Raw genomic sequence first — 121896 nt, forward strand, 5'->3', positions numbered from 1 at the left:
CGAAAAAAAGGTTATAATACTCAAGTGAGCACCGCACGAAAGTCATGGCACTTGTTTCGTACTTATCCCCTTTTTATATATATTAAATCTAATCTCTTTTCCTAATTTACAAATTAATAATAAGCATAAGGCAAACATCCTTTTGACATTTTTCTATTAAAGGAAAAAAAATTTAAATTCAAATAGAGAATGAGAAAAATTAGGTGTCAATTGTTACGATTCGGCGCACGATCACAACCGAATAAAGCGTAAAGAGAAAGAGAAATCAAGACATGAAATTTTTATCTTGGTTCACCCTCAAACTAAGGCTACATCCAATAAAGGATTCCACTATAATTAATACCTCGCACCTCTCATTATATCAATCAATTATAAGCGAAAAAAGAATATATATAACAATAGCTATTCAAGGAACGATGCATTATGTTTGACAATGCTTTTTTAATGCATCGTCTTTAGATAGAGTGTTGGTAGGAATTTGATTTGCAATCATTGCTTTCTAGTAATCCTAACAATGATGATTGCTTTTTTATTTCAATGTCTGCTTACATTTTCTTCGATAATCAGTTGACAATATCCCAATGGTTGTTAACGCTAAATCATTAATAGAAATCATTTGCATTACCCACAAGTGAATAGAGTAAATGTAACACTCAATAACGATATCCATATAAATAAAAGTTTTCGGATGGAAAAATGACATGCCATATGAGGATAATTGATTGCATTAGATTAAATAAAAAGAATGAGATTAACGGTCAATAACTGTATGCCATCTAAATGAAACTTTTGCTGATACAACAATTACTAACAAGAAATTATCTTTCGTACCTGCAAGTGAATAGAGTAAGAATAATGCTCACAAACAATATTCCATTTAAAGAAATCTCAGGATAGAAAAACGATATACCATTTGCCGAAAATTCACTTGCATTAGATTACATAAGCATAACGGGACAAACGATCACTAACGATATGCTATCTAAATCAAACGTTTTGGATATAGTAATTAGCGACAAGAAGTCAAAGTCAGTCCGAAAGGATGTTTAACGTTCATAAACCTATAGAATCTATTAGTGTTTGCCACAAATAAATAAAGTTAAATTAATGCTCAATAACAATATTTCTTATATGATTGCGATATGCCATTTATAGAAAATTACTTGCATTAGATTAAATAAGAAGAGTAAGACTGGCGGTCACTAACGGTATGCTATCTAAATCAAACTATTTTGGTACAATATCTACTAACAACAAGTCAAAGTAAATTTGAAAGGGCATCTGATGTTGATCAAAACCGACAAGTCTCTTAAATCAAAGTTTTCTAATTGGAAGTCCAAGAACGCCGTCAATTTTTAACAAATCATTTCTATCCAAGTTTGGAACAAACTTGTCACTAACTACCTTGATTCGTTTATAGGTGATGTTGTATAATGCCAAACATTGGGTTAAGTACACTACAAGAGCCAAAACTTGTGTACGTCACTCACTTTAGTGCCAAAACTTTCAAAACGATCATTTAAGTGTCAAAGTTTTTGCAAAACCATTACTTCAGTACCAAAACTTTCAAAGTGATAACTTAAGTGCCGAATTAGTTGAAAAACGTTCACTTCAGTTCTAACTCCGCCCAACCATGTAAGCTCAAATATTAATAAAAAAAAAAAAAGGCTACGTCAGATTTTCAGCAAGCCACATCAGCTCAAATCGAAGTTGGCACCGAAGTGCAGATTTTTCAAAGAATTTGGCACTTAAGTAATCGTTTTGAAAGTTTTGACACTAAAGTGAGTGTCGTGCATAAGTTTTGACACTTGTAATGTACTTCAACCACCAAGCATTTGTTAATTATCAATAGACAAATATTTCAATCTCTCTCACATTTGGGAAAGTCGTGCTGTGAAGTTATCGCTCAATTATCATGATATGATAAATTGAGCCAAGCATTTGTTAGACATTTTGTTAATTCTTATTTCAAATCTCTCTCCGGTGCGTGCGAGAATAGTCATGGAGGCACGCTGGCTTGTTTAATACTTTGGAGTGTAGCAAATTTGCATCCAAACTAAAACTTGCCCATAAATATGAAAAAAAAAACAAAGACCCAAATTATTTTCCAAACACGCATCAAATTCATCAGTCGCTGGTCGCAAATACTTATTACATTACTAGATAATCACTTCTTTGAACTAAAAGCTGACAATCGAAGCTTTTTAAAACCATGACCCAGATAATCCGCCACTCCTAGACCTCACATCACTGGCTCTTGCTTTACCTCCCGGAGCCCTAGAGCACTTCCAATGCCTTGGACGTCCTCCATCTCATGTACTTCAACATTTTCGGTTTTCACAGGCATTGGTACATCCCTTGCTAGGGTATTCAATGTTTGCCAGCTCAATTGTATGGGTTGAACGGCCACGGCCATGGGCTCTGCCGCAGCCCTGGCCAGCCGCCCCCGACGGTTCCCTCGGCGCCTATGCTTCTCTTCAAGCCTCAGCCTCCTCTCTTCCTCGCTCTCCGACCTGTAATGGGACCTCATGTGGGCAGCGAAAGTCTGGGAGGTCCCAAGCAACCCTTCGCACCTGGGGCACGTGTAGGGCCCGTACTTTGGGTGAGGGAGGCTGCGGTTCTTCCTGTCATATTCGGCCCTAGCGCTTCTCACCATAGCGTCGTCAGAGGAGCCGCCAAGAGGGAGAGTGTTTGCAATGCTCAGGGCCATGATAAGAAGATTGAATTGGCAAAGATGAGAGAAATGGGAAGAACAAGGGCTTCTGTTTGTGATGAGAGACGTCTGCGTTGCCTATTCTTTTTATATTGGTAGTCTCATGATTTTTGTGCAACGTTATATGGGCCTTCATTATTACCAAAGTTTAAAATCTGATATTTTGCAAAATATAAGGTAAGTTATTAATTTTTCGATAAGAACGACACCATTTAAGGCAAGCAAAAAATAAGAAGACAATATACATGAATGAGTTGCATTAATAGAGACAAGAATAGACCTGATACGCAACAAGATTTTCCTTTCCGGATCTTCTGGCATGAGAAGATCCCAAACTTGGAATCTGTGAGGACCCAAAAAGGTAAAGTGGTTAGTTCTTATGGTTGTGTGCCTGTACATGTGATGCAAGATGAATTCCATCAGTGTACACGGCTGTAATTGAGTAGGTTCATACAGTGCATAAGTTGCCGATAATCAGTTTGTACTATAAGAATTAGCAACGTCTTCTTTTAGGTAAATATAAGTCGTCCATGATTTTGGACCAAAAAAAAAAAAAAGTCAGCCATGATTCCACAGTTCCATGTCCTAGAGTTCCTTTCCAACAAATATTTGAAGACAATCTGATAGTCACATAACGATCCACGTAAACTCTTTGTATTATGTATGAAAAATATGCCATTACCTACTAAACAAAAGAAGTAATATAACGCTCAGTAACAAAATATCTTGGTTAATTAAAAGTTTTGATGGAATAGTACTTGATACACAGTAAAAGAAACTATCATTTGAAAATTACATGATCACAGCTCGCTAGTAACACATCTTCGAAATTAGGCTACCGAGTTAAAAAGACTATAAAAATATGGTCGACTATAACGAAAGGTCGCTCGTAGATTTTGCGCTATTAACATATCCTCTATTTTGTGTTTGTGTCAAAAGTAAATTAGTTCTGACCAAAAAAAAAAAAAAGTAAATTAGTTTTCATGTATGGAACTAAATCCACATCTATCGTTGCATCATAGACTGACGATCAATTCCTATTTTTTTTCGATTTTTTTTTTCCTTTGGTCATCATTCTTATCTTGTGGAACATATCCAATACATGAAAGGAATATTAGCTGATTGTTTTCTGCTAATAAATTGCCAATGACATAAGCTAATACAAACTGTCACTTAAAATGACTACTAAAGTACGTCAAAAGTTCTCCAAATCCTTTACTCTAATACTAAGATTTGTCAATTTAAATATAACTCAAATGCACATGCATGGTTTCGATAATACTTCCATTCTTTCCACATTTTTCTGAACTTATTAAAAGCACGTACACATTATTTTTAGTAAGACAATGATCCTCAACATGGCTTATATGAGTTACAATGTATGTACCCAGCTAAAAGTATATACAACGTAACTGCTAGAACCAATTTTTCTCGTTATCGTCTTTTAATTACAACACTTGATGAGAATTTGTTGGTGTTTATTTATTTATTTGATTAAAAAAAAGGAGGCCGCAATCATATTAAAATTAACATGCAAAATAGTTTCATGTAAGATTGGTAGTGTATTCTATTGGAAATATACTCCATCCATTGTGTTTCAAGAAGCTTTGCTAATATATATCCTTTAATTAGTGCGTTATTAGAAATTTGATTTGCGCGTTGACGTAATCCAAACAGGATGGGTTGCTTTTGCAATTCAATGTATGATTACACATTTTTTGGTAATTTGGTGAAAAGGGAATATAACCACAATCATAAATTTATTACACTTGTACTAACTCAGTCTTAAATATTTTAATTTGGCCAATTTAGTTCTTAACTTTTTTATGATTTGTAAACTTAGTCATTTGAGCCAATTTTGGCTAGAAATCTCTGATGTAGACGGCGGAAGTTCTACGTTGTACGGACGGCAACGATCAGCGTGACGTAGGCAATTTTTATTTTTTTAATTATTTTTTTATGTAGTTTCCTTTTCCTTTTCTTTTTCCCTTTCTTCTTTTTTTATTTATTTATTTTCCTCTATGGCCAATAAGGGTTGTCAGGGGCTTGTTGGCCATTGGGCGAGGGCCAAAAAGGCCTCGCCTAACTTGGCAAAGGCCCATGAAGCCCTCACTAGGCCGCCGGCAAGGATCACATCCCCTAACCGCCCTCGATTTGGGTGACAGCAACCTTGCTTGCAATCGGCGAGGCCACGACCTCACCTAGTGGCCGATGAGCTCCGGCAACTCTCGCAAGCTGCAGTGCAAAAATAAATGGAAGAAAAGAAATGAAATGAAAAAAAAAATCAGAAAAATATCAATATCAGCGCCGGATTTGCCATGTAAGACAACTGGTGTCTATGTCGGTGATTTTCGACCAAAATTGATTGGAATGTCTGCATAATCAAATTGTCAAAATATTCATGACTAAAATTGGTAAAATTGAAATGTTTGGAACTGAATTGGCAATAGGTTTAGAATTTTTTTGGTAATTATCCCTTCCAACTTGGAATTAGTGATGACCTAAAAAACTAAAGTGATTAGTTCTTATTTAAGTGTGTCTGTACATGTGATGTATGATGCCATCGGTGTACACGGTTGTAACCAAGCAGGTTCATACAGTGCATCACATGCCGCTAATCAATTTGTGTTATAAGAATGAGCAACGTCTTTTTAAGGTATATGTCAGTCGTCCATAGTTTTAACATCATTTGCAAGCTTCCGATTGCGATTCGACGTTCTAGCATTTCTTTTCGGTAAACAATTGAAGACAATTCAATGGTCGATTTCTACATATGTAAGCTATTTGTATTGCGTACAGTGTGAAATGAGTGAGTGTAACAATCACAACATTATGTCAAAAGGTAAAAGTTAGTAATTCTTCCGGCCAAAACTATTTTTTCATTTTACATATATTAGTATTTAATTGTTAAATCACATCTTCCTTTAACAAATTTGCAAAGATCCCACAAAATTTTACAAATTGTTTTCTCAGAATAATTTGCTAAAAACATAAGACTATAAACTTCCGTTTATTCAAATTCTCGATATCCTTTTGACCAAAAAAAAAATCTCGATATCCTCTATAATCTATCGTATCTGCTAAAAAATGAATCTATCAGAATCCGTCTATTTGCAAATAAGACCAAAAAAAAAAAAAGCAAATGGAAACTTCTCCAAATCCTTTGCTCTGCTACTAAGATTTGTCTACTTACATATAACTCACACCTATTTACATGGTATCGATAATACTTCCATGTTTGATATAATGTTTTTAATAAAACAATGGTGCTCATGTCGGTGATATTTATAATAAAGTGCACGTCCGCAGTTAAAAGTATATTTGACGTAACTGCTAGAACCCATCTTTCTCACTATTGCCTTTTAATTCAAATGTTTAATGAGAAATCTGTCGGTGTTTATTTATTTTTATTTTTACTATTTTTTTTTGGTCGAAGGTGTTTATTTATTTATGTTTGATAAAAAGGAGGCATGTAAGATTGGTTATGTATTCAATTGGAAAAGCACTTTGTGCATTGTGTATGAAGATGTTTTGTTAGTATATAGTCTTTAAATAGCGGTTGCTTGGGAATTTCATCTGCAATCGTTGCTTTCTGTTTATACAAACAATGAGGATTGCTTTTGCAATTCAATGTCTTCTTACACCTACTTCAATAATCGGGAACGATAACCCAACTGTAGAAATCATTTGTGTTGCCCACAAGTAAATAAGGTAAGTGCAACGCTCAACAACCATGTGCTATATAAGTAAAACCTTTCGGATGGAATGATGATGTGCCATTTGCAGATAATTGCTTGCATTAGATTTAGTACAAAGAGCTGGACAAACAATCAATCACGATATGCTATCTAAATCGAACTTCTTGGATACAAGAATTACTTATAACAAGTCATTCTCCAAGGACATTTAACTACCATCAAAATTAGAAATTATTTGTGTGAACAAAGTAAGTATAATGCTCGATAACGATATCCTATATAAGTAATAGCGGTGGGATGGAGGGAAAAGTACACTAGAAGTGTCATAATTTTTGTACGGCGTTCACTTGAGTGCCATAACTTTCAAAACGTTCACTTAAGTGCCATAACTTTTAAAAACCGTTTACTTGAGTGCCATGTTAACGTGGCATCCGGAAAAGCCGACGTAGTAGTCGGAAAAGTTACTGTAGATGCCCGAAAAGTTACTGTAGATGCCGGAAAACCGACGTGGCACGCCGGAAAAGTTACTGTAGCACTCAAGTGAACGATTTTGCTCCGACGTGGCACTCAAGTGAACGATTTTTGAAAGTTATGGCACTTAAGCGAACGTTTTAAAAGTTATAGCACTCAAGTGAACGCTGTACACAAGTTATGACACTTCTAGTGTACTTTTCCCTGGGATGGAATATCGATATGCCATTTGCGAATAAAAAACTTGCATTAGATTAAATAAAGAGAGTAGGACTACGGTAATTAATGGTATGTCATCAAAATCAAACTTCTTGGATACAATAATAACCGACAAGAAATCAAAGTTAGTCTTAAATGACGTATAACGGTCATAAATAATAAGACTATTTGCATTATCCATAAGTGAATAAAGTAAGTATAACACTCTATAACGGTATTCCCTATAAATGAAATTTTATGAATGGAATAATGGTATGCCATTCGTGAAAAATTATTAGCATTAGAATAAATAAAAAAAGAGTAAGACTTACCGTCAATAACGATATGCTATCTAAATCAAACTTTTTGGATACAATAATCATTGACAAGAAGTCAAAGTCAATCTAAGGCTCCATTTGTTTCGTAAAAAATGAGTCGTTTATGAAAAATATTTTTCGGGAAATCAATTTCCAAGAAAATGACTATATTTCCCGATGTTTGCCTAAAATATGAAAACACTCGGAAAATATCTTCCATTGTTAGGTATGTAAAATTGGATTTGATTTTACTCAATGCACTCATTTCAATAATTTTTTTTTTCTATTTTCTTCTTTTTAAAAAAATTCAAAGCTTTAATTATTTATCTTTTTTTCTCCTTTTTTCTATTTTCTTTTTTTTTTTCATTTATATGTTTTTCTTTTTTTCCTATTCCCATTTTCACCGGCCGCGGGTGAGCTCAAGCCTTGCCACTAGCCAGCAACGACTAGCCTTGATCGAGGCAAGAGAGGCCTCGCCAGATCTAGCGAGGCTTGGCCTAGCCTCACTCGAGGCCGACGACGCCTGTGGCCCGTTGTCGGTGGCCATGGCCAGCAACTTGCTGAAGAAGAAAGGAAAATTTAAAAAAAGATAAAAAAAAGTTAAAAATGAAAATATAGATAAAAAAAAGAAAGTAAAAAAATAAAAAGAAAGAAAATGTGAAAGAGAGGAGGAAGGAAAGACGAGAAAAATATTTTCCTCTTCTCAAAAAGAGGAAAATATTTTTTCCATATTTTTTTTGAAGGAGTTTTTTCTAAGGAGAAAATATTTTCTTGGACTAGTTTATTTTTCACTAACCAAATGCCGGAAAATCTGAAAAATATTTTTAGGGAAGTTATTTTTTGCGAAACAAACGGAGCCTAAAAAGACGTCTAACGATCATCAAGGCTAATATGTCATTTAAATAATAGTTTTTGAATTGAAAGTCAACTAACGCAGTTCATTTTAAACAAATGAATTCTATATCAAGAAGAAATTTGCTCGTAAAGACATGTTAATAGAAACTCTGACATAAATATTCATGATACTATATGGTCAAGTATGAAATTTGCAGCTAAATTGTTAGATTTAATGTGCATTAGCGACATGTTAAAGGTATATAATGGGATTAAATACAATGCAAAACTTGAGAGTTGTCGATGTATGCTTGGCGTTGCAGTATTTAAAAAGTACACAGAATTATATCTACAAAGACTGCATAGCAAAAGTTCAATATCTTGGCCTAGGAGATCGCCAAGAGGGGAGCCCAAGTTCGAACCTATCAATACATTCAGTTAGACCTACATTCACTCAAAAACTTAAACCAGTGAGCCAACTAGGAAATATTAACTGCTCCGCACTACACCAATTTTTTGATGTGGGATTTCTCTAACACAATTCACAAGTACATCATAATAATATTTCCCTCCCGTGTGAACTCAAAGTTAGGTTTCTGACCAACCATGATGGTAGTTTTTACCTGAAATAAGAGTAAATCATGAGATTTATTTCTCGAGATATTCACCAAACACCGGATCTAATCAACTATCGACTATGATACCATTCATTAGGAGCATGCAGCAAAAGTCCAATACCTTCACCTAGGAGATCGCTAAGAAAGAGCCCAAGTCCAAGCATATCAACATATCCAGTTGGACCCATTTTCACTCAAATACTTAAACTAATGAACCAATTATGATGTATTAACTGCTCTACATCACACTAATTTTTTGAAGTGGGATTTCTTTAACACAACTCACACATGCATCCTAACAATCTCTCTCCCATGTGTGAGCTCAATGTTAAGTTCTTGACCAACCGTGATGATAATTTTCACCTGAAATAATTGTCCATCATGAGATTTCTTTCTTGAGGTATTCACCAAACAATAGAATAGATTGGAGTGGAGTGGAGCACCAATCAATCACCGGCTCTGATACCATTTGTTAGGAGCGCATAACAGAAGTACAATACCTTCACCTCATAAATCGCTAAAAGATAGCCCAAGTACGAACCCTTCAACATATATTGTTGGACTCACCTTCACTAAAAAGCTTAAATCAATGAGTTATGAGCCAATTATGATATATTAATTACTCTCCACCACATACCAATTGCCCGATATGGGATTTCTCTAACATAACTTACACGTACATCCTAACAGTATCTTTGTCGATCACCGATCGATTTGCTTATAGACTTATTCAATGGGTGATGCAGTGGATGGAGACAAGTACGGTGCCATTTGTCACGAGATCTTTTTATTTCTGGTGGGAGTTAATGTAGGTCTTGCGGACTCATAAAATGTGATTGACATGATCTAGTATTCCTCCATCTTTGAAATCCATTATCTGAGTATGTTGGCTTCTCTGATTTGGGAAAATTGCTGTGTAGTTATCTCTCACTTATCATGATAAATCGAGCCAAGCATTTATCAGGACATTCTACAATTCTTATCTCAAATCTCTCTCTCTCTCTCTCTCTCTCTCTCTCTCTCTCTCTCTCTCTCTCTCTCTCTCTCTCTCTCTCTCGTGCGCACGAGACTACTCATGCCGTGTATGCGTGATTATTTAATGCTTTGGAGAGTGGCAAATGTGCAGCCAAACGAAAACTTGCCCATAAATCAAGTCCATTTTCTTAGGATAAAAAAGGGGTATATTAATGCATAAATATGAAGGGCAAAAAAAAAAACCAAATTCTTCTCCAGACATGCATCAAATTGACCATCCCCGATCGGAAACACTTATTACATTTGCAAGATAATCCACTACTTCTACACCTCAAATCACAGGCTCTACCTTAGTCTCCCCAATCCCTAGAGCACTTGCAATGCCTTGGACGTCCTCCATCTCCATCTCTAGCTCCATCTCTTGTAGGTCAACCCTTTCTGTCTTCACAGGCTTGGGTCGATTCCTTGCTAGGGTTTTCAACCTTAGCCTCCTAATCCGTATGGGTCGAACCACCACGACCACGGGCCCTGCTGTAGCCCTCGCCGGCCGCCCCTGACGGTTCCCATGGCGCCTGTTCTTCTCTTCCTGCCTGATCCACTTCTCCTCTTCGCTCTCCGACCGGTAATGGGATCTCATGTGGGCAGCGAAAGCCTGGGAGGTCCCAAACAACCTTTCGCACCTGGGGCACGTGTAGGGCCCGTACTTTGGGTGAGGGAGGCTGCGGTTCCTCCTGTTGTATTCAGCTCTAGCGCTACTCGCCATAGCGTCGTCAGAGGAGCCGCCAAGAAGGAGAGCGTTTGCATTGCTCAGGGCCATGATAAGAAGATCGAATTGGCAAAAAAAAGAGAGAAATGGGAAGAGTAAGGTTTTCTGCCTGTGGTGAGAGACGTCGACATGGCATCCCTTTTTATATTGGCAGTTCCCAAGCTTTTTACGGAAGGTTGTCACACATGGAGTTGGCGTTCATTATTGCCAGAGTACAGAATGTGATGATTTGCATAAATATAAGCAAGTTATTTATTTCTCGGATAAGAACGATTCATGCAAGGCAAGCGATAATTAGCAACAAACATAAATAAGTTGCTTTAACGGAGACTAGGATTGACTAGATATGCAATCGGATTTTCCTTTCCATAATTTAGTGCATGACAAGATTCCCAACCTGAAATCCGCGAGGACCCGAAATAGTAAAATTGTTAGTTCTAGTAGGGGTGAATGCCTTGTAAAGTGCACACCATGCCGGTAATCAGTTTGTACTATATGAATTAGCAACAACATTTTCTTAGGTAAATGTAAGCCGTCCGTACTTCCACAACTCGATGTCCCGGCATTCCTTTTGGACAAACAGTTGAAGACAATCCAATGATCGCATAACAGTGTGCTATGTAGGTAAACTATTTGTATTACGTACGGAGCGAAAAGAGTGAGTCTAACGGTCATCAACGGTATGTAACGTAATTTTAGGTAAATTCATAATGCCATTTATGGAAAATATCTCATTACATACCGAATAATACTTTTGGGCAGAGTGATAATTCAGGCATGGTAAAAGAATTTATCACTTACAAATAACTATTACCGCTGCATACAATTAGCACCCTCTTCGGAATTGAGCTACCAAGTTAAGAAAACAATTACAAAGTTCTATTTGTAAACGGTTCTCAGCATCAAGAAAGCAGAAAGGAAAAGGAAATGGCAAATTAAAGAAGCAAATGTCCACACCTGGCAACCATGCACGATTAATGGGAGTAATCATCGGTAGAGCAAATTGAAAAATAAATGTGAGTTCGGTTAAGAGCAAAATAAGGGGAAGTTGCAAGCATCATGACAAACAAGTTAGAAAACGGGCGATTCGGATTTATTAAGTAAATAGCTAACATTTTAATCCCGAGTTAATTTAGGGTCCGAAACGAATCCAAAATAATTGGAAGTACCACTTCGCCATACAATGACACATAAAATGAGACATAAATATTTGTGATTCATAGTGGAATTGTAATAATATGTTAATTCGGTCATTTCTCTCCTTGTGCGTAGGAATCATCAATTTCGTAAGTCATAAATCTTACTCAACATTTCATGTTTTATAATACTGTTTACACAATTTGCAAATGTCCACGACACAAAGAAACTAATTTTAGGTGGGAAAGTTGCCCAAAAAAATCCTAAACCTATTGTAAGATTAATTCAATCATAAAATTTTTGAACTTGCCAATTTAGTCTTGAAAATTTAAACGATTTGCCAATATCGCCCTTTCGGCTAATGATAGTAGGACATCGCTGACATGGCGGTCCAATAAGCATTGGCTAGAAGCGTCAACCGTTTTATGTGGCCCGGCCAACGCTAGCTCTAGCGTGGACTATTTTTGCTTTATTTTTAAGAAAATTTGAATTTTCTCCCTTTTCTTTCAATTTTCTTTGTTCTTTCTTCTCTATATCCCTCTGCCGTCATTGGGGCCTTAGCAATGGCTAGAGGAGGTCACCGGCCCTTGTTGGCCAATTGGCAAGGGACTACGAGGTCTTGTTAGTGACCTTCCCAAGCCATCATCATGGCCCCGACAACCATGGAAGGAAATAGAAAAAAAAAAATAGAAGGAAGATTCATAAAATCTAAAAAAATGGAAAAAAAAAATCATCCACATCGGTGATGTGTGTCTCTGGCCATGTCACGTAGGACGGCAGATATCTACATTAATGATTTCTAGCCTAAATTGGCCGGATTGACTACATCAGGAAATTTTTTAAACTGTTTAATATTGAGAAAACTTCCTAATAGATTTTGAAGTTGACAATACAATCCTTAATATATATATATATATATATATATATATGTATGAATCTGATAAATGCATCTTGTCGAATTTCTAAATTCAATCCTATCAACGATGCAAGAAAGTAATGGAAATTCGCACAACACAAGAATTTATGTGATTCAGCAGGGGAGATGTTCCGCCTACCTACGTCCACGGGAAGATGAGATCCGTTTCACTAATAACGTAGAAAAGTATACAACAACTCTTTCTCACTTCCTCCCTCTTACTTGAGACCTATTTCGCCCTAAATATATATAGCGAAACCATACATGGCACAAATTATAAAATTGTCCACATAGCCTAAAATATTTAATTTTCCCATATAAATTATTCTATAACTGAACATAAAACGCCTTTGGCGGCTCGGGGGCGCCGCCCCCTCGACCCCCGCAGGGGCGGCCCCCCCGGACCCCTGCTCGCTTACCGGGGAGCGGGACCCCCGTGCTGTCTAGTAGTCGGGGGGCCTTTCAAAACCGCCTCATAATCTTTTGGATAACAGAATACAAGACATCAACCTCAACAATCTCCACCTTGGCTTGGATTACGTAAAGCCACTTGTAAAAGAATATGAAATATAGATGTCTTCATCCTCGTACCTCTATAAGAGGTATACTCCCACACTCATTGAGTGCGTCCCTCACCTTCAATAGCGAGTTATACTAATTGAGCCCAAATAGGACCCAAACTTCTCAATAGTGATTGGCTTGGTAAAATAATATGCAGGATTGTTATTTGTGTGAATCTTCCTCAAGTGAATGCTGCCATCTGACACAAGCTCCTTGATTTTGTGAAACCTCACATCTATATGCTTTGTTCTTGCATGAAATACTTGATTCTTGGCGAGATGTATGGCACTCCGACTGTCACAATGTAACATGGCACCTGCTTGCTCCAAACCCAACTCACGAACCAACCCAGTCAACCAAAGCACTTCCTTAGCAGCTTCTATAAGCGCCATGTACTCTGCCTCTACAGTAGACAATGCAATTGTGGATTGGAGCATCGCCCTCCATGAGATAGGTCCACCAGCTAATGTAAAGACATATCCCGTAGTAGACCTCCTCCCGTCTAAGTCACCAGCAAAGTCTGAATCAACATATCCCGCTAGCTCCTTCGAACCACCGTCGCTACTGAACATAATACCTAAGTCTGTAGTCCCGCTCAAATATCTAAAGATCTACTTGACTGCATTCCAATGCTCCTTCCCTGGATTACTCATGTATCTGCTAACAACACCGACCGGATGAGATAAATCTGGCTCGCTACACACCATAGCATACATGAGACTCCCAACTGCGCTAGCATAGGGAACTCGAGACATCTCCTCAATCTCCTCATGTTTTGTGGGGCATTGCTATTCGGATAACCTGAAGTGGCTAGCTAATGGTGTCCTCACTGGTTTAGCCTTATTCATGTTGAAACGCTCAAGCACCTTTTCAACATACCTCTTTTGAGATACCCAGAGTTTACCCGCACTTCTATCTCTATGAATTTCCATACCAAGGATCCTCTTAGCATCACCAAGATCCTTCATCTCAAACTCATTAGTCAACAAGGACTTTAAAGAGACAATATCATGCATATCCTTAGCAGCAATGAGCATGTCATCAACATAAAGCATCAAAAGAATAATCGAATTATCATCTAACACTTTAAAACAAATACAGCAATCATACTCACTTCTTGAATAGCCAATTTTCACCATAAAAGAGTCAAAACGCTTGTACCATCAGATCGGAGATTGCTTAAGGCCATAAAGTGACTTCTTAAGCAAACAAAAGTGATCTTCCTTTCCTGGCACTTTGAACCCGTCAGGTTGCTCCATGAAAATCTGTTCCTCTAAGTCTCCATGAAGAAACGTCGTCTTCACATCAAGTTGCTCCAATTCAAAATCAAACATGGCTACCAAGGCAAGTAGAACCGGAATGAAAGTGTGCTTTACTACTGGAGAGAATATTTCATTATAATCCACCCCTTCCTTTCGTGCATACCCTTTAGCTACAAGTCTAGCCTTGTACCTTACTTGCTCATTCTCGGATACTACCTCTTTCTTGCGAAAGATCCACTTACCCCCAATGATCTTTCGCGCTTTAAGTTTCTCCATAATCTTCCAAGTCCTGTTTTTACGTAAGGATTCCATTTCTTCCATCATAGCCGACATCCATTTATTACTATCAGCATCGGATATCGCATCTTGATAGGAAGATGGATCGCCTATACCTACTATGAGGGCATAAGCAACCATATCCTTAAATCCATATCTCACGGGTGCTTTGTGAGTACTTTTTCCTCTACCTTCTGTGATGGTGTAGGTATCTTCTACCGTCTCTTGTGATTCCGGTGAGTTCTTGGATGGTTTCCTTCCTTCCGCTATTTCTGGTTCACTTGACTCTACCTACACAATAGATCCTTCTTCACTTATGCCAACCGCATGTGAACCGTTACTTGCCTTCACCATGTCAGATTCATTAAAGATAACGTCCCCGCTTACCACGGTCTTCCGTGCATTTGGATCCCATATCTTGAACCCTTTCACACCTTTCTCATAGCCAAGAAAGATGCAATGCTTAGACTTTGAGTCTAACTTGGAACGATGTCCACTTTGTACATGAACATAGGCTGGACAACCAAATACTCTCAAACCAGAATAGTCAATTGGATTACCTGTCCATACCTCCTCAAGAACTTTGCATTCAATTGCTGTAGATGGAGACCTGTTAATGAGATAGCATGCCATATTAAGCGCTTCTGTCCAGAAACTTTTACTCGGCCCTACATTCAGCCTCATACTCCGAGCCCTTTCCAAAAGTGTCATGTTTATCCTCTCAACTACACCATTTTGCTGTGGTGTATATGGTGTTGTGAAGTGACATGTGATCCCTTCAACTCGACATAGTTCTAGGAATGATGTGTACCTGTATTCCCCTATGTTGTCCGTTCTCAAGCATTTTAGCTTCTTTCCTGTCTCGCCTTTCTACTTGACCTTCCACTCTTTGAATTTGGAGAAGACTTCGTTTTTACGCTTCATGAAGTAGACCCGGGCTTTCCTTGAGTAAGCATCAATGAAGGTCACAAAATATTCGGCTCTACCTCTTGATTTGATCGGTGCGGGACCCCATACATCATTGTGTACATAATCAAATACATCCTTGCTCGCATGCTTTGCGGTTCGAAACTAACCCCCGCTCTATTTCCCCGAAAACACGTATTTGCAGAAGTTCAATTTGCAACTTTTGACACCTTTTAACAGCTTCCTTTTATGAAGCTCCATCATACCCCTTTCACCCATATGCCCTAACCACATATGCCATAGATCGGTGTCATCTCGGACTCTGTAGCCGTAGTCACGAATGCTCCACTTGTTACCGTACTCCCTATGAGCCTATATAAACTTCCAGTCAACTCTCCTTTCATGACAACCATAGCTCCCTTGATGACTTTGAGAACTTCACCTGCTGCTGCATACTTGCAGCCATTCACATCAAGCGCACCCAAAGATATCAAATTTTTCTTTAGATTTGGAACGTGCCTTACATCCACCAAAGTTCTGACTATACCATCAAACATTCTAATTTTAATAGTCCCTATTCCAATGGTTTTGCAAACCGCATCATTCCCCATTAGAACAGATCCGCCACTATATGACCGGTATGAATCAAACCAATCCATATTCGGGCACATGTGATAAGAGCAACCAGAGTCTAAAATCCATGAATCGCCGAATTGATTCTTACCTGATGATATAGAGAGAACATCTCCATCATCACCGTCCGAGCTATCGACCACACTTGCTTGATCAGAAGTTTTCTCGTGCTTCTTCAAGTCTTCCTTTCTCTTATAACGGTTTCTTTTCGGATGGCCTTCCTTTTTGCAATAATAACAAGTGAATTTCGTTTGACCCCCTCTTGACTTCGATCAACCCTTATTCCCGAATCCCCGCTAGATTGTTCTCCCTCGTTCCTGCTCCTTGACTTTTCCGATAAGACCCTCACCCCGTGCCGTAGCACCGTTAACCCTCTTTCTCATACCATTAGATAATACGGCAGCAGTGACCTCATCTGTATCAAGCGTCTCTTTTCCATACAAGAGTGTCGTCACCAAATGATCATAAGATGCTAGTAGCGACGATAGCAATAATAGGGTTTTGTCTGCATCTTCCATTAAAACCTCCGGACTTGCAAGTTTACTCGGAATCTGATTGAACGTGTTGATGTGTTCTAACAGATCCGAGCCTTCGTTCATCGTCAGAGAGTAAAACTGTTTTTTCAAAAAAAGTTTGTTCGTCGGGACTTGGTCATATAGATGCTCTTAAGTTTCGCCCACACCTGTGGAGCTGAATTGAGATCCACCACATACCGCAGAACCTCATCAGATAGGTTCAATCGAATGGCGCTTATCGCCCTTTCCTCCATCTCCGCCCAATATTCATCAATCATTTCTGGTTTCTTCTCTTTCCCCAGCCTCACTTGCGACAGGCCCTACCGAATCGGAAGATCCATCATTTTTCGTCGCGAGAGAATGAAGTTGTTCTTTCCATTAAACCTCTCGATGTCATACTTGACACTTGAACCCTTTCCCGCCATCTTGATTGCTTTCCAAACCAGGCTCTGATACCAATTGTCGAATATCTAAATTCGATCATATCAACGATGCAAGAAAGTAATGGAAATTCGCACAACTCAAGAATTTACGTGGTTCAGTAGGGGAGATGTTCCGCCTACCTACGTCCACGGGGAGATGAGATCCATTTCACTAATAACGTAGAAAAGTGTACAACAACTCTTTTTCACTCCCTCCCTCTTACTTGAGACCTGTTTCACCCTAAATATATATAGTGAAACCCTACATGGCACAAATTATAAAATTGCCCACATAACCTAAAATATTTAATTTTCCCATATAAATCCTTCTATGATTGAACATAAAACGCCTCTGGCGGCTCGGGGACGGCCCCCCCGGACCCCCGCCCTCTCACCGGGGAGCGGGACCCCCATGCTGTCCGGTCGTTAGGAGGCCTTTCGGGACATCCTCATAATCTTTTGGATAACGGAATATAAGACATCAACCTCAACACATCTAAGTATTCATATGCAAATGACACTTAAGGAAAGATGTATATATCGATCTTGCTTATGCTTTCAATCCTTGAATTATGCAATTACAATCTAAAGCAATAACTCCGTGCATGTTATCTTAAATATCGCATGGATATTTTCATTAGTTAGGTCCCGATAAGATAAGGAACTGAAACACGAGTATTTTCAAGGCATTTGATATCCTCATATCCTGTTTTGAGTATCATAGTCATATTCAGATTCATATGCGGACTACTAAGTATCGGGCTCGGATTGAGACGCAAATTATTTCTATCATAACGGCCAATGATCTTGCTTGGATTTCATTTTGGGAAAATATCAATCTTGAAGATTGTCTCGCATGTAAATATTATTGTATGACATCCTAATTGATTGGAATAAACAAGATTTATTTCCAACTACTTAAGGAAAATTAGATTTGGTTATATGGGCGACTGAATCAATAGGAGATTCTGATTTTATCTCTCAATGGCTACTTAATCTTCCTTTGGCAATTCTTTCCCATGAGTAGATTGGAGATTGATCCTACGAAAGACTGTCCAATAGCTAGATTGGAAGTGAAAGAGTATAAAAAAGACGGAGATGCCGAAGAAAACAGAGAACTTAGAATCTGAAAATCCAAAGTTACATACTTGTCTTTGTTCAGCTACAAACTACAATCTTTGAGAGACTTTGTTAGAGTGACTAAGTGTGAGATACTATGGTCTATCAATTTGAGTATCATCACTTGCTGTAACATTTGATCGATTGACTAGTGAAATCTAGATTAGCATGGAGAGTGGACGCAGATTTGATCTAAGCGGAACAACTATAAATTGTGTGTGCAATTTTCTCTGTCCCTTAACTTTCATGCATTATATTTGATGGTGTATTGTGCACAAACTGAATCTGGTCACTCTTTCTATTCATACTCTAACTTGATTCTGAACTTGATAGTTTAAATTCCGCATTAGTTAATCAAGTTGTTTGAAATCACTTATTCACCCTATCTAGGTGATATTGCCAGTTATAGCATTTAAAACTAAATTGATCAAATTAATAAGTATAGAACTAAATTGACCGTTGTACACTAGGTTTAACACTTCTTGGACAATTATCCCTACTTTAGATATGTCATTGAATCTTACATTCGATTCAATTCGATTCGATTCGATCCAATTCTACTTAGGATCTATGAATTTGAGATTTCAAGTCATGATATGCATCTCGATCTAACAAGGGCGCTACATCAAAAGTTCGTCATTCGATTTATTTGTATTGTAGTTTCCTTGCACGTTTTAATTTCTTGCAATTTAGTTTCATGCACTTAATACCGTCTATACTTCGTGGACTTTGTGTGCTGAGGGTAAAAACGTTAAATGTTTTCGTTGGCTCTGTATTGTTTGAAGTTCGAATCGTCTCAAAAGCACAACCTTTTCTGTCAACGGTAATATAATGACGTAAGTAAACAAGCTAATCCTCATAACCAAATATTTGATGGAATGTGAATCACATTAAGTTGTTACGACTGAACTCAATTTATTTAAATTTTTTGATTTCTTTTCCAAGAGTAACAAGTAGCAAAATTCAGGTGCTAAATATTGACATTTTTCGTAAGCTTATTAATATACAAGGTTACATCATAACCTTTTCCCAACGAAAACATTAGTTGTCCAAATTCACGGTAAGATTCATATTATTACATCATGTTCGAAGATGCATTGCATAAGTCGGATACCTTTATAATGAATCCAACAAGGAGTCCATAACTTAAGCCTATCGACAAACTAATTGAACCCATAATTACCAAAAAAATTTATACCATTGACTTATGGTCCATAATATATTGTCAATTGCTTTTTTCGACACAAAACATTCAACGTACGACTTTTGGTTTAATGCTACTCACATGTGTAGTCAACACTCCTCCTCACATGTGAGTCTCGATCATATTGGGCCGACTCACCTCGATCCTCAATCCAAACCTAGTATTCTTCAGTACTAACAAATCTTAACTCGAATCACCAATGCTCCCCGACCAGTACAAAAACATGCCTTTCACCCATGGTCTCTTCCTATATCAAAACGTGATGGAAAACTACCCTCGGCAGCCACAACCATCTGTGATATTTCTTGTCGAGTCCAAAATATGATTTGCATTGTGGGCTCACCAATCAACCATCGACTTTAATACAACTGCTGAGGAAAGTATCACAGAAGCTCAATACCTTCATCACAAGGAAAACTTGGAGGAAGCTCATAACTTGAGCCCTAGTTGGACCCACCTCCACATAAGCCATTGAGTTAGGGAAAAATATAAGCTATTGAGTTAAGGGCTAACTCGGTATCATCGGTTGCTTCTATTAGCTCTACACATTCAATTTGGGATGTCTTTCTTTCGCACTACCACTCATGTGTGCATTATAATCCGGGTTAGGAAACATTTGTCGGCGAGGGTGATTGAGCATCTATATTCACTTGTTTGTGGGGAAAATTGTCCAAACAGTTCCACATTTATAATATTTCGGCCAATTAAGCCCTAAAACTTTCAATTTTTTTCCATTGAATCATAAATATTTTTGACATCTTTTCCCATTGTTATTGAAACTACAATTTCATAGTTTGATTGTTTGAAAGATACCTGTCTAGCAACAATACCAGAAAAACATTTTATTTTCCACCATCATTGGTCCTCCGTACATACACATTAGCCATAATACCCCTGCGTACAATTAATAACACAGGATTAATTCCTAATATATAAATAAAATTTGTATTTAAATTTTAAAGCACCTAATAGAAATTTTCTAACTCGCACTTGTATCTACCTTTCGCCGCGACGTTGTAGGGGATGCGTAGGTGGCGACCATCACCGCCAAGTCTGAGACCGGGACATGGACCCTCTCCCCGTCGGAGAATATCTCGCAGAACGAGTTGAAGTGGCTGGCGAACCGGTCATACAGCCGGCCTGATGCGTTCACGCTCACATAAAAGGGCCAATCGGCGAGCAACACGGCCACAATAGTGAAGACCCGGGCGGGCGGGTTGTTGAACCACCTATAGTACCACCGTACCTTCTCTTTGGGGCAGGGCGCAAACACCTCGTCGCGATCAAGCGAGCTGGTGTTGGCATGGTGGCGGCAGTGGCTATCCTTCCGGGAGAAGTACGGAACGAGGAGGGCCATGTGGAGGAGGAACCCGACGGCGTCGTTCACAAGGCGATGGTCACCGAAGGCTCCGTGGCCACACTCGGGGGCAATGACCCGGACGCCGATGAGGAGGCAACCCTGGAGGAAGAAGTAGGATGGCCAAGCGGCAAGGCGCCGGGCCATCGGCCGGAGGAGGGAGTGGCGGAAGCAGTGGGGAGGAATGGCTCTCTTCAGGTCACCGAGGGTGAACGGCGGCTTTTCGCGAGGGACGTGGTGGAGATCGCTGCGAAGGGCCGACATGCCCTTGTTGTCACTATCGGCTGCCCCGACGACCGACTTGGACTTTATGTTGACGCACATTTTACGTTCGACACCCATAGATTAAAAAAAAAAATACCTGAGGAAAAATAGAGTTCAAAATTCATGTTAGAAAAGTTCAAAAATAAACTATTTTTGGGTGGCAAATTAAATGACAAAGAGATGAAACATTGGCAAATTTAATGATTAATCTGTACATTTTGTATTTCTTTCCGGCAAAACAAAAATCTTACAATCAATATATCTGTATATTCAAGGTAAAACGGCTAATTATGTCATTTTTTTCCCATTATGCCCTCATAAAATTATTTCCCTTATTGTCAATCAAGGAGAAAAAAAGGGTGAAATTGACAAAAGCGAAAGGACAAAAAGGTAAAATAAAGAAACTAACTACCAACGTTGTACTTTCCATTACAAGTGGGACTTGGAAAATTACTCATTGTCCTTATACTGCAATCTACCCCATCCTTGCACTATATGTGAGATACTAAGAATGCCTTTTTCTTCTTTTCTCTTAGATTTTTGAATTTTTAATGAATGTTTGTTTTCCATTATTGAAAAATAGCAAAATGTTCATCTAGCGTTTTCTTTACGGAAAAGATAGCGAAAAAATTAGTTTAAGTTTAAATGTCTTCACGCAATTAAAGTTGTAAGCTGTAATTGTTGAATCATACCGATGGAAAATTATGCGAAGCACGCGCAAGCAATTTGAACATGCATTCTATCATAACATGTTTTGCGTTAAACAAATCTTATCGATTATCTTGCGCTCCGTCACTTGATGACAAATCAACGATAAAATCTTTACCGACACACTAAATTCGAATTGAGCGTTGCAAATCATGCGACCAGAAACGCTAAGAATTGTGCAAATGCAAAGAACGAAGCGGTATCAGATTACATTCGATGAGAAAAAGGTTCTGGAGTACTTATGTAAGAGAAAGATCACGAAAATGCTAAATGAAAAGAACTAATTCCAAACATATATATACATCAAGTCTCAAGTCTTACCTCTCTCTCTCTCTCTCTCTCTCTCTCTCTCTCTCTCCTGCATGCAATCCTTAGCAGTGGGAGGGCATATTTATATGTAAAGCACTCTCATGAGTCCATGCGAACGCCTGGACTTCATTGCCCTCTCCCTTTGACACGAATTATAGTCAAATCATTTTATTTTCTTTTATTTTTTTTGGGTAAGAAATATAAATCTGGTAAGAGCATAATTAGAATATTTCCCAATGAGGAACTAAATAGATGGAAAATAATCCGGAATTAATTAGAGTGAAGGTTGATTTTAGCCCCACAAGAGTTGCTTATTTTCCCATTACTGGTCGGCCCATTGTAGGACTTCGCTAGTATAAATAGCTTTTTGATGACTGTGAAAATAATAACATGTTGTGGCTCATAAATTCTTGAAAGAGTAGGTCCCATAATAATTTTTAATTATTTTTTATTCATTTTTTGTGGCTCAAAACATGCTGTCAATCTCCTAATAGAAAAAAAAACTGACACATAAGCATATCTCGTCATTGTAAGAGTTGAATCTGTCCCACCATCTGTCGACTCCGCATCGTAATTGTGTCCTTATATTATAATAGGAAAATCTTTTTTTTTTGTTGGATAACAGGAAAATCTGAGTTCAACCTTTTTCTGCCTTCCCATTACGTAATTCGATGCTTCGGTCCTAAATATCTAAGGGATAAGTGTATTAGAAGTCCTAAAACTTATCACGAAAGTGCAATCAAGTCTTAAAACTTTTAAATAGTGCAATTAAGTCCTAAAACTTAATCACGAAATGCAGTTGAATCTTAAAATTTTTAAATAATGCAATCAAATCCTAAAACTGATTAAAGTGGTCCAATTAATTCTTTCCGTTGATTGCACTTTTCGAAAATTTTAGGATTTGATTGCACTTTCTTGACAAGTTTTAGGACTTGATTGCACTTTTTGAAAGTTTTATGATTTAATTGCACTTTTGTGACAAATTGTGGAACTTCCAAAGCACATCTCAGTCTCTAAATACAAAGTCCAGCCATGTGTGAGTGGAATTGTTAAAAAAAAATTTAAATGTCAAAACCACACTACTTCATTTAAAAGGAGAAGTCCGTATTAATCTTTTAGAATAATTGGCTATGACCTCACAAAGTTTTTGCATATGAAGGACCCCCACATTTGGATGCACAAGTCAGGGATCAACTAGCAAAATTATGTTGGGAGAAGTGTCAAAAAAGCCCTAAACCTATTGCATTAGTGTTGATTCAGTCCTAAACCTTTTTTTTGTGCCAATTCAGTCTTAAAATTTTTGCATTGGTGGCAATTCAATCGTAAACATTTTATTGGTGTCAATTCAGTCCTAAACTTTTTATATTGGTACTAATTCAGTCATAAATCTTTTGCATCTAATCTAATTGAGTCAATTAGACTAATTTTGGTCGAAAATCGCTAACGTGGATATTAATTTTCTTACGTGGCACGACTGGCATGGACTTAGACATTTTTTAATATTATTTTAATATTTTTAAATTTTTATTTATATTTTAAAAAATATTTTTAAAATAACCAAAAAGTGCTTAAAAATATTATTAAAAATATTTGAATAGTACTAAAACATATCCACTTCAGCACCAGCTGTGTCACGTAGAACAATCGACATCCAAGTTAGCGATTTCAAGCCAAAATCGCCCGAATTGACACAATTTGCATAAACACAAAAGATTTATGACTGAATTGGCACAAATGCAAAAGTTTTAGGACTGAATTGGCATCAACAAAAGGTTTAGGACTGAATTTGTATCAATACAATAGATTTTGGACTTTTTTGACACTTCTCCCAAGTTAGGCTTTATAATATAGATCGATTTGCTTGTGTCGTCACCCGCAAGAATCTCATTTCTAGGCCATTCAATCAAATCTCGGCTCGCTATTCATTTCATCCATGGTGAGAATAATTTATGGACGCAAGCATTGCTCGTATCTAAAGTGTAATTTGCTTTCTTTGTCCCGTAAAGAAGTTAGATAAAAACTCAACCCCCACAAATATGTTATCACACGTTCTTTTCCAATGCATTTGACACCTAGAGACACTATTAATTACACGAACCGTACGTTTCGATATCTTAATTTGTGATGTTTACAGTCAGTGCACTTTACTCATCAGCGATGTCCTTGACGAAAAATGTAGACAAAAGCATTTTAACAAGTGTTCTTACACCAAGAGATGGCGTAACGATATGTATTTAAAATGTTAAATTACTGAAATATTTTAATGATTATCCTCATACGTAAGCCAAGTTTTCATACAACAATGAAACGTAAAAATATATAATAGATAAGGTAAATAGAGATCTAAAAACAAGATTTAAATTCAAGGGTTCCTATTATAATACCATTTAAAATTTTGGGGGGCCATTACCTAAGTTCTAAAAAATAGGGTTGGCGATTTATAAAATGAGCTGACGCGTTTATACATGATTATTTGGCAAACATGAAGGTGACAATATTGACACGGATTTAATAACACATGTTCCATAACATAACTAATAGAAATACGGTATTCTTCAGTGAGTTAATTATAAAATCCGATTATGACATGTGAATAAGGATTGTCGGCCTTATCTAAGAGTTTGAATTACTGGATGAATGTGTTGTGATATTTAACCATTCCAATACGTGCATAGATTTGTTCAAAAAGGAAAAAAAAAAATACGTGCATAGTAAATGAGAAATTTCTTAGGTCTGCGCGCAAGGTATATATAGTTTGGAAACTCGACGAATTAGCCTTCCAACAAAGGGCGGCTAGAGTAATCTAGGTGCGTTTGGGAGAGCATTTGCCTAACGATTTTGCATATGTGCAAAGGATTTCAAGGTGAAAAGTTTTCACGAGATGCAAATAGTGTTTGACTAATAGTATTTTTTTTTAGGGTTTTCACAAAATGTAAATGATATTATATTACACGCTTTATTTGTATAAAGAGAATATTTTTAAAAAATTAAAAAGAAAAAAAAAAGAAAAACAATGCAATAATGACCCTCATCGACTACTCAAGTGAGATTGGAAGCTCCAGCAAAGGTCGTCACCTGGCTGGCACAACGTCGACGATGGGCTGCTGAGGTTGCGCAACCCCACACAAGGTGACGCCGAACTCGCATGACCTCAGGCAAGCCAAATCTGGACTCCTGCGTCGTGCGAGCTAGGCGACAGGTCCCCGAGGTCGTGCAATTTCGGGCAACCCTAGCTGGCGCCCATCCAGCTCCTCCAAGCCACCTTCGCGAATCCCAAATTTGTAGGAGAGAGATGATCTCTATTTCGAAATTCATTTAACAAACATCTTGACATTTGCAAAAGGGCCTTTAAGTCCGGAGGACTTTACGAATGTGTTTGCAAACGCACCCTAATATGGTCGATGTCCATCTTTGTAGCACGTCAACCATAAATTGTGTTGGAGGAAAGCTTCAGACCTCAGGAGAATATGGAGAGAGAGACACGCACACACGCACAAATGAAAAGCAAGGGTGTTCATGTAATTAGAGTAAAAGTGAAGGAGAGTCAAATTAATATCTAAAAAATACAGACATACTCAAATGATTTAATTTTAAATGAACATAATTTGCATAATACTTTACGGGCCATATTTCCTTCAATTACGGTTGGAGAGCTTCAGAGAAAACTCCCCCCGACCATACATACAATCGGTGGATTATAAGTATGGATGTCACTTATGCTTTAATTAGATTAAGGGTGTGTTTATTTCGAAAAGTTTCTTAATAAAGGAAAGTACATTTTGGAAAATTTTTACTTTTGAGCATTCATATTTTTTTATTGATTGATCGTTCTCAGCAAAGAAATGCATGAAAGTTTATAAAACTAGCGCACACGAAAAATTGCTTTTATTCAAACAAGTATTTGGCTGCATTTGTAACTTGTAATTCACGAAATCGTACCTATGTTTCGGCCAAAAAAAAAACATTTCCCTCAATTTATTGAGTCCAACCACATGATCATCAAACGAAAGTATGCATGTTGTACACTTGGTGTGGGGAAAGTGACACTTCATGCATGCATGGTTTGGAATTACAAATATGCTAAAAAGAATTAAAAAAAACCCAAAAAACGTTTAATAATGAAGTCATAAAAAGAAACTGATTTTTAATGGCCCCAAATTAAATAAATGAAAATTTTTTTATTAAAAAAATAAAAATAAGAAGCAACTGATGGTATGCATGGTGTCCATTTGGTGGGTGATGAGGGAAGTTGACCATACATTTGTCATGTGATTTCCACTAGTCAGTCTTGAAGGGCTTTGGGGCATGTCTTGAGGAACACTTTGCATGTTTCTTGATACACATTGACAGTGTCTTACGTAAGATTGGGGATTGCTTGCAACTAAAGGGCCGTTTTCTAAAATAAAAAAAAAAATAAAAAAATAAAAAATTGTTGCTGAAAATTTATTTTTTCGATGTTTGGATGATGAAAAACTAATCTATTTATATATGCAAAATATTTTTCAGGAATCGAAAACAAGAAGCTCAAATAAAAAGAAAACAACTTCCTCTTCTAGTAAAAGAGAAATCACTTTTCTTAAAACACCAAATAAAGAAAATGATTTCCACAGTAAACAGTATCCTTTGTCATGAAAGTTTCTCAGTAAAACAAATGACCTGCACCCCAAATATATCGCCCACGAGAAATTTTTTATTGTCGACAACAATTTATATCTAGATATCTATATGAGCAATGAAAATATGTTTTTCGTTTATTTATTTTTATGAACTATACAAGCGACTATTTTTAAAAAGATATCATTTCAAATTATGCGTTTTCCATAAAACAATCAGGGCCTCAAAGGGAATTGGGGTTTTAGTTGATGGTTATTTCTTACTTCTATTTCTATTACGGAACTGGACATGAGAGTTTCTTCTCATCCGGCTTCTCACGAATGAAACTATTCAAATTTTATAATTATATGAAAATATATTGAATCATGGATTCTTTGAGATTTCATCTAATCTATTAGAAATTTCTATATCTTGTTTGGATATATACTTAAAACATGTATTTTTTCCTAGATAATTATTTCTATTTCTAGATAATGAGATAATGTCGTTTTTTTATAACAAATCTTTATTTTGTTTTGCCTTTGATCATGTTATCATGTTGGATCAAACAAGATTGCGTAATGTAAAAGAAGATTGAATAATCTAATAAAAACTTTCGCGGGCGAATATTTACTCTTTCAATATCTATTTTAATTGTAGGGTTAGCTCATGAATTCTCAAAATAAATGAATTGGTCCCTAGTTCGTTTTGCCATCCCACCTAAAGAATTGTTAGATTAATTTTTCAATAGAATCTTACATAGTCATAAGTTCCATCGTTCCCATCAATTCGCAATTAATGGTTAGGTTTGAATTCTACAATGGAGCCCCTTTTGAAATTTTTTCTTGAGTCAATTTTCTCAGTCTTTATTAGCTCAAGGCTCTTGATTTTTTTTTTTTTCTATGAATAGATGCATGTAGTTATGGATGAATCAATATTGATGCTTTATTCCACTGCCTTTTATGAGATGAGTGATAAACCTTACATATATTGAAATCCTATATCATTGATATTCTTTTTCTTTCTTTCTCTTAACCTTCCCTTTATCTGCATACTTTTTTTATATCATAATCAGATTTTTTTTTTATGCCAGAAAGATTTCAGTTGCTACAACAATATGATCAATATATCACATCTTCACTGCTTTTTTGTATCCAAATAATGTGAAACGATGAATTGGTTATTAGTTCTATAGTTAGTAGTTCACAATAGGGGTCCGGCCATTTTTTTGGAACTCTATCCTATAAGAAAACCAACGAGTCAGACACTAAGCATAGCAATTATATGAAATCATCAATCAAATTTTTATGTAACCCTATAGAATTGCTTCTTTTTATTAAGAGAAAAAGCATGAAAAGAAAAAGTTCTTTTTTTTCAATGGATATAGTGTAAAGAGTAAAGACAAGGAAAATATTCTTATTCCCAAAATATCCAAATTTTGATGCCTGATACTCCATAGACCATTCGGGCTCCATAGGAACAACAATCAATTTTAGCTCGAATAGTTTATAGAGGAACCCTACCTTCTCTAATCCATTCAACACGTGCACTTTCTTTTCCATCGATACGACCTGCAACTTGTACTTGAGTTCCTTTTGTATCTGCCCAATCAGTTAATTCAATAGCCGTTTTTATTGCTTTGCGAAATGAAACTCTATTTTTTAATTGTCGGGCTATAAATTCTGCAAGAGGCGGACGGGACCGGGCCGGGCCAGCCTCTATAGTTTTAGCTAATACACGAGATCATCTCTTTAGGCCAGTTACGGGTCGGGCTTTTGCTAAAGAGGCCTAGGCTCAGTCTGAAGATATCCAAATAGTATGTTATGTTTGGGGGTAGCCAGAGTTCATATTTTTTTTTATGCTTGAGCATGAAATCCGTCGTCCGTTGCTAAGACTGAATCTAAATTATTTAGTTCCGGCTAAATCAATGGTAAGATCAATAACTTTGATTGGATAGACAAATAATAATATTTAATATTTTTGTTTAACCAATAGATGGATTCTTTATCAAAAGAAAAACATTGATTGAACATCCCGCTATAATTTTCAATAAAAGAAAACATGCAGTTGTTCGAAATCTAGAAAAAAAAATTGGATAGAACAAAGAAGTTGCTTATTACACCATACAAGCGACTAAAAAAATTTTATGAAAGTTCTGTTTATTCAGTGAAAAATAAATAGTTCTAAAAAAATTTTCTTAAAAAAATTCTCTGGAATTGCTTAAAGAAATGAATGAACAAAAAATATTAACAATTTTCACAAAAAAAATTATTACCAATAATGACTAATTATATCAAGCAATAAAAAGCGATCATATTTAAATATATATATACATGTAAGAATTCTTAATTGGCTAGTAGGGTCGGCTATATTTATTTATTTATTTATTTATTTGTGAAACAAATGGAACACAAATATAACTTTCTTTTATCCATTTTCTTCATCCTCTCAATGGCCAACCCTACTAACCAATTAAGAATTCTTACATGTACTAGTACTAGAAAGTGCATCAAAGATGCAATTATCGATTCTCTCAAAAGGCCACAATTACCGCGAGCAACCATATTAATGACGAGGAACGCAAAACAAAGGGAGCACAAGTGTTAACTTTTTTTAATCCTTTTATCCTTTTTCTTTGGCCAATTTAACTTCTCTCTTTAAATCTAAATTGCACTACAACATGAATGTAACATGAAAAAGAGGGCAAAATGAGAAACTTAAAAATGAGAGAAAACCCATTTTTGATTTAAACATACAGATATATGGTATATATCCACCAACAAAAACCAGAACTACAAAATACAAAACTAAATCCAAGTTGAGTTGCATTTGCACCATCATATAATTGGCCACACTACCACCTCCTTCGATTTTCACTTGATATCCAATGTTTCTATAGTCAGTTGGAAACGCAAACAAACTCAAGTTGAAGAGATTTATCTAATCACAAAAATTGAACACAAGCATTCCATTTCATGATATTTAGTCATATATCCATGAAGCACCGCATCAACCGACAAGCGCTTCACCAAGGTACGCCGCAATGCACAACTTTCCGTAGTGCTACACCGCAACGCACGACTACTAAATCTACATCTACACTAATGTAACACCTAAAGAGCTATCTTTCCTCTGGTAAACCTACAGATACATGTGACAGGAATGTACAAACATCTGGAGTTCTTGGCTTCAGATGACCTTTTTCCTCTGGCAAAACATACGTGCAACACGAAATACATTTGACATACGTGAAGCAGATCGCATATTCTCCCTACATGACCTATTTAAAAATCTATGCGCTATAGGAATCCGAACTCTAATAGGACCTACAGAAGTTTCAGGGTTAAAAGAATTGACCCACCACTCTGAATCATCGTAGAGGAACAGATGTCATTATCAAAGCTTGACCTTCAGGATCTTTCCAGGATGGAATCGCAGGCCAAAACTTTGCTCTACTTCTTGGAATCTTTACCAAGCACCTGAAGACGAAGGATCATAATAAATATCCATCACATTGGATAAGTGAAAATCAGTGACCTGTCCTTAGGCTCCCGCTCTGAAAATTAAGTCTTGAGAATTGATTGCGCTAGACATGGAATATAAGCGCTACTCATCAAGACAAAGCTGAATTGATTGCGCTAGACATGGATTATAGCGCTACTCGTCAAGTCTAAGCTGAGCTCTAGATAAAATTGCCTATCAACACAACTACTATTAGGTTAGGAAAATTGCTGAATCTGGAGATTGGCATTACATATTTTTGGCCTCCAACTGGTGCAATAATTGACGATAATATGAAACTTAAGAGAAGAAAGCAGATGTAGTGACTGCCGGTACGTATTCAAGTTAACTTTCAGGATGGGAAGTGGCAAGTTAACTTTCAGGATGAGAAGTGGCAAACACGTAATCTCTCTCATGAAAGTTGAAGGGCAAAAAGTTAGGGCAGCACAGTCAGACAATGGCAGATCAGATAAGCAAGACCTGCCCATGGATGGAGAGACACATATGGACAGATAGACGGACGGATGGATGGACGGACACAAGGGAATTAAAGTTCCAGGGAATACTTATACATGAACGTGATTTCAAACTAAAGGCAAACCTCAGAGAATGAAAAGATCGCAAAATTAGAAGGCAATTTCCTAATTGAACTTTCAGGACAATTTTAATTAAAGGCACCTCAGGTCAACAAACCCAGAAAACAAAATACTGGTATTCTCACAGGGGCACATAAATGAAGTACTATGTTTCGCTCTCACATAGAAGTAATGTTTGACAAACCTGATACAGAGAAATTATGAGCTGCCATTCTGAATCTGAGATGGACATCTTTCATCAATGGAATTGGAGTTTGGGATCTTCTCAAGAGAACGGTATTGGAGGCGGACATTTTCTCCATTTTCAATAATCTTCAGCAAGTACCTACACCAAAGTTCTTACAATTTAGTAGAGAGAAAAAAGAATCCCACTAACCCTTTATCAGTACTAGACATCCCCCAATTGTTTTCTTCTGTCACAAAGATTAGGTTTCTTCCCATTGAGAAGTACAGTCATACATTACCTACAACAATCAGACTAAGGGTCACTCGCATATGAGCAAAATTCCATGAAGGAAATCACATAACCCACTGCCCCCAGGGCATAGGCCAGCCAATTCACTTGCCTTAGAAGACGAGACCTACCACAAAAATTCATTGAGCTAGGCCACAATAATCTGCGGCCACAATATTATTCTGAACCTTTTAGAACTTACTACACCAAGGATAAGAAAGCGGCTGCTTCTCTATACTATTTGCTGCCGATTGGAGTTGCTATTTCATCGTTTCAGACAACCGTCAAACTGGGGTCTTTAACTGGTGGTATTAGAGAATTGACCAGAAAAGCTGGCCTATTAGAGACTGAAAGCTTCTTGCTCATGTCTTTAACACAATATTGAGATATAGCAAGCATTTCCCTGAAGATCTGATATAATCCTAGTTCAGGATTAAAAAACTAGAAAAAGAACTGAGCATTACCCGTTCCTTTTCTTACCAAAAAAAAAAAACTAGAAAAAGAACTGAGCAGTGCTCATCAAAGCACCTCCGACATTACTAGCTTGAAGGCACACTAATCTACACAGAATAACAATCAGTTTTAATAAATACTGACCACACTAGAGAGAGTCAAAGTGAAAATCAAATTCACGAGCATCTAGCACTTACCAGCCATTAAGGCATTGGGATGTGATGATTGCTTCCTTACCAACAAATTTTTCCGGTGTCCTCTTATTCCCCTGCACAATTTGGAGTGCCACCTCAGCGTCTCCTTGTCAATTAATGCATCTAATGTTCGTCCTATTACGCAGTGAACATCCATTTGTGCCTCACAGGTGGGAGTAACTAACCTTTATCAAAACTTTCTCGTTTACAGTAAATGGATATTGGACCCCTTTATGCAGCCCATTATCAGCACCACTCTCCCCATTTTCCTGGTGTCCACATTAGCAGTCATCATCAATGTCATAAGGAGAATATATTCAGTTGAGTGAAGGGGAAAGGAAAACCTGACTCCAAGCAAGAAGAGAGAGAGGAGAAGAGAGAAAGGGAAAAAAGAACTAGCGAAGGTTGCTCTACGAATCCATACAATCCACTAAGATTAACAATGAAGGGGGAACAGTCTAAGTACTGCTATTAGTAACCATGTTACTAATTTATCATGGAAATGGACATTTCGCATTTGTTATGTCAGAAAATAAATCAAAGCGTATAATCATCTATCTTATAAAAGAAACATAAGTCTTTATTTTCTCAAACTCCCCTAATTTTTAGGAATCAAATCCCTTCTTGAAAACAATGAATCCCTGCGAATCTATTGTCTACTTCTAGCATCACGGTAACGGTCATACAATTGACGAGGAAAAAAAATCATTATGGAGATGCACCTTAATAATTGAATCTGTAACATTAACAAACGAAAAATGACGCCAAAACAAATTTTTAATTTCTTCCGCTATTTCTGCTGATGATACAATTTGTTGGGCATAAACAAACTGAATCACTATGACAAGGGCTCATTCGGAAAGTACCCTGTGAGATCTTCTTGTAGGATCAGCTTGATCACCCATCTCTTTTCTTCTCTTGCGGAGATGTGCATTATGAAAGAGTCTTCTATCATCCTCAACCTTTACAGCTGCAGCTGCAGCTCTAAGAGCTGCTTAACAAAAAGAGTTCACAACTTTTTAAAAAAATTCATTTTTAATGGGCCAGACAATTAAGTCCGATGAATCGAGCTCGTTGCAAAAAAACAACAGAATAAGCTTCTATGCAAGATTCCGACTCAAAAAAAAAAAAAAACTTATATGCAAGACATTGTGCCGACTCAAGGGGCACGAGTGTTAGATGGAAGATGAAGAAATTCCAGAGGACAATATGACAAACTTAAATGAAAGAATGAACTTGAAAGTACCATGATTCGGAATCAAAGAATTCCCCTTAATTTCTGCACTGCAGAGTGTACATCTTGACTGCCAAAAGGAATACAACTGCAGTTAGTATTCTTCTGCATTCCATTAAAAAGAAGCAATTCCATCCAACATAGTGGTGAAGAGGACATTTCAGATAAAAATTTGACACCACAAGGGATGATATACCCAGGAAACCAAACTTCTGAAGCTTTTCTTACATATAACAAGAAAAAAAAGCTCACGATTGTAGTTGGCACCCCCCACGGTGCCTTTTCAATGAATTTCACTTTACCGAGGGGGAGAAATCGAGAAAAATCGACTGATGTCCATCTAATATAGCTATAAAAACTAGTTATCTACTTCAAATTCCATTGAGATGTTCTCAACAAGTTTTAAAAATAATTCATTTTAATGAGAGCAAACAATATTCCCTAGCGACATGGGGATGTAGCTCAGATGGTAGAGCGCTCGCTTAGCATGCGAGAGGTACGGGGATCGATACCCCGCATCTCCATTTCCATTTTCCCTTAATCTCTCCTCCTTATTCTTACTTTCACCAAAAAAAACAATATTCCCTAGCTTCAATGACAGAATGCTCTTTTTGGGAAATATATACCCCGTTCAAGAACTCTCATATCCTCAAGTTAATAGTGTTCCCGCAGGCTATCATCATTACATACAATGATTAGGTCAAATGACGTAAAGCAGCATCTGTTGATTTCTGAACCAAGTTTATTTTCTGAGAAAATATTTCAAAAGCACCAATAGAGAAAACACATCATCACAATTTTGGAAACCAATGTTCATACAATAATTTGCTTAGGAAGATTTACAGCATTAAATTTACAGTACACATTGGAATTCCTCACCGTCTCAATTACTCTTTTCAGCATGAAACCACCAAATGAATGGCCGCATGAGACAACCACAGCATCTTCAAGGAATGCACCACTACGATTTTGATAGATCAACATGAGAAAAAACAGAAAGGAAATAAAAAATGAGCAATCAACTGTTAACTTTCATCCAGAATAAACCAGGAATCAATAAGTGAAACTACAAGCAGCCAGCTGTAGAACCAATAAAAGAACTTGATCAAGTAGAACAAGCAATTTGAGACGTACAAAAGCAAATAAAATAAAAGATGAACACGAACTTAACAGAGTAATCATCAATGAATCTTAATGAGTTTTATGAACCAGGAACAAGACTTTCACGAGCACCAAGAGTGCCACAGAGAAGGAAAAAAAATCAGTCCGGAAAAGAAACTAAGTTCACAGGCAGACAGAGTAATGCCGCAATTAACTAAACTAATAAAAGAAAAATAACCAAGATAGAGCAATAACTCACGATAAAGGATCAGAGAGGACACTTCTTAATGTTGGTTCCTTATTTGAATTATTTCCAAGTACCTGTGAATTTACACATCCGGCTAAGAACGCATCCATTTCAACAAAACTCCAATTAAAGGGAATATCATCATGTACAAATAAGCAGAAAGAACAGTTTTTGAGTTTAATTTACCGAAGAACCACAAGGTGAATCAATACAAATTTTGAAAAAAGTCCTCAGTCAAGCAAACTGTTGTTCCTACTTATTAGAATATTTACAAAACCTTAAAACTACTATAGGAAGCAATTTATCTGGCTTCAGTAAAGCCAGCTATGACATCTCAGGCAATAGATGAAGCAAGTTACCGTTTCTTCTTCAACAAAACTCTTCTCTTGACCATCAATGAGAGGGGTATCTAGTTTTTTATTCCCATCGGGGCTAATGTTGCTTATATTCTATGTTAAGTAGCCTGTGTGTGAGGAAGGAACCTCTCTAGTCTTTAAACAACACAAGTGGAATGGATGGCCAGTTTATGAAATCCCATGAACAGGAACGACGAGCTTGAATCCAAAACGTCTAGGCAAAAGTTTTAGATCCTCTGATCTTCTTCAACAAAAGTAATGCTACCTTAATCTTGAGCAGATGATCAAAGGGCCATTTACTAACAAGTGCAGGCCATGACAATTGAAAAGCACCTCCGTAAGTTTACTAGGTTGCATCCTTTGTTTTTGCTCCTCTTTTCTCGCTATAAACCTGGTTAATGGTTACCTTCTTATAAGCATGCAAAGGCTCAATAAATAAATGCATTTATCCATCATTACATAGGATAGTCTCTTGACTCTCATCAAGAAAACCATTTATCTAACATGGCTCTTCCACATTTCTTTTATCTCAAAGTATGAACTCTATTTCAATTTAGACCTATTTTCGGTTCTAGGAATCCCAATGCCACAGGACAATCACAACTTCAAAGAGGAAAATTCCCCTCAAATGGAGCCCGCCATGTTGATCTTAGTTTCGCATTGTGCTCAACCAAATGCCAACCATGTATGCAAGATGCATACATTCAAGGTCTTTCTTTGAGAGAATAAGCCCAACGCCAACTCTAACAGCATTTCAAGCTCGTCATTCTACATTCAAGCACTTATACAAAATGTTTTGATGCTATCATCAATCAAGAGAACACCAACTTCTCAGATGTACTTTCTAGTTTCTTCTTTTTCCAGTAACCATACATTCCTCAAAGCATCAGCATGACTGTACTCAATGTTCAAGCAAGGTGATATTTAACTGTGTCGAGTTCCATCATCACTGGCCTTTACAGGATGCTTTGAGGAAAAAAAAAGAGGGAAAGTGAAGGAACGAACTTTAACAAAAAGACATTGAGGGAAAGGAAGAAAAAAAGTGAACCAGAAATTGATATGAGAAGCATTACTTTAAAAATCCAATCCTCAAACCATTCTAGCATCACATCGAGCACATATGTGTAATTTGAAGAATACTTCACATTCTTCGCTTATCTGACAGAATGACATTAAATCCATATCATGGAACTTTGCCTCCAGTTTTTATTCTTTCTGTTTACTCTCTCTTCCAAATCACGGAGAACTACAATGACATCTCGTGTTTTCTTCCCTATTCTCCCTCTCTTTTTTTCATCCATATTTCCATCTGCCGAACCACAAAATTTCCATTTTGCTTGAATCTATTATAGTCACACCAGACTCAAAAAGGTACTTGTGCCACAAAGTACTTGCTCTACAAAGTACTTGCTTTTTTGTATGTCTTTCCCAATGTCATGAATAACTCACTCACTCCTTTGAATTGCTAAATCAGCATTCCAGGCACTCATACCTACTCAACTAAGATGCTTATACCGTACAGTGTCAACACTAAGAGCTTTGCAAGCAATTTCTCTTTATCCAAGACTCCATCATCAACCAAAATGCACTCATCAAGGGATAATATAAAATAGTTACTGCTAATAGTTGGAAAAACAAGATCTCTGGGCTGAGTACTCAATTAAGCTCATAGCTACATCAGTTTCCACTTATCCATCTCAACCAAGGTAACTGGAATTGGTCATTGTACTGATAAAATAGTTCAAAAGCAAATGTTCAGACAATTTCAGTCTCTTGAGGACATTGCCTTTGGGGAAAACAACCAAAAAACAACAGCCTTCAGTAGAGAAATCTTACACAAACATTCTCAGGGTTGGGGCACAATGCATCCTCCTCAGCAGAAAGGTCATCCATAAACTGGCTGACTGATACCGGTACATAGCTCTGAGGAATGACATGACCTGCGGCTGCTATGGGAGAACAATCTAATACAGCATTGCTCTGAGGCATGAGCCTAAAAGCCAATGATGTCCTGCAAAACATGAGACATCACTGATAATCAAGGACAATTGTATCAAAAAGACTGACTTTAGCATCACAAAGCCATGAAAAATTGGGCAAAACATATTCATACCTCCCACCACCAGTAGAGCCAGCAAAGTAATCTGGTGCAGCCCTATGCAATGCCATGGGACGAAGGCCAGCAGTAACATGACTAAGTGCCTTCCCTGTCACCAGTAACAGATCTCCAAAAGACGCCCCACCATCTGCCAGGTACCAACGGCCATTGGGGTCAAAAACCTAACAGGTGAAGAGGGATAAAACCCAATGAGCACCACATAGAGATATCTATTTACATACCCCGGAAGTATGATAAGCAGCAGACATATGAAAAGGAAACAGGGAAAAACACATGGATGTTATAGAGAAGTATTGTCTCCCAAGACCAAGGCAAAGCTAGAGATCCGATGTGCTAAATTTTTCCACAATAGAATGAAGTTACCTGTACACCAGGACTATCAGAGGAAATCAATGTCAGAAGTCCCTTCTCAACCTCCGCATTGACACTCAGCTTCCCTCCGCCAATGGTGACTTTCCCATTTTGCAATGTGTTGGGTGAGTATGATGCAACAAGCACTGATGAAGACACCTCATTAGCAGGCAATGGGATATCATCCAGTAAATGAGTAAATACGCTGCACAATATTTGTTCAGTAATTACACACCATTAAAAAGAACCTGAGTGCAATGAGAAAAGGAAATTAATAAAGCCATGTACAAGCAAACTATCCCTTCAATCCCCTTCTTACTCGCTTCGCAACCGGAGATGTCTAGCTATCGCACAAAGGGCAGCCCGAGCAACTTTTCCCATGCACTTAAAAATTTCACCCATGCAAGGGGGAGATGAATCCCAATCCTCTAAAGGCCTGCAAGTAAGTAATTCAGTCAGGGGGCTACATTAAAAGCCAAACAGACTAAGGATAGCAATCTCCATCCACCATTGCAGCAGGAAGAAAAGTTTCAGAAGAACTAGCCACAATCATTCAAGAAGTTATTTTATATAGACGGCCCAATAAAGCACACATGCACTGCAGCTATATGCAAAACAACTGTTGACAGGGGTCTGAAAAACTTCAGTCTATTTTGAAAACTGGAAGTTTACCTAAGAATGTAATAGTAGTTAATCATCAAGAGACATCTGAGAAAACAACCAACGTGTGGACATCCATGTGTCCCTCAAAATTTTGAACACTGAAGACCAAACCAGAATAGGGAGTCACTCAAAGGTTTTATATAAATTACCAGTCGACCAAATTTATATCTACACCATCCTGCTAAAAAAACGTGTCTGGGAACTGGTATGGGAACCAAAGATGGCACTTTGCACAATGACAAGAAACAGGAAGAACTACAAAGTGGAACCATCGATACATATGGATAATTTGGTCCAGAGAAATTCCGTTTGCGTCATTTAGTGTCCTTAAAATACTGGTATGCGAACCAAAGATGGCCTTTTCTACAATGACGAGAAACAGGAGGAACTACAAAGTGAGAAACCATCAATATATATGGATAACTTGGTCCAGATAAATTTCATTTGCGGCATTTATTGTCCTTAAAAACAATGTCAAAAACATGCCAAAGGAACCATAGATTAATGCAAGTCCATAAGAAACAAATAGACCACAAAATGCCTTAAAGGCTCGAACTTGATTAAAAAAGCTTGATCACAGTGCCTATTCAGAACCAGCATCTCGTTCCTTCAAAGTCTATGCATGACCAATCAGGATCACACATATCCCATTTTCTGCCCCTTCCTAACAACTAGAACTTCAAGTATCTGTAAAAACAAATTGGAGAACCGTCCTTCAACCTTCTATAAGCACGAAGCCTCCACTTCAATTTCACCCGACCTGCCACCTCGTATGTAATTCTAATAAAAGCAGAACACGCAACAATCACAAACTCCAAACTTTCAGAAACCAAGTAAATAAAAGTCGCACCCACCTCCCAGCTCTGTACAAGTAAACCCCGCGAGGACTCCCTTTACCTGCCGCCGGAGCCTGGGACCTCGTCCTCAAGTACAACTTCGCGGCCTCCAAGCCGCAACGCATCAGCGCAGCATCCTCGGGTCCCAGCTCGATCACTGCTGCGTTGTGACGCGTGAGCGACCCGGACAGCTGCTCCACTGCCCTGAGGTAGGGGCCCACCGGGGCCCCATCATAGGGCGCGATGTCGGAGAGCCGTACCCTCGCCATGGCAGAGCTCAGAGCGGCCTCGGCCCCGGGGGGAGGAGGGTGCGCTGCCGCAAGCGGCGGCAGAGGTCCAACGGCATCGCGGCGGTGCACAGCGGAGGACAGAGGGGCCAGAGACGGCGGCGTGGTGGCCGGGGATCGCTTGAGGGACGAGGTGGACGAAGGAGGAGGAAGAGGAGGAGGATTGCTAGGATGCGAGGTGGGTGCAGAGGAAGCCTGCTGCTGCATCGCCGTCAGGACCGTTGATCATTCTGAAAGTAAAAAATTTGAGATTTTTGTTGTGGGTTCCCTCGTTTGGTTTTTCAAGATTCCGCCATAAAGACAAAGCGATCGAGCTGAGATTGCTATCTCGGTTTCTAGTTCATGCGCATCACCACTTTTGCGAAGTGGGTTTCGGGTTTCATCATCAAACTTACACTTCCTTATGCAGAAAATTTTCAAATTTATGGCAAGAAAGGAGGAGACAGAGACAGAGACAGAGACAGAGGTTTGGATACAGAATAGGGTTTTAGCAGTAGAGAAGGTAGAACAAGAGCGGAAGGGAGAGGAGTAGCCTGCGTCTTCCTCTTTAACTTCTTCTCTTTCACCCTTCTTTCGGCGAAGCTATGATTGAAAATTCCTACCCGGAGATTTTTCCTTCTCCTTTTTTTTCCAACTTCTCCTCTCGTAACTTTGAAGGTGAAAATTTTTCTTTACATGTTGAAGGATGAAAATGATTCCTAACAAATCAAAAACAGGATAAAAAATGGAGGACCAGCGTCGATTAAGAATGGATATAGGCGCGCATGACGACACTTATAAGGTAGGATTCCTACTGCATAAATGTTTTAAAATAAAAATTCGTTTGTTACGTAACTTCATTTTTTTCATTTGTCACGTGCGACCGTAATATCCAATCTTGAACAAGATAAATTCTCCTCGCAAAAAATGAGAATAGAACAGAAGATAGAGTTACGGGGTGAGATTATCGTAGAGTCTGTTTTAATAGAGGTGAGAAATATATAATATATTTAAAATTTGCAATGTGCGAATTATTTACATTTTCGATATAGTTTATTACATTTATTTATTTGGATTGAGAGAAGAAAATTTATTTTTTAAAAGTTGGGCTGTAGCTTATAATTTTCATTCTTCGCTCAAACAATGTAGGACATCGTTTTTGAGATATTCTTATCTACAACTCTTACTTTTGTATGTGATACAAGGTTGGAAAGCTCCTTGGGGTAAACAATGTGAGACAATAATTTTTTTTTTTTTTTTAGGGTCATGTCGGCTTCACTTTGTGCCCGAACTGACTAGTTTGAGAAGGTGAAGCGTGTTGAGCCAACCCTTCTTGAATTCTCCGAAGAGTCTTCTGTGTCTGGCACGGTATTCGGCAAGGCACCGTTATTTCATAGTTACTATTCATAATTAACTGAGCTCGAGATAAGAAGTTGATCTCGATGGGCGAAAGTGTCCAAAAAGTCTTAAATATTTTTGTGTTGATGTTAATTTAGTCATAAATCTTCTAATTATATTGATTTATTCCTAAATTTTTTACATTTATGTCAATTGAGTCAATCCAATCAATTTCGACTAGAAATCGTTGGAATGGACGTCGGTCATTCTGCGTGTCATGGTCGGTGCTAAAGTGGATAATTTTTACATATTTTTTTGTTATTTCTTTTTTTCTTTACTTTTCTTTTTGCTGTTTTTGGGTGAGGGCACCTAGGCAAGGGCTATGGCTCTGGGCAAGGGCCGTCGTGCTCTCTCTCGGCTAAAAATCACTCACGTTGGCCAGCCAGGGCATCGCGGCCCTCTGTCCAAAAAAAAGAAAACAAAGTAAAAATAAAAAAGAAAAGGATTACTAAAAAAATAATATTTGAAAATATCCATATCGGCGTCGGCCGTGCCACATAGAACAACCGGCATTTACGTCAGCAATTTCCAGTAAAAAATTGACTTAATGGACTCAATTGGCATAAACATAAAAGAGTTATGACTAAATTGACATAATTGGTGTCGACGCAAAAGGTTTATGCCTTTTTGGACACTTTTTCCGATCCCGATGCGCCAGTATTTTTTATTCAAGAATACAACAAGCCCCCTCTAATGAGGAATTAGTTGAAAATGCCTCATTAAAGATGTTTGTTGTGTCAGTGATCCATCAATCTTAGGTCTTCGTTAATCAATAATCGGTCATTAAATGATCAATCCCGAGATTCGTCAATCACTCTAAATCACTTTCCAATTCAAATGGCTCGCGGGAAAAAAAATATGACGTGGATATGAATACGAGGCTTATCTCAGATGAAAGCTAAACAAAGATTTAATGATCTCAAGGGGGAAAAGCATAAAGGAGCTATATGCTAAGGATATGAAGCTCGTAATTTAACTGAAAAATGCGGTGAAACTTTAGTGACTTGATTTGTAATTTCACAAACATGATGACCATTATAAGAAAGTACAAGTCTTGCATAGGTGAGAGCATGATTCTAGGGTTTGCAAGGTTGGTTCAAGGTTCTAAAAATTGAAGAACATGTTCCAATGGGTAGTTAGGTTCCGGGTTCTAGGCATATGGAACCTAGAACCTAAAACAAGTTTTTGTGTTGTTTTTTTTTTTGTATATGTCTTTATGCGATCCTGCGGTATTCCATGACGTCTAATTATTAGTGTGTAATCTAAAACCACTAATTTGAATTTTCATTTCCGACAATATTTATGATTGAAATTTTTAATTTGTTAATGTTTCATACGTATTCGTGTGTCTAAATATGAGCTGTGGTTTAGTTGATTGTCGCAACAAGTACTAGTCATTAAATGTAATAATTCACTGTAGTTGTTCAATTAAGAATATAGAAGGAACCTGTATAAACCTTGGAACCAACTCATCAACTTGTGAACTCATGAACCTGTGACAAGGTAGATTACGGGTTCCAGGGTATACAAGGTAGGTTTCAAATTCAAAAAATTGAGGAGCTTATTACGGATAGGTTTCGGGTTCAAAAAATTAAGGGACCGGTTCCAACAAGTAGGTTTCAGATTTTAGGTTGAACATGTATGGAATCCGAAACTGCTCATCCTTAGTGATTCTTGCAGTCTTTCTCTTCTTCCTCTTCATTATCTAACCTTCCTCAGCCGTTCTTCCACTTGAGTGGAAAGATATCCCAAATGCCTCACCTTCTCCTCCTCCTCCGCCGCGGTTGCAGGCCCGAGAAGATAAAACCCTAAGCGGCCTTCCCCTAGTTTGAGCTTCACTGAATCTCGAACAAAATGTTGTGGTTCGTGATCGACTCCATCTTCTTCATCACGATCATGGTCGTTGTGGTCAACTTCTCTCCCTTACAAACATCACAAAATTGATTGAAATGACTAAATTAACAAATTGTTAAAAAGTTTATGACTAAATTTTCAAATTTTCAAAAGATTTAGGACTAAATTACATAATTGAAAAGTTTAAGACCGAATTGATCGACATACAATAAGTTTAGGTCTTTACGGACATTTTTCTCAACTAGTAATAATTTTCCTTAGCCTGGCCCTACATATTTATCTTTCATTTTTCTACGGCAATTAAGTGTAAAAGAGAGATTTCCTCAAAAAAGAAAAGAAAAAGATAAACATTGCTTTTCCGCCTCATGTGTATCGCCATTGAAGGTCTAATGGTTATAAAAAAGTAAAAGTCGAGATATTGTGTAATGGTGGAGAGTTTGGGGGGGAAAATGTGTACTTTCCCCAAAGTTGAGGGGGTTTGATGTAATTTTCCTTAAAATTACATCCAAAAATGAAAAAAAATTAATTAATTTTTTTCCACTCAAAATGCCTTGTCAGCGAGATCAAATCAACAGATTTTTGCAGTCGAATTACTCTTCCTTCAGTTCTGCATCGTCGTCATCATCTTCTTCTTCTTCTTCTTGTTTCAGTTCAGTTGAAAGATGTTGGCATCATTCGCTCCTCACCCCAAATGCCTCGCCTCCTCCTCGATTGTCGGTCCAGACGCGAGAAGACGAGTCCCAAGCACTCGAGCTTCGCTGAATCGCGAACGAGACGCTTCTAAACATCGGTCGCAATCGGCTTCACCTTCCTCGTTGTCATCGTCCTCGTCCTCGTCTCCTCCCTCTTCCGGACAGCGCAGGCGGAGGCGGCCTCAGAACGTGGACGGCGATTTCTTCGTAGGTAGCATCATCCGACTCTGTGATTACATGGTCCGGATGATATGCACAGGACAATCTGTTGTTCGTTGCCCTTGATCTACATTCGTGTAGTGACGACGAATGCTACCGGCTTGCAGATGGTTCGTGCATAGATTGCGATACTTGCTGTTGGATGGCTCCGGTAATCAGTTCCACTCATTATCTGATGCTGTGCGCTTGCTCCTGCTTAGAGCACTAGAAATACATGGTCTGCTTTAGTGGGTGGCCCTGCTGCGGAAAGACTTCGGGGCTTGCCCAATTGGCGCATTCAATCGAACTTCGAGTCGTCTCCAACTACGGGTGTTTGGCCAGTGAATTTTCAGAATTTGCCCTCCTGTTTCCATGTGATGATATGATGAACCAGAATTATACACATATTTCCATACTCGCTTCTTAGTTTTAGGGACTGTGGAAGATTCCCATTATCTTGTACAAAGTACGTTTACTGCACATAGGAAAATGGGACTGAAGATAGTTTTCGTTAAGCTTGTAATGATCATCCCAATCATGTGTCCTCTGTTGTATGATTAATATCCTATATTCATCCATGCACGGAAATATGTCCCTCTAGTCTACTATGGTACTTTATGAGTTCTATATGTACTGTTCCACTTAGAAATTTGTCTTCATGTATACTTCCAGCAAATTTTTACAAGGGTTGATGAGATGTCTGCAGTTTTCAAACAGCCGGCCAACAAGGAGGAACGGCTAAAGGCTCTACAGGTGCATCGCCGCATTTCCTTATCCATTTTTTTTTTTTAAGTTTCATATTATCAAATCTCTGTTCCTGTTTTAGACCAGAAAAAAAAAATTATGTTCCTGTGTATAACCTGCATAATGGAGGTTGAGTATTATGAACAGCATGAGCATGCACTCCACGTGCATCAGCGCATTATTGCTAGTTCGAAGGGGTTGTTTCTGAATATCAGTGGACTACATAGTTGATGCAAGGAGAAGTCCGTGACTTGAGATATAGGAGACTTGAGCATGGACACATCTCTGAAAATGTCACTACATTCAGGACTGTGAGAAAATAAGTTAAGCTTTCCAACCGAGAAATGAAATATCAATCTGCATTGGCAAAAATGAGTTAGTGGACTCGGCAAATGTGTCAAAGCCATTCTTTTTCCCTTGTGAAGGATGGGTTTCATTTCATGGGCGTCAGCCATTTTCTTTTGTAGCATGCTCTGGACTTGTTTCAGGCATTGAAACTATTCTGTGTGTTCTGAGACAATTTTCCTTTCTAATAGATGGTTAAGTCCCTTTTCTTGAGTAAATCACAAACCACACATGATTTTGCCCATGCTGAATGCTTCTCATTTTAGACTATTCTTGATATTTGGTTTGTCTCATCCATGTAGGCCTTGATTTCATGTCCAACAAGTTCAATTCACACAGACAAGCCAGCTCCTGATGTTTTAATGGCCCATGATACTTTTCCAATCCCTATTGATGAGCAAAAACTGCTGGTATGCTTATCTAAATAATCTTGACGATAGGGGTCACGTGCCCACTAAATTTTATAATTGATTGATAGTTCTGTCCTCGTGGTCATGATTCTTCTTGTCGAAGGATAAGGAAACACAGAAAAAGAGACTCATATTTAGTATTCCTGGTTGAAACAAGCCTAGTAACTGATATACGTTTGTAAAAATTGCAAAATGCTCTAAAAACTTAACCTGATGGATGGAGGTGTGGTTTACACTAATACTCACCCTCACACAAGGCTGACCTTTGGCCTAAGATTGAAGGGTAGAAGTCGATAGGGGATGTCAATAGGGGCTTGGATAGATTTGAATTCAAGAGCTCATCTTGTGATACCATAGAAATTTTTTTTTTTTGGATTATTTCCAATTGCTCTAAAAGCTTAAACAGATAGAAGAAGGCATGACTTAATATTTAAGTATCTAACAAAATTGATAGTATCTTATGTGAAATGCTATTTGTGTCCTATTAATGGTGAAAGATACACTGAACTTCATCTACTGCTGAGCTCATGTTCGTGTGGACCTCAACTCCCTTTATCTGCTTCTGGGTGCAAGGACAATGCCCATTTCGCATAATCATTACTGTATTTATGTTCCTCCTAGTTGCTTCTTTGCAGCTCCTGCAATTTCTAGGTGAAGCATGAATTGGGGTTTTTTTGAAAGTTACTAGTTACAAAGGTCGTGACCAACCTTAATTAAAAAAGTAATGAAAAAGATGCATTTCGACCTAAGGATACATATGTGCATGAGCGTGTGGCCTCTAATTTCTGCTCTATATTTGAGTACTTCTAGTCTACACAACCAGAGAATAATATGCACTGCTTTGAAGAACTTTTTGGTGTTATGAGCAGTTGTTCTCTGGGGATATGACATGGTCTTACCTGCAACCTTCATCCAATGTTTGCTAATGTGTCATTGATCGAAATGCTTTCAGGGAGTGTATCACTGCGGGTATCATTCAGAGAAATCTTATGGAGCTTCTTCATACTTGATTCTCCGTGCTGAAGGAAACATTCTTATAGATAGGTATCGTATGCTTGAGATGGATCTGTGAACTGGTAATTTTGGTCATACTACTTTAGAAGAGTTTAATGAGAAGATATTGGTCGAGCTATCAATGCACTATGTAGCCTCTCTCTTTTCACTTCATTCCGGCTGTTAGCGAACTTCCATTACTCTTTTGTCCTTCACTGTAGTCCCAGGTATACCGGGAGACTTGCACGTAAGATTGAGATGCTTGGTGGCGTGCACACAATGTTTCTAACCCACAAGTAAGATGACTTCTCCTGAAAATATACATGACGTCATCTGAAACTTTTCAGGACCCAAACCTGAGTTTATTCCGGTTTTGTTGACTAGGGATGACATCGCAGATCACAAAAAGTGGAGGGAGCGGTTAGGTTGTTACAGGATTTTGCACTCTGATGATGTAATCTCACTTTTCTTCTGCCTAATTCCCCTTTACTATGTAAACATGTTCTTGGTCTCTTGGTCCCCATAGTTTGTTTCTTAATATCAATGTGTATGAAATGTTAAGCTTCAATTGTTAATTAGTTGAGAAAATAAGCATGCTCTGTTGATGAACAATAAGACAACATATGGAATTTACCTTGGCAGGATGTATGGAAGAGTTGAACAAATATTTTTCTAATCAGTCATTAACATTAGTATACTCCTCATAAAAACGCCAAACGATGGTTGTAGTAAAACCTACTTGCTGGATCGAGAGTTCTGATCCAGAATTGGACTTCAGGTAACGTCTTCAAGGCGATAGGATGCTTGGGTGAATGTCATCGCATCATGTTATTCTGATGTTAATGATAACTAAGCACCTTAGCTGGAGCATGCGGAATGGTGAGATTAAAAGCGAGTCTGCTTATATAGATGTAACGATCTTGTTTATTTAAGATTGGCGACAAAGTTTGATTGTCCTGATCTTAACAGCTTGAAGTTTCAACTGCTGAGGTAGAGATAAAATTGGAAGGAAGGGGGCCTTGGAATCTCGGCCGGGACATAGAGCTTATTCACACTCCAGGACACACGGAAGTGAGTTGCTTGATCTGATGCTCATTTTCTTCGTTTGAATGTATATGTACGTTCTATGTTATGGAACTTTGCACATTTTTATTTTATCAAGAACTTTTAGGACCAAAAGTTTATGAAAGCTACCTTACCAAAAAAAAAAAAAAAAAAAAAAAGTTTATGAAAGCTTGATCCCCATTGAATTTCTTAGATTTATGATGAAGGGTCAACATTTTATACAGGGATCAGTTTGCTTGCTGTACAAACCGCTGGAAGTAATATTCACGGGAGATCATTTAATAATGACACCAACGGGATTAAGCATAATTGAACAGTACAACAGATGTTCAGATAACCATTGGTTGGAGTGTGGTCCATGTCCAGGCCTGCAGTATTAATTGCCCTTTTTGGTACTTCTAGTTCTTGGTGGCTCTCTTGCTCATTTACTATTGGTACCAATATGTTTTACTCAAATGAATGTCGGTATGCATGTATTGCTAAGATGGGGGGGATTCTATTACAATGTATCTTGCTGTTTCACATGAGAATTTAGAAGTTCCTTGCAATCCACTTAAAGTCGTTGCCTTCTGTGTTATAATGTGACCACATCATACCATTTCTAGTAGGGACTTGGTCCAATAACTGTGTTTGTACATCATAGGGGAATAGAATTTGCACCTTAATCTCTGATTATGTCTATCTACAATTACTTCATTTCCTCTTCATATCTGTGAGAGATGAGGAGGTTATATAGAAAGGGAGAGATTCCCGAATCCGGGAGACTCTTGGAGAGACGTTTTGGGGGGTGCTAGTTCGTTGCCTGAAGTACCAGTCACTTCCCCACCAACCAAGAGAAACGGCAGCTACACGAGTGGCGACATTCTATGGCAATTTTGTAACAAATGTTTTTCTCTAATTGCCAGAATACTGATGCTTAACTCAACAGATGGCTTTGTAGAAAGAGAGGCAACTCATTATCAAATTTCTCTTTGTGTCTATAAGTGTTTCCGGTGCATGTTTTCTTGCTAATTTCACCAAGTTACTTTTGCAGTTGCTGCACAATTAAATAGCGTCAAGAAGTTAGTTGACTTGGACTTCAGGTGGATAGTACCAGGTTGGTACATTTTCTCACTATTCCCCTTATGATGTTAGAAATTGCTATACTCAAGCTATGTTAGTGTTGATTCCTACTGGCAGCTAAATGATTGGTTCAGAACCCTTATGCTTAGGCAAAGAGAAGAGAAAGAATATGTATCAACCCAACCAAACACCGCTCGCTTCTGCCACTTTAAAGTACAAGGACCAAAATGAAAACTAGCCTAAAGTACAGGATCGATAGTTTTCCTTTTCTAAACACTAGGAAAGAAACCACGTTGACCAGCTACGCGAGTGAGTTTAAAAGTAACTGGTAACAATGACAGGTGATTAGAAATTTAGAAGTCTCTGTTCCACTTTGATTTTCAGTTTGACTTCAACTTGCAGGTCATGGTAGGAGGATTGAATTCAAAAGCTCACTTGAGAAAGATCTGGTTCTGAAAGAATTTGTGCAGCAAAAGTCGAGTCAGTTTGCTTATATCTAAGCAAGGATTTCAAGACAGTGGATGCACATGGGGATTTTCAACTTGTGAAGGGATGACACCATCGGCAAATGTGTTGACATACTTTGTGACTAGGAGATTTATTCATCTGTGCATATTGGAGGCGAATGCAGAACTCAGAATTTTGGCTCGCTTGCATGTATTCCAAATAACGACGTTGAACCCACAGACTGTTGTCCAATTGCTCAGGAATTTTTCTGTACCATCTGATAACTGTTTTGGCCCCATTAACATTCCTCTTGCTATTGAGAGTGTGCATCCAAAGTTTGTTTAGATGGCAGTAGCGTGACAATGAGCCTGAAAAGCTGTGTAAAAACGTCGTCACCATTTCCGATGACACTCAGTAATCAGAAAATAGAAGTTAGAGAGAACAGTGCCACTCCTGACAGCTTAACTCGTGTTATCACCGGTTGATTCTACAAATGAACAATAACCTGCACAGATTTGAGATGTCCAACTTGGCAACTGATTCCATAAACGAAACATACCTGGTCCTGCCATGTTCTATTACCATTCCTGAATCTAGTCATCTCAGCCTCTGAAATGTTCTGCGATTACCCTGTATGATATCCCCTTACCTTCGGTGTGGCTGTAATGTACTCTGTTTTCATGCACTGCGAAATTGTCATGCAGCTAACTTCTACATTGGGCATAAACATGGCTTCTCGAGTTTCTGTTTATCGACAAACTTTGTAGAAGAAACCTTAAAAAACACGAGACAGGCGTCCCATGGCAAGTCTCTTAATTTAGGCCTTCAATTTTCACATGATGTTGAACACCAGCTAAATGAGCTGTTCTGGCAGTTCTAATAGACTCGTCCCTTCCCAGGCTTTCTAGTTCCTACATACATACAAATGATCCCAGAATATAAATTAATTACGAGGGCAGGCCAGCGGCTCTGTGTCAATAAAGTGCCCATCTCCATATAGCATGTGAAGCTAACACCAGAAAATAACAATCACCCACAAAAAAGGACATCATTCCAAGCCCATCTCCTTTTCGCAATGCCAATCTATGGGACCAGCGGCTGTGTCAGTAAGTGCCCATCTCCATATGGCCTGTGAAGCTAACACCGGAAAAATAAATCACCCGCAAAAAAGGACATCATTCCAAGCCCATCCCCCTTTCATAATTGCCAATCTATGGGATCAAGTCCCATCTTCTCCAAAATCTGGTTAGTGCGAGAAAAATGCCTGTTTGATTTGTAAGATCTGGTTATTATTTCAAGTAACATTGGACTGCTTGAAAATTGTATCTAAAGGAAGAAAAGGTCATGAAGAAATGCTGCATCTGAAGCGACTACAACAGCTTTCAAGTTATTCAAAAGAGATTGCACGGTCTGGTCTTCATATGCACACAGGCAGACATCCTTTAACTCAGTGCTAAACCCAGTCTAATTACATGAAGATTGATGATATTTGCACAAATCCATGCCATCTACATGCATGAAATCAGCCCCAGCAAGCTTTACTCATAATATGCACGGTTCCCTTGACATTTAGCGGCACAAACTTGGTTCTAGTAAGTGACCAACTCTTCAGTTAAAGTCACTGGATGTCAAACCTGACTAGAAGTGAGATGGTTTTTTATTACCCTATAAAGCCATCTGGCACACACAACAGATTGCGAAATGCATGTGAACATTAGTTGTTTCCTAACAAGGTTCGATATGGAAACGTGCGATCTCCTTTTCAAATTTTAATAGCATATCATCTCAGGGTACTTAAGCATTTAGCAAGGTGTTTAATTTGAAGTGTTTGGAGCAATAACTAATAATTATACACAGCCCACCATGTCCCATGAAATGTTTCTAGATAAACCTTAAGATCTAATAACTCCATGGAAAAGAAAAAGTTACCTGCAACCAAAAAAGCCCCTGTTTGCAGACAAACCAGAAGGATGTGCTGCTTTCAGTATGTGATGCTTTGTCTCATCAATCAACCTGTGTTGCAACTGTCATAAGCAAAAAGAGAAGAAAACGAGGTCTTCCTATACTCGATATTTCAACTACATTCTTATGGAAAATTCACTTTACCATAATGCTGATGCCTATACTATGGTCATTGTAACGTTTAATACAGCATTAGTTCGGATTATCTATCTACTACGTGAAGAAGAGGGGTGAAGCTCATGATTGTGTGTTGGATCTCATGAGAAGCCTCTCCAAATACAACGAAATTGAGATGAACTTTTCTAAGCGCAAACACAACATGCTATGACCAATTTGGTAACCCTGACGCATAGGAGCCACATTAGAGCTATGTTGGACATAACTAATAAAGATTTAATTTTGTTGCTCCGAATAAAGCTATTAGGCATTTCCACTCTTCAGCACACCTCATGACATATCAAGGTTGGTTTTCTTCGAAATGTTTAATTTTGTTGGCCTTCAAACTGTGATTTTTTGTCCAAAAAAACAGACCATCATTAGACTTGGGATAATAGATTGGACTTACATATTACAATTGGTTAATCTTGAAGCTCAAAATGAAGCTATCAGGTAATGCCTCTCTTCATGATAACTCGTCACATGTTGAGGTTGGTCCTTGTAGAAATAGAACATTTCTTTGACCTAGGAAATGTCAATGTTTTGAAGAAACCATTTTTGAGACCTAGGAACACTGCATTCATATGATAAAGATTTGCCTGCCGTCAAACCTTTCGAATAACAAGTTTGCTTTCTGCCCATATGTGAGATTTCATTGACTTACAATGTATTAAGTAATCCAAGAACAATGAAGAAACTTTTATTGTTCTCATGTCAGAAAATTCAGACTGAAGGTCTTTTCTCTTAGGAGTATTGAAAATATCAGTCAATACTCAAATATATGAGCCTATGCAGTCAGCATTTTTCCCATCAATATGCTTAAGCATGTGTACACATGATCCTAGAAAGAGAAAGCAGCGTTATTTTCTTGGGCAAGCCTTTTATAATAACAGAGCTATCAAGACAAAAATTGCAAAAGCACCTTCTTTTCTCTTGAGCAGAATTTCCCCAGAGCAGAAAAACTACTCCTTTCTTCTCATGAGAAATTGTTTTAATAACAGCATCGGTAAATTGCTCCCATCCTTTCTTGGCATGCGAGTTGGCTTGATGACTTCTGACTGCAAGAAAGCATGCGGGTCATGTGACTCAGATAATAAATATGCAGCTTAGATTTTCTTGCGTGTGAAATCCATTCCATGTGCTTCTTTACGTGTTGACAGCTATCACAACCATCAGTAAAAACTTCTCAAAGTCATCAAAATAAAGTATTTCCCAACCTTAAAATGTTAACCAAAAGAAAAGAAATTTTCTTAGTTAGCTTAGCTTGACAATCCTATTTGGATTGGTTATTAGAAGGTTTATATGCATTCTCAGAGCACAACTCGTCACATTACTTACTTGACATACTCGTGCCGGTCAAAAAACTATTACTTTTCTATAGATATGGGCAACCCCTCTTTGGAGAGAACTGACGGTAGGAAGAATATCTGATTTTTGTCTTTCAGGATAGCACGGTTATATGGAAAGTAAGCATCATAATAAAGCATGATATCCGTCAGAATTGATCTTGTTGCAAAATTTCCAACACACAATAAATCGTCCTTAATATTTAAATCTAAACTCATTTTGGTGTTAGACATAATAATTTTGGTTTGTGTACACAAAAAGAATAGATATGCATGGTTTTATTGAAAAGTATGAATCATTTTGCCAAGAGCAACACGTGATCCTACTACCTCAATAATCATCCCTACTGTTCAAATCCCTGTTTCTTAATATCAATAATTCGAATATAACATTTAGGAGAGGTAAAACATAGATATGACCAATGTAAAATGCATGCCTACAGAAAGAGACTGCACAACTTCATCAATATTAAAAAAAAAAAAAAGCTTTATCAATATTTAAAACTAGTGCCTTTTATTACGTATGTATATTCATATTGTCAGTGAAAATTAAGATTGTACATAGTTAAAGGGTAAGATTAGGGAAAAAATCAAAACCAATAAAGAATCCTCAAAAGCCTCACCGCCTCTTCACTACACTTTACTCGATATACTATATTTCGCTAGATGTCAAATATTTTTTGGAAGACAACAGTAATGTTGGTTAGGTGAAAAGTAGTAGAGTGCAAAGAAATCAAGATTCATTAAAAGTTCCTCTAGCAGGCACGTCACCCCATTACTATTGCCCACCCAATATTTTACAAAGAATATGCATTCATAATAGGGTGCCAACCCTGGCTGTTCTGATATTTAAACAAACTTCATTACTCATATCTACAATGATCAAGTTGATGTCTCTAAGGGTCTTCAACCTTATCAAGTTTTCATCTCCATAGCAAAGGAACTTGAAAGCCAAGGTCAAATTAGAAAAGATTGAGCTCTATAAAGTTTCTGAGCATGTGCTCTTATGTGTTTACTATGAAGGGAGTACGCTGGATTGCGTCAAGCATCGTGTGACAGGAATGATAGGCTTGGCATGGCATAAACAGCTATACAAATACATATACTATTACCTAGTGCTATGAAAATATTATGCCTTCTCTAGTCATTTTACCTTCTTGGAACATTTTCTCTCTAGAATAGTTAAATTCATAGAATTTCAAGCTGAAATAGCCATATTGAGTCGTAGAAACAGTTGCACCCAAGATAGATAGAAATATCCAGATCTAAATAGCAACTCTATGGACTTTTCTCTTTTCTAATGAATAACTTCATGGGCAAGTTTTCTATTTGACTGATAATGCAATTATCCTCATGACAAGCAAATTCATTGGATGTTCAGCTTGCATGATAAACTTACCAGTGAGAACAGCATTGAGCAATAAAACACCCTACAAAAAACATAAGAATCACAGTTAGGCGAATATATTCAGAAGATACATGACAGAGCAAGTGCCTTTGAATTCACTCCATTAAGGGGAATCATTGGATGCAATTGGCTTTTCCATCCACCTTACGCCCACTTCATCCAATTAATTGTTTATGAACAATTTTTTTATGAGCCAAATATACTTTTATTAAAAGACACGTCATTCCAGTACATCAGCAATAACAAGAACGGAATACAAGAAACAGAAAACTCAAAGCAAAGCTATAGCTTAGAAATGTTAGAGCAAGAAGCCCAAAGATGATCACAAGTGAAGCCAATTATTTCTTTAAGAACTAGTGATTCGCGGTCATAACAACAAAATCTAGAAGATATCTTCACTGCAGAAAGAACCACTCGGATACATATTTAATCTGAGCCCAAACTTAAAAAGATACAAAGCTATAAAACTGTTCATCTCCCAAAGAGACAAGCTAGTCACCTCATTGAATCCCATCATAAGCTAGTCCACGCAAGTGATTTAAGATTTAGTCTTTGAAGAAGGGACTAGGAAAGTTGCAACATTGATTGAACAGGATATGTTTTATAGGCTCATAAGTTTGACTTCTTGAGACACTAAGAAGTCAGGACTAGGAGGACAAAGATGAGCACCATGAAAATTGGACTTGACAAAATTATGGCAGAAAGTGGAGACAACAACTATATAAAACTGGAAATGTAATCCAGCCTCATTTGTACATAAATACAAAACAAAAGGTGAGGAATTAGATATATGTTGATAGTTGTTTGATCAGAAACTATTCATATTTGAGATGCTTATTTTAAAACCAGAAGAGGCATACATCCCAAATCATATTGTTTACATTAGTATCAGTACCTGAGCAGACCATCTCTCGAGATTCCCATGAGAAGGAATCGAGCAGCCAAGATCTTGTTTTAGCTCCTTAAAAATGTTGGCAAGACTCGAGGGAAGCTTAATGCCCTCAGGGACAGAGAAGGCGAGTCCCATGGCTTGACCAGGTCCATGGTAAGGGTCCTGCCCAAGAATCACGGCCTTCACTCTATCGAATGGGGTCGAGTTCAGTGCATTAAAGATCAAATGCTGAGGCGGATATATAACAGGTCCCTTAACATTGCCAGCAGCGCAAGACGTCTCAACTTGGAGAAACTTGCACAGATTCTTCGCATACGGCTTCTGAAGCTCGCCCGGAAGCGCCTCCAGCCACGTCTCCTCCACCAACAGCTCCTCCAGGTTCACATAACCCTCACCTTCAGCTGCAAATTTTTTCACCACATTTTCAAAATATCAAACCTAAAAAGAGAGGACATCTACTCAAAAACCAACAGCTTTGTCCTCTGAAAAAATCCAACTTAACGTTACACTCGCATGTTTAAGCATCAAATGTGATGTGACCATCACGCGGACTAAACAGGTACTTCCAAACAAAGAGAAGAGTAGGTCAAGTTGAACATTTTCAAGCACGTTCCCTGAAAACTGACTACTTTTTTTTCCGACAGCAAATAACAAAATCGCCTTAAAAACAAAACCTCCGAAACAGGGCTAGATACAGTCCAATCGATGCAATGCGAGACAAGCCTAAACCAAAAAACAACCCGCCGAAATTAATCGTTTATTAAAATAAAATAAAATAAAAACATTAAACTCCGGAGAGAGTTTCACACCTTTGGAGCGGGAGATTTTATCGGAGCAGATTTTGAGGTTACGGCGAGACTTGGCGAGGAGCTTGTTGAGTTCGATGCGGGATTTCTGAGCAGGCGTGAGATCGGAGGAGGAGGTTCCGTCGCCGTCGGGGACGGTGGAGAGGGACTTGGCGACGATTTGGGCAGGGGAAGAGGAGGAGGGAGAGACTCTGAGACGCTTCAACGGCGGCCCCTGGAAGAAATCGATCAGGGTCTTCGACGGCGCCATTTCCATTCGGCCCCGTTTTCCCGGCAAAATCACTTGTGGAGGATCGGGGAGCGAGTGTCGACTTCTGAGTCCGCGCGCGCGGAGGACGAAGAAGCCCGCGCTTTTTGCTATATATATATATATATAATATGGAAGGATTTCGGCAATATTTATGGAAAAAATTTAAAATAAATTTTTTCAAATAAAAATTTGAAGTGTCTTATTTATTTCAAAAAAAAAAAAAAGGACATGATATGAAGGCATTTTCGTCTTTTTTTTTTCGAGTTTTTTTTCTATTCTTTTTGCTTTTTCATTTTTCCCACTTTCTTCTCTCACCGTCGCCGGACTTAGGCTGGGGCCGCACTTGCCGAAGTTGGGTGAGGATCGCCCTAGTCAATGTCGAGCGAGGGTTGGGCGGGCAAGGGTAGCCCTTGCCAGGCCAAGGCTTTCCTTGCTCGACGTCGGCCAGGCAAGGGTGAGGGCGATCGGAAAATGAATTTTGTCATTAACCATTACATGAAGTAGATTGATGCGTGCATCGCGGATACAACCTCCTCGATGGAAGTGGTGACGAGGGTGCTGATCCCGTCGCCAGGGATGAGGGTGACGCCATGCGGCGCCGCATCGCCTGGTCGGGGCATGTAGGTGACGGATCAGGAGGAGACGCCGTGGGGGAACGAGCTGGATCTAGAGAGGAGGCGCCTAAGGGATGACGCCATCGATGAGCCATCGTTCCGAAGTAGACAAAGAGTGCTTTCTTTTTTGGAGGATTGAGCTGCGCAGGTCGACTTCAGTGGTGGATCGTGGCTGGGGAGGGGAGGGGAAAAAGAAAAGAAAAAAAAAAGGAAAAAAAGGAAAAAATGAAAAAAAGAGTAAAGAATAAAAATGCCGTTCAACCAGGGCCTTCTTTGAAACAAAGAGGACATTCGAGCATTTATTTAAAACAATGTCTACGTTGAACCCTTATACCAACGTAATTGATATAAGGTTCCATTTACTACTCAACAAATAAATAATTTAGAAAAATATCTTTTTAAAGATTGATCATTTATTATTCTTAGATGTTTACCAAATTGAATGAAGGAAAATCGTTCTTATCGTTCTTAAAAATATTTAAACACAAATTGCTATCGATAGCGAAAATGTTTTTCATCAACTGATTATTTCAATTGATCAGTTTTAAGTAAATATTTTTTTTAACCATTCATTTTTCGTGAAACAAACGAAACCTACGTATAAAAAGAAGATAAAGAAGATGGCATGGTACGATGCGTGGTGTCCCGATGGGATCCGTCACGTCATGGCATTACAACGGCGTTTGGGATTTTTGTGCTAGTGAGAAGCAAGAATGTTAGGGATACTACGATTATTATCATCTTTGAGGATCAGGTAAGGTGATGTTTAGCCTTCTCTTCTCTCCTGACGACGGCAACGAATCAGCTAAGGTATGTTTTCATTCGAGGCACTGGACATCTTCGAACGACCAAATCGGGCGTGGTACGATCGGTTGTGATCTATTCACGAAAGGCCGGCTTTGGTGTTCATCCTCATCAGGCACCACCGCATGAGCTTAATCCTTAGCCCGCGACCCTTGGCGTGACCTCAAATTGACAAGTCCCGCCGTGCGTTAATCATTCTGGTATTTTGATGTTCATGGTGATGATAAAAGCTCAGCACAGAATGGTGGCAACTTTATATGTTTACTTGCATTTTTATTTTTTTTTTGCCCTTGACTATTGAAATGGGATAAATATACAAGGGGGGCCTTCTCTTCCGATTCACACGGATAACGAATTGGAATATACAAGACCGCGTCCGTAGAAGGATAAAGCCACGTAATTACCAGTGGCATTTTTCTTTCCCCTTAAAGGAGAGCTCTTAGGTGGTATAAGCTTCACCTATGTAATCTACCAGCTTGTAAGATTGCCAGGCATGTCCTAGTGAATTCATCCGATAGACGCCAGACAATAACATCGTAGTTATGTACTCCAATTTTTTTTTTTAATCAAGTACCCAATTTTCTTTTCGAACATGGCTGGGCAAGCAAGAAGGAGGGGGGAAAAAGAAAAGAAAGCACAATAGTTAATTCATTTATATTCGAGATGGCAATCTCAGTTGGCATGCTTCCATAATTTTTGCTAAGGGAGCACCGCCGACGAAACAAGAAATACGAGACATGGCACTTCCCTTTACCGACGCCCCACATTGAGCCAGATCAGAAAAGTTGAGATGCGTAATTGACTAAAATGAAGTTTAGGTACTCAACTGAACATTGAGGAAAGTATAGGTACTCACCTCCAATGTGATCACCTTTTCTTTTTTTTTTCCATGTTCAGCTAACAACATAGGTTCTTTTCTTTTTCCTCACCTGCGTATTAAAGGACACGAGGCGAGCAACCCATAGATTTGAGCTCAGTATGTCGACTTCAAAGGACCAAACGCTACCAGATCATTATGGGCAGTCACCGTGCATGTTATTGTCCCTTCACGGCTAATATTGACCAGATGACGCTTGCAGTGCCGCTCAGAAACTATGATAAATTAGGAAAGACAATCCACATGCATTATCCAACTTCATCAAATGCATTCAGATCTCTCACTATACTTACTCCATCTGCTGAATAATCAATACTAATTAAAGGAAAATGATCCATAACTTGACTATAGACATATGCGGCCGTGAGATGAGCTTCAACTTGAATCCTAAAAGAGAAAGAAGAGCCACGACATGTAAGAAGATTGACATATACTCATCAACATGGGCAACATCACGATGCCAATGACAAGAAGCTTATCCAGAGTGCCAATGTGGATATTGACAAGAACCAAATAGAGTGAAACTGAAGGACAATACAACACTAGAATATATCGTCGAACAGTGTTGACCTTGCTTGTGTGCAGATGTCAGTCATGTAAAACAGACCCACATGTTTCATGATGCACTAGAATATAACGTAGAACATTCTTGACCTTGCTTGTGTGCGGATGTCAATCATGCAAAACAGATCCAGAAGTTATACTTCATGAAACAAGGAAAACACCAGCCTGCAAGTCATAGAGTTCATCAGAAATGTCCAGGGGATCAAACTGAAAAATTGATACCATTACGAATTCAATGAGAAGATTTTGGATTGTCTTACATCTCTCACCACAAATTTGTCCAAAATATTCAGACGTGGTAGTAACCATTCTGACACATAAGCTAGGTCATTTTCTTGAGATTTTGGCATGGCAAGATGATCATCTGCAGGACAAAGAATATCATACCTTAGTGCCATAAAATACTAATTGTCCAAGTCAGTATAATTAGCCAACAACTTTCAGCAGAAGAAAATTTCACAAACCTGAACCTTGCACGAGTATCCTATGTGTAACAAAGGACTGGCACCAGAAAAGAAAAAGGCAACATTTCAGTCTTATGCAACAAAACATTCAAAAGCTCAAGTGCATCGGGTTACTGGTATAATATTCATCAATCAAAAGAACGACCACAAAAAGGATCAAATAGAGAGTGACTGGTGCTACAGTGCCATTGTCAACATTTGTACTGGTGCTTTGAAGCAACAATTCACTGAGTAATAACTAAGTCACAAGAACATATCCCCAAAAAAAAAAAAAAACACACACACAAAGTTATAGTGTAAAAGAACAAATAATAGAAAAAAACGAATATGTGGCACTCAAATAAGTGCCACACATCCATTAAAATTATGAAGGAGTGATGTTGGAGAATACATCCTGAGAGAAGATGAATAAAAAGTATGACATTTAAGAAAAGTTCAAGCTTCCATTTTGTTCACCATATTCGCTCAGAAAGTACGCCAAAGAAATGTTATAAAGAGGGCCATTCACCGAGATAGAGGATGTATAAATATGTCGACAATCAGTGAAAACCCCACATAAGGGTATACTCATGCAGACTCTCAAAGTCCAGAAGACTCCTCAGCACAAAAGAATAGAGGACAATTCAGAAACGACCTGCCAGATAGATGGCATATATTCACGAAAATAGGGTTTCTGAAGCCTTTCTAATTCACTGCTTGTGTCAGGAGTTCCTGAGGATGGCCATCTTTTGAAATTCCTGTAAGAAACGGCATTGTAATACCAAAGTCGAGGAGTAATTCATTATTTCGAAAAAACCAAAATAACAAAGAGTACAAGATTAAAGCAGTAAACACTTTCAAATTAATGGTTTCGGATTTCAATTGGCCAGTGAATCAAAGAAGCAGCAGAGAAATAAAGATCAAACTTTCAATCAGGGTTTTGCAAAGTAAGTTTCCATAGTAGATAACATGAAGTAAAGTACTTGTCCCACAGAATAAAATGCAAAACCTAACCTACAACTCTCTGCAGTTGTGAATGATGAAGACATTGACGTAGTAAATACAAAGGACAGGAGCTAAGGAGGGCCATGAATCAACTATGCAGGAAGCTATGGTACATGTTTTAGGCCATGTGGTTGAAACTCTTAACAGTTAACACTTTGGATGGAGTTAATAATCATAGTGTATAACTGCGGTTAACAATTGAATAGATGACGTAAAGTATCTGTGCTGTTGCACATGGTTTTCTCCATATGCATATATATGCAGAACATTGCCATGTCTCTAAACTCTTACCTCTTGACCTCATTCCCAGTTGTCCCTACAATGGCAGTTTTTGTAACAATAACAAGCATGGGATGGATCAACAACAGCTTTCTCAGATCTTCCACTACGATCTCCAATACATTCTGCAAAGAGAGGCATTTCCTAGACATTACAAATTTCTACAATATCAGGTAAACCCGGAAAAGAGAGGAAAAGAATATGAAAATGGTTGTGCAACGAAATATAGTGCAGTACCAAAAATTGAATGACATCATTTTTGTACAATGTATGAATAAATAAATTTGGATCTAACAGAGATTCAATGAAGACAACTATAAGAGAAAGCTATGCAAAAGGAGAAAAAATTCACACCTTTGTAGAGCTGATTATGTGGTAAGATAGCCCAGCAATGGCTAATTTGAAAAGAAAAGCAAGCAGAATAATGTATAGACCAGGGACGACGATCTACTTAACCGTTCGCCATAATGTCCAATTAATAACCGTATTCATGATTGCTTGCCAGGCTATTGTTGTCATAACTATGTATTACCCTTTTTCTTTCCATGATTCCTATTTAGTGTTGTTAAACATCCATGTGTTTGGTTTTTGACTATATCTGTTGTCATAACTATGTATTACCCTTTTTCTTTCCATGATTCCTATTTAGTGTTGTTAAACATCCATGTGTTTGGTTTTTGACTATATCTGAAATAGAGAAATATTTCACAGAATCAAATGATTGAATTTGGCATTTGTGAGGAATGTGTTTGTGTCGTGTCAAACCCAAATGATAAGACTGAAGGTCATTACCTGTTCTTCCCCCCAAGAGGCAATGTCGTGGAAGCACGGTCTACCCAATGAAATGCACCAATACTGTCAAATAAAGTTGCAGATGAATGGTAAGCACCTATGAATTGCATGACGTAATGGTGTATGAGCAAGGAGAGATAGGGCTATTAGTTATATCAGCCAGTTGTTGCTGTGTGGATTGGGGCTGCATTCTTCTTGCTTGCTACATCGATCTCAGTAAAATTCTATTGGCGATTTGGAACTTAATATTGCAAAAGAATACATGATTGGATGTTACTCCACTATGGGAAGAACAGTGAGATGACTTTGAAGGAGTTGAGTTTGCCACAGACCGAAGTCCATTCAACTGGCAATATTTGCTGAGATCCATGATAAAAAGCAACCTCAGTCTCTTAAATTTACCACAGTACATCTTTCTTTTTTCCTTCGTTAGAAACTTCTACAAGTATGCACTGTACTGTCAAAGGAAAAAACCAATTATTTTACCTGAAAAAGTTCCACCGTCCACTTAGGAAATGATTCTAGTCCATGTATTCCACAAATCTATTTAAACACATGAAAGCTAGAAATGGACTAACTTCAAAAGATTTATGCCAAAAAAGTCGAGTACAATGATGCGACTTGACTTTATCAGATTCCATGACGAACCTGTCAATCATGAGCAAATGACCACCGATACCATTGGATTCCTTTTCTTTTTGAAGCCGGTGATGCAGTGTCTGAAACAATAAGCACCTGTGAGACCAACGCTACTTTTGTGAAGTGCAGAAACTATATTTAAAAGGCTTACCAAGGCATCAGTAGGTATGTGAGTAAATATTTTGGGGAACACATACATGATGTATGAATATGTCAGGATCTCAGTTAACAGGAACCTATTGTCAAATAAAATCAAGTGATGCTTGTTTAATTCACAATCAATGCTTGGAGAGTTAATTAGTCGGTACTTTTGAAACATCCCAAAAAAATTTGCAGATTTAGTTTAAGTATTTAACTATCTGTGAGAAATAATATTCCATTTTCTGTGAAAAATAAGGTGGAAATACATTTGTAGAAAGGAATGAGAGGGAAGTGGTCTGACTGATCAAAACCTAGATATACACTTACTATTTATATCATAGATGACTATGTACCAGATATCCAGACATAATTGATTTTTAAGCCTATGCTCCACACATCCTTCTTCTTCTTCTTCTTCTTCTTCTTCTTCTTCTTCTTCTTCTTCTTCTTCTTGTTCTAATTCTCATTCATGTTTTTCCTTTTTTATTTAAGTTTCACTAACTTCAATGAAAACTGTCATTATTAAAATTTCTAGAAAACACCGATCAGTACATAACATGAAAACTGCCCTCTGAAGAGAACTAATCAGCTAAGTATCAACCCGGTGGGCAGAATGGTTTGAAACTATATATCAAGGACATGACCTCTTACTTTTAGAGTCGCAAGCAGCTCAAAACTATCGTAACAGCGAATGTAGGAGAATTGTCTCATGGACAGCTTAAGGATTTCCTCATTGCCGGCAGTCGATGAGCACCCTGCCCAAGAAAAGCAACGCACTGAGTCCCATAACTTCGAACAATTTCACCATGGCCTTAAACAGTTCAATATCATGAGCTCATCATAGCTTATTCAAAAGACTGAAAAGAGGTGGTCTTGGCTCACCATTAACTTGTACGATCCGGTGTCTGAGCATTTCCACTAGCCTCAAGACATCAAATCGACAATCCAAGTCGATGTAGAGCACCGGACGCCCAAGTCCGCCGTAGTGCACCCCATTCCACACTTTCGGGAGAACGCAGCTCACTGCAGTCTAGAGAGGCGTTGCAGCGAAGTTTCAGCAATCAGCACTTCCTACTACTAACAGGCGAAACAGTCGCTACTCGCCGTCCAACGATATTCTTGATTAGGAGCACTAATTTCACGCCGGAAATCCGGCGAAAAGAGAAGAAAAGCGCAAAAAGGAATGACCTGAGTGAGGATTTGGGTTTTGGCGGAAGGAGAGGGACCAGCGATTTCGACGACGTTGGCGACGCGGAGAGGGATCCTGTGGAGCGGAGGAGGGAGCGAGAACGACGGACGCGACGTCAGGACTCGATCGAGCATCCGCTTCGCGCTCTCGTCGCCATTGATCCAGCTCTTTACGTCTGCTTCGCTCATTCTTCTCGCAGGCCTTCTCTGAAGCAGGTGAAGAGGAGAGAACTGACGGGGGGCGCAGTAGAGGTTTGAAATTCCAGTCCCTAAGCTTTGTGATAATATCTCTCGTGTCCTCCTACGCCCATTAAAAAAAAAATTGAACATATATAAATACACATATATTTTTATGATTATGGTAATAAATATTTTGAAAAAGATCTTTTTTTTATTTTCCGCTTTTCGTTTTCGATTCTTTGAGGTCGCGAAATATTTGAAACCGAGCCCAACTTTTATGACAGCTAAATTGAGCATTAAACTCTGATGCCATTTACAATTTCGGCCCTCTAAAGTTTCCTGAGTAAAAGTTGTAAAACTTTTATTTGGCTCCCTTAAAGTTGAAAATTTTCGGAAGAAAGCCCAAAGTCGAAGGAAGGTATCGTTTGCTTTGGCTGTAATGCAATTTCGAAAAGCAGAGGAATTAGAAGAGTACAATATTTGCATCAAGTGAAAATCGCGTTTTTCGTGTCTAGACACGAATTTATAAAATCATAGCGCTACCAAACAACCCTCAAAGTAACATTCTGAGAATGCGAGACGCCTGTCTTGAGTTTTGAGCTTTTTTGAAGCAAAGACTTTGCATCGATATCTTTAAAATTGTGCAATCAAATACCAAAATTGTGACTCGAGGGATATTTGTTCCAAACGCACCCATAGTCTAAAAAAACGCATATTGACATTCGAAGTTTTTCCAGTAAAGTGACTTTTCCGACAACGTCAAAATATTCAAAATATTACAAAAATTATCTATGTCAACACCGACCACGCCACGTCAAATGACCAACGTTTACATTACCGATTTCAGTTCAAAATTAGTTGAATAGACTCAATTGAAAAAATATGAAAAATTTTAAGACTAAATTGGCACAATTGAAAGTTTTAACATTAAAGTGGCACAAGTGCAATAGATATACGACTTTTTTGGTAACTTTTCCACCGAAAATCGCCTACTGCTTTCAGGTTATGAAGAAATCACTAACAAGGTCAAGGACTGGTAGAGTTCTTTCCACTGGCATCAGAACTGCTATATGTCTTACTAACAGCTTTAATCACCTATAGTATCGGATGAAGCTTCTAAACAGCATGTATTGCTGCTACAGAAAACCGTGCCATCAAGACACCATGATATTACAGGCGCTCAAATATTTCAACCTTCTTCACAGCAAGACCTCATAATTGACCACCAATCAAAGCACTTTTCTCCTTCCTCCAATTCATAAATTTCAAGCTAAGTTGAATATTCCCAGGCGGCATCAAAATCGAGGCGAGAATACTGCAAGGGATAAAGTTAAGGCGTAGGTTGCTCAACTTGATTTAATCCTATTGCGCATCAATCTGAATCAACGATGCCCCCTAAGTTTTGGCTAAAAAGTCCATAAATATTGTCCACTCCTCTTTTCAGCAGATACAATTGAGGTTAAAGATAAGACGCACTGAACAAAGAAAGTAGTGTCAGCTGCATTCGGAGAGCAAAATGAATAAGTCCTCGTCAGTAATTGCTCCCATCTCCATTGCTCTTTCCAGGGCACTGAGTCCCCCGCCATCCTTGATAGATGGCCGCGCTCCTCTGCATAATGAACACACTAGTAAATACAACGAGTCAAGGACTGTAGTCCCAGTTTCTCTCAATTAGCCTTCAGTTTCTTCAAAAGATGCCACAAGTAATAAGGTCATCAACTATTTCCATCCGACATTAAAAATGAAGCTCCACTGCTACTAGGTGATCTAGTGAGATTCAACAAGACAATTCAAGATCCTTGAGAATGTTGAACAATCCTTTGCCTAACAAAATGACTTTCCAAATCTGGCCGTAGTCTGTCCAAATGTATAGGCAACATTTGTGATAAGTTGTGGAGAGCAAAATAATTTGTTTGTCTTTTATCTTTGTCTTGTGAGCAAAGGCATTGAATTTTCTACACATAAATTGATATGAAACTGAATTACCTTTTGAGAAGAAACTTCGCCAATGAGTTGTTTCCCATGGATATGCAGAGGTGCAAAGGAGTCCTTCCATGGTAATCTCGCATATTTACATGAGCACCAAATTGCAGCAGCAACTCAAGCATCACTGGATCTCCTTGATGACATGCCAAATGCAATAGCGAACAACCTTGAAGACAATTTGCAGGTTCTCTGGGATCGTTCCTTTGCAGGCAGTTGGCTGGATCATTCTGATTTATGTCAATTGAATTTGAATCAAACTTGTGATAGGCCTCAGTTCCACCGACTTCATCAAAGATGGTATTCACGATATTCGTAACTGATGTCACCACAAGCCGATATACATCTCGCAAATCGTTGGTCTTGACTGCTTGCCAGATACTCTTGGCATGCAAATTTCCAGAAGATTGGGAGTCTTTGACAATGAGCATCTTTTCTACATACTAAAAATAAGAAACAAAAAATGAATTTATTTTGCAACTTCCAGATTATGTACATTATTTTGCTAACACAAGGAAGGAAGATGCAAGCAAGCAATTGCTCTTGGTAATCCGTGCATGAGCACACACACACAATTGTTCCCAGCTAAAAAGTGAGCCACAAATGACATGGATATCAAGGTGCATCAATGAGACATATTTAACCTCCAGACCTTTCTTTTTTTATCTAAAGGTGTTGACACAGTCTCTGAGGACAATTGTATGTATACATCTGTCTTGGAAATCTATTTAATCAAAAAGAAGAAGAGGAAGAAGAAGAAGAAGAAGAAAAGGTTAAGAGCTAATAAACCCTTGTTTACCATCAAAGGAATTAACATCATGGGAAGCTGTTATTAGTGGAATCTGATAGCTTTTAAATTTATCAGAAACATGCATTCATTAAGACTAATATCTGCATTAAAATTGAAAGTACGGATCTGTACTATGGTATCAAGGCCTGTACATAAAACAGAGACAGGCTGTAAAAGACAAGAATGACACCTTACAACTAAGTCTGAACTATTACCGAACATGTCAACAATTGTCTTATGCAGCATTGGATGTGGATAAGAACCACCATAGAGAGAACACGTTAAAAATGCTATCATCTTAAAGTTAAAAGCTAATTGTAACTTTCAAGAACTTGCCGAAGGTAAGTCCATCCTCATACTATCTGCATAGTTTGGTTGAAATATAAAGTAAATAGTACCTTAGCGTGGATGTACTTCTCCTTATAAGATACCGCATCATTTGGGCAAGGTTTACTCATTGAAGGGACAGCACCATCTGGTGCTTCTCTGCAGAGGATTTTCACATTCAAATATAGAAGTAACAAAGATCAAGGACTGCCAGAAAAACCAATTAATTTATCACTATAGTCAATAAAGAAACCAAACCCCCTAAAAAATGAACCCCACGTGATTAGCAGATCACTCATCAAGTGTCTACAGAAGCAGTAGGCAAGTCGAGCTAATAGAAGAAGCATGACAAAATAGTCCATATAAAAGGATATTGGACACCTTTTAAGCTTATCAATCACCGGATCATCTATTTTTTATGTCAGCTTCTCTGTACAAGAGGCTCGAGGGCCAGTATCCTAAAATGATTTTTTATTTTGGTCCAAATGCTAAAAAGATTAAAAGGTTCTTGATGAAAGTGTCAAATACAATTTACCCTTTGTTGAAGGTTGCTCGAGCTAACCATGGGAGTACGGCACAGGTTATTTCAACGGCGTTTAGCCCGGTACTCTGCTTGGGGCATTTTCTCAATAAAGTTAAGTGTTTTGGAGATAGAACAAGATGTTTTTCTTTTGTTCATGCTAATAAGTTTTGTTCTGCTTGCAAAACTCGCTTTCCCTCCAAAATTTGAAAAAGAGAAAGAAATGTTTTAAGTTAGAGAAAATTATTAAACAAATAATCTATGAGTCTAGATGCTACTATTTATATGCTTAGAAAGGTTGTGAGTGTTCAGTATAAAATAAAAGTTGAACTGTGAGAGCTGCAAGAAAAGGAAAGTGCGATTCTTGGATGTGTTATCGTGCATCAGGGAAACAAAATAAAATGAGAAGGAAGACAAAGTGGAGAACATCTATGCATCTTGACAAATGACATACAAAATGGCAAGAGAACACCTGAAGTGCCAAAGTTAGCGTATGTCGCTCACTTTGGTGCCAATATTTTTCGCTCGCTCATTTAAGTTCCGAGAAAAAAAGATCACTTAAGTGCCAACGGCGAGAGATTCCGGTCAAATAGTCCATGTGGCATTTTTCTACTAATTTTTTAATATTGCGTGGATTTTTTTTTAAAGTCAGTCCACATGGCAATTTTATTTAAAATAAGTCCACGTGGACTCAACGTGGCAAATTTTTTTAAAAAAATTCAGTCCGAGTGGACTGGCTTTTTACAAAATAAGCTATTTTTAAAACTTAAATTAAATTTAAAAAATAAGATAAAAACTTTAAAAGAAAAAGAAGAAAAGCAAGTTGCAGCGACGAGGGATTGCATAACCCTCGCCGCCACCCTGGCCTGGCCGTCGATGGGCAAGATCGGCCTTGCTGGCACTTGCAGTGTACTTCTGCCCATACAAAATTAAGAAGCAAAAGGCAAAGGAAAACCTCTATTTATCTAATTTATCTCATTTCATGAGAAAATAAATTCTTGTAAACAATACACAAATTCACTTCTCTATATGAATAGTATGTACCACTGCAGATAACCATGAATTACATCAGTGAACTGCAGTGTTTAGACTAAAATCATCTACATCTATACAATGTCCGCGCATTGCTCCAAAGTGAGGATCCTCATTATTTCTTGATTAAATAAGGGAAAACCTTTCATCTTCCAGGATACTTCGACTACATGGTTATGATCCGACGCAGGGCTTTCCTAAGAAAATTTTCCGTCGGGCATATGTTCATGGCAACTTTGATTCTAAGTTTGAGCAGCTACTGAACACACATATTAGACTCTCAACAGAATACCTTCTTTTCCACGGAAAAAAGTTGAAATCCTATAAATGCCATTAGGTAGTTAAGTTATTGCTGAACAAAGAAGCAACTTCAAAATCCAACCAATCTACACCAGCAGCACCGTACAGCCGCATGACTAGCAATCAAAACCCTAGGGGATCATTCAACAGTGAGCTTTGAAATTAATCAGAAAAAAAATCTTACTTTACTGTTTCATCTTGTAGCAGTCCCTCCCATATAGAGTTGCAGTAACTGTTACCCAATGCACGGAATAGATCCAAAACAGAAGTTTCCCATACTTTGACATCTAACGTTAGAGATCGAACCTGCAACACATCAAAATGGAACCCTTCAAATTATTTCATTTTACCAGCAACCCCAGGTGCAGGCTACCAATAACTGGTAGAAACTAGTAACACTAAACTAAAAGTCAAAACATCATGTATAAGGATACACTATGTATAACCAAATACAACATTTTCAGTCACGTATAGATGTATAGTTTTTTCTCTTCCTAGTATGACTTATTTAAGACAGAGTACAGGTAGAAGAAGGCATGCCTGCAAGGCCGTCTACACTGAAATGTCCTGCATAAATGTTCTAATGGCTAAAACTGTACTTCGCGCTAAACCATATCTTACTTATATCCAATGGCCACCTCACCCGCTAACTCTCGACCAAAATATCTCCCCACCTCCAGAGAATAATTACTTGACAGGCCAATGAATGGAGGAACATAAATTCTCATTTTGCCGGTGAGAGAACCAGAGCTTTGTAAAACGAAATAACCAAGTGGATTGAGTTCTTCGTACTCATGGTTCAACTACTAAGTCAGAAAATTTGCTCCTCCAAAACGGTAAATCTAATCAACAAAGAACCACTTCAAAATGAATAGACCAAGAACCTAAGAATGCAGCCCCGTGTTGGCACTCCTGGATTCAAATCTGAGCATTTAAGGGTTAAGATGAGCATCATCTATGAAAACATGGCAAGCTTATGATAATAAAGCTCTAATATCGATTTCACTAGGAATGAAGCTGCCACAGCAAGCATCTATGGTTGGTGAAAACATCATGGTCATCCATTGCATTGTTTTTTGTCTTTAACAACAGAAAACTTCCACAGGCACTACATAGAGATGGATAAATATTAAACCAGGCTATTGAGTTTCAAAAGGAGCGAACCTTGGAAATATGAACACCAAGATTGCGGTGGACACCAGAGCATTTGATGCATAATAAAATACCAAGGTTGAGTGAGGCCCAATCTGGTTCAGGTGAACCACATTCTGCACAAAGGTCATTTCCAGGTATACTCCTTAGAATCGTAGCCACAGTGTCTTGTCCATCAAGCTTGATCATATCTTCGGAGCTATTATTTGTGTCCGCTGATCTAAAACCGCCAGAAGCACTGTTCTTAGTAGTTTCTGCACTGAGATTTGGCTGCAGGAAAAAAAACAATTAATTTGTCCTTAGCAGCAGCTCTATATTAAACGAGTGGAAACCCTTTTCCAAAGAGACCAACCTGTTGAAGAAAATGCGAATTGAAAAGAGAAGCAATTGCTCCCTTGATTTTGTTTACCCAGTCCATCCTATCTGTTTCATTTTCAGCCTGAAAAAAAAAGGGTAAGATAAAGGTGGAAAATTCTTCTAGATGTCTTCCTTTTGGTAAGGAAAAACCACATGAGTTATTGACAAGTATTGAGCAAGTACAGGAAAACAGTGCTTAGAGTTCAGAGCATTACTAGCCTTGCTCAATGTCTACCAAGCGCCTCCTATTGAAAGGTCTAGATGTCGGATTCTGGATAACTACTTCATTCTCAAATAGAAATGAATATGTGGTAGACGCTGTTGTCTCATGGGAACTAAAATCCCTACAATTTAAATAACTACGAGTGATACCACCAAGTACCTATTTTCATTTCTTTTCTATCCTGCAAATGACCAGAAATATATTCCTTATTCAGTTCCAGCCAAGAAATTTGAAGAAAGAAATGAGCATTGACCTCTCTGCTAAGGGAGAGCACTGTCCGGTTCTGACAAGGGAACCAGACCGAACCGGTGTGTTCTAGCCAGTTCCCAAGGAACCAGCCCGGTTCTCGGTTTCTAAAGTTTGGAACCAATGATAATCAGTCCGGTTCCCCCGATTCCCTGTTCCAGGTGCCGACCAAAACGCCCAGACCAGACCGATTTTTTTTTTTCATTTTTAAAATTCTTATTAAATACAATTCCCAAAAGATGATTGGGGACAGAAGCCTCAAAACCCAGAGAAAAGCAACATTCATTTGGATATCCATGAGTTTATAGGAAATGAACTTGAGATCCTGCTATGCTTGCACAACTAATTCCTTTTTTAAGGCTTACTTCAGGTCATACGTCAAGTTCTACAATCGTTTTGCTGAGGTTTACTTCCAAACAAGTGTGAAACATGATGATTGCATAGGCAGGATAACTACTCTGAGGATGAAAACTAGCATAGAGCAACACACTTGCAGCCTTGCAGGGAATAGAAGGCAAAGGAAAATTATCCATCTGTTCTTGGACCCACCCTAGAACCGTGTCCGGTCCAGTTCCAAGACAAGGTGGGCCAGTTCCCAGTTCCACAAACCTGGAACTGACCCTGCCTGGTCTGGTTCCAGGGTAGGAACCAACCCACCATGAAATTGATCACCCCTACTCTCTACTCAAGGGTTGTGTGTGCAAACTTTTGTCCTAAAAGCTTAAGCTGTCAGAAGACCAGCTCACAATGTATATCAAAAGGGTGCTAAGGGAGTGTTGGAGGACAATCTTTACTGGGACATGACTTCTGATTCTCTCTCTAACTCAGGTTGTTTTTATCTCCGCTTGCCCATGAGACACGAGCATTCTCTTCTTTTTCACCCTTAATTTTCTCCACTCGTCTTATAACAAAACCTGTTAGCCAAGTACAGTAAACTCTTACTAGTCGACATATGAACTACTTCATCCACTAATCAAATAAAGATTACTCTTTGACCTTTTATGTGTTGATCTCATCTTGAGTCTTATTCAACATTCGAATTATTTCATCCATAAGATTAACTCTTCTTTGACTAATCATTAGTTACTCGGTCAACATATAATTCTGCCAAAATAAAAATTACACATAACCATCTCTAACCTTAATCTTTCTGATATTACAAGGCAGACCAAAAAATCCAACCCTATAATGGTCCTATACAAGAACAACTGATTGCATATTTCCATATCAACGAATTAGATCCAGTGTCATAACATCAGACAAGGTAATTCGCTCATGCCAACAGAACATGCGAGGTGAGTCATGCAAAAAGACATGCTAATTTCCGGGTTGAATCATGCACATAAGTTATGTATAATTAGCCTAGTTGATAGGCTATAGGCTGATCAATTGCCCCACCTGCAGTGTGTAGGTTTTTGATGGAGAAATAATTCTGAAGCAAAGTCGTAGATCTGTGTCCTCTGCATCAATCTTTATTGTGGACGTATGAAGATCAACAATACGGTAACCAAGAGTTTCTTCTGCAAAAGATGAACCTCTATTGTGCTTTGAAAGAAATATGCTGAAAACACTGCTGTTATGTTCAGCTGACAAGCTGGAACGATGTGATTGAGTACCCTGGAACAGAACACACACAAAATGTTGGCCATGATAGGTATTCAATTTCAATGTAACTCCCATGAGCTTGACACTTACCCATCACCCAACTTTGTAGTAAATCAACACAATCAGCAATAAAACCATACATCATCCAATTGAATATGCGATTCTTTCCAACTTCCAAGGATTCTAACAAGATGGAATGTACAATTTTGACACCTATGGACTTATTCTACCAATTCTGTTGGTAGGACATGGAAAAGTACACTGAAGTTTCTCCTTATCATAGAACTCGCAGTAACAGGCCAGGAAATTTTATAGTTTTGAAAATCAAATCTAATTTTCAACAGAAGAAAATTTTGCATCAACCCAAAACCTGGTAAAAATGTGATTGGAGGCAATATAATGCCAAACTAATGTTTCAAACTCACAATAACACAGACGTACCATTGATTTGGAACTCTTGTTTCTGTAGTAATACAAAGTCCCAAGGTTGTCAAGTACAAAAAATCTCCTTTTCCAATCACCTCTCAAACTCGATGACCTTTTCAACAAATATCCCTGCTTCAAAGTCTGGACCTGGGGGAAAAAAAAAAAAGAACTCAAATGAGTGACGTGGACCATCCCCTGTCAATATCTCTTCAGGAATTGATATTCTCAGAGTTGAGAGAACGTTCACTGATGACAATAACAATTATATCGTACCAAGCATCATAATCTTCAATCGACTAACATTTCATTGATAATTACTTGAAGCATTATTGATCAAGAAAACTATGAGACAAGTAGATAAGAAAAATCTAAATACTCATCTACAATTCAATACGTAACATCATATGGGACTACTGAGAGTGACTACTCAACAAGTAGATATGAATGTGGAGAGTTTTCTTCCTCGCCCTGCTAACACCGGATCTGCTCCTTACTGGCTGAAATGGTGACAAAAGATCATAATGAACAGTCCCTTCGTTCAGACCTTTCTGAAAGATGCCAAAAGCTTTGGGGCAGCTGCTAATTCTAATGATAAAAATGTATAATGGTGTTTCAGAGATGTTCTCTTAGAGGAACTTGGAGTGGGAATCTGTTGCATAATTCACACTATAGAGATATGTAAACTAGAATTGGAACTGTACTAATGCAAGGACACATGAAGGGACAATAAGTTTTTTGCATAGTAATAAGAAGAGGTTTTGCTTTGAGCCCTTATCTTGTTAGTACAGTTAAGGGACAAGCTTATTAGCACATTCAAGATGTTACATCAGTATATGGTTTCAAATAGAGATGGCAAATGCTTGGATGGCGAATGTGTAGGTTTAGGGATGGTTCAAAAAAAAAAAAAATCAGCAAACCACTATCCTTTTTGTATTTTGAGGATAAACAACATTCTACTCAAAAAGATACTAAGTGGGTACCTACCCTATACAAAATGACAGTCGGAGAGGAAGCCACCCCTATAAAAAAATTTAAGAACAAAAGCCTGCTTCTATCATTTCCCCACTTCATGTAATGCAACATGCACAACCCATAGCAGCCCGATTGATTCCCATATTCAGCATACCGATATAGATATAGAACTGCCATGAAATGATACCCCACTTAGTTGAGTGGAATGTTGGCTATTGTTAGACTATCCAACCCAAAAGCTTCAGCTCCCAAGACACAAAAATCCCACAAACAAGCAATTAGAGATACTTTAACGGCTAGTAACAAATTCATCATGCAGCATGCCTGTCTTTTGTAGTTCGAATAAATGTGAGTACAAAAATAATGAATTTGCCAACAAAGTTGAGAGCTCTAGCTAAGAAAAGTAGATTTCGAATGCTAAAGTAAAGCATCAACCTTGCTTTATCTTTAGATTTAATTGTTGCGAGCAATAAACTTAAACGTGAAGGGAAGAAACTTGCTTCAATCAAAATCTCACCACATTAAATAATTTGATAGTAGTTCTTCAACCTCCAAACTTACATGACAAGCCCAGCAAAACAACACTCCTTTATTCAGTATCTCTTAGGATAAAGATAAGGGTCAGAGTATATCATTAGCATTAACAAGGAATTAGTAGCTTGTAGTCATATGCTCACATACATTTCAATATAGTCGACAGCATAAATTACACAAAATCATGACAATACATGCACAAATGTACATACTGAACAATGCAATTTGATTACCTCTCCACCTGTGGTGGATGTAGTGATTGTTTCAATGTCTCTGTAAGAATTTGCGCCAGCAGCATTCATGCTAACATCAGGGGGTTCAATACCACTTGAAGCACGTAAGGTGTCCAATTCAGCTTGGGTACGGAATTCCTGAATCCTTTTTGCAAGTCTGTCCTGTTCGACATTAGCCATCTCTTTCGATTGTTGAGCATATGTCAATACCTGATTTTAGAGGGAGCCATCATTTCATCCGCTAATATCTCTGTTTATAACGTGGGAACATATCTATAGAAAGGGCAAGAGTTGACTTTTGGTCATGGCATTCATCTACCATTTTAAGCCCTAACTCCTGAATTTTAGTATGAATCAGCATAGTTCCTCCAGTTTCTTCGAAGTACACTACATCGCCTATTAAAAAAAAGAAGTACAGTACAACGCCTAAGATAAGTTAAACAAGACTCTTTTCGAACTTCCGCCCGTAATGCGTTCTTCGTAATAAAATTACAACAGAACTTGTAAACTAACCTGAGGGCTAAGGCTCTAAATCATCTCCCTTCTAGGGACAAGAAAGAAAAAGAGAGAATTTTCTCACTTGTGCAGAAAAGGGTTCTCTGAGGGTTAGATTGTAGCATTTGTAGTCTTGGGTTTAAGGAGAACAATAGGGCAGCACTATAGGGAAAATAGATTTAAGGTGTGTTAGAAAGTCAAACCCAAAAGCTTAAGCAGATAGGTGGAGGGAGACCACATAAATATAAAGAGCATTTAGGACCTATTGTCAACCGATGTGGTACATACTTCAATACCCTCTCTCACGTGCAAGCTGACGTGGAATCTTGAACATGTACATTCGTGAAAAAGATAACCTTGCTCTGATACCATGTTAGAAAGTCCCAACCCTAAAACTTAAGATGATAGGTGGAGGAAAAACATATGAATATAAAGAGCATTTAGGACCTATCGTCAACCGATGTGGGACATAGTTCAACAAGGTGATACCTCAAACTAGTAGGCTCTAAATAAAGCATTTAGTAGACTCAAGAATAGACACAACTAGTGGGAGTAACTACAAGAATCACTTGTCTAAAGATAAAAAAGCTTTTACCTTTTGGCCACCCAATAATTACGTAGATCAGGAGAAGTCATTGACACTCAATTCTTTGTTTCTGTACTCCCCATTTTGGATTGTGTTTAGTTTAACTAACATTTCCCTCTTTTTCTTTAGATTTAGTTAAATATAGACCTACACGTGAATGCCACACAACGACATTTAGATTACAAATTGATAGATTCAAGAAAGCACCAAGAGTAGACATAGACCCCCTTATTTCCTTCCTCCTTTTTAAATCCTTTCTTCATTTCTTCCACGGGCATCTATATATCTATGTCACATAATGAAGCCAACCAATAATGATTGAATTACCATCTCTGCATGAAAGGCCATTAGGGGAAAGTCCCAATACCAGTCAACAACATGAGTATGACTCTATACTTCAATCTATAATCAAAATGAGATATTTGAATAATATAAGATGAAGGGCTAGGAAAGATCATTTGGATGGAGAAGGTTACAGTGATACCATATTTCGAAAGACTATGCTATACTCAAGGATGAGTTTGACATTTGCCTTTTTTTATCAGCAGATCTGTAGTGTAAACAATTTTGACGGACAAAGACCCCATTTCACATGGCAAGCAAAGCCATTTGAAGATGATAGACAAGCCACAAACTTCCAATTCATATGAAGGCAAAATTGGGGAAGTATAATTTGATTTTGAAAAAGTTTCAATTGTGACTGTACCTGGTGGATGAATGGCTCCAATTGACTCAATAACTCATAACCCTGAAGCATGAACAGCACAAAAGAATGAATGCCAACAAGTAATGGTCAAAACATGGCATATAGGCAAAACAAAATGCACCCCACAAAAGCTGAAGAACCAAACCTGCTTGAAATATCTCAGATGCCCATCCATGATTGCACTTATAGATTCCAAAAATTCATGCTTCTTTTTCGTTTCAATATTCATGAGCGCACTCACCTGCATTCCTTGAAATAATGATGCAATAACAATCAGAAGCAATAATGTTGGCCAAATGAGATCATTTCCAAGAAGAAAACAAACGAAGATGACACAAAGTAAACTTACTAGATTGAAGCGGCTTCTCTCAAATGCTGATTTAGAGTTTTGTAGATCCTGTCATCACTAAGAAATGTAATAAATACCATTGCCCCAGTAATCTAATTACTAGATCATGTGACCAACAGTTGAAAGAGGCCATCTCCACAAGAAATAAGGTCACTCTTATTGACAAAAATGATCACAACAAATGGAGACAGAAAGCCTTTTAGATAGGGAGGGCCATCCAAGAATTCTTCCAGATAGTATACAGAAATTAAGCATTCAATACTTCCTTGTTTCCTCTTTTTTTAACAATACAAAGTGCCAATCATTCTCAGATTTACTGAAACATTTGATAAGCAGAATAAACAATTCAGGGATATCAAAGATCCTATATCAAGAATTACCTCTTCTAGTTCAGCAACAATGTCTCCTCTTGTACTCCTCTTCAAGGACACAAACTTTTCACGAGCCTGCGAATTATAATATACTGTTGGAAAGTCCAACCCAAAAGCTTAAGCTGATAGGTGGAGGGAGACTACATGAATATAAAAAGCATATAGGACCAGTTATCAAGTGATATGAGACAACAACTTCAACACCCCCTCTCATGTGCAAGCCGGACTACAAGGGGGCATGTGAAATTTGACTAATGGGGAATGAACGCACATTCGCAAAAGGGATAACACTGGCTCTAATACCATGTTAAAATATCCAACCCAAAAGCTTAAGGCGATAGGTTGAGGGAGACTACATGAGTATGAAGAGTATATAGCACCAGCTATCAAGCGATGCGGGACAACAACTTCAACATATACATAACCCAAAATTTCATGACAAATGAGAACAGATTTCTAGAAAGAGAATAAATGGCATATATATATATATATATATATATATATATATATATAAAATAAACAAATTAGATTATTGTTCTCATATGATGGCATCTTGTGCACCATCAATCCCTTCTTATAAAACCCCACCAACAAGCTAAGCTACAAACTAAATGAGAAAAAGCGAGAGACAAAGGGACTGACCAATACATGATACATCCATTGACATAAATCACCTTCGAGGACACTGAAGTATAAAAACATATATGCCGACTGTTTTTTGTAGTTTGTGTAGTGCTACTATTCTACCATACATTATGGACATAAAAATATACCAAATAACCCAATGGGACTCAAGGCCACCTACATTAGGTCCATGGCAATGGGTTGGTTGCTAATAACACCACAAGTACCTAGGCCATAACGACACCCGAATTCAACATAACCTTTGAGAGGACCTTTTTAAAAATGTTTAGGCCAAATGATGATGTATAGAACATCTTGTCACCCAAAAGTAATATCCATCCATGATTGTTTGTTGATAACTATATCTAAGAAGTGATAGACCACATTCACTATGCAAGATGCTCAAAAAGTTACCACAATACAACCCGTAAAACACGCCAGGCTCATGTGTCCCACTAGCAGGGACTTTGAGCAGCACAAGGGATCCGTGAGTAGCCTTTTGATGCACAAACGAGAGAGTCATGAATAAGCCCTAGCAAAACCCTTTTATGGGTATAAAGATCAACTGGGTACAAACCCATAAACAAGAAGAGCTCACAAAACCAAAAGGGAGCTCAATTACAGGACAAAGCATCTAATATACCAACCAAAGCATTTACATCCATATGCAAATTTCCACTTCTTAAAAAGTGTAACTTTAATGCAATTTTCCATTAAAAAACGAAAGACTCCTCTACATCAAAAGCTCTTTTGTTCCTCCCCTTCCAAATCAACCGAGAAACTGAGAAGAATTGAGGTAATCCTTCTTTTCTTGTTGCCCTGCAAGTGAATGCCCTGCCAGACCCATAGTTCTATAGCTCAAAAGAATTTTTTATATCCCAAGATAAACCAATACAAGCATGGGAAGCTGTCCAAACCATTCTAGTTCAAGAACAATGAAGGAGGAGAAAACTCATGGTCCCTGCCTCTTTTTGCAGAGGAAACACCTACGAACCAGTACTTTGCCTCTTTGTTGTAGGTCATCCAAAGTAATGATTCATTACCAAGTTGCTTCCCAAGCAAAAAAAGAAACTCTTGTTGAAACCCTCATTTTCCAAATAGCTTTCCGGGGAAAATCTATTCTACCACCAACAACGTCCCCATATAGCAAGTATCACTTGAGCTCCAATACTAATTCCAGTCGGCTACTGACACTTGATTAGCTCGTGAGTAGTCCAGAATCTAAATTTTCAAATTAAAAAGTATTCAGATGCACAGCAACTTCTTATAAACCATTTTGCATTAAATAAATTCTCAACTGTGAATGTTTTCTCCAAGTACGGCAAGAAAAGGCTTCAATTTTGAATTCAATGTGGATTGCAGGTTTAATCCTAAGTTATAACTGTAATTTCTAGGTTTAATGATAAGCAATTTGTTTCTGTGATCTCAAAAGTTAGACCATGTTTTTGGGGTTTAGTTTCTGATTTGAAAAAAAAAATGAGGTTTTAGTCTTAAAACTTCCATTTAAGTGCTAGACTGTCATTTTTGTCAAATATGGGCAACAAATCTTAATAGAGAGTTTAATATTCATAACAACATTTGGCAAAAGAAGGTATATAGTTCATAACCAACACAGAGAGTCAAAGGTGACCCAAGAATACCCTCAAAACTTTTGTCATGTCCAAAAACCACATCCCAAATCCATGGTCAACAACCAAAGATTGCCCAAAAATGACACTTCGGGGAATAAAAGCTTTGTTTTAAATATTAGGGACCAAGCTATACAAGATGGTCAAGTATTGGGGACCAAAGTGTTGCTTTCCCTACCTTTGAAGTCAAAATCTGAATAATTTTGTGTTCTCCTAGTTTAATTGTTTCTCTTTTTTATTTAGTTTTTTTCGTGTTGCAGTCTCCTTTCCATTAGACATTAATGGTTTCTCCAACCCTAAAATTTTTATCTTTGTTCTAGCTTGAATTGCTCCTAATTTAGCCCTTGTTTTGGTTCTGTTTTTACATCTCTAATCACATCATATTAGTTAGCCAGTAGTTTCATAATCAATATTTTGTTCCTAGTTTTTCTAATATAAAATTTTCCACGATGTCAAGAACTTTTCTAATTAAGTCTCAGCATTTGTCGTGCGTTATTCATATATAAGCAGCATCATATTTTCTGAGAGATGATCAGGTTTGTTGGAACACCGTCGTGCTGCTATTCCTCACGCAAGGCAGGCTGATCAAGTAGGGTGTTTCACATGGGTGTGCATGTGTGCCAGCGCATATGTGCATGTCAGAGAGAGAGAGAGAGAGGCAATTACAAAAATTGTCAATATAGTAACAAGACTTTTGAAATTTATATATAGTCAAATCTCAATACCTGATCATAAGAATATCCGGCTTTGTCAAAGCGTCGTCGGGATTCCTGTGAAACAATTTCAAATGCAAGCAAAATAAGCAAGAGCATAAAATTTTCATTGCAACTGGTATCTCACATTTTTATACAATAAAAGTAAACCAATGGATGAATAATGGTGATGAGATGTAACTGTAATGTTCAATTCGACATTTTAAAGTAAACCTGTGTACTAAGTCCAAACAATTTCAAATTGCACCGCTTTTCATATAGTCAATAAGAATCGAGGGCTCCAGCACATTTTGAGAACAGACTAAAGAAAATTCTCAAAAATACCACTGGGATTACTATATTTAATAGGTATTACTGCTCAAACAACTGTTTGGATTGCTTATCCACTTTGGGCATGGGAAGGTTTTCGGCGACAAGCATAAGAGTAGCAAATAACATTCTACAGCCCCATGGGGATGCATATTTTAAACCAAAAAAAAAGATGTTTGGAAGGACCAGTACTAGATCTTCTCTTCATCAATCATAAATGGCCTTAAGCTCTCCATTCGTGATTAACTGAGCAGCTTCCAGTTAATGGTTGCTCTCATGTGCATATTATTGACTGTATTTGGCTTTTTATTTAATATAGGTAAAAAGATAATCTACTATAGGGCACCAAGGGGGTGCAAACCCACATATTAAAAGATCTCACGAATCCAAAAAGAGATCAGTTACGAGACAAAGCATCTACTACATTGAAGAAAGCATTTACATACACAAGCAAGTTTCCACAGCACCAAAAAGTAAGAGTCAACCAATTTTCAACAGATGTTATTGACTATCCTATATCTGATATTGTGCATGGGTTAGCACCCCATCCCTGCCAACCGATAATTCCCTTCTACTGAAAAATTTAAACTAGAAAGGATGCACCAAAGGAAAAAAAAAAAGCATACCTTCGCCTCTTGCATATCCTCATTTATAAAGTGTGTCAAGCGATCAACCAATACATGCTCCACCTGTAAACAAACTTGATATTATATCCAACCTTCCTTTCTTTTTTTCCCAACCATAAATTATATCATATAAAATTCTGCTAAGCAATTTCAAGCAACAGAAATTGGCCCCCAACCACTGTGACGTGGATATTGCTATAGAAAAGCTCCAGAATAGATGTAGCATGCAGATAATGACACAAGACTAACCAAAAGCCATCTAGATCTATACTTAATGCATAGACCCCCATCATATAATGGTTAATGACTAGTGGCCATCCATATTTATTGATTACTAATGCACTTGGCCTCTTCATGCACCCACTTATGCTCTATGCTTGAATAAGAAACGACAACTAGGGGAAGATGAAGGCTACATCAATTACTGATGATGATGAATTTAGGAACTCATCAGTCACACTTCTCCAACATCACCCGCACTGCCTCACCATATTTTCTCTCTCTCCCAGCTACTCTCTGCTCTTCCTCAGCCTCTGATAACCTTACATCTTGTTTTTTCTTCTCTACCCACCTCTCTTCATTAAGCAAAAGTGATCTGATGCAAGTGAGAGCACCCAAAAACTATCCAAAATGAAGAAATCATGTTCAGCAGAAGATGGAGGTGGCCAATCAGCATAGAATGAGTTGCATGGGCTTCAAAAGGCAGGAAGATACCTTACAGTACACGGCAATTAGATCAATTAGAGAAGTTTGGAGGGACTTCCAAAGACACATGACATTTAAGCTGGGGCATGATGGGTGAATTCGCTTTTGGCATGACATTGAGTCTCCCAAGAAACATATCCGTAATTTCTTCCAGAGAGAGAGAAAATTGTCCTATGGAAAAGGACTATAGCAGTGATTCCATAGTGAAATCTTTCTCAAGCTATTCAACCTCAAGATCAAAGGTTCAAGGCAAGGTAAGAAAGGAAAGCAATCTTTCTACAGAACTTGGCAAATACTGATTCTTTGTGCTATAGACCAGATTTTCCTTGGAAAACAGTTTGGAAAAGAAAGGTTCTGTTGAAAATCTCTCTGATTGGGAAAGCATGTGGGGGTGGATTCTCACCTTGGAGAACCGTAAAATAGGCGAGCTTTGCCAAGCCACTAAGTTTTGTAGAGGAGGGAACAGAAAGCGGTGCCTCACATGTTTCCACCCAGCTCTTGGACGTGACAGTTTCGGACTACATCTCATGCTTCTGAAGGAATGAACCATTCTATGACAGGTTCAATGGAGCAAGAGATTTGAGCCTGGCATGGCCCAAACCTCCAAGGAGAAAGAGTTCATCTCTGCTATTCCTCTTTCGTTTATGCTAGTTTGCAAATTCAGAAGTCTAAATAATTTTTTCCGGGATAGACATTTTAAGGCTTCAGATTTTCAGCATAATGAAAAACTTTCGAGGTTGAAATGCTTCAACAAAATAAAGATATTCTCTCTATTTTTGTTGACCTTTTCTTCTGAACATGAATCAGCACCTTCTTCATGCCTCTTTAGTGAATTTTTCAGTTTCGCTGACCAAAAGAATCATCCTTCAAAGATGTCTTTCTTAGTAGTATTAGAAATGCTATCTATTACAACATATTAAGCTATCTTGCTAGATGCAATGCAAGCAATTACCTGAGAACGCAAAAGCTCTTTATAAGAAGCAAGCTCATGAAATGCTGATACGAACTTGGATATGACAGGACCTGAGACAAGTAGCAGATGGAACAAAAGTTGAATGTCTCCTCCAAAACCATCCGGAACAGGGATTTTACCAGTTGATCTACTTCTTTTTTTTTTTTTTTTTTGGACGAAAAATTCAGCACGAGAAACCTAGAATAAAGGACTGACCAAACTCAAGCATTGCGGGAAAAAAAGTAGTCTGAAAAAAGCACCAGCTTCGCCACTCCATATCGACACATTTGCTGTCATATCCCACCATAACAGTTGTATTGAAGATAACAATGTTACAGCGGGACTAATAGGGTAAATGGAAAAACAACTCAGCTAATTATATCAAGTGAATGATGCCTTATGTCTTCACACAGTTGTCACCTCTCATTCCGGTAATTAATTGTATGAAAAAGTAGGATGCTCAACTTCATTAGTTTTAAGGTACATTACAGGAAGATAGAACAGTAAATGAAGGACGTTTTTATTCTTTCCTAACAGCAATCAACTACATACCCATTTGAGAAGAGCCAACCTGGAAACGAGCAGATATTGCAAATACAATGCACAGTTTTTAAATTGTCCACAAGAAGGCTAGAGTTGTTATTGTACATCTCAAAAATTCAACAACAGAAATATAAGCAAAAATACGATAGGGCTTCGGGTTTTAAATGTTTTTTTTTTTTTGGTCGGATTGGTTTTAAATGGTTCACTCAATGAAGTAAAGCAGAAATTTGCTGACTTATATTGACAACCTCCTATTGATACACTAACTGGATCATCCTGTCCACCACCAAATGCTTCCAAGGAATCTGCAAATGTTGTGTCCGCAATACACGCTTCTCCAAGAGATGCCCTGAAGAGCAGACATTAAACATTACTCTAATGCATGGCCTATTACTCTAGCTTAGAGAAAACATATGGGAGGGTAAGGTCGATTTGAGAATAACATTAGAAACATCATGGAGGTTCCTGGTAAGGTACTTTACACACTTAGAATACCAAAATGGTGGTTGTGTTATATTTAGAACTTCTAAATCTAGTTCATAAATGAGGGAAAGCTAGAAAATAGGGCAGATTGCCATGAAAGCCGTCATGTTTTATTGAATATGCATGACTACCCCAGTTCTATTTAAATATGCACTGATTCCCGTCACAATATGATGGAGGTTTAAATATCCTTGACCAATGGCTTAGGAGGTGTTCATCGACCACTTTTATTGCCAAGTGGGGCTACATAATACCAGAATAGTGTTTTTTGATGTAACAGAACAAAACACAATGCAATCATCATGTCTGTCAGAAAATTATAAACCAAAAGCCAAATCCTCCTAAAAGCTTCCAATTGTATTTGTTCATATTCTAAATTTCTAGCTGATATTGCGCATCTTTTTAGTAACTACTTTAGAATAACAGTTTTTCCCTTCATGTTCCAGCCACATAAGGTAAGTTGAAGCAGCCAAAAATCCAAATCCCTCGGTGGGGCCACTTAATCATATGTATTGAATGTACTCCATGGGGCCACTTAATGATAAAATTCCCAAGCCAATTACAAGAAATCACCACTTAACAACCCACTAGCATCAGGCAATGTATAGAGAAAAGTGCCACAAAGTAAATTTTGTGAAACCAACAAAACTCCTAGGGGCAGTAAGGAAGTTCTTCCCTGGTCATACGTGAAAGATCCTAGAGCTGGTTATCTGTATTCCATAGAGATAGCAAGAACAGACAATTGCCCACATAAGGCATATGGCTTTGAGTCATAATTTTAAAGACAGAGAAAAGTTTTGGAGGCAGGGGTTGCAAGGAGAGAGAGCATAGTACTGCAGGGAAGTCCACAGTATAGAGTAGCAGATGTGACAGGATGTACTTTCCATTCAAATGCACGTAAGTATCCTCATACTGAAGTACCAGTATAAGACACTTACATGAATTTTGCGGAGCCTCTGTATAATCTCTGGCAGCGCTCTTTCAACTCCTCCGCCGTTTGTTCTAGAGAAAAAATCTGTTTTTCCATTTCAGCATAGTGTTGCGGTTAGCATAACAATAAGACTTCTGACAAAGAAATTAAAAGTTCATTGCCAGATCACCGAGCCGATAATCCAATGTGAGGAGAACGAAGAAAGACGCGCACGAGTCACATTAAGAGTAGAATCAGTGCTTCAACATGTGAAACTAATCAAGATCGGGCCACGCCACTTAATTGCGCTCTTTCAACGAATCACAAAGGGAGGGGGGGAAACAGAACCGACAAGTACCTAAAACGGTGCTCCGAAATTCGGAAAAAGCAAAGACCAAGGAGCAACTCTCGAAAGAGGCGACCAGGTATGTACGTTACAATGTAGTGGAGAAAAAAAAAATCCACCTACTTCTCAAATGCATCGAGTAAACAACTAATCGCTCCATCGAGGTCGTGCAATGGTCTCCGCGAGGAAGCGCGGAGCCCGAGAACAACGACGAGTCGATTGAAATCGAGAAAGAAGAGAAAAGGGGACGGCGAGGTGAAATCGACAGAGCGAGCGAGCGATCGAGCGAGATGATGACCTGCTTGTGGAACATGGGCGAGTCGTCGAGCTTCATGTATGCCGCCATCTCTCTCTCTCTCTCTCTCTCTCTCTCTCTCTCTCTCTCTCTCTGCGCGCGAGAATGCTGGTCGAGCAGGGGAAGACTGAGATCTGAGTTGAGAAGCTACGGAGATCGGAATCGGAGCAAACTCAGAGGAGGAGGATGAATTCTATTTACTTATCTATTGTTTTTCTTTTTTCCCCATTTATTTATTTTCGTTCTTATTTTGGATTTTGGTGGTCTGCTGTCGTTGCCATGGGGGAGACAAATTGCAATGTCATCTTCCGGTGAGAACGCGACGGGAAGCCGCAAGTCAACATCGCCGCGCGCGATCCCCGAGACGCAAAAAAGGTTCCTTTTTTTTTTCATTTGCTCCTCTAATTTATGTCAAATTGTACAATTTAGTCCTCGAGTTTTTGAATTTCCGTATTTTAAGTCCTTGATTTGGGTAATTCATGCAATCGAGTCCTCCACTTAATATGACTGCAAAAAGTGGCGGTTTATAATATGTACGAAGAAGAAAACAATTCACAGGTTTTTTTTTTTTAAATTGCAATTGAAGTGTTTTGGTCCCAACCTGAAATTCAAGTTTTACAAATGAGAAGATTCTACAAAATAACAAAATTGGACGAAAAAATGGAAGGTGGAAGAACAATTGAGAGAGAGGGCGCAAGCCCCATCGCGATGTCCCATCATGGCCAAACCAATGTCACTTCAGATTTAGATGGAGAGAGGGGGGGGAGTGAATGTTTGGTAAACAAACTTTTAGATTTAGACTGTGCATGGTAACCATTCTATTCCAAAAAACCGATTCTGATTCAAATGACTTTTTCTGATTCTGTTTTTGAATGAGTTTTAGAGAATTAGAGCGTGTTTGATAAGCGCCCAAAATTTCTATTTATGGAATAGAAATGTGTTTAAAAACTGCATAAAATTTCCGTTTCTCAAAACTATTTCTCTTCCTAATTTTTTCATTTAAGTCAAATAACTATGTAGTTACCTTGTAAAATTTCATCATAAATTGAAGATTAATTTCCAATGCACACTAAAATAATTTAAAATACATTATTTTTTTAGCATGTCATAAATGAAAGAAAAATTTTAATACGTGATATCGATTGAAGCATGGGACAATTCTCATATTAAGAACTCATTTTTTTCTTTAAATATTGCGTTGTCCAAAACATATACAAACATAGCAACCGAATAATCAAATTATCCATTCGAAAAAAAAATTATCCTCCTTGATACAAAATACAAGTCATTCACTATTATTTTGCAGCTTACGTCCTAAATCTAAGGGGTGTTTGGCTCCGACTCAACGTGCAGATAATTACATTTTGTGACGCATGGCTACGAGTATATTTGTTATCATCCACATGTTGGATGCCATCATATTCTGCGACATTTTTTGCGGAAGAGTAAAATCTATGGAATCTTAAAAATTTAGGTCCAAATTTATGAAAATGAGGTTCAACTAGCCTAATCCAAGCTTCTTCTGTTTTTAGGATTTTTCTATTTATTTTTTTATTTTTTAAATTCCTAATTTTTTTTGAAATTTTTTATTTTTATTTATTTTTTATTAGGTTGAGGAAAAAGTGATGAGAGATTGAAAGGGAAAAAGTAAGAAATGTGAGATTTCATTCCGTTTTGTGATTCTCAAAAGTGATTTTTTTTCGGAATCATTTTTTTTTTTTTTTGGTTTAGGATTTTGCTCTAAAACTCATTCTAGAAACAGAATCATAATCAAAGTCATTTAGATTACCAAATATGGTTCTCATCTTTTTTTTTTGTTCCAAGAATGAGAATCGGAAAATCAAAATAGTTGTCATGCGGGTTATTAGCTTATTTTACCAAAAGTGCATTGAAAAATATTTTTTTAAAGATGACTAGTTGTGTCGTTTACAAAAAAGTGATAAACAAAAATAATTTTCATCATCGTTCACAAAAACACTTAGATATAATTTACTATCAATAATGAAAACGTTTTCCATCAAACTAGAGAGATCGTTTTTAGAAAAATGTCATTTGAATCATTCATTTTTTGTAAAATAAATGAAGTCTTAGAGCATGTGAAAAGAAATGTATAAGTATATTAAAAGTCGTAAAACTTATCATGAAAGTGTAATTGAGCCAAAATATACAAATATCAATGATGTTCTAATGCCAAATAATATAAATTGTATTTCTTGGGACCTTGAAGATGGGCTTTGGGCCTCAAAAGGCCTTTGAGCTAAAGTTAAGGTACTTGACAAAGAAAGTTGCAATGCCCTTTAATATCCTTCAATTACATCTTACTAAACATTATTTCTATTTCGAATAAAATTTTTAACCTAAAATAATTTACATTGAGGTAATTTTATTTTATATTCTCATATTAGATGAATGGTATGTGGATGAATTCTCCTACAAAACTAACTCTAAATAAATGTATGATCCATTACGATGGTCGAGGAGAAATCGACGTGGATGAAATAACTATCCATTTTTTTTTTGTTTAACACCATAAAAAAATGCTAAGTCGATACAACCATGTTACATTTGTCAAACTGAATTTTTTTTTTTTTTTGTAAAATTGTCAAACTGATTTTCGTGTCACTAAAAATCTAAATCGATACTCTTGTGTTGCATTTATCCTAAATTAATTTTCACGCCATAATTAAAAATGTCAAACTAGTATACACTTGACCAATTTACCTCTCATTGGCTTCTGTCTATTATCCTTATTAATTTGATGGTGTGAAAACACATGCGAGCGACGATGATCCAACGTGAAAATTCAACTTAAAATAGGTCTCTTAAGCGATCAGATTTGAAAAAAAGAATGGATAGAGATTAACTAGGCTCAATATATTTTATGAAAAATAATTAATTTATAAAATATATTTTTTATAAAATGAGGCTTGTATTGCTTACAAAAATAAAAGTGCGAATTTTTTTGCATTATCCAGGAACATGTTCATACATAAATTGTTGTCGATAGTGAAATCATTTTATACTAACTAATTATTTCAAGCGATTTTTCTAGTTTAACATTTTTCAAATCACCTATCTTGCATGAAACAAATGAAAACTCCTCGTGTTTCGAAAAACTGTTAGAATTCCTAAATTTGTCTCAATTTTGTCCTAAAATCTCGATGGATTCATCACGTATGTATCAATTCTAACTTGTTTACGAAAACATGGCATGGGGTTGCTGATTTAACTATCACATGAAAATTAATTCGAGGTAAATTCGATATGAACCTACTAATTTGATATATTTGTGATATTAATTTTTATTTAACTCAAATGAAGCCCAAAAATTCGACCAAAAAATAAAAATGAAAAATGAAGAAGCGAAGGTAACCTTCTAGTGCTCCACAACCGTGAGAAATCATGGTGAAGTAGCAAGTACGTACTGACTTCGATCTCTCCCTCTCTCTCTGGAACCTCCATGCTCGTTGCGCAGCTTCATCTCCTGCAATTTCCTCTCTCTCTCTCTCTCTCTCTCTCTCTCTCTCTGTGATGAGACGCTAGGTCTCTAGAGCTCTCTTCCATCGGCGACCATGTCCGCCGACAAGCCGCCGTTGAAGCCCCTCTCCGCGCAAGAGTGGGAGTCCCTGATCGAAGACTTCCAGCACGGCCGCGAGACCTGGACCTCCTCCCACTCCGCCGCCTCCATCGCCGACCTCGCCATCTCCTCCCTCCTCAGGCGGGACCTCCCTCTCGCCCTCAAGCACGCCCTCCTCGTCTTCCTCGAGGAGTTCGCCGACGACCTCTTCGGCCCCGCCTCGCAGCCGCAGCAGCTCCTGGGCCGCCTCGCGGAGGCCCTCCGCTCCGTCGTCCAGTCGCCGCCCGATCCGGCCTTCGCCACGTACGCGCTCAAGGAGCAGATGATGGTGTCCGCCACCTCGATCTTCGTTTCCGTGGTGGGCGGTTTCGACGAGGAGCATTGCGCCCGCGACGTCGCGAGTTTGGTTGAATTGCTGCTGGCTATCGTCAATCGGCCGAATCACGGGCCGGACCGGCAGACGAGGGCGATTGCCTGCGAGTGCTTGAGGCAGCTGGAGAGAAATTGGCCTTGCTTGTTGGCCGAGATCGCGGGGCACCTGTGGAGCTTGTGTCAGAGCGAGCGTACGCACGCTTCCCAGAGCTATATTCTGCTCTTCACCCAGGTAATCCACAATATCGTGGTTCGTAAGGTCGATGTGTCGATCTTGAACACTTCGACCCCTTTGGTTCCGTTTAACTTGCCTCAATGGGTGTTGGGTCCGACGAAGGAGGTTTCGGCTTTGAATTACAAGGAACTGAGGAGGGCCATGGCGTTTTTACTCGAATGGCCGCAGATTCTCACCCCTTGGGGAATGATGGAGTTTATGCATATGATAATACCCGTGGCGGTTGCTTTGGAGTTGCAGGCTTCAATGTTGAAGGTCCAGTTCTTCAGCATGATTTATTCCTATGATCCTGTGCTTTGCCACATGGTTTTGATGTTGTATTTACGTTTCTTAGATGCTTTTGATGGAGAAGAGCATAAGATTGCTCGGCGGCTTGTCTCAGTTTCAAGGGAAGCACAAGGTCATCCGGTGTTTCGGATGCTTGCCCTTCATTGGTTATTGGGGTTTTTCAGTGGCATGTCAAATCGCGTAGTTGAGAGAAAGAACATGGTTGTTGATATGGCTTTGAGCTTCTATCCAACTGTTTTTGATCCTCTTGCCGTGAAGGCTCTGAAGCTCGACCTTGTTGCCTTGTGCTCGTTGTGTCTTGGAAGCCAAAAGTCTGAGGATGTCTCACAAGCGGATTCATTGTCTGTGGTGAATCTATTCAAGGATGGTCTTGTCTCCGTGTCTGCTTTTAAATGGATGCCTCCATGGAGCTCAGAAACTGCAGTGGCATTTCGCACCTTCTATAAGTTCTTAATGGGCACGCTCTCCCATTCTGTTGATGATTCCTTCAAAACGAAAATGCTTATGGACTCCACAATCTTCCGTTTTCTGCAGGTATATAATGCTTCAGATTCCCCACTTCATCCCATTTCTCCTTTCCTTGTGTTATGGCCATACTCTGCCTCTACGTCTGTTTATCGGGCATAACTCATATAAGCTGGATTTCATACGACAGGGTTATATTAAAGAAAATTTCAAGCATTTGCATAGGAAAAACTAAAAGGAAGAAAGAAAACCTCAAGTGGATTCCTGTTGTTACTACTTGAGGGAGGTCAATTCTATGCGATGATTTTTATCTTGCATATTAGTATATCGCTAATTGCCTCAAAGAGTGCGTATTTCATGAAACTTTCTTTTCTTGGAGATGACTATGCTTGTAGTTGAAAGGAGTTTTGAAACCATTAGTAAATTGCGGCTTCTAGTTTCAGAAAGGTACTACTAGCTTAGAACATGCGCTCTACTCTTTCCTTCTTTGAAAAGGGAAGAATAACATGCCGAGTTATTCTCTTTGTAGAGTTTTGGTTTCGAGGCTACTAATTCTAGTGCTTTGCATGCACTACTTAGTCAGTTATGGGTAGTCAATAGAATTGCTTACTGGTTGTAAAGTAAAGATGCTTGATGAGTTTAAGATATATGAATGATGAATAACTATTTGTATTAGCAATCTTACAATACAATTTGATTTGGTGTTGTCTATCTTCGTTTGATTTTTCTTCTTACTCAATCCCCTTTGGGCAGCATACTATCTCATGGTGGTGATAAGTTTTCATCTGTTCACATTGTTTTAATGCTTTCTTATGTTTTAGGGGATGATCGTGGAGATGACTATGGAATTTCAACAGTTAGTTCCCACTGTTGTTTCCTTCATCAACAGATTCTTGGGCTGTAATAAGCACTGTTGGTTGGGAGAGCGACTGCTCCAGACACTAGATGAGCATTTGCTTCCAAAAGTCAGTGTAGATTATAAACTAGTCGCCTACTTTGCGGTATTTGATAAAATTGCTGAAAACGTCACAATTCCCCCTCGTGGACTTCTAGAACTTCTTACCAACTTAGTCGTTTTCCTTGTCAAGAAACATGGCCCTGACACTGACTTAAGATCTTGGTCACAAGGAATTAAGGTTCTTGGAATATGTAGGACAATGATGATGCATCACCACAGTTCTAGATTGTTCCTCCAACTATCTCGTCTCCTTGTATTTACCTGCCTTTACTTCCCTGATTTGGAGGTTCGTGATAATGCAAGGTATGGGGATAATATAAAGATGCGTTCTTTTCCTTTTCTATGCTTCCAGCTCTGTCGGTTTTGTTTACTGTACTGTGCGCTATAAATTGTGATGGGGATCAATACATGTTATTTTCATATTCTTAGCTTCAGTCAATATATTTTGGGCTGATGGTGCGATGTGCATTGTGCAGGATCTATCTAAGAATGTTGGTATGTGTACCTGGTAAGAAGCTCAGAGAACTGCTGAAACTTGGGGAGCAGCTACCTACCATGGCTCCATCTGGAGAATCTGACACATTTTTCAATATGCAGGCTCCGAGACTTTCTCATGACCCTAGGAAATCCAGAAATATCTCTGCTTACATACACCTTGAGCGCGTGGTACCTTTACTTGTAAAGCAATCATGGTCATTGTCTTTGGCTAATTTGGGTTTTGGAAATGCAAAGGCTGATTCTATAGAAGGCATTAAGGATAGCGAACCAAAATTTGATGATGCAGTGATTGGGATCTCTTCTGATCTACCACTTTCTTCAGAAAGCCTAAGTGTTGAACAGCAGATGGAACCACTACGTGTTATGGATGCCAGGATCTCAGAAATGTTAGGAACTCTGAGGAGGCATTTCTTAAGTATTCCTGATTTTAGACATACGCCAGGGATTAAGGTCAAAATTTCATGTTATTTGAGATTTGAATCTGATCCCTTCATTAGAACATGGGGATTTAGTTCTCCTTCAGATAATCCTAATGCAACAGATGCACTTCCGGCAATATATGCAACTGTGCTCAAGTTTTCTTCTTCAGCACCATATGGGTCTATTCCATTATACCGCATACCATTCCTTCTTGGAGAGCCTCCAAAGAAAAGTGACTCTTCTCTCCAGGAAGTTAACTCAGATAGTCATGCCGTAGAAAATGGTGCCTATGAAGACGATAGCTTTAGAGCTTCTGTTACAATAGAACTAGAACCTCGAGATCCTACTCCTGGGATGGTGGATGTTTTTCTTGAAACAAATTCAGAAAATGGTCAAATCATTCAGGGACAGCTACAAAGTATCTCTGTGGGCATAGAAGACATGTTTCTCAAGGCTATTGTCCCATCTGACATCCCTGACAGCTCAGTTCCTCTTTATTACTCTGAATTGTTCACCTCCCTCTGGGAGGCATGTGATGGTACTTCCAACTTTGGACGGGAGACCTTTCCTCTTAAAGGGGGTAAAGGTGTTGCTGCAATCAGTGGAACCCGATCGGTCAAGCTACTGGAGGTCGCTGCATCCTCTGTGATCCAATCCACAGAACGGTACCTCGCTCCTTTTGTTGTAAAAGTAACCGGTGAACCGCTTTCAGATCTCGTGAAAGATGGCGGAGTTATTAAAGATATCATCTGGAAGGATTCTGTTCCAGATATTTCCGATGACGCTAGCCGTGCGGGTGCCAATTTTCAGGTTCCACTTCAACTCAAGTACACTGACGAGGAGGATGACAAGGAAATCTATGCTAACTATAGCAGCAGAAACATGGGCTGCATCCATATCCTCATATTTCTTCCACCAAGGTACCATCTTCTTTTGCAAATGGAAGTATCCGATGCTTCGACTTTGGTTAGAATAAGAACCGATCACTGGCCATGCCTAGCTTACATTGATGATTATTTGGAAGCTCTCTATTTGGTGTAGAAAGATAAGTTTTGTCATAAATGGCGAGTTCATCTAGATTCTTGACAGCTCCATTTTGTGCCACTGTAAGATCATCTGCCCCGTTGTTGTAAATACCTTCTGCCAAGTTTTCCGTTCCTTTATTTATAAAAAAGGACGGTATTTTTGGTCACCCTGAATAATCTGTCCTGTAAATACTACAGCAATGTTGAGATCCTCGAGTTCTTATTCTTTTGATGGATTCAAACTCAAAGCCCGAAGTGATCTTTGTTTTCGGTTCTCTCAATGCTTCTGGCTGTGATTACCTCGAGGTCAATCTTGTTTAATTCTTTACGAGACCCTTGGGTCTCTTATTTATCTCGGGACTTCTGTTCTTTCGCTGTCTGGTGACAACATTCAGAAACGAAATACCTGATGATATGTGTGTGTAATTGCAATTATGATTGATCGTCACATATTGTCATGGCTATGTGGGTACACTTCCATCCTATTGATAAGTTTGGTGTCACTTCAAATTCGGTTTAGTTCCTCGCAGATGCGTCTCATGGAATATCGTATTATTCGGATTATACATTATGATTTCTGGAAAGGCAGGATATTATGTGTGGGGATTTAAGAATGCAATTGGGAGCAGACACTCTGCTTTTGAGATAATTGGATGATAGTTTGAGAGAGATGAAACCATGGAAGCCAAATTCAGTTACTCAAATACCAAAATGGACCGCGTGAGATCCAGTTCGAGTCGAGAGAGGCGATGTCTTCTGGCAGCTGCCCATCACCTCGACCTTGGAATTAGGTGGTTGTGACAGTGCCGACTGCTGACGATATCATCATTTGCGATGTTATTTTAGGGTGATGCTGGAATGAAAATGAGGAGATTGCGCAGGTCTTTAGTATTAACTATTAAGTAGGATGGTAAATCCTAGGTTGACCGAGTGGTCAAACATTTGGTTTGAATACGATGAGGTTTTCAAGTTTAACAGTGTCTTTCACGTAAATAACCTCAGAGGCCACGTCTTTGTACTATGTTGACGATATTATTTTCTCGTCAAACGACTCCTCCATGTTTTGTTGCCTTGCTGCGGCAAACCGAACATACCTAGTCGGAACAATGCGAGGAATATGGAAACTCGCTCGCTCCGTCGGATTTAGCTGCTCTATAGTCCTACGTCACGTTATTTCTAGTGTATTCCCCCAAGTGATTCGAGTACATCCACCGCGGGTCCGCTCATTCGGTGGCGCTGTGAGGGTTTTACGTGAGACTCGTGATGGCGAATGAGGCGAATTGGGAAGAGACGTGTCCATCCAAGGAAGGCTTTTTCATAGTAGTTTCATAAATCAATAGTTTTGGGAAAATTTCTAATTAAACATCTAAAGTGATATTTCAAATAAGGGCCTCAAGTGCCCTTATTGTTTAAAAAAAAAGCTTGATCAAATGGCATTTTTGTTCTTTATTTGTTTGATTTTAGTGCCCTTATTGTTTAAAAAAAAAAGCTTGATCAAATGGCATTTTTGTTCTTTATTTGTTTGATTTTTTTTCTTTTTCCGTTTTTTCTTTTCTTTTCTTTTTTCTCTCCCCTCCTCCAGCCATCGCCGGCCCGACACCTAGCCTTGCCCTCACTTGAATTGGCGCGGGCAAGGGCTTTCCTCTCCGGCCCGGGTTAGGAAAGCCGCCTCAAGGAGGGGAGAGAAGAAAAAACAAAAGAAAAACAAAAACAAAAAAGCAAAGGACAAAAATGCCCTTATGTCAAGCTCTTCTTTGAAATAATGGAATATCTTAGCTCCTTATGTGATATAAGATTCACTTCATACTTTCATTTAGAATTATCCTATAATGGAGACAATAGATATTACATTGAAGGATATAGGTTATAGTTACTTAGGGCCTACATGACAACCATTCTAATTCTCTAATTCTGTTTCTCGGAACATAAAAAGATGAGAACCCTATTTAGTAATATAAATGATTCTGATTCTGATTCTGATTATGATTCTATTTTCAAAATCAGTTTTAGAGAATCAAAATAAGTTTTAGAGGAAAAAAAAATTGGTTCCGAAAAAAAGAATCACTTTTGAGAATTACAAAACAGAATGAAATCACTTTTACCTCAACCTAAAACAAAAACAATGAAGTCTTATTTAAAAAAAAAAAAGATGATAAGAATAAAATAAAAAAATCGAAAAAAATCGGAAAATTTCTAAAAAATCACAAAGAATTTAGAAAATCCCTAAAAATAGAAGAAGCTTAGATTAGGCTAGTTTGACCTCATTTTCATAAATTTGGGCATAAATTTCTTAAATTTCATAGATTTTGTTATTTTTTAGAAAAATCATAAGTACTTTTGAAATTAAATCGAAACCACATTTTTCTAAGCCCGTAGGGCTTCGTTAGGATTTTATGATGCGATTCATCAATGTCATGATTCCTTGGTTGTGCACTTAATTTTATTGATTGTGATTTGCGTAGGTTTATGCACTTTATACTTAGTCTAGCTTTAGAAAATTCTGAAAAAAGACAAAATAACTGGTATGAACACTTAACAAACTCTCATTCTTAAGTTTTGGTTGAATTAAGACTGAGATTTGATTTTCTCGAACCAAAAACGCACACCAATGTAGGATAGTGCAGTGCATTTTCCTTGTAGAAAAGAGAGTGTCGCTCGTGTTGGTTATCTGCTCGCTCAAAAGAGTTGGATGAAACCTTATAATAAATGGCGAAAATAACTTGTGATGATTCTTGATATTTATTTTTACATTTCAATATTTAAAGAGAATCAACATGAATTAATCTTTGGTTAATTCAAAATGTAAGATGAAATTTCACAAAATAACTACGTACTTATTTGACTTAAATGACAAAAATTGAGAAGAACCATTGTTCCAGGGAACAGAAATTATGTGCATTTATCAAACACATTTATGTTCCAGGAACAAAAATTTTATGCAGTTACCAAAAGTATTTTGATTCTCTAAAACTCATTCGGGGAACAAAATCGGAAAAGGTCATTTTAATCATAATTGCTTTTTTGGATCGGAGGTAGAGGTCGTCCGAAACTTACCTAGGAAAAAGTAATAGAACAAGATTTAATAAAGTGAGAAATAAATTGACGTACGGTTTGTCTTAGGATGGAATGGAGGAAAGTCATTAGCATTGTGGAGAGACATAATTTCTATATTTCAGACGGTTCCTTTTAGTCCCTTTTTTTTTATACGTATTTATATATTTTTATTTTTAAATAATTTTTTTCTTCATCAGTCTTGTTTTTATTTTATTTATTTTTGAGTTCATCAATACTCGATCTTAATTAATTTGAGATAAATGTGATGTTAATGTTGCCACGCTTTTTCGAATCTTAATGGGTGCCACGCGCAGGTCCCCAGAATTTTGATCGGTCCACACAGGGGAGGAGAAGGGGAGGGAGACCGGAGAAGAATGTGGAGAAGAAGCGCGTCCGCTGCTCCGACCCACGTGTCCAATTGTCCAAAAAGGCAAAAGCAAAAGGATCACCTGTAAATAATCAGCATCTCTGAATGAATGGGGAGTGGCTTTTGATATGCGCACCAGGCACTTCTCCTTCTCTCTCTCTCTCTCTCCATTGGTCTGGTTTTGAGGCCGGCGTTGGATGAGCCATCGTAAAGGTAATGCGCTCCATTGTCCCACCCACCTCCTTTTCTTGTTGAGTTCCATTCAAAGCTCTTGCCCCAGCACGAGCTTCACGTTCCATACACCCCTTTCTCTCTCCCTCTCTCTCCCTCTGTGTATGGATTTGGACTTCCTGAGTCGCCTCAAGCTATCCAGAATCCGCTCCTGATTCCCGCTCTCCTCCTCCGCCCGACCTCGTCGCTGGCCCACTTCCTGTGATAAGCGGGACCGGCCCGAATCTCGGATTCGGTGTCCCGATAGCGCTGTCGGATAATTCATGTCCCTGGCCAATGCCGCACCTCGCTCGGGGCTCTGAACTCGTTCGCCGCCGCCGCCGCTAAATGATTCCGCAACCGTCGTCCTCCGCGAGCTTCGACTTCGCGCAGGCCTCCCCCACGTTCTGCCCCTGCGGCGGTGAAGCCCTCTGCTCCCGCTCCCCGCTCGTTGCTTTCTCTAGGAGGAGGAAGAAGAGATTCCTGTCCAGTTCGTTGAGCAGGAGGAGATGGAGTTTCGGGGCTTGCATGATACCCTCTGACGGTGGGAACCGCGGGTTCAATGTGGAAATTGCTAGTTCGGCCAGGAAGGGTGCCAAGACTCTCGTGGTCAAGAGGTTGGCCAATGAGTTGCACAGCGAGGAGTTGCCCGGAGAGGCGTCCATCCAGATGGGTTCGAATTTCACCAACTTCCGCGAGGACCCCATTGTGGATAAGCTCAGGACGCAGCTCGGAGTGATACACCCCATACCTTCGCCTCCGATTAATAGGAATATAGCGGGCTTATTTGTTTTCTTTTTCTTTGTTGGTGTTGCTTTCGATAAGCTATGGACCTCGAGAAGAAGGAATAAAGCGGGGGGCGATGAGATCAGGCGTGGCGTGTGGCCGCAGGTGCCCACGAGCTTTTCCTTGTTCCTGGAGAAGGATTTGCAGAGGAAAGAATCCGTTGAGTGGGTGAACATGGTGTTGGGGAAGCTTTGGAAGGTTTATAGAGGTGGGATTGAGAATTGGCTTATTGGGCTGCTTCAACCTGTCATTGATGACTTGAAGAAGCCTGATTATGTCGAGAGGGTTGAAATTAAGCAGTTCTCACTGGGGGATGAGCCATTGTCTGTCAGAAATGTCGAACGTAGGACTTCACGACGCGTTAATGACTTGCAGTAAGTGTCACGAGACTTAAATCTATTAATGAACATTTGTTACCATTGGTATGTTGTTTGAGTTAATCATGCCTTTAGCTTGATAGAGAAGTTGTGCCTTCTTTTCATAACCTTTCAACGGTCATGATTGTAATCTCTTGTATTAAAACTAGATATGTCAGAGCACTTTATATTTATGTTACACATATTCTCTTGGAAACGCCTTTTGGATCAAGGATCCGAGCTATTTCAGCCATACACTTGCCTTTAGCAATTCATGAACATTCTGTTTTTTCCATGAGTTCCATCCAATTTCATGTCCTTCATTGGTCTCAAACCATCTTATTTGAAATTTGAGTTCCTTGATATTCAGTCTTCTCATTGGTCATAGTCAAATTTAAATTCATTTGAATATTGTTCTCTACTGGCCTGCCAAGGCATGAAAAGTTTTTCGCTATCGGACAGAACTTTGTTGGGTCAGAAATGATGTCAGTGGAGGCTCTCATCTTAATGTGTTTTGAATGCTGGCAATTTATTTGATCACTTCTTTTTCATGCTGTGATAGAAGTCTCAAGCTGCATGAGTTTAATCATATGCTGAACATCACCAACTTTGACATCTTAAATGAAAAGAAATAGCGTAACAGGTAGTGAGCCCTTGTAGACATCCCTCTGAGGATCCTTCTGAAGCTTGGAAAAATTAGTTAATCATCTCTTTCTTAACTGACCTGGACGAATGCAGAGACAGATTTATTTAGGTTTATATGTTATTAGAACATGATAGAAAACCTTAAAAGCTTGATTTCAGTTTTTAGAGCCTCGTCAGACTTTTAAAATGGAGAATATTTTCCATTCAATTGTTGTACAAGAACTTGCCAGACTGCCATGTGAAGAGAACATTTAGAAGCCTGTTGCTTGTATATATCATAGAAGCAAGTAGCTGTTGAACGAACGGTTGGTTAATTAACATGCTGATAGATTTGCAAGATCATTAATAGATATGGGATGGTGATAGCTGAATGCTACGTTCATCTGACTTATGTTTTGCCCTTAGAAATCTGAGGTTGTTTCAAGGACAGGTTTAGTACCCATTAATATCCAATTGGTTGTTTCATATTCTACTTCGTATAAAAAAAAAGCATAGCATCCACTATTCGATTAGCTAATGTTTGCAATTTATATTTCTATATTATAAGGACAGAGTATGGAAATAGAGGAGTTGTCAATGTATTCCAGGAGCCTTTAGGTCTACAGGAAGGGCAAGTATCAGGGAGCAGTCACTTTGACTGAGAGTATTATGATTTCTTGACTTATCATTATTTTCTTTCTGCTAACTTAAACGCAAAACCTTGAGAGTGTCAAAGGAATTTTGAGGTGTTGAGGTATAGTTTTGAAGCAATCTTGGCTTGTTGATGTGCATCGCTTATGTGCTACACATGGCATATGGTGGAAATCAGTTATCTAACATTAAGTTGTGTATATCACTGAGTTACTGTTTGAGACATTGAAGATCTAGAGTTTGGTTTATCTTCACATGCATCACTGTTTCATTAGATGGGAGGCTGATGCTTATTGCTTGATATGTCTATGAAGAGTGGAATGCTGGAGAATCTCCAGGATAAGCTTTACTTGCCCCTGCCATGTATTGGTCATCCTTACATTCTCTAAAGTTTGTGGTACTTTGTCAGTTCTGGTTGTTTTGAAACCTAATCAATGAGAGCCCTTTGCTACTTTTTATCAACTTCACCAAATCCCATTTTGTGATCTTGAACCTTCATAAAGATGCATTTAGTTCTTAAGATGATTGCTGATATAACTGCCGTAATAGAGGACAAGTACTGTCAGCAGATTCGATTTTGAAAGACAAGTCTTGACTATTAAGTTAATTGGGTCATGACTACTAGTTTTTAGTTAGATTTGTCCTTACTGGGTTAGAATTTATTCCTGCACAACATTGTTATTTCATGGCAAATACTATCTAGTCCTATGACATTTCTCGTTACACTTAAATTTTTAGCTAAAATGAAAGTAAAGGAATTCTGGTGAGTATTTTCTGGTAACATGGAATTAACTTTTTTTGGCAAATCGATCCACATGTAAATTTGCTTTGTCTTTTGGATTTGAGCATGTAATTTTTTTTTTCTCAATAATGTTTTAATATCTAATAGAAGTGATTTTGTATGACCATTATTTGTCATGCAGGTACCAAATAGGCCTTCGCTATACTGGTGGTGCCCGCATGCTTTTAATGCTCTCGCTGAAATTTGGTATCATCCCAATCGTTGTGCCAGTTGGCGTTCGGGACTTTGATATTGATGGGGAACTTTGGGTTAAGTTGCGATTGATACCAACAGAACCTTGGGTGGGAGCTGTTTCATGGGCTTTTGTTTCACTTCCAAAGATCAAATTTGAACTTTCACCATTCCGCTTGTTCAATCTGATGGGTATGTTGCAACTTTTAATGCCTTTAGGTATTGCCTGATCATTAAGTACAGGGATGTATGTTGCATTTATGATCATATTCCTGATGTGTTGATGTTGAACAAAACCAAGGCTGATCGGTTCATGAATTACATCGAGAACGAAAAGGTCAAGATATATTAGGATTTATATATTTGTGAATGTTTATCTTATTCCTGGTAATGAGAAGTTGACTTCTTACTTCGTGCGAAGTCTATCACTGTCCCAGTTGGGGCTGGTGTTTTTATTTTTTCTTTTTGTGGCCCCACTAGCCGGTGCTTGGATTTGGAATTCTGTGCTTAGAGATTGAGACTGATCTTGGGACCATGCTAATCCATAAAAGGGTACATCAGCCATATCTAAGACACTGACCAAACACGTGCTCACATTCCAAATATTGTCAGTGAATTTATAGTGAAAGGACTTACAATTGGGAGGGTCACATTCCAAAAGCTAGAAAAGTGAAATGTGTTATAGTTATTTGTCACATTAGTTAATTTTCTTCGATAGGCCATGCCTTTACTGTTGTTTGAACTTCACGGTAAACCTATTATTATATAAACAACCTGATTCTTCTCTGTTGTATTGCCAATGGGAGCTACACAGGGACTAAATGTTTCTGACTTACAATAATGACCCAGATCATAGTTCACAATACAATAGCAATTGGTTTTAAGAGCAGGAATTTCAATTAACCTCTTATAGTTGAAAAAAGTTGCCATGAGTATTCTGGAATCATTGGTTTAGAATTGGAATTGGGCACAGATACTTAACTGGCCCCTAAGATGCTTCACAATTGTGATTGGAAAAAACATTTTTGTAGTTCCAAATCACAGCCAGCCATGATGCGCTATTAGTACAGGCTGCGAGGAGGCACATTTTGGTATTAAAGACATCTTCCTTTTAGCTTGAGACTGTCTCTCTAGATAGGATACATTCACAATGCAAAAAAATAAAATAAAATAAATCAACTTTATTTGGTGTAAAATGAAGCAAATATTTAATTCTGTATTTGACTGTTCTCTTATTGATGACTTTTTAAATAAAACCTACGCACATTCAGATTGCCTCTCCTTCAGTGTTAAATGGTTGCTTTCACAATTGCTACTGCTCGTGTTATTGAAACTGAGGTCAATAATCGGTTTTGTTTTTGGGCTAGACACCCGCTGCACTGCAAGTGAGATGATGTGCATGATAGGATAACCATTGAAAAGAAGCCACATGAAGCTACTTTCTTTGATAATTTGTGGATTCCTTGATATGAATTTTCTTCTAATCTGGCTTGCAACTCCATGGTGCATTTTTTTGAAGATATACTTATTTATCAAGGGAAAGGTCATGATTTGCTGATGCTCTTTTCTTGGCGACTCTGGCTCTGCTGGCATTTGATGACAGTTAGGAGTTTTATTACATGCTGAGCTTACATTCCTTTGATATCTGTTTATATTACAAACTGCCCTTTTTCTCCGGGGAATTCAGACAAAATTATCTGTAGTAGTAGATTGCTTCCTGTTATTCTCTTGTTGCAGTGGGATTACATAGATGTAATAAAAACTTTATAATATGATTGCGTGAATCTTGTGGACATTGTACAGGCATGATATTTGTGAAACTTACCCTGCTGTGATGATGTTAAATTTGAATTTTTACAAGGAAATTCTGCTTTACTCTTGCATAATGAAAAGTTGGCAGGTTTACAGACACTGATTTATTTTCTTTTTTTCTTTTCTTTTCTTTTCTGCATGGGTGGTGCAAAAACCAGCAATTCCTGTTCTTTCCATGTAAGTTGAATCTCGACTTTAACCACCGCATTCTGTTGTATAATCTGTGAAGGGATTGATTTTCTTTTTATTTATTTTTTTCAACCGGGCATTTTCCTTTTTGGCTGAATGTTTGTCAACTGGATTGAGAGTCAAGGTGGATGTCACATGTCCGTAGAATGATTTATGGTATTAAACAAGTTTAAATGGGATTATTAAGAACTTGGGGATTTTCCTTGGCATTACCTGATCAAGGCTCGTTGACTATGTGGAACGTTGGACGTCGGGCATCTTCACTTTTTTTCATGTTATTGAATGTCAAAACAACCAATGACTGCATGTCAATCTGTGAGTTCAGTACATTCTAGCACGTGGATTTGTCATAAGGTTGATATTCCACCAGATTTTTATGGGGTTTAAATAAACGAGTAATGGTTGTAAAACTAAATTATTACTTATGTTTTCCTGAATCATGATACTCCTCCATCTTGATTAGGAGCAGGATATAGGTGGAAGAGAACATATGGTGCTCAACAACTAAGAGTTTGATAATATTTCTGTTCTTAGCAGAACAGTCTCAGAAAAGGCATGGTCAAAAAGGGGATACTTGAGAATTTGGCCCCATAAAAGACTAAGAGGAAGGGGGACACTGTATAGTCTTAGAGCTGGAGCAACCTATAGGGTTTTGTTTATGCTGGCTTTGATTCGATATACTTATTTGTTTTGGTTCCCATCGTGTGTACTTGAAGATATGTTGAGCTTTGGACTAATAATATGTGTGTGCACTTGTTTTAGGTTTTTAACGAAGCTTCTCACTGAGGATTTGCCTAATCTATTTGTAAGACCAAAGAAGATTGTTTTAGATTTTCAGAAAGGAAAAGCAGTTGGTCCAATCACAAATGATTTCAGATCTGGAGAGATGAATGAAGGAAACAGGGATTATGTTGGAGAGTTGTCTGTGACTCTGGTTGATGCTCGGAAACTTAGTTTTTTCTATGGTAATTACTTCCTGAAACTTGCTATTAGTAATGGATATAACTGCTGGTATGGGCGGCAAGAGAATTTTCTAATTGCAATTGTGCATTGAACTCACTCCGTTAGTATGTTATACAAGATTGGACCTCTTCATTGTCATTTGTGCAGTTCTTTACTGCATCAGAAATGTCACAGTTTTCCTTCCGGTGGCAGGCAAAACTGATCCATATGTTATCCTAAGCTTGGGGGATCAAATAATTAGAAGTAAAAAGAACAGCCAGACCACTGTCATTGGGCCTCCTGGAGAGCCAATCTGGAATCAGGTAAAGCTGTATGCGCTGGTTTGCTAGTTTTGCATGATACTCGTACATGCATTGTACGTCTCATTCTAATCGCATCATTTGGCAGGATTTTCACATGCTCGTTGCAAATCCTAGAAAGCAAAAGCTGCACATTCAAGTGAAAGATGCTCTTGGATTTGCAGATCTGACTATTGGCACAGCTGAGGTATAATAACCTTAAAAGCAGTATCACTATGATAATTTTGCAGATCATTGTGGAAATGATTAATGGGACCGCGCAAGAAAAATTGACTATTATGATGCAGTTTGGTGTCCTTTGTCATCATGTTGTATGCATCTGAGAAAAGAAGTTCCTAAGGGTCCTACTCAACTTGGTCCGCCTTCTTTCTAATGCATGTTTTTTAGCTTAGTTCTTCTTGGGTCTATTCCATCCTTGGAACGATCTGACCTTCAGCTTAACTTTTAGCTATATCTACAGTTTTAGACATTTATCTGACAGTGCCTTTGCACTTTGTAGTAACTGGTTAACAAATTGCTGCATTGTTATTGTGCTGTCTTCCTAAGTCATGCAAAATTGATTCGGTTTTAAATTGTTAAAGTGTCTCATATCACTTATCAATAAGGTTTCAATAGGCCTTATATTCATATAGTCTCCCTCCCTATCAACTTAAGTTTTTAGGCTGAACTTTCTAATATGTATTAGGGCCCTGGATTTATTTCACTTGTGTGCAGGGTTTACATGCTTTATTTGTGTGTGTGTGTGTGTGTAGTCTTCCCTCACCTAATTGATTAAGCTTTTGGTTTGGATTCCCACGTGGTATCAGAGAAATGTTCCACCCCAAATTTATTTCGCATCTTAGACCCTCTGTTTGTCAATTCCACGTGCTGCTCTCAATCCGCTTTGCACGTCAAAGTGGGTGTCAAAGTATCTCACTACACTTATCTATGGGATTTCAAGGGTTCTATGTCCATGTAGTCTCCCTCCACTTATTAGCTTACACTCAGCTTGGATGAAGTGATTAAGAAATAAAGAAGAAGAGATTCAAATAACTATGAGAGAAAAGAAGAGGATAGGATCAAATTATAATATTATTTGGATGCTAGCGAGATAAAGAATGTATTATAACATAAGTATCATTTTGTGTACTGATAAATAGATGTAAAAGGAGGGTATAAGTGAGAAGCAAGAGTAATTTTATTTGTTAATACGCAGGGCTGTCCAAATCCCTCGAAAAGCCTCCATGGTTGGACAGATTTGTAGGGATTTAAATGTACATAAAATTAACTGGACTGATCCCTCCTAGGCTCTCTTAATCCATCCTAACCCTTACCCTCCGTTACTTTCCCTCCATCCAAACTCGATTATACTTTCAGAACCTTTTCTCTTACCTCCTTGCCCCTTCCAACAAACATAATGTTGACCACTTATATTGGACTTTCTAACATAAATAATGGATGAACTGGATAACTTTTGGGAGAGTATTTTAAATAATTTATGATACCTGTTCTGCTTTAATTATATCATGTCATTGCCTTCTCTGCATAACTGCTTCCAGTTTATTTCCCCTTAACAATTCCTTTGAGCTTGGCGTCCGCTGTTTGTATCAAAGGTTAAATTTTCGCTCCTTTTAAGCCAATGTTCAACTCTATGCTATGTAAGATTGTTTAAGTTGGTTTAAACCCAATGCATAGAGACTAAAAAATGAAAACTGTGGGCATGTTTTTGCTGCCATTTTGTCTTGTATGCGCACCTAAATCTTTAATGATTTTTCTCATGACAGATGCCGAATTACATATCAGTGTAATTATTTTGTTACGGTCTTTAATTTTTTTATCGTGTGAGTTATGCCCTGATTATAGTTCAGTGAAGTACGGGTAATTCTGGTATGCACTTGCCAAGCGATGGGGGCACTGATTCAGTTCTTCGACACTGAATAAGAGGTGGTATTGGTGAAGAACAAGTTGTCGGGATACCTGTACATGTCCTCTCGACTCAAAGTAAAATATGTCTATGGATCATCATTTTGGGTTGACACCTTAGTTATGAACAATGAAAAAGAATTGGAACAGAAACAGCTGGTTCGTGTTGATTTGCTAATTGATAGCATATGGACTTCATATCGATATTTGCTATATTTGCCGAGACATCTCCACCTGAAAGATATGATGCTCATAATCAATTGACCAAATCTGGATAGAAATGTAGAAACTGATCCTAGTAAGCTGGAGAGACACCCAAATTTACACAAGTGATGGGCACAAAAGTCAAGATTCAACAGCGATTATCAAATCCTGCCCCAAGTCTATTTTTGCTCAAACTTCAAAATGGATTTGGATGTGGAATGCTCTGTAAATCCTGTTGAGGATATTGATATGTTAGTCTATTGTGGGTAATTCAGAGTTTTGGTTTATCTTTTCTTTTCTTGTGTGAATGCTCTTAGGTGACATTTATGACCTTACTAGAGAGTCAAGAGACAGGAAGAGAAAAATGTCTCTGGGGTATGAAGTTCATGTTCCTTTAGGAAAGATCCCTGACCTTACCTCTAAATAGATCCTAAGGGGCTAAAAATTGGGCTGGTTTTGCGCCTAGCTCTTTCTTCTTCTGGACCGAGGCATTCATAATGCCTCTATCAAACACTCGAGATCTTAAAGTTAGGCATGTAATACAGGTAATCATGCTCGATTATTACTCTGTCCTCCACATGTCCTCCACAATGCTTCCCATGTTTAGCAAGCTAAACATTACTGAGATTAACAAGTTGTACATGATGTGAAAACGCTACCATCAAGCTTCAAATGTGTAAAATCTTCCGATGTGACAGCCAAGTTACACCTTTTTCTCATCCACCAGGTAGTTATTTTCTTGTTCATAGCATTCATAGCTAAAGTTGAATAATGTGGTGGCAAATTAGTGACTTGCTAATAAGGTCAAGTTAGTCAGTTCCATGTACTGAGGCATTCCTTGATTGTATCGAATTTTCATCCGGAGGATCTTTCTGAATTTAGACTACATTTGTAGGTTGATTTGGGGTCTCTCCAAGATACTGTACCCACAGATAGAGTGGTGGTCTTGCAAGGAGGTTGGGCAGTGTTTAGAAGGGGATCCTCGGGGGAGCTACTACTTCGACTTACATATAAAGGTTATGTTGAAGATGAAGAAGATGACAGAGCCATGTTAGAATCTATGGAAATAGATGTCTCGGATGATGAGTCCGATTACGATGAGTCAAGTAGTACTTATGGACAGGGGGTAACCACTTCAAGTGGAACAGATAAGGAATCATTCATGGATGTGTTAGCAGCACTAATTGTGAGTGAAGAATTTCAAGGAATTGTAGCATCTGAAACTGCAAACAGTAGATTTCCACATCAAGCCTCAAAGACCGGGTCTAGGGTACCATCAGGAGGTGTTAATGCAAAATCCTCCTCATCTTCTGATGCTGGCAGTGCTTCTGGAGGTATTGCGTTTGGATATTGTACTCAAGTGCGACCTTTACTTGCATTGGCTAATTAATGATTTTCCCCAAATCTTTTACTGCAGGATCAGTTTTACTTTGGCTTGCAGTCATATCGAGTATATCAGTGTTAATTGCTCTAAACATGGGTGGTTCTGGTTTCTTTAATCCTTGATTGTGCAGCTACACCGATAAGGTAATATTTTCTAGTTCATTTTGATTAGGTGAATCTTCTTTCAGTAACCTGCCAACAACTTTGCATGTGCTATGTCCCTTACTGCAATTACTGCAATATAATGGTATGTCAGATGTATGTTCTTTAAACAAGAACGGCATTTTGTTGTAGCTTTGATGTTCTTTACTCACTCCTTTTATAGGACAGTTAAGTCTCCTGTTTTAGATTCAAAACCCACGTAATATGGGTGTCGGACTAGATGTTTTCATGGACGTGAAAGGAACCCATCCTCTTACTAGCATTGTAAATATAGGCTGATCATCCAAAGAACATGCATATCATGTTTGTCATATAAAACGGTTCATCTTCTTGTTTAAAGAAAGATGCTTAGAAACTCATTTTTTTTTTGTGGCAGGATGGTCGATGGTCCACTTGTTTTTACCTCCCAATGATGGAGTTGGCTCAGTACATTCTTTTCTCATGGTGTCTTCTACTCTCACATTATGTAAATTCATGGCTGTTAGCAGAGGAGTGTCCTGATGGCGGCGGAAAAATTTTGTCTACAACTTTGTGCGACTTAAAGATTCACCTGCATTCATTGTTCATATGACAAGGTGACAGTCTTTTTTCTGAAACTCAATTACCAGCGAATTAGTAGCTTAGAAAGATCATAATCTGCAATCGGCGGAGTCGGTGCTTTACACATTCTTAGGAAGATTTATTGTGTTTCCTTGCATGAGATGACAAGGTTGTAACACTTGATATGTAGGCCAGGCAATTGTATGATAATAAAAATTCAGCATTTGAAGAATCTAAAGTTTCATGAGATTTCACATGTACTCGCTTTCTCTTGAGCTTTGGAGAAATTATTACATTAGATTATTATACGTACTAAACCTGAACTTGAACCAATGGAAATGCTGGGTCCAACGCGGTTCTCGCATGGGTATTTTAGACATGACTGTTCATGTTCCATTTAGTAAATGTACTAAACGTAACTTTTTTTCGAGTTTGAAGTGTCCATTTACGGTCCCCCATCACGAATTTTTTTCATTTGCTTATTGTTCCGAATCATTTAGTCGTGAATTTGTTGATTTGCTTATTGTTGCGATCGCAGGAACTTGAACGAACGAGACAATTTAAATGAAAAATAAGTTGCAGATATAGAACTTGAACATGGTGGATTTATGTGATTCGACTTTACGAGGAGAGATAAATGAAATGGTTTAACCGTAATCAACAAGAGCATACTATGAATGCTCGAAATTCGCATACTCGAATGTCTAGATGTCTACCAATACTAGACGACACTTGAATGTGCAAGAATTAATCACAAGAAAGGAGCTTTTGACACGCTCTCAATTCCTTTTAAATACGACTTTCAAAAGCATTTTAGGGTTCTCGTGAATATTTTATTTTACAATTGAGTTCAAATGTAGGGTTTTAACAAATCTAGACTGAGTTTTGCGCTGGAAAGCACAATAGCTAGCAGGCATTCGCACTCGGCCGGCAACCTGGGCACTCTTCGTGTCCGGGCACCCGCCCGGTGGCCTTGTTTGTCCAGGCATCAGCCGGGCCATTTCCTTGCCCGTCGAGTCGGTCGCCTCAATCTCTATGGCCTCGCAAACGCTTCGGTGTCCGAAAATCAACGAGCTTGTGTAGATTCAAATCGAATGGAATGAATTTGTTCGGTCTAGCGCAATCGCTAGAGGGCACTCGGACTCGACCGGCAGCGTAGGCACCCGCCTGGTGACCTTGTTCGACCAGGTGCCAATCGGGGCCATTTCACTGCACGTCAAGTCGTCCGCCTTTATCTCCGTATCCTGACAGACGCTTCGGTATTGGAAAATCAAGAGCTTGTGTAGATCCAAATCAAGCGGAATGATGTGGAATAACGATCAACAAGTACCTCCCAACATTAATTGTAATTTTTGAGAATGTGTGAAAATATTTTACTGGGTGATACCATGAGAACTAGAACGATGGCAATTGGTTAGCAAATGAAGCTAACACTAGATGAGGTACTCGCATGGGTATCCCACTAAATTCACACAGAATATGCAAAGCGGACGAAGAAGTTTCGAGCTCTTGTCGCCAGTCCACGCTAATCACGAGGCACATTGAAAATGCACCTTGCGATCAAGACAACTCTAGGAAATTAGACAGGGCTGTGCTCGTTTCACCGAAGAAATTTTATGATAAAAAAAATATATTTTTCATAAAAATATGTTTCAAAGAAAATAGTTCGTTTTGATTTATTTAGTGATTTAGGAAAAGTGATTTCTTTATTAATTGAAGGGAAAATAGTTTTTCTCCGATCTAAACTTGTCATTTTCAGTTTCGAAAAATCGTTTTTCATGTATCGTTTGGTGTTCCGTCATATATACGACAAAATATCGAAAAATAATTTTCTTTCAAACAAACAGATCAAGTCTTTCTTAACTCATTTTTTTTTTCAAAATTCACTATTGAAGAAATCGGCAGGGATTTTCGGACGTGGGTCAGATTTGAGATTAGAGTGAAAGTGTGTGTGTGTGTGTGTGTTTTTTTTTTCAGACTTCAGCATATTTGATTTGTTGAAAATGATTCGTCAAAGGAAAATTATGTGCGGTAAAAAAAAATATATATATACATACTTAAAGTTGGGAAAATAAATTCCTTAATCTGAAAAGCAAAAATTCCACGGAATGACAACCATTGCCACCGGTTCTGAAGAATTTCCACCATTATAAGCTTGTTAACCAGGATGGAATGGCATGCAAGTACAGACAATATCTTCAAAGATGAACAAAAGACAGCGATCCATCCTCGGTGTCTCCGGGGAAGACGCATTAGTCCGTGAATAATGGAGATGTCGTCAACTTCTTCCAAGCAACGCAATTTAAGTGAGTACATCCTGCGTGCAATCTAAGGCCGCTCTTTCTTCTCTTGGTTTGGGCAAGAATTTTTCATGAAATTTTCAGCTGAGTATATCCTGCTTGCTTGCAGCTTGCCCCGGAGTCACTTGACCCCGACCAGTCACCGGAATTTACCGAAAGCCAAAGCAATTACTGTGATTCACCATGACAGAAGCACGGATCGAGTTTAGCATCTGAATTTAACTCGTTCTCAGAATCTTATCATTCGGCAGAACACCCTCCACAAGATTGTGAGGCTAAGTTATGACAGCAGCATGGATCGGGTTTAGCATCTGAACTTAACTCGTTCTCAGAATCTTATCATTCGGCAGAACACCCCCCCACAAGATTGTGAGGCTAAGTTTTGTCAAGAAGCTGCTAAAGGAAAAATACCAGCTAAGCTCATCAGCTAACTGCAACTGCTGCTAGCTGAAATGAAGTACATCATGGCTCTTCCATGCCTTTGAGTTCCTCAACTGAAAACCAATCTCTCCGACAGAGAAACCCTTTGTACAAATGAAAATCGAAAGACGCACTAAAAGGTCTGATATCCTAAAAAGGGTACACTTGTTGTAGTTTTCATAAGGCATAATCAACCTTATTCAATCCTCTCCGGTGCACAGGCCAAGTCCTGATTTGGTCTGGAAGCACCAAGAATTTCAACATATAACACAATTCGGGGTTTCTTCATGGGGCATGTAGTAATATGTAAGCGGCGGGGAATAGTATGCCTCATAGGCTTTTACAAGATCTTCGTTCTTCTTGCCATCATCTGCCTTAGCTGGTCCGACACTCACGATTTCTGTGGGCCAAGATTTCCTCAGTTTGTTCACCACCTTGACCGGGTCGAAATCGCCTGATACCGTCAGTTTGCTGTCGTTCATGTCCATATTCAGAGACCCAATCCCTGGAAAAACACCATGTGACAAAAGTTAGTGATGAAGCGGAACAGTTCAAGCACAAGATTATTGCTATTACAGGTATGCGATTTGAACATTCAAGTGGCAGAACGAAGGGAAAAAAAAACGGAGAGATCCAATACCTCCAAAACCAGAAACTACTTGCATGGCCTTGCTCCTGTCTCTGTCATTATGGAGATTCACTTTCACCACCAACTTCTGCAAAAGTTTTTGAGAAAAGCAAAAACCCAGTTAGATTTTGAGTAAATATCAATCTCTTACGACGAACTGAACTCAAGACATTCACAAGTGCTGTGATAGACTAGCTTCTAAACAAAGTTGGCCATATATAATCGGCAATGAATAAGAACTTGAAGCACCGTTTGATATTCCTAGCATCATTATTCACATGAACAGCTACAATCATGCTATACCATCAACAATTACAACAGCAAAAGAAACAAAAGACAACTCATGAAGCTCGAGACAGAGAGATTGCCAAGAAAAGTGTCTCAAGAAAACCCAGGAGAGAATGCCATCAAGAACCCCCCACTTCACATATACGCAGAAAAAAGAAAACTTGTTTGAAGGAAAACGAAATCTCACCATCATCTTGTCTTGGGTTTCCAAGTGCTGAGATTGTGTCTGCTCTGGCTTTTGATTTGGAAGCTAAGAACACTCGGAATGACACTCGGCGCAAGTAAAAACAGAGTGTGTTTGTGCGTGCACGCATCGTAGACGAAACGGTTTGCTTTATATAGCGGCGAGCATGAGAGTGCGTGAAATGAGAAGTTTCTCGGAGGACGGTGGTGCGTGTGAACGAAAGGGATAAGTTCTTGACCAGTAGCTCTGGGAGACCGAAAATCAAAGTCAACAAACTAACTTTTTGCGGGAAAGAGCCACACGGTTTCTCAGAAAATTCACGCGTCCAGACGATCAAAAACTCTGTGTGCACGCGTGTGAGAGAGAGAGAGAGAGAGAGGCGAGTCACCCCTGGCGACTCGGGACTTTTGAAGCACTGTTTTGAAAGTGACTCAGTCGAGTCGCCCTCGCGACTCGGGACTTTTGAAGTACTGTTTTGAAAGTGACTCAGTCGAGTCGCCCCTCGCGAGTTGGGGACTTTCGAAGCTGTGAGTCTCGACCGTACGTCGGTCCACGCGGTTGACGGGGTCAACCTTTTCGTTACGACGTTGTCTTAAAAAAAAAAAAAAATCGAGGCCGGTAGTGAGCTAGATCCGAGACTGTCAACATATTTAACGAGTCACAAGTCACTTATGATATAATAAACAAGTCCACACCACACCAATTCTTTGGCGAGTTCGATCCAAAAAAAAAAATTTCACTAGCACAACTTTTTTTAACCAAGCACATGAAGGCTGCTATCGAAACCTTGTTTCTTCACCACAACTATCGCCGGGTGTTTTGATTTCTTTCTTGAGATATTTACTAAGCACCGATGTTTATTGGGAGTCTGGAGTGCGTAGACCTGTCAAATGGGTGGATCTAGTCAAGTCGAATCATAAATGGTACAACTCAAATTGCGCTATATAACTCGTTTATGACCTTTTTATTGCTATGCAAGTTTCTCAATTCATACCCAACTCATACCCAATCCAACTCATATTATTAAAAATACTTTCATATGTAATCCAATTTAGAAAAATTTATTTCTTATAAAAGTGTAAAGTAATTATATCACTAGGACGCTGTAGACAGTTTTTTTTAATAGTTTTTTAAGAAAATCACAAAAATAATAGAAAAAAAATTGAAAAATGAAAGAAAGAACTCATTTTTTTAAAATTTCATTTTTCGTTTTATCTTTTCCTCTTTTTTTTCATCTAAGCCTGGCAAGGGTCGTCGGCCAAATGCAAGGGCCGACGACCCTCTTCATGAGGTCTTTGTGGTCCTCACCTTGTGGCCAGCCAAGCTCCTGCCAGATTTCTTTTTATTAAAAAAAAATTATTTATTATAACTCACCTAAGATAATTCATTTATGACACATTTAAGCTTATTTTTAAAACTTAAGATTATCCGTTTACAACTTAGACCATTAATTACGAGTTAAAATATGAGTTCTAGACTCGTTTTGTCTCCTCTGCCTCTAGGAGTGAGTCACCGATCAACCACCTTCATTCTCCAAAGATCGAAAGCCCGCCCTCACAAAGAAGCTGTCAAGAAAGACTTACGTGAGTTGCTCGGAGCAGATCCGATCGCTGTGAACCTAAAACGAAAAACTCACGAGGAGGTCGACATCCTCGGAGAAAATTGAAGCATTGCAGCTCGTACTGTGGTTCTCCTTATGCGGATATCACGGGCTACGGAACATATGCAGCTCTTCATTTCTGGAGCATCAAATGGTAAGTTGGGCACAAGAGACTTGTAGCTGTAAATTACACTTGAAAGATCCAACCTTTCCTGAGCATGTGCCACTCCCTGTTAGTAAGTCTGCAATGTATGTCGTAGTCATATCTGCAGCTCATGTCCAAATGCCGAAACTTAATGATAGCAAGTCATGTGGATTCAGCATCCTGTGTTGAACCGTTTATGATCATGGACGCCATAGATATGCTTATCTGCCTCTTTCCTGGCAGGCACGTTCAAATGCTGTAACTTGACCTGACCAGTCACCAGAATTTACCAAAAGCCAAAGCAATTACATGAGTTGCTCGGAGCAGATTCGACCGCTGTGAACCTGAAAGCGAAAAGCTCGCGAGGCGAACGATAGCCTCGGAGAAAACCGGAGTATTGCAGCTCATATTGTGGTTCTCCTTATGCGGATATCACATGCCACGAAACATCTGCAGCTCTTCATTTCTGGAGCATCAAATGGTAAGTTAGGCACAAGAGAATCGTAACTGTTAATTACACTTGAAAGATCCACAAGATTGCGAGGCTAAATTATTGTTAACACTTCAAAATTGTCAACATTGAAGATTTAAGTACCTAAATTTGCAGCAGCACTTGATTCTTTTTCTGTTTTTTTAGCAACAAGCCCTTCGCACAAGAATAGTCGAACTAGTAAATTCTAATTGTCCTTGTCCACCACATCGTCCAGAGAATGAAAGTTGACCAATGTATTTCTAAGAGAAGATGAGCCAAGTCATTCTTAACAGACTAAAAACCATCTAGGATCGCCATGATCGACCGGGACTCAGCAACATTACTAGCTCGGCAGTTGGAACTGAAGGTTACGCGTTCAGATTTCACCAATCGTGTCGTAAATCGTTCTTCGTCGGGCTTGCACGGATCGAACGCATCGACTTTACAAACACATGCGAAAAAAAAAAAAAAAAACTCACCAATAATAAAACTACCCTAGTTTTTAATGAATTTTCTTTTTAATTTATAGATTATTTTTTGTCGGAAATTTACAGATTAACATCAAGCAGACAAGGAGACAGCCTCTTAGGTGGAAAGACCCAAGTTTTTGGGTCTCATTCACTGTGCACATCGGTGCACCTTTATCACGCATCATTTATCTTGAGACGATAGCACAAATAATTTCTAAACTTTAATTTAATACATAATATAATCTTTAAATATTTAATTTACATAACGTGATCTTTAAATATAATGTCGTCTTTAAACGTTTAATTTATTCAACATAATTCTTGAATAATTGGTAAATATTCAATGTAATCCTTAAAATATATGAAAATGTTCAAAAGTTGAAGGACCACGTTTAACATTGGATCAAAGTTTAGAGAAAACTATGTTGAATAAACTGAAACATCAAGAACGATATTGCACATTAGACAAAAGTTCTCATATTAAACATGTTAAAAGTTCATGAACGCCGTTACAGATTGTATCGAAATTCAAGAACTATGTGCGTTATTTTGCCCAATTTTAACAAAGAGAATGGTGGAGGCTACAGTACGAAGATGGTCCAAGTTTACCCCCTCAACTTTCATCGTTTTGGGCCGTCCCCAGAATGGCGAAAACTTGTCGTGTGTGGAAAAAAGTCTACTCTTCGTCTAAATTCATGTCGGGGACCTCTCTCGCTTCTCTCGATTTGAAAGAACGAGAACCTTAATTTCGAGGGCCACCATGCATCGCGCGATTTCTCATTTGAGAAAAATATATCTTTACATATATATTTATATAGCAAAGAATCGAGTACTCGACGAGAAAAAAGAATTCCCAGAAAGAAAGAGATTCCTTAGAGTCGGACTAGTTCCAAACAGAAATAATTCGGGGTTGGTTGTTGAACAATGAAAAGAATGGGAGAAAGATGCATAAAGAAGGGAAGCTCGACAACAACACCGGAAAGGCCAGTCACGGAACACATAGTATGTTTCACATGTCTTGCAAAAGATGATTTGATTCACAATTCAACAAACCGTCTACCACTTTCTTTCTCTACATGTATATACGCAATTTCCCCTATTTAATGACGAATGGAGAGCTAAGGAAGTGGAGCGCCATCGGTGAGCTCAAACACCAATCTACGCAACTTCATTTGCGAAGAAAATAAATGAATGGGATTATCAAATATTATATATATCAACTGGTCATTCTATCTTATCTTGATTTGATTGCAACTTTTTCGCACTTAGAAGAGCTATTGTATTAATAGCTTTTTTACCTACAAGGCTCGGGTGGTAAGTTAGCCGGCCATATCACTTACATGCTATTATAATTGACAAGCCTTCCTTTTAGGGTTGGGAATCTATCCATAGCGCTAACTAGTATTAGTGATCTTCCTTCCCGTCTTCTCTTAGCCCTTATACGAGACCTTTTTAAAAGTCGCGATTTGAATAAAAGGAAGTTTGAAGGGTCTTTCTTTTGATCCCATAGGAAAGAAAGCTCTTAATATAATAGCTCTTCTAAGTGTGAAAAAAGTGCAATCAAAATGAGCTTGTCACTTGGTCTGATTGATGACATTCCCCGCAACAGGCGTATACAAAGAAATTGGGGCCTTTCCCCTTCTATCTTTGAGGATCAGCCCGTTGCTTAGATTAGCGTTTCTTTTGGCTGTTGGTTCGCTCTTGACTTCTTCCTACAGTGGCCATTGTTTGGCTCTTTAGGTCTCTAGTTCCTTCTTTTGTTGTGTCTTTCTTGACCGCTACACCTTTGCACCCTTCGGGACACTTCCAAGTGTAATGATGGGTACGAGGTTTTTGTGTTCGGTCCTCTCTTGTATTTGGCACCTTGAAAAGTTATATACATACTTACCTTACAAAAAAAAAAAAATGGACGACGCGTGTCAGATGACGGGTGTACCGGTTTGATATTTTATCCTCCGTTTGTGACCAAGGCACCACCTGGCTAGTAAATTTTGCCACCAGTGTAGCAGTCTTATGGTTTATGTGATTACAAAATTATTTTGAGATAAATTTATTATATATATACCAGTTGGGTTTTTGGTGGTATTAACCCTTTATTTTTCGTGCTATAAGATACAGAGCACATTCAGTCACCGAGTTTTTGTTATCAAACACAACTTTTTAATTCTATTTTCAGCACTTAAGATCATCAACGTCTAAAATGAAGTACTTAAACTTTCAACGCTTAATTTTCTGTTCTACCGATAGGCCCTTTGCGTAAGCACAGTCTAGACTAGTAAGCCAATCTGAATGTCGATGTTATCTGTCCACTACACCGTCCATAAAATGAGCTCACACAATATTTTCTAGAAGAAGATGAGCCAAGTCATTGTCGACAAATTCGACTAAGGAAGGGCGCGTCTGGAAGAGATTTGGAGAAAAACAGAGGGTGTGGTATTGCATAACGGAGGCATTGCACCGTGGGCGAAGCATATCTACTATTGGCGATGATCGAACTGTCGGGGAGGCCCTGCAAGGCCATGAACGGTCGTCCAACCTCGGTCGGCCCAAGCGATGCGACGCCAAGGGTCACGCTATCTCGGCGACCTAAACCCCGTGCGAGTCCAGACCCTCAATGATCTAGGCCCGCAACCGTTGACACCGACGTGTGAACCCAGACCCTCGGCGACTCTTGGCCACCCTCGGTGAACGTCGGTGATCATCGCCGATGCGTCACGCCGGCGACCAAATTTGGATCTGAAACGATTGGTTCATATAGTTATTTTGACCGCAATAATGAGGGCAAAGTTGGAAGAATAAAATCAGTAACACTTAAAGCAACATTCGAAAATGACGAATGCCAATGTTAGGTGTGATTTGCATCATGGGAAATTGTTCGATCAATTCTACATATATCGCACGGATGCCAATTTGATCCTAATTTTTTCAATTTTACTTAGTTAGTCCTAAACATTTCCGCAAAATTTCAAAATGATCCTTTCGGCCAATTTTCGCTTAAAATCTCTTCACGTAAGAAGGTCTGCCGTTGACTGGACCGCCACGTCGGCTATTTCAAGCGAAAATTGACCTGGAAAGATTGCATTTATTTTTTTTTACGGAAATGTTTAAGACTAAATTAAAACGACCGCAAATTCAATTGATATCCATATAATTGATTTAGAACTAATTAGATAGTTTTCTCCTTGCATAGGGCTAAGGGTCTTTAAGGGCATGTTTGACAATGATTTTGATTATCCGATTCCGTTCCCCGAAACAAAAAAAAAAAGGATGAGAAACCCGTCTAGTGACGTAAATGATTACGATTCTCAAATTTTCATATTATATCTCATGAACAAGTTTGGAGCAAAAACAATCATAAAAAGAAAGTTAATTCTTTGCTCCAAAATCATTTTTGAGAAACAATGGGAGAATTATAAAAAAAATCTCTAATCTATTGCATTTATGTCCAATTGAATCCATTTCCGGTCAGGCAATGCTCACTTAGCCTTTACGCGAACGACTGAATCCGATTACAATCTCCACAAAATTATCTGGCCTACTCTGTTCCCTCGCCAACGTACAGAACTGCACAATCGACAGATTCAGTCAACCGAAACTTTCTTTGTGTTGTTTTTTTTGGGGGGGGGGGGGGGTGGGAAGGGAAAGGGAAAATGGACGGCGGGAGGCAGTTTGCAGAGACCCCTGCTCTGCTCACTGTGCCAGATGCAGAACACAGCAGTGCAGACCCACCACTCTCGCACGTCTGATTATTAAAACATAACGGAAGTAAGATGTTTTCATTGGAAATTAATTTCTGATTTTGCCACAAGAAATTTCTCTATAAAAATCTAAAAAGAGAAAAAGGATTAAAAAAATTTTTTTTTTGGGGTGTTAAAAAAACCGGTTACCCTTCAAGGTCTGCGTTCCCAAATAGGGTTCCAGAAGATCCTCTGAACTCAACAGTTCGAGCCGTAGCTACTAACTGACCCATTCAAATCTCACCAATCGAGCATAAATTGCTTTGGGTGAGACCATCAGCACAGATTAAAGATCCAATCTTAACAAACGTATCGAGACAAGGCCGAATACTCTAATAACAAAAAAAAAAAAACACCTTTAATAAAACATCTTAGGACATGGTTTTACTAAATTCACCTGAGGGGATAGAGAGAGGCTCCTCAATGCAAAAAATTCCGAACTCTTTGCCTAACTTCACGCCAAATTCAGAAGAGTTAATAAAATTGCAAAAATCGTCAAAGTCAACATTGATCGTGTCGCATAAGATATCCAGCATCCACATAAGCAATTGCCGGCCAAACTTGGTCGGAACGACTATATCGACAAATCGTCAAAGGGTATAAAGTTAAATGGGCTAAATCAAAAAGTTTAGAACTAAATAAATAGCTGTTATAATAGGCTTAGGATTTTTTTAGCAAGCCATCTAATTCAAACCATGACCCATGAGAGGAGGCACTAGTGAGCTTCAAGCCTCACTGCTATGGATCCAATCCCTACTTGATTCCTTTGATTTTCATATAGTTGGTCCACCCATGAAGTAAATAATATACACATATTTTGAACATATAGAATATAAGATGAATACCACGAAAAATCTCAAATTGGTACACGTAATAAATTTATCTAAAAATTATTTTCACCACAAAAAAATTCTCAAACTAGTGCACTCGTGACAAATTAACTCCAAACTAATTTTTTGACCACAAAAAATTCTAAACTAGTAACCTATGACAAATTTACTCTCCATTACATTATGATAAATCACGTTTATACCACGAAAAATCTAAAACCGGTACACTTATTACAAAGAGAAGGTAGAAACTCCTAAATTGGTATATCTATCAACTCCCGGGTGTCGTATTACTCATCAATTTGAAGGTAAAATTTAACGAAAAATAACATAAGGGTAAATTTATCGCAAGTGTACTAGCTTGAAATTTTTGGTGGTCAAAGAATTATTTTTGGATAAATTTGTCACAAATATATTATTTTTTCATGGTATTAACCCTCACACACACACATACATACATAGACACACACGATAGCCCCAACCCCACATAAATAAAATCTACATAATTGCGAAAGCAATAAGACATTAAAGCCGGCGTGCCTGACATTAAACCGTCAAGCGGCTCGAAATCATGATCAGTAACAACCTAGATCGTGTGTATTTTGAGGCAACATAAACATCCATTAATTCTAGAACTTGTTCGAATTTATAGTTATGTCCCTGTTCTCTGACGGCTGATCACGTTCGGGTCCTCGATCTTATTGCCGTCCCACGAATTTGGTTCTCGATGTCATTTGAATTCATACCGGGACGCTCCAACCTTAAAAGGTTCAATCAAAATTCGAGATCTGAATTTATATCCATTTTGCAATTAACTAATTATGCCCACTGCTAATTTTTATTTAAAAAGGGATAAAAGTCCCCCTAAGGAAGGGAAGACGAGTAAAGTTTATATTGTTTTGAATTTAGGAAACCTCGTTAAAATTTAATCCACAAATTGCCTCCCAATGAACTTACATATCCTGTTCGTTCTATAAAATGTTTCATGGTCTCCGATTTACACATTCTTAGGAAGATGTATTGTATTTCCTGCGAGAGACGGGAAGGTTCTGACAATTGAGATATGTATGATAAAAAGCTTTCGGTATTTGAAAAATATAAAGTTTCGCAAAAAATACGAGATTTGAAAAATATTTTCCTATAAATAATCGTTTGTATCGCTTGTGAAAATAGATGAATGAAAAATATTTTCACCATCCACGAAAATAATTATGCATATAATGTTGTTAATGATAAAAACATTTTCCGTAAACTTATTTTCTAGTTGAAATGATGAATCACTTTTTGGAAAATGTTTTCTAAATCTTTATCTTTCCATGAAACAAACCCACCCAAAGTTTCACATAGTCTCACGAGAAATTCGAATATCACTAATCTTTTTATTAGCAAAACTTCAATTGCACACAAGTGACAATTTTACAGTTCATTAGGTTTCATAAAATTTTACCTTCAAATGTTGAGAATGATGACACGTGAGAGTTGGCAGGTATATCGGTTTTGGATTTTATCCTCCTTTTGTCACATATGTACCGATTTGGGTTTTTCACGGTATTAATCTAAACCCACTACCTTGCACCTACAAAAATTGACAATCCAGGTAATGTTTCATTTAGAACGCCCGATATTTCTCATTAAGAAAAAAGTTATATTAAAAGCCAGGACAAGTGAAAATAATATAAGGTGACAAAATTGAGAGAAGTGGATGGCAACCTTGGAGGACTGAACCGCTAAAGGAAAGACCTGAAAAGGTAATCTGACGTAAGGTGGAAATTTTTTTGGTAGGGTGTGAATTTAGCTTGTGGGAACTTCTGGTCCGGAGAGAGCCCTATGAGGGATGAACAATGCCACCTGTCAAGAATTGGTAACGCCTTTTTAAATTTTTGACAAAAGGTGGAAAATTTTTAAACATATTGATGATTGAGAGAAAAAGGATTCCTAGAAAGAAAGAGATTCCTTCGTGTTGGACTAGTCCGAAGCAGAAAGAATTCGGGTTGGTTGTTGAACAACGAAAAGAATGGGAGAAAGATAAATAAAGAAGGGAAGCTCGACAACAACACCGGAAAGTCCTGTCACGGAACACAAATTATATTTTCGCATGTCTTGCAAAAGACGATTTGATTCACAATTCAAAAAACGGTCTATCACTTTCTTTCTCTATATTTAGATACGCAATTTTCCCTATTTAATGACTAATGGAGAGCTAAGGAAGTATAGCGCCGTCAGTGAACTCGAACACCACTCTACGCACTTTCATTTGCAAAGAAAATAAATGAATGGGATTATCATATAAATATATATCAACCATTCATTCTATCTTATATTGATTTCATTGCACTTTTTTCGCACTTAGAAGAGGTATTGTATTAAAAGCTTTTTTACCTACACAGCTCGGGTCGTAAGTTAGCCACCCATACCATTTACATGCTATTAGAATTGACAAGCCTTCCTTTTAGGGTTGGGAATCTATCCATAGCGCTAACTAGTATTAGTGATCTTCCTTCCCGTCTTCTCTCAGCCCTTATACGAGGCCTTTTTAAAAGTCGCAATCTGAATAAAAGGAAGTTTGATGGGTCTTTCTTTTGATCCCATAGGAAAGAAAGCTCTCAATATAATAGCTCCTTTAAACATTGGCGCAAAATTTCAAAGTTGTCCTTTCAGCTAATTTTCATAGAAAATCTCTTCACATAAGAAGGTCGGCAATGACTAGATCGCCACGTCAGCTATTTCAAGCGAAAATTGCATTTATTTTTTGTGAAATTGTTTAAGACTAAATTAAAATGACCGCAAATTCAATTGATATCCAAACAATTGATTTAGAACTAATTGGATGGTTTTGCCCTTACATAGGGCTAAGGGTCTTTAAGGGCATGTTTGGCAACAATTCTGATTCCCCGATTCTGTTTCCCGGAACAGAAAAGGATGATAAACCCGTTTGGTAATGTAAATAATTTTGATTCTCAAATTCTTTTATTCTGTCTCGAGAACAGGTTTGGAGCAAAAATAAGCATCGAAAGAAAGTTGATTCTTTGCTCCAAAATGATTTCTGAGAAACAATGGGAGAATTATAAAAAAAAAGTCCCAAGCCTATTGCAATTATACCTATTGAATCATAAACCTTTTATAATTGTGCAAATTCAATCCATTTGGTCAGTCAATATTGACATGGCATTTACGTGATAAATTTTTAATAATATTTTAATAATTTTGATTTTTAATTATTTTATTGTTATTTTTTATGTTTTGTGTCAATTCAATCCATTTGCTCGGCCAATCTTGATGTAGCCAATTTTCAATAATATCTCGATATTTTTTATTACTTTTTATTTTTTAATAATTTGTGCTTGTCTTATGCCAATTTAGTCCATTTGCCCGGCCGATGCCGACATTATTACAATTGATTTATGACTTTTTTGGTAATTTTTCAAGAAACAAGACCAAAATTTAAGTGCAATTTGCCTATTGAGCTTATGTTCTTTCATAAGAATCTTGCATATGTGTTCTTGCTCCGTGAAATAAATAGACTAATTATGGATTATGCATGATCTATATTCATTTTATTAGTGATGCTATATAGGTTGACTTTATAGTGATAAAACGTAATTATTTGACTTAAATAAATAAAATTGGGAAGAGAAATTATTCTCATGAATATAAACATTTGTGCAGTTACCAAACGTGTTCTAATTTTCTAAAACTAAACCAGAAAATAGAATCAAAAGATCAAAATTATTGCCAAATGCACCGTAAAAATGCTAATTCTGGCTCAAAAGCCTTTGCAATTTTGTTGCCATACATTTCGACATTCTTGTGGGCTCAAAATCCTTTGACAAAACCGTCACAAACGCACCCAAATGCCCTCTCAGGATTGGCGAACTGATTGCGGCTCCAGAGGACTTACTATTCAACAATTAAAATCCCAAGACACCAATTCAAATATTATCAACAGAGTGTAAACTGCTATGCACAAGAGCCGATGATTTGATGATTCACCTCTAGCGCGGGACGTTATTATACAATCATACTTGGTGGTAGCCATTTGAAGATGACGTAGAGTCTACCTTCCTCACTACCACCCACCAAAATTGAGAGAGAAAAAATATTTTTCTTCCCTTCATATCAGAAAATACCCCCGAATTTTACGTCTCGTAGTTCAGATGAAGCAGTTCAAGGACTTTACTCGGGTCCTCACTCTTAATGACTGTGTTAGGACACGGTTTTAACAATTTTTTAAATAATAAATTCACCCAAAATGAGACATAGAGAGACAGCATCTTCGGTGCGAAGACGTTACCTCTTTTGGCCCCGCTCACCGTGCACGTCGTCGCACCTTTCTCACGTCTCTCTACTTTTAAACATGGACATTGGAGGAAGATGATGGTCCATCTTTAGACATGAACCTTAATTGTACAAGGCCAATCCCAAATTGTGAAATTCTTGATTTTTGATACGTGGGAAAAGTTTACTTTTGTCGC

At 38.2% G+C, this 121896-nt stretch overlaps 9 protein-coding genes and 1 non-coding gene across 27 annotated transcripts; 4 read left to right on the plus strand and 6 right to left on the minus strand.

The window, feature by feature from the left end:
- Positions 1-20403: 20403 nt before the first annotated feature.
- Positions 20404-21221, minus strand: LOC115738168 (delta(12)-acyl-lipid-desaturase-like). The gene is made up of 2 exons (XM_030670698.2): positions 20541-21221; positions 20404-20434 (listed from the first exon to the last, which is right to left on the minus strand). The coding sequence occupies exons 1-2, from the start codon at positions 21219-21221 to the stop codon at positions 20420-20422; spliced, it is 696 nt and encodes a 231-aa protein (XP_030526558.2). The 3' UTR covers positions 20404-20419.
- An 8485-nt stretch (positions 21222-29706) lies between these two features.
- LOC115738258 lies at positions 29707-39686 on the minus strand. 3 transcript variants are annotated; one of them, XM_048283951.1, is made up of 14 exons: positions 38895-39686; positions 37697-37819; positions 37390-37582; positions 37021-37187; positions 36744-36918; positions 34564-34625; positions 34083-34164; positions 33216-33273; positions 32836-32960; positions 32155-32238; positions 31973-32043; positions 31053-31193; positions 30437-30467; positions 30261-30387 (listed from the first exon to the last, which is right to left on the minus strand). In XM_048283951.1, the coding sequence occupies exons 1-12, from the start codon at positions 39368-39370 to the stop codon at positions 31067-31069; spliced, it is 1743 nt and encodes a 580-aa protein (XP_048139908.1). In that variant the 5' UTR covers positions 39371-39686; the 3' UTR covers positions 30261-30387; positions 30437-30467; positions 31053-31066. The 3 variants fall into 3 exon arrangements, with proteins under 3 accessions (XP_030526699.2, XP_030526700.2, XP_048139908.1); XM_030670839.2 differs by lacking the exons at positions 30261-30387; positions 30437-30467 and adding an exon at positions 29707-30250; XM_030670840.2 differs by lacking the exons at positions 30261-30387; positions 30437-30467 and adding an exon at positions 29707-30250 and having other exon boundaries at positions 37697-37813; positions 38895-39685.
- Positions 33655-33727, plus strand: TRNAA-AGC. The gene has a single exon. It is a non-coding gene; the product is annotated as a tRNA-Ala (tRNA).
- A 3303-nt stretch (positions 39687-42989) lies between the features above and the next one.
- Positions 42990-48815, plus strand: LOC115738250. The gene is made up of 12 exons (XM_030670828.2): positions 42990-43297; positions 43413-43456; positions 43957-44037; positions 44676-44783; positions 45736-45827; positions 45998-46072; positions 46161-46230; positions 46746-46847; positions 47066-47174; positions 47875-47937; positions 48306-48433; positions 48497-48815. Exons 1-11 carry the CDS (start codon positions 43057-43059, stop codon positions 48401-48403), a joined length of 1083 nt encoding a protein of 360 aa, XP_030526688.1. The 5' UTR covers positions 42990-43056; the 3' UTR covers positions 48404-48433; positions 48497-48815.
- Positions 48816-49066: 251 nt separating this feature from the next.
- Positions 49067-55271, minus strand: LOC115738251 (uracil-DNA glycosylase, mitochondrial). Of its 2 annotated transcripts, XM_048283732.1 has the most exons (7): positions 54924-55271; positions 54118-54515; positions 53214-53244; positions 51391-51526; positions 50280-50363; positions 49511-49614; positions 49067-49384 (listed from the first exon to the last, which is right to left on the minus strand). In XM_048283732.1, the coding sequence occupies exons 1-6, from the start codon at positions 55174-55176 to the stop codon at positions 49548-49550; spliced, it is 969 nt and encodes a 322-aa protein (XP_048139689.1). In that variant the 5' UTR covers positions 55177-55271; the 3' UTR covers positions 49067-49384; positions 49511-49547. The 2 variants fall into 2 exon arrangements, with proteins under 2 accessions (XP_048139689.1, XP_030526689.1); XM_030670829.2 differs by having other exon boundaries at positions 49067-49614.
- Positions 55272-57312: 2041 nt separating this feature from the next.
- LOC115738191 (DNA repair protein XRCC2 homolog) lies at positions 57313-62789 on the minus strand. Of its 8 annotated transcripts, none has more exons than XR_004015101.2 (11): positions 62517-62789; positions 62211-62358; positions 61980-62083; positions 61197-61267; positions 60549-60611; positions 59769-59900; positions 59128-59230; positions 58494-58530; positions 58290-58393; positions 58120-58194; positions 57313-57517 (listed from the first exon to the last, which is right to left on the minus strand). XR_004015101.2 is itself a non-coding variant. In XM_030670730.2 (10 exons), the coding sequence occupies exons 1-10, from the start codon at positions 62703-62705 to the stop codon at positions 58171-58173; spliced, it is 975 nt and encodes a 324-aa protein (XP_030526590.1). In that variant the 5' UTR covers positions 62706-62789; the 3' UTR covers positions 57763-58170. The 8 variants fall into 8 exon arrangements, 2 of the variants coding, with proteins under 2 accessions (XP_030526590.1, XP_030526591.1); XR_004015100.2 differs by lacking the exon at positions 57313-57517 and adding an exon at positions 57763-57852; XR_004015099.2 differs by lacking the exon at positions 57313-57517 and adding an exon at positions 57763-58035.
- Positions 62790-63632: 843 nt separating this feature from the next.
- Positions 63633-95665, minus strand: LOC115738190 (ADP-ribosylation factor GTPase-activating protein AGD2-like). Of its 4 annotated transcripts, none has more exons than XM_048283913.1 (20): positions 95573-95665; positions 84041-84116; positions 83425-83501; positions 82252-82352; positions 81461-81531; positions 79804-79866; positions 78881-78925; positions 75913-75978; positions 75533-75580; positions 75329-75424; positions 75184-75225; positions 73397-73606; positions 71673-71804; positions 71025-71243; positions 69153-69239; positions 68813-69070; positions 67833-67954; positions 65868-65955; positions 64683-65122; positions 63633-64305 (listed from the first exon to the last, which is right to left on the minus strand). In XM_048283913.1, the coding sequence occupies exons 1-20, from the start codon at positions 95593-95595 to the stop codon at positions 64191-64193; spliced, it is 2379 nt and encodes a 792-aa protein (XP_048139870.1). In that variant the 5' UTR covers positions 95596-95665; the 3' UTR covers positions 63633-64190. The 4 variants fall into 4 exon arrangements, with proteins under 4 accessions (XP_048139870.1, XP_048139871.1, XP_048139872.1 ...); XM_048283914.1 differs by lacking the exon at positions 95573-95665 and adding an exon at positions 84139-84199 and having other exon boundaries at positions 84041-84102; XM_048283915.1 differs by lacking the exon at positions 95573-95665 and having other exon boundaries at positions 84041-84202.
- Positions 87546-92145, plus strand: LOC115738255 (AP-5 complex subunit beta-1). Of its 2 annotated transcripts, XM_030670836.2 has the most exons (4): positions 87546-88218; positions 88390-89043; positions 89796-90235; positions 90409-92145. In XM_030670836.2, exons 1-4 carry the CDS (start codon positions 87610-87612, stop codon positions 91889-91891), a joined length of 3186 nt encoding a protein of 1061 aa, XP_030526696.1. In that variant the 5' UTR covers positions 87546-87609; the 3' UTR covers positions 91892-92145. The 2 variants fall into 2 exon arrangements, with proteins under 2 accessions (XP_030526696.1, XP_030526695.1); XM_030670835.2 differs by having other exon boundaries at positions 87546-89043.
- LOC115738299 (tricalbin-3) lies at positions 95406-106582 on the plus strand. 3 transcript variants are annotated; one of them, XM_030670901.2, is made up of 9 exons: positions 95406-96666; positions 98847-99088; positions 100867-100885; positions 101660-101862; positions 102053-102162; positions 102248-102346; positions 105161-105599; positions 105683-105792; positions 106187-106582. In XM_030670901.2, exons 1-8 carry the CDS (start codon positions 95855-95857, stop codon positions 105769-105771), a joined length of 2013 nt encoding a protein of 670 aa, XP_030526761.1. In that variant the 5' UTR covers positions 95406-95854; the 3' UTR covers positions 105772-105792; positions 106187-106582. The 3 variants fall into 3 exon arrangements, with proteins under 3 accessions (XP_030526761.1, XP_048139873.1, XP_030526762.1); XM_048283916.1 differs by having other exon boundaries at positions 106299-106582; XM_030670902.2 differs by having other exon boundaries at positions 95407-96666; positions 106194-106582.
- A 2478-nt stretch (positions 106583-109060) lies between these two features.
- On the minus strand, positions 109061-110318 carry LOC115738304 (heavy metal-associated isoprenylated plant protein 39-like). Of its 2 annotated transcripts, none has more exons than XM_048284622.1 (3): positions 110184-110318; positions 109711-109801; positions 109061-109575 (listed from the first exon to the last, which is right to left on the minus strand). In XM_048284622.1, the coding sequence occupies exons 1-3, from the start codon at positions 110298-110300 to the stop codon at positions 109328-109330; spliced, it is 456 nt and encodes a 151-aa protein (XP_048140579.1). In that variant the 5' UTR covers positions 110301-110318; the 3' UTR covers positions 109061-109327. The 2 variants fall into 2 exon arrangements, with proteins under 2 accessions (XP_048140579.1, XP_030526769.1); XM_030670909.2 differs by having other exon boundaries at positions 109711-109786; positions 110174-110318.
- Between the last annotated feature and the right edge of the window lie 11578 nt (positions 110319-121896).

Source organism: Rhodamnia argentea, chromosome 8 (assembly GCF_020921035.1).
Source record: "Rhodamnia argentea isolate NSW1041297 chromosome 8, ASM2092103v1, whole genome shotgun sequence".
Taxonomy (NCBI): Eukaryota; Viridiplantae; Streptophyta; class Magnoliopsida; order Myrtales; family Myrtaceae; genus Rhodamnia; species Rhodamnia argentea.

Coding starts and splice junctions, on each gene's coding strand:
- LOC115738168 (XM_030670698.2), bottom strand. CDS start 21,221: ATGTGCGTCAACATAAAGTCCAAGTCGGTCGTCGGGGCAGCCGATAGT.
- LOC115738258 (XM_030670839.2), bottom strand. CDS start 39,370: ATGCAGCAGCAGGCTTCCTCTGCACCCACCTCGCATCCTAGCAATCCT. Junction 36,919..37,020: donor GGCTCTACTGGTGGTGGGAG/GTATGAATATGT, acceptor CATGTTTTGCAG/GACATCATTGGCTTTTAGGC. Junction 31,194..31,972: donor TCCCAATGCCTTAATGGCTG/GTAAGTGCTAGA, acceptor ACTTTGGTGTAG/GTACTTGCTGAAGATTATTG.
- LOC115738250 (XM_030670828.2), top strand. CDS start 43,057: ATGTTGGCATCATTCGCTCCTCACCCCAAATGCCTCGCCTCCTCCTCG. Junction 43,298..43,412: donor GGACGGCGATTTCTTCGTAG/GTAGCATCATCC, acceptor ACCGGCTTGCAG/ATGGTTCGTGCATAGATTGC. Junction 45,828..45,997: donor GGAAACATTCTTATAGATAG/GTATCGTATGCT, acceptor CCTTCACTGTAG/TCCCAGGTATACCGGGAGAC.
- LOC115738251 (XM_048283732.1), bottom strand. CDS start 55,176: ATGGAAATGGCGCCGTCGAAGACCCTGATCGATTTCTTCCAGGGGCCG. Junction 51,527..53,213: donor GCTCAATGCTGTTCTCACTG/GTAAGTTTATCA, acceptor GCTTTCTTGCAG/TCAGAAGTCATCAAGCCAAC. Junction 49,615..50,279: donor AGGGGCTTTTTTGGTTGCAG/GTAACTTTTTCT, acceptor CAAATCAAACAG/GCATTTTTCTCGCACTAACC.
- LOC115738191 (XM_030670730.2), bottom strand. CDS start 62,705: ATGAGCGAAGCAGACGTAAAGAGCTGGATCAATGGCGACGAGAGCGCG. Junction 59,901..60,548: donor CCTCTTGGGGGGAAGAACAG/GTAATGACCTTC, acceptor TGTAATGTCTAG/GAAATGCCTCTCTTTGCAGA. Junction 58,394..58,493: donor GATACTCGTGCAAGGTTCAG/GTTTGTGAAATT, acceptor TTTGTCCTGCAG/ATGATCATCTTGCCATGCCA.
- LOC115738255 (XM_030670835.2), top strand. CDS start 87,610: ATGTCCGCCGACAAGCCGCCGTTGAAGCCCCTCTCCGCGCAAGAGTGG. Junction 89,044..89,795: donor CAATCTTCCGTTTTCTGCAG/GTATATAATGCT, acceptor CTTATGTTTTAG/GGGATGATCGTGGAGATGAC. Junction 90,236..90,408: donor GAGGTTCGTGATAATGCAAG/GTATGGGGATAA, acceptor TGCATTGTGCAG/GATCTATCTAAGAATGTTGG.
- LOC115738190 (XM_048283913.1), bottom strand. CDS start 95,595: ATGGAACGTGAAGCTCGTGCTGG. Junction 78,926..79,803: donor AGGATATGCAAGAGGCGAAG/GTATGCTTTTTT, acceptor ATTGTTTCACAG/GAATCCCGACGACGCTTTGA. Junction 69,240..71,024: donor CAAAAACCTACACACTGCAG/GTGGGGCAATTG, acceptor TTTTTTTTTCAG/GCTGAAAATGAAACAGATAG.
- LOC115738299 (XM_030670901.2), top strand. CDS start 95,855: ATGATTCCGCAACCGTCGTCCTCCGCGAGCTTCGACTTCGCGCAGGCC. Junction 102,347..105,160: donor TGACTATTGGCACAGCTGAG/GTATAATAACCT, acceptor CTACATTTGTAG/GTTGATTTGGGGTCTCTCCA. Junction 105,600..105,682: donor TGCTGGCAGTGCTTCTGGAG/GTATTGCGTTTG, acceptor CTTTTACTGCAG/GATCAGTTTTACTTTGGCTT.
- LOC115738304 (XM_048284622.1), bottom strand. CDS start 110,300: ATGCGTGCACGCACAAACACACTCTGTTTTTACTTGCGCCGAGTGTCA. Junction 109,802..110,183: donor CAGCACTTGGAAACCCAAGA/CAAGATGATGGT, acceptor TTTTGCTTTTCT/CAAAAACTTTTGCAGAAGTT. Junction 109,576..109,710: donor AGTAGTTTCTGGTTTTGGAG/GTATTGGATCTC, acceptor GTGTTTTTCCAG/GGATTGGGTCTCTGAATATG.